Genomic DNA, 144,179 nt, shown 5'->3' with positions numbered 1-144,179 from the left:
TCAAAGTCAGAATCACAACTCACAGCTCACTTTGCTCCTGCTTCTCTTTATGAATATTTTCAGTTTGATGTTCACATGTTATACAGCACTGAGATTGCATCCTTAAAAGTAGTTAATGATTTCCCTTTTTCTACTGAGGCTAGGGCAATCAACATTCTTCTGCTCCTTGACCTTTGTGTAGACTTTGACACTATAAATCAAATATAATTCAGTCTTGTCTTTCCTCATTTGGCATAGCCAGTACAGTTCTGACAGAAAGTATTTTGTTACAGTTGGTAAATGTAATTTTTCATCTGCCCCTACAATCCAAGTTGTTCCTTAGAGATCTGTTCTCAGTCCCCTTCTTTTTCTGAAATATATGCTCCCTTTAGGAGAAATGTTTTTGCCAACATGGTTTCAGCTTTCATTGTTATGCTGATGATGGTCAGACCTGTCTGTCACCTTGATGTTTGCTTGTATGCTTTTCTGATTTAAAGACTTAGTTGGATGTTGATTTTCCTGAACTGAATGCTGGCAAGTCTGAAGTGTTGTTGGTTGGTCTCAGGTCAATCGCCTCCAAGTTCACAGACTTCCACCTTCATAAGTTGTGTTTAATTTAGGTATCCTCTTTGACTTATCACATATGTTTGAGCTTCATATAAGCTCACTTTTCAAAACTGCTTACTATCATCTTCACAATGTTGCTCATCTTCACCTGTTACTTAATACCAGAGAAATGGAAACACTTGTCCATACTTTCATTATGTTGCGTCTCTACCATTGTAACTCCTTGTTTGCTGGTCATCTTGTTAAAATACTCAGTAAACTGCAATATATCCAGCTGCTAAAATCCTCATATACATCAACCTGCTCTTTATCATCTGCCTGTTTCCTTATACAGTATATCATATATAAACTTGTACTCATTATTTGCAAGGTATAACATTTTCAACCTCCATCATAGCTTGTTCAACTACTTCATCGCTTTAATCCACCATATGCTCTTAGGTACTCTGGTAGTGGGCCCTAATGGACCCACAGACCAATCTTACTTACCGGGGATGACAGGTTATTCAATGTTATGGGCCTCCACACCTGGAGCTCAACATTTGCATGATGGTTTTTCATGTTTTTTTTTTTTATTTGCCAATGTTTATTTGTTCTGTGATTTCATGAAACATTAAGACATTAAACTGCATGCATTTCCATAAAAACTGAAAAAGGTGAAGTGTTCTGAAACTTTTTACCAGTAGTATACCTGTCCTGCATTACATATAAAACATTTTAAAATCTGTTCTACTGCTCCTCAACTATCACTGCACTTAAAAACTTAAGTTAAACTTTTAAACAGTTAAACAGTTTTAGTCTTAACATCTGCACTCTTCTAAATCACTGAGAATTGTATTATATTATGGTCACTTGACCCTAGTGGTCCAGTCACCTCTACACCCTCAATTCTGTCCTGATTATTACAAAATACTACATCTAGATAGGCTTCCCCCCGTGTTGGTGCTTTAACTTTCTGCGCTAGAAAACTGTCACTGATTACATCTAAAAACTCCTGCTCTTGTGCTCCATTATTTGCAAGGTTATCCCAGTTAATATTTGGGAAGTTAAAGACCCCCGTAAACTTGCCTTTTTAATATTACTAAAAAGATGTGCTTTGAAATTATTGTCTGAATTAGGCAGCCAATAACACACTCCTAAAGTATGGCCTCTTTCCCTAATGCTTTCCAGACAAAGCTACAGGTCCTCACTATGATTGGGCTCATCATCCAACTGAAGAGAACTTATTCTGTCTATCCTTCCTAAAATATGTGTATCCCCCAATGTTATACTAATCCCATCTTTTTTATTTAGCCAGGTTTCTGTTATTGCTATCTATATATATAAAATCCTGATGTGCGTCCAGGTGTCCGTGTGTGGGTGTCTTTTGGTGAAGTGCGCATGAGCGGGGCACGGTGCGATGCGCGATATTACTGTCAGAAAAAGTTAGAGGTGTTTTACAGAAATACAACCCAGTATTACTGCGAGAGGAAATTAAAGGTACACAATACAGTGATGCATATTACAGCCACATACAAGACAGTATTACTGTCAGAGGAGATTAAAGGCATATTACTGACGCGCACGCCTGTATTACCGCCAGAGAAAATTAAAGGTATATTACGGACGTACAAGCCAGCGGACGTACAAGACGGTCTCCTTCAATAAGGGTGCGCACAAAAAGGCGAGCCTCAAAAGGGCGACCTCAATTGGCCGCAGCGAATAAAGGCGCATGTAAATAAAGATCTGCACCATTGTTGCTCTTCACATATTCCAGAGCCATTTGAACTAAATTATCTACGAACGCCTTTATTCGCCGCGCTCAATTGAGGTCACCCTTTTGAAGCTCGCCTTTTTGTGCGCGCCCTTATTGAATAGAGCCGTACAAGACAGTATTACTGTCACAGAAAATTAAAGACACACAATACACGGCGGCAGCCCACAAAGAACGGTCAGCTCAGCAAATAAACATCAACAAAAAAAAGGCTGAAAGAAAGAAAAATACGACCGACAAAAAGAATGAGGTCAAAGTCCCTTGCCATTTAATATAGACTGTTCCTACTAATGTTTATGCACTACTGTTCTAGCGCCCGTTATTGTAACGGGCTAAATGACTAGTATTATTATAATTATGCTCCTCTACATACAAATCCAACTCACTTGTATTATTTTTGATACTTCTAGTATTAAGGCAAGCTATTTTTAATGTATTGCTCATTTTACATTTGTATTTAAATATTGGGTTAGAATTTACATTACTATGGATTTTTATTTTTACACTATTGTTTGTTCCTTCAGGTACAGTTCTAAACCTGTCCTATCCTAAACTCTCTGTCTCCCCCATTCCATACTTTAAGCAATCCCTGACTAACCTACTCTTACACCTACCTATCCCATTGTGGCATAACAGATCCTATTTGTTCCAAAAGAAGTCTCAGTGCCCCATAAACCTATATCCTTCTACTCTACATGCATTAAGCCTTCTAATCTCTTCAGTCCTCAGTCTTACCTGGACTGGTGCATGGCACAGGTGGAACTTTGGAAAAGACTATCTTGTCAGTTCTGCTCCTCAGGCTGACACTTAACTCTTTAAATTTGGATCGTAGAACTGACAGACTACCCTTATGTATGTCATTTGTTCCAACATGGGCAATGACCACTCATCCATGGAGGTCTCTCACCTGTGCACCCGGAAGACAACACACTGTGTGACACGGTCTCCCTAATGATTGAATCAACAACTATCACTACCTCTCTCTTTCTGGGAACTGGTTATGAGGTGGCCTGTTGGAGTTCCTCATTCCTGCCTGCCACCTCAGAATCTTCACAGACACCATCCAGCTCCAATGTTAAAACTAAAAAAAATGAAGCCAAAGAAATTAGATTAAGGGTGGCATGGTGGCACAGTGGGTAGCGCTACTGCCTCACAGTTAGGAGACCCAGGTTCACTTCCCAGGTCCTCCCTGTGTGAAGTTTGCATGTTCTCCCCGTGTCTGCATGGGTTTCCTCTGGATACTCTGGTTTCCTCCCACAGTCCAAAGACATGCAGGTTAGGTGCATTGGCTATTCTAAATAGTCCCTAGTGTGTGCTTGGTGTGTGTGTGTGTGCATGCACCCTGCGGTGGGCTGGCGCCCTGCCCAGTGTTTGTTTCCTGTGTTGGCTGGGATTGGCTCCAGCAGACCCCCGTGACCCTGTAGATAGGATATAGCGGGTTGGATGATGGATGGAAATTAGATTAAAGAATTGCTACAGTTATTTCATACCTTCTGGCCCCTTAATCTCCTGTAATATTCTCCCCATTGACTGCCTGCTGTTTTTTCTTTCTATGAGGTTAACTTTATTTTTCTCTGTCTGTTCCCTCTTATTCCTTACTTAAAAGCTCTCCACTCACACTGTTTGTATTCCTTCGTATTAATGAAACCGTAGGCTGTTGCTCTCTTAACTGCTCTACTTTCCTGACCACTAAGAACTGTTCAATCTAGAAAAACTTCCTTATTGAATATCCACTTATAGTTAATTTCTTACTGTCTTGTCTGCTCCTACAACCACTTGTGCCTGATCGGCACCTTAATGCTAGCCACTTGCCTGTGTACCACTGAGCCCTTGCTTTACCATTTTGAAGTCAATGCCTGCACTTTTATTCCCACTAAGGAATCATTGTTTCTGTTGCTTACTATGTCAACAGTTATTTACTTTCAGACATGCCAATGTCATTTACTGCTGCTTCCTGCCCTGCCTTAACGATGCTAGTTTGAATACAAATAACAATTGCAAGTAACAAGTATCTTTTCAAAACATTCCCCCAAACACTCAGTTGATTTTGCTCTTGTGAGGGTGAAAAAACAGCAAAAAAACATTCTAAATGGAAAAAAACTTTAAAATTTCCTGCACAGTTCCTTAGCAGCTACCACAACACAAAGTTTTTAGGAGTAAAATGTATTTTTTAATTAACTCTCACACCAAAAAATATAAAAACTCTCAGCCACATCTCCCTGATTTGCAAAAATGACATCAGCACATCAGTACATCTCAGTCTCCAATCAACCAATAAATAAATGTTTAAGTGCCGAATACATCAATGTTTCAACATTTAAATAAAACTCGATTCACAAAGATTTGTAAAGAAAGCTAGTTATCTAATGAAAGGAATATAAGGTAGTCAGGAATATCCTACCTGTGTTTTTGACTAAGATTTTTTGTTTTGCATATCACTTCTGACCAAAGATTATCCAATTATTAGTTTTGAGCTCAGTCTGCCTCTGATTACATCTTTTGGTATTTCCCTAGGTGTTTCATTTTCTGTTTCAATTAAAATAAAATATTAAAAATAAAACTCTTTCAGTCTTTTGTGATATGCATCTCTGCTGCTTGTCACACCTTTTTATAATTTTCATAATTTTGTTAATTTTTGCTAAATATTTTTCAAGACCTTTTATTTCCAATGTTTTGATTGATGCAGCTTCCAGCCTTAATTTTATTTTGTGCTCTTGTTTTATTTTGAGATATAAAGTTTAATTTTATCATTATATTTTCAATCTATTGTGTTTAATTTGTGCTGCCATTTTTCAGTTTCGTTACCAAGTGGTGGGTGTGTGTTGCCTTGCATCATTTCCTGAAAGTTGTGTCACAATGCAACCTGAACTGACGGTGAGCGCTAAACATTGTCCAAATTGGTCGATACATTCTAAAATATTAAGCGAGTGATTCTTTTTAAATCATTTTTGGATATAATTAACTTTTTTCTAGGCTTTTAACACTTTGATTTTAGTCACGTATTGGATTTTGTCACATGATGTTTTGGCTCCTGCTTGGCTAGTTTTTCAATTTAACATTCAAGTTCCTGCTCCTTTATTTCTTGTGCCTTTGTGCCATGACAATTACATCTGTATCAGTACAGCCCCCAGTTTTCATTTTCTTTTATGTCCTTAATTTTTCCCTACTCTCTTACCTTGCTTTTCTTTAGGTTTATTCTTTTTTTTCCACCACAATCCCATACTCTTTTTGCCTCTTGTTTACTGGGGTGTGAACTCTAATTAGAGTAATGCTTTCAGAAGTAGTGGCCATTTGGGCCTCAGTTAACCAAAGAATATTTGTAAATACCTGTTGCCACATCGTTTTTGAAGTAGCATTTGTGGCTTTTGCTTCCATGTTCTGTGGCTTCCCTTTTTGAGCTTCTCCATTTATGCTCCTTGTTTATAGGGTCTGTGTGGTTTTTTTTACCTTAAAATCTTTTGGATCTATTGTGGTTAATGACTAATAGCTTTTTCTAGGAGTTAATGTTGTTACAATTTGTGTTTATAAATTGTAATGTTGCTATTCTTTTTCTAATTCTGAACTTTTGAATTGTATTTTTATTTTGCATTTTGCTTCCTGAATTCTGAATTGTTTAATTAATTAAATGAATTAGTTAAGAATGTTATTTTGGAGCAAGGAGGATTTTGTGTTTTTGTATGGGTTTTGATGTAGGTTGTCACAGTGAGGCATCTTGCAGGCATATTGCTGTTGGTATGAAGGAGCCCCAGTAATGTTCCTTCCCACACATTTGCTGAATGATTTGTTGGATGAAAGTCCTCAGAGTGATTGTGTCATGGAGAGATTATTGTGTTATGGAGAGGTTTCTGTGTAATTACAAGAGACTCTGATAATTCAATTTAGTATCTCTTATCTCTTTTGACTGACTATCTCATTATTATGACTTTGGAAGTTATACTTTCAAATTAGCTTACGATTAATACAATTTATTGACACATAATTTTGAGTTACTGTCTCATAATTTCAACATTATTTCACTAATATCTCAGCAGAGAACTGAGGAGACTTCGTGCCAGAAAAGCAGCGGGTCCAGATGGAGTATCGCCATGTCTGCTGAAGGTCTGTGCGCTGGAGCTGGGGAGTCCTCTACAGCGCATCTTCAACCTGAGCCTGGAACAGGGGAGAGTCCCAAGGCTTTGGAAAACATCTTGTATCACCCCAGTCCCAAAGGTATCACGTCCTAGTGAGCTGAATGACTTCCAGCCTGTCGCTCTGACGTCACATGTGATGAAGACACATTGGAGCGGCTGCTGCTTCACCACCTGAGGCCACAGGTCCACCACGCCCTTGACCCTCTGCAGTTCACATATCACGAGAAGGTGGGAGCGGAGGATGCCATCATCTATATGCTACACCGATCCCTCTCCCACTTGGACAGAGGCAGTGGTGCTGTAAGAATTATGTTTCTGGACTTCTCTAGTGTCTTCAACACCAGCCAACCTCTGCTCCTTAGGGACAAGCTGTCAGAGATGGGAGTAGATTCATACCTGGTGGCATGGATCGTGGACTATCTTACAGACAGGCCTCAGTATGTACGTCTTGGGAACTGCAGGTCTGACATTGTGATCAGCAACACAGGAGCGCTGCAGGGTACTGTACTTTCTCCGGTCCTGTTCAGCCTATATACATCGGACTTCCAATACAACTCGGACTCCTGCCACGTGCAAAAGTTCGCTGACGACACTGCTATCATGGGCTGCATCAGGGGTGGGCAGGTGGAGGAGTATAGGGACCTAATCAAGGACTTTGTTAAATGGTGAGACTCAAACCACTTACACCTGAACACCAGCAAAACCAAGGAACTGGTGGTGGATTTTTAGGAGACCCAGGCCCCTCCTAGACTGCCAATACTGATTCTCTGTGCAAGAGAGGACAGAGCCGGCTATACTTCCTTAGAAGAGGGGCGTCCTTCAACATCTCCAATAAGATGCTGCAGATGTTCCATCAGATGGTTGTGGCGAGTGCCCTCTTCTACGCGGTGGTGTGCTCCACTGACAGACTGAGGAGATCGTTCCTCCCCCACACTATGCGACTATTCAATTCCACCCGGGGGGGGGGGGGGGGGGTGTGTTTGGGTAAACGTTAACATTATTCAAAGTTATTGTCTGTTTTTACCTGCATTTTTATTACTCTTTAATTTAATATTGTTTTTGTATCAGTATGCTACTGGAGTATGTGAATTTCCCCTTGGGATTAATAAAGTATCTATCTATCTATCTATCTATCTATCTATCTATCTATCTATCTATCTATCTATCTATCTATCTATCTATCTATCTATCTATCTATCTATCTATCTATCTATCTATCTATCTATCTATCTATCTATCTAACATCTCATTATTATTAATTAGTATCGCACAGTTTTTGCTTAATACATTATCCTTTTATCAGATTGCATAACAAGAAAGTCACCAACTAACCTCTTAGCTCTTTTCTAAATGTGGGATAGGAATAAATGTCAAAAACAACTGTGCAACTATTACTGGTAACTTCTTACTTGTCTCACTGTCTGTGCTGCACTATGTGTGTTTTACCTTAGTGACCTCTATCAGTAGGCTGCTCTGCTAGCTGAATGGGGCTGTCTTTATTTTCAACCCAGTTGACCACCATTAGACAGCGTCATTAAGCATCCCCTTGTACCTTTAAGGGACTGCAGTTAGATTAGGAAAGAAAAATGTAACCTCCCAGCCTGCTAGAGGCAGCCAGACAGAGATTCTGGCTTTAAGCTTTTCACTCAGTAACTATATTTATTTGCATGAAAACCAAAAGCAGCAAAAATAAAGTGATAAAGAAAATTATACACATTTTTTGTGTTAAATCTCATGCAGCCCAGTTAGCAACCACAAGACTGATGAAAATGGGTCATTTCATTAGTCACATATTATAAATCCCCAACCAAAAAACACTAAAAGGAAAAAATTTGTTGCCAGAGAGACTGCTCTTTGCAGTATAACCATTTTTACTATATAGGAGCAACATGCAGAGAGAGGCTCCTTGCAAGTAAACTTTTTTTGCCATAGATTTTATGAGACAATGTCCCCAGGGATTATTGTGAAAATAAAAGATAGAGAGATAACAAAATGTTAGATAAATTACAGGAGCTATTCAAAAATTCAAAGTCAAAGAGTTGAAACCTAGCACTTAACAGTCAAACCAGTGGTACCCAAGGATTCTCCGAAGAAACACAATACCAAAGGAGTCCAATCTTTGTCTCAGGTTACTGGATAGTGTCCATCTCTAACAACCAAATAGAAAGACAGGAATCACCAGGACTCTAAAGACTTGGACCTTCGTCCTTTTGCAAAGATAACAGGAGCGCCACACACTCCTCACACCCCTGATGAACACCAGAATCAACTAGGAAGAACGTAGAGGTTCTGCCTCCACTTTTCACAGCATTCACAGTACCACTGTACAGGTTAGCCATGATATCCAGCAACTTCAGGGGGATCCAGCAAAGTCTCAGGATGTCCCACAGGGCATCTCGATCAATTGTGAGTTGAACACTTTGCGAAAATCGACAAAGGCTTCAAAGAAACTCTGCCAGGATGCGGGCAGGGGTAGACTTCTTAGGCGTAAAATCAGACAGTTGGTAGGTGAACAAGTGATCACCTTAACAAGGACACTACCTGACACCAAGAGCAGTGTTATCCCCCTGTAGTTGCTGCAGTCCAGGCAATCACCCTTCCCTTTCCAAATAGAGATGTTAAGTCCCGTTTTCTAATCACTTGGGATGACTCTCGTCTCCCAAATGGAAGCAATGATTGCTTACAATGCCAGGAGGACAGCCTTACCACCAGTCTGGAGAAATTCACCCCAGATACCACAGACCCCTGCAGCCTCAATTCTTTCACCACCTGTGCAATCTCAGTGAGTTTGGGTGGTGCACGGCTAATTGGTGAATCAGCCTCAAGAGCATTGGACCCAGAGATGTCCAGCATCCTAGCTGGAGGATCAGCTTTAAACAGCTGCTCACAATAGCCAGCTCAGCGGGTTACAACTGCAACGTCATCCATAAGAACCATTCCATCACCCACCCTAAGTATGACTCTCCAAGAAAAAGATTCAGATGTGCTTTGATTCATCTGTAATCAGGTTGTGGGTCATTAGATCATAGATGGTATGTCAGTTGCTCACAGATCCCTCTAACAAATGTCTCTATATCTGACCTCAGAGCCATTGCAGATGTCCTTCTCAGTTCCTGGTACAGACTGGAGTTGTCATCAAGTCCTGTATGCCCCGACCATGGTGAATGATGTGAGGCAGACATTCTGTTCGCTGCTTCACTCTGTGGTTGATGAGTGCCTGTGAGGTGACATTCCTCTGGTCATGGGTGACATCAATGCGACTTCTGGTGCTCACAGGGCTGGTTATGAGGATTGTGTTGGTCCCCATGGGTCTGGTGACAGTAATGAAAGGGGCTCCATGTCCCTTGATTTTGAGAAAGTTCAGGGGCTGCAGATCACTGGATCCTGGTTCCAGCACCCTGAGCCGCATTGTTGGACTTGGTACATGAAGTACTTGGTGGCAGTGAAGATCAATCACATCCTCATGAGCAGTTGCTACTCTGAAGTGTAGATAAGGAAGAAAACCTAAATTTCATTGGGGTTCATTGAATCTGCTCATGGTGGGGGTGAGATCTCCTGTGTTTGTTGTTTTTTGATTATTTGTGATTTACTGGATTTTTGACGTAATACTCTGTTTTTTTACTTTTTATTCTAGATTTATGATTGGGACTTGGTTATCTTGGATTGCCATTGCCTTTTCTGGCATCCTTGGCTGGGCTTTTGGTGCTGTTTGGAGTTTATTTTTTGTGTCAGAGTACCGTTATATTTGCAAAAGTAATTTTCATTACTATCCGGGGTTTGATGGCTGTTTCTCCCTCTAGTGGGCATTTTGAGTATTTTCAGGACTTTGTATGTTTGGGAACTCTTTTTATCATAATACTCACTTTGTGCCGAAAATGCACACATACACAAAACACCTGGCTTATTTATTTCATCTCCATTAACTGAGTGGCATGATATTTAACAGTTTTTTCAAAACACAGAAAATGCTTCAGATATCCTTATAACAAACTCAATATTATCTTTCCATGAGAATCAAAAGCTGCACAATCTAACTATGTAAGGCACTCTGCCTCCTGCTTTGACATTTTATCTTTCCCAGAATAAACTGCACTCCTGTTCAACCTGACCAGGCCTATTGCCTGATGTCCACCAGCTGAAAAGATTAAAGTATCCCCTAACTTACAATCTCATAATTTCAGTTAATATCCATTTAATATGACTTACTATCTCATAATTATTAATTAACATCTCCCTACCATGCCTTATTTCTTGTAATTTCAATATAGCATCTCATTATTATGACTTACTATTTAGTATCTTAATGCACTGCAATGTACAACTACAACTACTGTTAGTAAAAGCTGCTATTATGTACAGACATGTCAACATAGTAAAAAGATAAATAATGGTAGCTCTGTAACTGTAACAGTAACTGTAACTTAGTGATGTGATGGTGTCACAAGAATTCAGACATTCATTTTCATTATGTCTTGCTGTGTGCGTCTGCTATTCTGAAACAATTTCCTTGATGGTGGCACACTCAACATACTTTCTTAACAACCGTGAGAAACTTAACATTTGCAAAACTTGTGCTGAAACAGCCAGTAAGTAGCATTGAATAGATTTGCACTGACAACATTTATGGAATGGGGCTAAGTAGTGTGGCATGTATACTGTAGGTGCTAAATGCAATGGTACACCACTGTCTCCCAAGTGTTGGAATTAAGAGACAGTAAATCCTAATACTGAGACACATTTTGTCTTTCTCTCTGGCACTCTATACCAATATGCCATTGTCATGAGCCTCTATAGCCATGAAGATGTTCATCAATAAAACTAATTAGGGTTGTGATAATCTTACTGCTCCACAAACGATGATACCACCCCAGGTGGGAGTCACTTAAGAAAGATCCTATTATCAATAGGAGAAAGCCTATTAGTATGTTTGAAGTTCCCCAGGCCACTAGAGGGCAACATGTTGCAGACTCCTAGGCTTATTGGTGACAGCAGACAGTCTTTTCCAGTATATCTTCACATCTCATTGGTGGGGTGTTCTAACTTTCATCACCATAGATTCATATTATTATAGTGCTTTCTGTGGGGCAGTAGTAGAGCCTACATCAAAAAAGGCTTTGTCTTCCTTAGTCAGGTGAACTTGGAGTGAAAGACAACAGTTGATCTAGGACTCCATTAATGGAAGGAAGCCCTAGAAGTGAGAATTAGGGTACAGTAGTGTTAAGCAGACCAGCCACCACTGGAGCAATCAGGGTTTGTCTTTGTTCAGTCTTTTGCTGTTTTGTTCTTTTGTTTGAGTAGTGATTGTCCTGCTTGTATTGTTCTTTTGCTTTCTTAATAAAGCCTTTCTTTGTGTTTGATACTTTGAGGTTATCTGGTTGTTATTTGGAACTGGGGAGGTCCTTGACCAAAATTTACATGGCTTAAAGATTTTTGTCTTCTCCATTTGATCTAATGCAATGATGTTGTTTTTGCTTACACAGTCATCTTTGGGGGGTCATTCTGCCAAGACACGGTATAGTTGCTGCGGATTGATAGAAAAACAGGTGACAAAGGCAAAACAAACCTATGATTTAGAATAAATAAAAATAAACAGAAAAGGAAAACATTATATTATCTGACACTCAGCCCTGAGATTAACATTGCTCCACAATAGAGTAGATGGCATGTTGGCACTCAATATGTCTCAACAAATCTAGGAACCAGTAAGGACAGGGTTATTTCCTGTACAGTATCTGTTTATGATGTGCCAAGCTTCCTGTCACATGTTTTGGTTATGCAACTTCTGAATATGTGGTAACACAGTCAACATGTGCCTTAACAGTAATCTGGCATTATATGCTTATAACTACATTTTTCAGGGTTTCTCTGTAAAGTTTGTGGTTTCTTTTTTAAATGTTAAAGTTTTCAATGTCGGCAGGTTTTAGTATTTTGATACATTCTTCTTCTGTGGTGGGCTGGTGCCCTGCCTGGGGTTTGTTTCCTGCCTTGCTCCCTGTGTTGGCTGGGATTGGCTCCTGCAGACCCCCGTGACACTGTAGTTAGGATATAACAGGTTGGATAATGGATGGATGGATGGATGGATACATTCTTCTTATATATTTTTTTTCACATCACTTACTGATAATTTTATTCAAAATTAATCTTTTTAAACAACCTTTATTTGACTTCAAACAGTAAATAAGGCAAGTTCTTACACATACTGTACACACACATTTCTGAATAAGCCCCTTTAAATACATTTCTTCAAACTGGAATAAAATTTCCTCACAAGCTGTGCAATTATCATGATTCTATAAATCTTAAATTCTGTCAAAGACTTAAATTTGGCTTCAAATTCGCATTTGTAACTTTGTTTGCTGTGGTAATTAATTCACTAATGTTTGTGGTACAAAGATGTTTTCTCATAGTACAGTACCTTCTCGGTGTAAGAATACTCCACAAAATCCATGGAACAACTGCACTCCTGTGCCCTTTTTACTTAAAGAAGAAGGGTATTTCTCTGGGTGTGCAAGATCACACGTGTGTGGAACTGAGTGAAGCATAATTTGCATGTTCCTGTGCTTGATGTTGTAGTGTTTTGACTGGTAACATACTGTAACCTACTGTATTTTCCCTCATTCTCCAATATCCAGTGTTATAGCATGGCAGATATAAAATACATTTTGTGCTTAAAATGCATCTTTAGTCTATGCTATGAGGTACTTTTAATAAACTAAGGATCAAGTAGGTTCAGAATTCATTATTATTTTGTGTTCTTTATTCATTTTGAGATTTGTTAATTTTATTACCATTATGGTTTCTTTATATCACTGCGCCATTTTGTTTTTGGGATTCTGCTGTCACTGATTCATTTGTCCATTTCTGGGATGTATTCTCGGAGGCTGTGTGCTATGACATCACACATATGATGCCTCAAGCACCCTGCAGTTATAGACCTCTGGATCGTGCCCCAGGTAATCAATCCAGCTTTAACAGGTTTGGTGACTTGTTGTATGTCTATAGTTCATGTTTCTAACCCTACTTGACCTTTCAATGAAAACACCAGCTTGATATCTTATTTATCTGACCATAAACAAAATATAATGAAAGAAGATAAAATGATGGAAATATTAAACACAGTACGGTTAGTTATTTTTTCTCTAACATATAACCTCTATAATATCACTTCAGAGAACAGATCATCCACCTGAAGCTAAGTATGTTTGGGCCTAGTAAGTACATGGATGGCAGACCATCTCAGAAAAGCTTGGGTTGCTGCTAGAAGAGGTGAAGGTTAAGCCAGCATGGGTGCTCACCCTGTGGTCTGTGTGTGGATCCCAATTCCCCAGTGCAGTGATGAAGACACTGTGCTGTAAATATGGCACAGTCCTTCAGATGAGACTTAAAACCAAGGTCTCCTGACTTTCTACAGTGATTAAAGATCCTTGGTCATCCTTTGAAAAGAGTTGGGTTTATCCCAATGTCCTGGCCAAATTGTCCATCTTGACCTTGTCCATTCTGGCCCACTAATCATCTCCAGTCTCTAAATGGCCATCTCTCACACCCTATAAAGTTCCATGCCTTTATAGGTGTGAAGGCAGACACTTGCACTGATGGGAATGTTTCTCCACCTGTTGCATAACTACTCACAAAACATAAGGAAAATAAGGCAGGCATAGGGAATACAGCAAGTAACAATAACATAAATTAAATACTCAGAAATTAACAAAAAAGACTGAATAAGAATTTGAACCCCAGCCTGGGGAGGAACCCTTGCTCAAATATAACAGTTACTTTTCTTTCTTCCAATTGGAGGACAGGCAGGTCAAGTGGCTTGCTCATGGTCACACAGTGTCAGTAGTGGGATTTGTTCCCACACCCTCAGAGGCGCAGTCCAAAGCCTTAACCACTGCTCCACACTGCTTTGAATTGTTTTTAAAGAGCCAATGAACAGATATTTTTTACAATAAAAATACTTCATTTGAATTCAGTTGTAGCTGGGTCTAATGTTTGGGGCTCTGTGATGCTCTGTGATATCCTTATAAAATACAGTACATCAAAAATACATTTCCTTAAATGATCACACTTTTAAATTACACTCTTTGTTTCCTACCCTAATTGTAATTACAGTTTTCAAAATGCCTCATGCTTATTAAGTGACTACTTTGAAAAGCATACTTATTTATAGTTTAATTAAATATTTCAGAGCAGAGAGCTTTGGATATAACACTTTCTAAAGTTTATTTAAACTACAGCCCAAAAAAGAGGAACTTACCCTTGTGGTTTTGCAAGCTTTCTCCAAACCATTTGTCCAAGCAATTGTTGCTTAATTTCTAAATTGCCTAAACAATCATTTAGAAAGTGATATGTTATAAATTTTGTGTTGCATTCCTTGAATTGGTTCTGAGGCAAGGCTTTTTTGATAGTGGGCCAAGATTGCTTGTTTTCTTGACACTTTCCTCTGAGCTCTACCCCCAAATCACACTAAGATACTGTTTATTGTGAAAAGACTACAAGTCGTCTTGTCTTCTCCTAGGAAGCTCCAAGCAAACCTATACTGATGTAAAGTTACTGAGTTCTAATCTGTCAGCCATGCTAACCATAAACACAAGTGTCAAGAGCTGACCTTTGAATTCATACAAGCACTTCCACATTCAGAGGTATCAACTGCTTAATTAATTCCAGAAACGTTCAGCTTTAAATAGATTTTGCATCCCTCACCCTGTTTTCAATTTTTGTCAATTAAGTTTATGTGCAATATATGAATTGTTATGTCAATTTGAGATATTAAAGGAAATTCTTAAATACAGTAAGTACCAAAATGTAGTAAACATATCCAAAAACTCATAACACTAGGGAAAATCAGTCACTGATTGATAAACGAAAAATAAGTCAGTCAGTTGTTGAAATATATAAATAAATAAAAGTGGTTACATGAACCAATTGTACGTTTATTTTGCTTTTTTATTAGTCTTGGACAAAGAATGTATTTTAGCTGTGGGGCATTACATCAAAGAACATGACAAAACAAGAAATGTAATGAGAACAGGTCATTCAGCCCAATAAGCTTGCCAATCCTGTTCACTCAGTTCTCCCAAAATAAGTCCTACTGTCTACCACACTACTTGGTAACTTATCTCATGTGTCTTTGCAGATTAATGCAAATGCTAGTCTTGCTCCATTGTGCCATATACACCTCTGTCACAATATTTACAAACTTGCCAGAATGTTTTAGTCTGGGCCATCATTTTTGTGACCTATCTTTTATTTAAATTTGAATGAATTTAATTGATTTTATTACAATAAATACAATTTCAAATTAGCAATCAGCATAATGTTGCCTCATACTCAAACCAGATCATTTATTCCCTGATGTTAACTATCCGGAGAGCAGAGATAGAAATATACTTACTTTGAACTAATCACTACAAGGTACTGAAATATTCAAATGGCTAGCAATACATTGGTTAGGCCTCATCTTGAGTACTGTGTGCAGTTTTGGTCTCTAGGCTAGTAAAAAGACAATGTAACACTGGAAAAAGTCCAGAGAAGATTGACTAGTCTGGTTCCAGGGGTACAGGGGATGAGGAAAGATGAGGAAAGATTAAAAGAGCTGAGTCTTTTCAGTTTAAGCAAAAAAGATTAATAACAGACATGATTGAAGAGTTTAAAATTATGAAGGAAATTATTACAGTGGATCGAGACTGCTATTTTAAAATGTGTTCATCAAGAACATGGGAGACACAGTTGGAAACTTGTTAAGAGTAAATTTAGGAATTCAGGAAAGGACCATAGAAGGAAACATTAAGAAGTTATTCTTGAGACAGAGAACCATAGACACATGCAATAAGCTACCAAATAATGTGGTAGACAGTTGGACTTTAGGGACTTTTAAAACTAACTTGGTGTTATTTTAGAAGAATTATGTGGAATGGACTGATGAGCTTTGTTGGGCTGAAAGTCCTGTTCTTGTCTAGATTTTCATAATGTTCTAATGGCTCAGCATTCTGTATTTTCAAGACAAACCTGATAAAAACCTGCCAGATCCTAAAGAACTGTTGAATTGTTCCTTATAAAGTGAATTTTACTTTTTTGTCTAATTGCAACAATTAGTCCTTTTCCCATTATGTACAGGTTAGATATAACAGCTTGCAAGCAGTGAAGTGCAAGTCTTTGTAACAGAATGGCTATTAAGCAGTAATGCCTGTTTCAGTATGACCAAAATCAGTTGATTATGGATTGCTGTGATGCCAAAATTTTTTAATAAATAAACAAAGATTGTATTCCAAGTAAAGAGAACCTACCTAAAACATGTGAGCCAGTAAAACAGAAGCCTGTTGACATTTTCCATAATAACAGCCTTGACCACACTTCATTTTAAAGAGTCTGAAATAAGACAGTGGTATCAGATATACTATTTTGATTTGAATTCAACCATGCCTTACACCAGGGGTACTCAACTCCAATCCTGGAGGTCCACAGCAGCTGCAGGTTTTCAGTCCAACTAGTTTCTTAATTAAAATCTAGACCTAGAAGATAATGAAATTTGGTATTTAATAATATGGCTTGTTAGTACTTTCATTCTTGCAAGACAAATCTTTATCACATTGTAGATTTTTCATTTTCTGAGAACACCGTCCATATGTTTGTGGTCTGGAACAGATTTGTACCTCTAGGTTCTTCCCTTTGCTCTCTTTTATTTCAAAACATTATATTAACACAGCTACATCTTGATGCACATGAACAAATGGAAGCACATTAAGTGGAGAGCTGATGGTTCCTTTGTGATTTTCACCTCATTATTAACTAAAATCTGGTTAAGAAAACAGGTATCAATTAAAACCGAAATGCAGCAGTTTAAAACTAAAATAAGGAATTAAGGATTCTGAATTGTTATAAATAAGTTAATTAAAACTAAGCCCACAAAAACATATTACTTTAGCACTAAATAAATTGGTTCTAATTAAAAATTTGGTTAAAGCTAAAACCTACAGCCACTGTGGACCTCCAGGACTGGAACTGAGTACCCTTTCCTTACACTAATTAATGGAGAAAATACATTTTATAAAGAGCTGAATTACAATCGTTATTATAAAATCTATTGAAAGGTTTTATTCCTAAAGCCTTCTCAGATTATTTAGAGTGGCAATGGTGTAAGTCTGGAGATACCACAATAATATATTTATTGCAGCTAGTAAGTATTATCTACAGGAAATTATTTTTTTTGCAAAAGATTGTACAGTTATTATTATTATTTTTTAAATTTTATTGAATTTATTAAAATCAGATAACATTCCATACAAATAACTCAAGTTTTCCAAAAATAAACAAAAAGGTTCAAAACAAATCAACCTCCACCCTTGAGAAAGAGAGCTAGGCCAGCAGAGTAAAACTTTAAGCTAGTAAAAATAAGTAAATAGATAAATTAATAAATGAATGCAGATACTGTAAATGGAGTAAAATATGGGAGAGAACCTGCTTCCTCAATTTAAATGCTTATTCTAAAATGTTATTGATTAGATCCTGCCAGGTTTTGAAAAAGTTTTGCACAGATCCTTTAAGTACAAATTTGATTTTTTCCAGTTTCAAACAGTATATAACATCAGTTACCCACTGACTTAGAATAGGTAAGTTAGGATTCTTCCAGTTGAGCAAGATAAGTCTACGTGCCAATAGTGTAGTAAAGGCAATACTGTAAGAGTTTGTTTGTCCTTCTCCACTTTAAGCTCATCTGGAAGTACACCAAACACAGCTGTTAATGGGTTAGGAGGGATTGTGACACCAGGGCTGTCTGAAAGGCATTTAAAGATTTTGGTCCAGAAATGATGTTAATTTGGTGCAGGCCCAAAACATGTGACCCAGTGAGGCCGGAACCTTACTGCAGCATTCACAGGTTGGATTTTGCCCTGGAAACATTTTGGACAATTTTAAACGAGAGAGATGCGCTCGATATATAATTTTGAGTTGAATAATTCTATGCTAAGTGCATATTTAGCTTGAGTGAATTCTCTGTATTGCTACGTTCCACTCATTTTCTGAGATGTTGAGTGAGAGATCCTTTTCCCACTGTACTCTTGGATCTTTGAAAGGAAGGGACTGTAAAAAGGTTTTATATATTATGGAGATGCAGTCTTAGTCCTCAAGACTGATCAATATTTTTTCCGGCATAGAGGTAGGTGGGAGGTGAGGAAAATTGGGCAAGGTTTGTTTAACAAAGTCTCTAATTTGAAGGCAGTGAAAGAAATGTGTTGCTGGAAAGTTAAATTTAGAGTATAATTGTTCATAAGATGCAAAGACGTTGTCTACAGTATGTACAGATCTCTAAGTGATTTAATCCCAAATGTTTTCCAGACATTAAAAACTGTGTACGTTTGAGAGGGTGGAAAAAGGTGGTTCTTGTGCAGAGGTGCCACAGATAAAAGCTTCTCTGTATTAAAATACTTCCTACATTGGTTCCATATTCTGACTGAGTGAAGCACAATTGGGTTGTTAATATATTGGAGATAACTTGTATTTATTGGTGTGCAAAGCAAGAAATATAAAAAAGTACTGCAGGATTTTATTTCTATTGTGGACCAAGTCTGTGTATGTTCATCTATTTGTGTCCATGTCCAGGTTTTTATAGCTTGTATGTGTGCTGCCCAGCAATAAAACTGAAAGTTAGGTAGAGCCATGCCACCTTCTGATTTAGGTCTTTGTAGGGTCACCCTTTGGATGCATGGATGTTTGGAATTCCAATTAAATGAGATTATGGCTGAATCTAATTTCTTAAAAAAAGATCTATTAATGTATATTGGAATGTTTTGAAATAAAAAGAGAAGCTTAGGAAGGGTATTCATCTTAACAATGTTAATTCTTCTAGCTAAAATGACATGAAGGGTGACCATCTATGTAAGTCTTGCTTTTTCCCTACAGATGGCAAACTTTTGTTGATAAAGAGCTTTATATTTACTTGTTATGTTTACCCCTAGATATTTAAACTGATCTGCGATGATAAAAGGGAAGGTGTCCAATCTAATATTGTATGCTTGAGAATTCACTGGGAAGAGCAAACTTTTATTCAAATTGATTCTGAGACCAGAAATCTTTTGAAAATCTATTAGTGCTGTTAGGTTCGCAGGCACAGTATTTTAAGATTGTACAGTTATAATCATCTCTGGTAGCAATAACATAATTTGAGTCAGTCATGATAGTTGTGACAATCCATTAGACGTTGCACTAATGTACACAGCCACATTCAGTCACACTGGGCCAATTTAGGTTTAAAAAATAATTGCAACTCTTCAGATCCATGAAACACCACTTCAGCAGGATACATTTTAAATTGTCACTTAAAACCTTTGCTTTTCATCATCAGATGACTGTCGGGTCATCTTGCAATGCTCACGTTCAGTGTAACTTTTTAGAAAGATAACTTAAGAACAAGAAAAAAATGAATGGTCAAAACTGATAAATAAGTAAGCTGACCCAAACAAGCTGAAAGACAAGATTAAACTAGTTGTAAAACCAAGAGCAGTGTCATTAAATAAGAGAGCAGGCAGGGCAAAAGACCTGGAAATAGATAAACAAGGCAAGGAAGTGACAGAATAAAGATTCAAAGAGCAGGTGGAGAAAACAGAGGCATTGGAGGAATTAGAATTACACATGTCAGTTAGTGGATGACCATCCTGTACTTAAGTAGACAATGGATCTCAGGTTCATGTTGGAGAAAGTAGTTGCCAGACAATAGGGACAAGCTACTTGTGAATAAGAGTAAAGTTACAGAAAACAATATAGTTCAATGATCTTGACATTAACATGGCAGTTTATGCTCCGTTTGTAGGAGGAAACAGTATAGGTCTCCAGAAGAACACCAAATGAATGCAGGAAGGGAACGAAAGCAACCAGCAAAAGGCATCTAAGCTAGAAATATGGTGAGTCACCCACCCTAGACCTCTGGCCTGGGTGTAACTAAAACATGCAATTATGGGAAAACCAGAATCCTTCACTAATCGATCCAAGTGCTTAGACCTGATGACTTCTTTTGCTTTATGAGACCAGACATTTGAAGAAGGATCTGGCCATATTACTGCCTTCATTGCCGGTGGTCCTTTTTCTATACTCATTATAAATGTGCAATGCCTGGTGCAATTAAATGTTCCTGAACTATGATGGAACTGCTCTGTAAAGATCTTAATGGACAATTTTTAATTAAACTTCCTGCTCAGGCAGTTAATTGGTTTCAAGTTTCATGCTTGTTTAGTAATGCACCTCAAATTCAATCTGATTCATTGCCATCACCATTAAGGATTAAAATATTGTAAGATATCTTATTTAGTGATGTTTCCACAAAACAATTTTTTCTTTTAAGTTACATCCACAGAGACAGGAACAAAAGGCACCTGGTGACAAAAGCATAATATTCTATAACATCCATCACTTAAAACAATCCTTAAATTACTACTTCTATCAGTAAGACCAAGGTTTGTCCTAGACATGTGCATCATACCTATGAAGATGCTCTCTTTCTCTCTACACACCTACTAATTTTTTGGTTCTTGTTGAAAAGCACTATGGCACTGAGGACAGAATTCCTGGAGCAGCAATTATCCTCTGTGATATGCTGAAGGTCAACACTACACTTAATGGATGGCTGTCATCATCTGAGATGACTTGCTGTTTCATTATCACTCTCTGACAACCTTATAAGCCATTCACATCAGCTATTTCAGATACTTTTGCTCATTGCTGGTGATATCCTTTGTTCTGACTTTACAGATGCTTTTTAGTTGAAACATCACCAAATGTAGTTGTCTTTTCTGTCTCTGAAGTTCCTGTCAAAGGATTTCAACTGTTAGACCTTTATAAAGTTTTTTTCCCTAAACATGCAAGCCTTAAACATTTTCAGACAGATTAAAGAAAAATCTAAAAGATTAATTAATTTATTAACTCAACAGTCACATATATGTGCAAGCTTCTGCTTTCAATAAATTTTGTATTCCTCTGTTGCCCAGGTGTCTAGGTCTGTTTTGCCCTCCTGAAGTGACCTGCCAAAAGTTTTTCATCAGGATATACGTTTAATTATATTTCTTTATTTTTACTTTTTATGCATGTGACATCAAATAAAGAGAGGTTCATTTAAATCTGTATTCCAATAGCCTATTAGCATTGTTATTTTCAAGATAAAAAAAAAGTAAAACAAAGTGAGTGTTATTTTTCCTCCATGTTCCTCTTCAGAAAACAAAAACAGGCATTCCTGGGTCAGACACTGTTAGAGTACATTCCACAAATATATTTTATTCCTTTTTTCTAGAAACAGTGAAGCAGTTTCTCAACATACCATACTGATTTGTCAAGGTAACTTATTTTTCATTACTTCCTTCATTTGTTGTGGCACTTTCTCTTCTACTTCTTTGTTTTTCTCACTTGCTATTAGTACTAGGGTGTTGTACCATGTTAGCCATTATGAATATAGTGATAAGTGAAGCAAAATGACACCTTTTATTGACCTTTAAGATGTCCTGCCTGAAGAAGGGGCCTGAGTTGCCTAGAAAGCTTGCATCTTGTAATCGTTTTAGTTAGCCAATAAAAGGTGTAATTTTGCTTGACTTCCCACTACATTCACTTGCTATTACCAATTCTTAACCTCGCAGTAAGCTTCCTTCATTTCAAAGTTCACTGAATTGACTTCCTTATTTAGTACAAGCACTACAAAAATGCTTCTTTTGCCATCTATAAAACCTGGGTTCATTTACTCAATCTTGGTAGTCTCAAATCTCATAATTCTTCAAAGCTTAATTAACCCTTACAATTCTCCATATCTTGTTCTCTCTCTCTGTTGATGCCATGTTTTGTGAATGATTCCTTAACCTGGCTATCCTTACTCTGCTCTCTGACCATGCCCTCAAACCAAATTATCAGGGATAACAGATTTGCTTGCCACTCAGTGGCACAAAATTAGTACTGTGCACTGGACAGATTTTTATCTTTACATTAAAACTAATTTACAAATAAACTTAGAATAAACTTAGATAGTTTGAAACAAAAATAAGCTAATGTCACATGACTTTGAGTGGAATAAAGGCACTTACAAATTAATGATTAATTAGGGTTTTATCCATCTATAAAGAAATTGATTCTTCCTGCAGTGGTATAGCCAACTACATAGATATTATTTTACCTTTTTCGCAACTGAACTGCTAAGGTCTATCTGTATGTTGATGGCCTATCCGCAAGCTTTATATCTCAATTATTTAAGCCAAGTGCTGCCGATGCAATTTTAAAATCTAGTAACTTCGCTTCTTTCTATATTAAGACAAAATCAAATTACACTTAACATCAATTGTTAAACATTGCATTAAACTATTCTTTTCAGGTGTTACACCATTTATTGGATGATTATTCAATTCTTATACAAAGCTGACATTATTTTATAGCACTGAAGAAGATACTTTCTTATAAATACTCCACAGTAGGCTGGAAATGAGCAAGAATGTTTATGCAACACATAATATAACATTCTCAAACATCCATCCATCCATTTTCCAACCTGCTGAATCCGAACACAGGGTCACGGGGGTCTGCTGGAGCCAATCCCTGCGAACACAGGGCACAAGGCAGGAACCAATCCTGGGCAGGGTGCCAACCCACAGCAGATTCTCAAACATAGATACTCCTTTTCAGACTCTGGGGCAGTAACCAACTCTGGATAGGGTGCCAGTCCACCACTTGGCTCACATAATCACAGACTCCTATTCACATAGGTCCAATTTTTAAGTGACAATTAACTTTATATGTATGGCACTGGTGATGTGTGGAGAAATCCAGAGTACCAAGAAGAGAATTAGACCATTCCTATTAGAAGTATTTAATGGCAACACTTTGTAAATGTGGCTGTCAATATATGTTTGGCTATCTAGTCTGTATATCACTCATATATTTTCATTTTAATCATATAATACAAAAAAAGTTTTTTAGATATGTGCATCATTGAAATGGGAAAGAAAAAACTATTTACATTATATTAGTTTTCTTTGTAATGATGCAGAAACTAACACCAAAAAATAACATACACCATGTTTATAACTGACAGAAAAAAAATAAATTTGTTGCAGTCTTAACATGTTGTTGCACTCAACTAATGTTAATACAGCTATCACAAATGAAAACAAACAGATGAACACTTTATGCACAATTAATAAATGACATTCCATTAGCCAGAATACAGAGTTATCTAAGATGTGAAATCAAACAAATAACCAAGACTAGAGACATTTCATTATAAAGTTTTGTAAAAAGGAATGGCACATTGTTGTTTAGTAAGTTGTGTGGCTTCTGTAACAGGATATAAAGAATCCTCCAATTGATGCAGAAAATGGATATTAATAACTTACCAGCCACTTTATTTGTCAAGTTTGAAGGCAATATCTCAAACCTCCGTGAAGTAGTTAAGGCAAAAGAAAGAAGAAATAAATATGAAAAAACTAATGAATTGAATTACACATTATTTTAAAGAGTGGCAGAAATTAACTAATGTCTTTCTTTTAGGGGTTTAGATAAAGAGTAGCTGTAGGTAAAGCAAGGATCTGTTACAGCTGTAACCAAAACACTGATCAAAAATCATATGTGTCAACCAAATAAAAATTCTAAAGAAGAAATAATTCCTAAATAAGATTTTGTTTTGTTTGAGCATGAGTCTTTAGCAAGTCTTCAATAAGTTAAAATCTGCTTAATGTGAGTCCCCTTCTTATATGCCATGAGTGCTATTATTTCACAGGTCACATAACACGCATATTATTTGCCTAGCGACCATGCAGGATCATAGAATCCAGACATATGCCTATGACAAATAAACCAACAAAATGGTGATGTGATGATGTCAGCAAAATAGTAAGTATTAAAAGCAATAATAACATGTAATGTTGAATAAAATGAATAATTTTAAACAAGTTTAATGAGAAGTGAAGCAAAAGTAACCTTTTATTGGCTTAGTTGATTACAATAAACAAGCTTTTGAGGCAGCTCAGGTCCCTTCCTCAGGCAAGGTGTGAAGAATGAGCCTAAATTGCCTCAAAAGCTTATTTCTTGTATTCTGCTCAGCAAATAAAATGTGCCATTTTACTTCAGGTCTCATTGCATCCTTAAACTGAGAACACAGTACATCTCTCTTCTACTACAAATGTGCCTAAATAAAACTACAATTGCTGTATATGCAATTTGCTGAGATGCAGGAGGGTGAGAAAGCAGAGGAGTACACGAAAGAAAGACAGCAACTGTAAGAAAGTCTCACTCAAGTCAGAAAGTTGCTGAGTTTCCCTCATCAATCACTGAAGTACTGATAGTCAGTGAACACTGAAAAAAGCGTAATGTAAATAATCCCTAATTGTGAAAATTCCCCATTAAACAGGTTTTTTTCATAATATTAATCAATTTAAATGAACAAAAAATGTTTCCCTTTTTCTACATGGAAAGTGCTATGCAGGGGTGGTGTGCTTAAAACAAAAAAAACATATTGCTAAAAATAAAGTAATTGTTCTTTGAAGATTCAAGTTACCTTTAATTTTTTTTAAAATTTTGAATATATGATTTGTACAAATACAGATTGTATTATTAAAATTCTGTGCGGTTATTACATTAGAATTATCAAGTAGATTTGGAAGGGGTACTGCAAAAGAAGAGGAATGAAAAATATCTATGCACGCATCATTTACTGCAGTGTCATGGGAATGCAGAATGTTATCAAGATGGCTAAGCATGTTCAACATCAGTTTCTAAACAGGAGATCTACCCTTAAAGGAAATGAACTGATCACACAGTACTTAATGGGATTTTAATAGCCAGCCCTGGCTTTATATTACTGTCAAGTTTGAAGGTGATAGATCACTGTAGAGCAAAAGGAATCCATAACTTCATGCACAGTCTCATAATATGAACATCGAATGATGGCAGAAATATCCAAAAATAAACAAATGACAACTGACAACCCTTGAATGTATACTAGTAAGCAATTAACTAATGACACAGGTGAAAAAGCTGTACCCCGGGGTATGAACCGTTGTACAGCCTAACAAGTTCTGATGATTTGGTAGAAATGGATGCATTACTGAGGAACTAAACTGTCTCTGCCCGGATCTCCAGTGGTGTTGGAGATTCTAGTATTTTCTGAAGGTGTGGTAAGCAATGCTTTAATCTATAGTGAGTTTTTTTGGAACATTTACTAAACAATGTAGTTGTTTTCAGAGTCTTTGAAATGGTGCTGGAGACTGTAGCTGGTTCTGACACATGTGATAAGGACTGGAAGCTAAAGTCTGGTCTGGACATTGCTAGTTCCAGGAGGGAATGGAGAAGCTCTCAAGATCTGAACTTGCCCTAAGTGAGGTGGTGTCAATGCAGAAGAGCATAGCTGTTGTTGGCAGCTGCCTGGGAACAGTACAAGGTAGTTGACTGTAGGTTTGAGGAGTAGGAAATGCTGTCAAATATATTCAGATCTGAAGTGAAAGTAAATGTCCAGTTCTTGGTTTTGGATTAGGCAGAGAATGCTAGAAATTATACTTGGTTTTAAGAGATTAAGATGAAGACTAAAATTATATTTGTCTTAGTTGGAGACATTACTAGCAAGTAAATTTGGCTCTGAGAGTGAATTGATTAGTACTGAAGACAGAAATTATTACCGGGTGGGGGGGATTATAGTGGGGACTGTAGTCATGGTTTGGGATTGGGGTAAACTATACTTACGAATATAATACCAATATGAGCTAACTAGACAACTGAGATATTCTTATGGGAGCCTTCTGACCATTCCAAAGTATTAGTGAATTCTAATTTAGCACTGTGCTTCTGACAATCTGCAATTATGTCCCTTGTTTGTAAATATTCCTCAGTGAAAGCATTCAAATCACTTATAAAAATTATATTTTGACTCTTCTGCTTTAACTGACTATACATCTATGTTTTTTAGTTGATGTTTTGCATAATCCAAGATTAGGAATCAAACAAACAACCAAAACTAGAGAAATACTATTACAGTAGTTCTGTACAGTACCATTAAGTAATTCTACTGTATTGGCATCTCATACTGTTTATCTACTCCTAATGTCTTCTCATTTATCTCAAATTGAAATATGATGTATTTTATCTTGTTTTCTGAAATGTTTTCTTCTTTTTTGTTGCTGAGCACCTTGTGATGGTGTACCTTGTAATAGGTACTATTTAAAACAAAGTTTAATTACCAGTTCTAGAAAGGGTGAGGGCCACACGGAAACTTATTGGTTCTAAAATTTAACTGATGTAGTGCTAATAAATAAAATCAATTCTGAAAGATGCTTTATTTTCAAAAGGTAATACAGGCCTGAAAAATTAAACTCATAAAAATTTGTTTTAATTGCGAATGGTTGTTTCTATTGGCATTCATGAACAAAACAAAAATGTAACTGGAATGTTTCCATCACATCACATTTAAGTACAAAATTTTAAAAGGAAATATCATTAAAATGTAACAATTTACACAATTTATTAACCTATAAAATATTGTTCTAAGTCAATTTAACATGAAAACACTAAGTCAGTCTACTATTTTTAAACATATATTTAAATGAAAGAAAAATACATTTTCATTGACTTACATACAGTATAAACATACAGTTTTTTGTTTGGTGGCATGTCATTTGTACATTTTTTCTGGTGTGTCGCGAATCACCCAGTTCTCGTCCAGCATCATCCTGACATGCCAACATCCCTAGTACAGTACCTAATTTGCATGTCCTTGGTAACTTGATGGAATATTTCACCCTGCTCATCACTCAATGTTATAGGATTTTCAGGGAAAAATTCCAAATACGAATCCAAAAAACGACTTCCCTGACGAACTGTCCCTATTAAAGCCAAACAGTCTGCAACATTATTTAAAATAAAAAGTTGAAACCAAATGAAATCACTGTCTGTATGAGAAAAGGAAGATGCCTACTTAAAAATTAAGATTACTGACGAGAGATAAGTGTGTGTGCCATTGTAACTGTGTTCATCTGAATCTGAAAATTCATCTGAAATTCACTTTAATATCCACTTGGAATCATTATATGATCTTATATCCATAATCGAATCAGCTAACTCCAAATCGGGGATTTTCAGCACTGCAGCAATCTAATCCAGTTCAATAGATTCAAATTAATGTAACTTGTTTCCCATTCAATGTAAAGAAAAAAACGCAGGTCCGAGGAGAGAATATACGCACTCTCGCAAAAAAAAAAATCTGCAGTCTTCACATGGCACATGGACAGTACCTAGTCTAGTTTTCGAACCTTGAAGTTGTGCACATATGTGCGGCAACAACACTAACCGTAGCATCATCAAATTGAACCTATTTTTACTTTAAAATGGCATGCCCGATGTAGAGCTCCTTTTTCATGTGGGCTTACCGGCGGGAGATTCAAAACAGACTGGCATAACCTATCTATTTACTTTCGTAGGCAGGGGCAGACGCAGGCTAGACAAGACACGCCTTCACTACGTCCTCCGTTCTCCTCTAACCCGCCCTTTCCCCGCCCCTCACCCAGTGTTCCCGCCCATTGCTGTTCGACGACTCTTGTGAGAGCGCTTTCCCACAATGCAGCGAGGCGTTCGCTAGCAAGATGGCTGATACGATGGATGAATACGAGAAAGAAGCTGGCTGCGTCCCTATTTTGCACCCGGAGGTGAGCTCTGCATGAGCTGCTTATGCGCGTGCGGAAAATGTTGTTTTGCATATGGCAGACAGAAAGTGGTCTTGATGTATTCGTGTACTGTTTAACTTCCTACGCTCGTTTGTATTTGTAGTAGAGGGGGCAGGTCGCGACAGCAGCAAGAGACGGTGTGTCATTTCGTTAACGCGATTGTTATGCCGTGTAGCCATTGAAAATGCATGCATTCTTCTCCTAAAGATTCTTGGGAGGTAGGAAAGTGCAGCTGTTGATCTACGAAGATCTGTCGGGTGTCAAATGGTCGAAAACCTTTGAGGAGATATTTATCTGTTTATATGTTGTTTTGTTTATTTCGAATCATTTACATTAAACTGTGATATCATACAGATCTATAAAGGTGTCGAGGGCTATTAATAAAGTAGACGCATATTCCTCAGGCTCTGCCTCCTCCCGAGGATGCTTTGAGTGGAGGAAAAGGGGGAGGAGAGCCGAGGAGCATCAGCAGGAGGGTGAGGTTGGGCCGCAGCTGCGTCTTCCTTTCCTTGAGGGATAGGGAAGTACGAAGTAAGGTACTTGTTTTGTCCAATTACTTTTCCAAATTACTCCAGCCTTATTATCCTGATTACGTCCGGGCCATACTGTTGAGTGCTCCCTATACCCCTCACGGTGCATTGCGTGCAAAAATCATTTGGTCATGTTTCAATCTGTTAGTTCTTTTCTTCTTTCAACCCTCAGTTTATTCATTCGATCGATCTATCATTCTTACATGTCCTTTAATGTACACACTCCTTGGTTCTTTAATTTGACCTTAAATCAGTTCACTTATTGATAATTACATATTTTAATAAAGCTGTTTTTTTTTGTTCAGCTATCCATTTACCCATTAGTTTGTTTTATGACATTATGTATTGAGTTCCTGTTGTCATTCTAAAATAGGTATCATAGAGGAGGCTGCTATGATCCCATTCAGGATGTCTCCTACTGCTATTATCTCAGAATTTATTTTCCCAGTTTTCTCTAAACTATTTTCTCTGTTTTCCAACTGGAATTGATTTCACCTTACTCTACCCTAGCAAGCTAAGTAAATTACACATTGTTTAAGTAGAAGGATTAGGCAGACCTCAGTTTATTGATGTCTTTGAGAAATTGTGAAGTACCAAGTTAGGATCCTGAGCCAACACGATCATTTCAAACTGGTGAAAGTAGGACAAGCCCTTTTAACCCAGGGGTGCACTAGGTTGATCATCTCTGCACATTTTTTGTTGTTGCTGATTTTTTTGCATCCGTGTGAACAGAATTTAAACCAGTACTCTGAATGCACTGTTATTAGAGCATTATCCAGTCTCCTTTTTTGTGTTAAACTATATCTTATGCTCAATTGAACTTTTTATTGTTTTTTTAAAATTTGTCTGTGCAGAGAATGACACTTCAAATCCCTTAACCCATGTACATGTCCACTTCTTGTAGGTCATTGTGGCAAATATTTTATTTCTAATTAATGTTCTTAGTAACCTGTGTGTAAGACCTTACAGTTGTTTACGCTAATTACCATTTTCAAAGTTTTTTATGTTTGGTGAGAGCTGTTCAATCCCAGCACATTAATTTAATTAATTGGTTATGATTCAGTTGTCTTGTTTAATCTTTGATTGCAGATTACATTGTATTGTGTCAGACATAACACATGAAGCACTGTCATGATAGTGTGTGTTTATATATTTTTGTTTTTGCTACCTTTGAGTCAAGATAGAATAACCCATCAGTTTTATACCCTATGTATTTTTATAAAATTTGAGAAACAAGATTGCAGTATGTTTATTGGAATTAATCATGTCTTAAAAAAAAGCACCTTTTGCTGTGTTTTCAATGGCATTAAGCAAAATACACTGCTTTGAATGGTCTGCATGTTCTGAATAAATTTAATTTGTCTATTTTTAAAAACCATTCTTCCATTTAAGAGCTCAGTATGCTATGAAATAAGTGGAAATATAATATGAATAAATTAATATAACACCAACTTTATGTGGTATATATTAAAATCTTCATGTGTTGATAGTTCAGTTCCATTTGATGCACGTTGCGGAAATAATTGAGCCTTGGAGCTTTTGTTGGTGATGAGTTGAAATATTAACCAGCAAGGTAAAACTGTTAATGATGATCAATAAAACAATGTCCTTTAGATATTCAGAAAGCAAATATTATTGTTTAATATAAGAAATGTCTGTTGGTTAGAAGAATGCCTTTAGAATTAAATCTGGCAGTTCATTGTTGATTGCTATGATAAGAATAACACATTTTCGTACAGCACCTTCAAAACTATGTCATTCAGCTACATAAATCCTCACAAAAAGTTTCATTTTTTCGTGCTGTTGATGTAAGTGCTTTAATTTTCAGCAGTTTTTTTTTTTAAAAGGTGTGTTTTTTTGACTTTTTTGAATTTGGTTTTATTTAGCCAGTCTTCTCCTGTAGAATTGCTGTTAAATCATAGGGAGGGTTGTTACTTTAGAGTTTAATGGACATGGTTTAGGTTAATTTTAGTTACTTTTCTTTTGCTGAGCCATATACACACGAATCAAAACATTTTCTAGGATGATGTTACTCTAACAAGAAAGAATGCAGTCATTGATAGTGATTATGGGTTGCACAGAAGGCACCATATTTGGCTCAGACATGCCCCCAACATTACTGTAAAGGCATTACTTAAGAAAGACAAACAAGTAATAAAGAAAATCATCTCCCCAAAAAGACATGACATTAAGTGAGTTCATGCAAGTGTACAAAAGACTTTTTATTTGGCAGGGTTGTCAGTGCAATATCAAGTGGATTAATGAGTTGATGTTGCAGTGGGTAGAACAGCAGCACTATGGGAATACTAAAGAGATAAATGTTCTTGATGAACTCCAAACTTAAAGACATTGTAAATGGCATTCTTAAGTAAGTTAATTGCAAAATACTGCATGTTGCAGGAAAACACAAAAGCATTATAATAAGGCAAGGATGGGATGATGATGATGAGGGCCAATGAATTTTCCTCCCTACTTCTAAAATTTTCAGTATCAAATAAGCATACATACTTACTTACCTCAACCAATCGTCTTTTTGAGGTTACTGGCTTGACACAATTCCTAAAGCAAATGTGAAATGAAGAATTAAAGTTACATGGGTTTTATTTTACTGAATCTGCAAAATGGAAAAAGAATTCTGTTTAGTTTAAACCTGTTTGTTATTCTTTCACTTCTGGTGCCTCACTCTGTCAACCAATTAAATCAGACTGCTGCATATTCTTGATGTACCTTCTATAATTTTTTTAAAACTGTAACCTATGCTTCTTTAGATTTATTTTTAAATTTTTCTGTTTTTTTTTCTTTAAACTTGCAGAATTTTAAATTTGCATTTTTTGGAAATGTTTGGCAAATAAAAAATGATGAAGGAATACTTAAAGATCATTACAGTGCAACATTCCGTACTTTCAAATAACTACTTTTATGAAACGCGAATAGACTGTCCATGCCTTGACTTAAAGAATATATTTGGGCATTGACTTCAAGTCTTTTGCACCTGCGGAGTGGGCAGGATGCAGAGGACTAAAGGTTTGCATGCTTTTAACTTTTTTAAGTAATAGTGTGCAATTTTGTATGGGTTTCAGATATGCATTACAGGCATGTAAAATGTCTTGTTTCCACTTTTCTCTTTGATGATGTCAAATTCTGTGCACAGAAAGTCCTTTTTTGTGGAGACATTAGTGCTCCATGCGACGTACCATAAGCAAAAATAATACTAATGTATAGAAAAGCACATTGAATACAAATGTATACATAGTAGCACTTAGAACTTTTCACCTACTTTTGAACATATGTATTTTTAAATAAGAGTACAGTGGACCCTTGACTTACGAACTCAATTCGTTCGCGAGGGCTGGTTGTAACTCAAGTTTGTTGTAAGTCAAGACTATTTTTCCCATAAGAAATAATGGAAATACCCATAATGCGTTCTGAACCTCCCACAGCAACACTTACTTAACCTTTTCATAATAAAAGAGGGTTGTATAATGTGCAAAACTTACCAAAACGCCAATAATTTTTCTAATGTACTAACCAAAAAGTTATAAAAAGTTTCTAGCCTACCAGAAACAACAATTTCATACTATACTCACCATTTAATTTGACATCTTTGGGCTGCAGGAAGGGAGGAGGAGGAGAATGAAATGGAAGGTGGTTGTTGTTTGGAAGGAGCCTCCTTATACAAATCTTTTCTTTGTAAAATTGACGAGATGGTGGATTTCGACATGCTGTACATATTAGCGAGATCGGTCACACGAACACCACTCTCATATTTCCACACAATTTCCTTCTTCGTTTCGATTGTGATCGCTTTCTTTACCTTCGTTACCTTCTCTTCCTTCCTTAGCAATTATCGAAAAAAATTATGTAAATCACTGCACTGACTGTGAAATTTGTGAAATTACTTCCACAAACACATGTATGTGGGCTCTGACTGACGCTTACAAACGCTCTCGGCTGTTTGTTTATAATCGCACAAGCGGATACACGTGACCAAATTCAGGTCGTAACGCAAGATGTTGGTCGTAAATCAAGTTGTTCGCATGTCAGGCTGGTCGTATATCAAGGGTCAACTGTATTTGAACCCTAAGTTTGGAGTCACTTAGGGTTAACAGCCCTACTGTATGTGGATACAGATTGTGTACTATTGGGCTCATATTTGTAACTATATATTCATGTGGTTCAGAGAACATAGTGTCAGGCAAGCCATGTAACATAAGTTTGGCGTGTCTAAGTTTGCCATAGTAAGTACTTGTATCTTGCCTGATACAGTGGAACCTCGGTTCATGACCATAATTCGTTCCAAAACTCTGGTCGTAAACCGATTTGGTCGTGAACCGAAGCAATTTCCCCCATAATTGTATTTACATACAATCCTAATCTGTTCCAGACCATACGAACTGTATGTAAATATATATTTTTTTAAGTTTTTAAGCACAAATGTAGTTAATTAAACCATAGAATGCACAGTGTAATAGTAAACTAAATGTAAAAACATCGATTAACACTGAGAAAACCTTGAACAACAGAGAAAACTAACACTGAAATAGTTTGCGCTATAGCGCTACCAACCGCTGGCTAAAAACACTTTTTTTTAATAAGTTTTAAGCACAGGGAAAAAAATGGAACATTTCAAAAATCCGTAATTTAATAAACCACCAAGAAAAGTAACATTGCAGCAATGCACGCTACGAACCAATCGCTGTAAACAGAAGTGAAAACAAACTCAAGCCCAGTGCATTCTTTAACTGCCTTCTCTACCTTATGAGTCCAGCCCTTTCTCTCTCGCGCTGCCTCTGTGTGTGCGTCTGTCTCTCTCGCGCTGCCTGTGTGTGTGCATCTGTCTCTCTCGCGCTGCCTGTGTGTGTGCGTCTGTCTCTCTCGCGCTGCCTCTGTGTGTGTGTGTGTGTGTGTGTCGCGCGCTCTTTCACTCTCTTTCTTGCTCGCTGCACAGGAAATGCACAGGGAGAGACTGAACATGTACAAACAGAAAGGGAAACTGGCTTGTTCATATACCGAGTGTGTGGTCGTGAACCAAGGCCAAAGTTTAGCAAACTTTTTGGTTGTAAACCGATTTGTACATGTACCGAGACATTCGTGAACCGAGGTTCCACTGTACCTGTCTTTCATATACTTCCCATGGCCTTTCCAGAGAACCTCTGTGTGCATCACTAAATTTATATAAGCCATGCTCATCTCTTCCAAAGAGCCTGTGAATGTCCTGTGATGGGTGATCTGTTTACACCACAAATGAGTTTGGGAAGTTTTGTCACCAAATCTTTGTGAAGGCTATTTACACAGAAACCTCCTGTACAAGAAATAAAATAAGTTTGACCATTTTAGTATATGTTCTCACAATATCCAATGTTTATATCATTGAATAATGTTTACCAGCCATGTAAAAACTACTTAATGTATGATGTGTTGGGGGGCGGTGAGCACAAATTATTGTTATTATTTCAAACAGTCAAAAGTTTAACAAAGCCTTTGATTTTTTTTTTTTAATATTAAAACTTCAACATGTCCCTGTTCTGCAGGATAAAGACATCAATTGAAAGATTTTGGCCATTGTATATTCTCTAAAAGCTTTAGCCATCTCATTCACTAATTTGTTTAGAGTTTCACTCTCTGATAGGATCTTTCAAGCATTAGCTAGCTGAAGCTGAACAGCATAAACTACCTTTAAACTGGACTCCTGAACTGTGTGCTTTGGGTAATAAGTCTGTCATGCAAATAAATTTTCCCTTTCAATTTAGCTATAATAGTGATGCTTGCAGCTCAAGTGTGCAATCATATTTCTTTTTGAGTAGTGGTATATTGGCAGCTCACTTTGAAATTCTTCATGACAGATTTTATTTCCAAGCTTGCAAACACACATTGGTTTGCCTGTGAATTCTGTTAAAAGATGATCTTGTGATGAATTAAAATTTTTTCTACACTAAAATTTCATCTTTTTACAAGTAATCAATGACTATGCAAAAAGCTACAGGTTCTCTTCTCTTAGAGTAAGTGCCCTCTGATGGCATGAATAAATGAGCCTGAAAGAAACCTGTCAATGACTGCTTCTGAAATCAAACAAGAATTGAGTATTAATTCATGAGCCATCCACCTTAATAAAAGGATAAATGTTTGTGTATCTGTCTGGTTGCTATGTCTCAGTCATCCCAAAAGATGGCACATCTCCAACATTTTTAGTAATAAAATGCAGTGCATCTGTCATTCCCATAGATGGTGCATCATAAATATAAAAACTCCTTTTACAAATCCCATACTCAATGATAGCTATCAGAGACATGCATTGCATGGTGTACTGCAATTGTTAATGCTGAGGTTGATTTTGATTACTTAGATTTCCAACGACGGGTAGCACAAATGGTGTCAAAGTAATAATACAGGTTTTGAGTTGTCCATTCACACACTAAGGCTTAGTGGTCAGTTTTTTTGTTTATATACAGTGCCAAAAAGAAGTATTCACCTTTTATTGCTCTATAATCTTGAATTGCAATGGAGTTAATTTAGCCTTTTGATACTGATCAACAGATAACTGTTGTTTTAATGTGAAAACAGATTTCTGCAAACAGGTTTAAAATAATTACAAATATAAAACACAAAACATCTCATTGCATAAGTATTCATTTGGCCATTATAATTTTATGAGTGTTCAAGTTAGGAAAGGTTGCAAATATGTTTTGGATGAAGTCTCTATCATTCACATTGGTGCGTAGAAATTTTTCAAAACCACTTTACAATTAAATAAATTACCCATCACATATTGCCCTTCATGATCAGATACTACAGCTGATACTGCAAATGAAATTGTTCTATGAATTGAGATTTCCACTCCTCTAGTTTTCTTTATATAGTTGGAGTGGAATATTTGGCTAGACCAGTCTTTTTGCAACCGAAATTGATCCTTTCTGATTAAGTGAGTCTCCTGTAAGAGTACTATCTTAACATTTAAACCTGTTAGGTGAGGGAATACATTCTTCTTCTTTAATTCGTGATTGAGACCTTTGACGTTCCAGCTCAGAAAGTTCACTGTTTGGTCATATAGAGATTGCTTCTGAACTTTTGTTGTCATTTTATAGTCTTAAATTAAGGTAGTATATTATTACATATGACAGCTTTAGCCTTAATTTCCAAGAGTGCCAAGAGTCATGGCTGTGAAGTCTGTTGTTGTGTTGGCAGTTACAATTGTGGGGATAAAAAAGACAGATCAGAAATAGCTTGCTCTCTTCCTCTCCTCCCCCAGACCTGAAAAATTAGGGAAAATGTGAATGCGGTATTTTCAAATATAATCTCATGTTAACCGATAACTCTGATAACCAACAACAGATTTAGTTTAAATTGTAATTCGTTGAAATGTACAGTGAAGCCTCTAGGCTTTGAAGTGTTTGATCCACATGTGCGGTAAGCTACTGATATTCCAGCGTCTGATTTGAAGTCCTTTCCAATTATTTGAGAGAATAGTTCAGCGATGAATTTCTCTGGGTTTGGACTTTCACAGTTTTCAGGGAGACTTTCAATTCTGATATTTCTTCTGTATCCATTTTCCAGTGCATCTAGTCTGTCTGCAAGCCCTTTGCATTCGGATTTTGTAGCTGTTTCTTTTTTGTCTTCGGTGGAAGCTACTTGTTCAACTATTTGAATACGAGTAGTCTTCAAGCTGAGCACCAAGTGGTCTAAATTTATTTTCAAACCTATTGGCAATTCCTGTATTTTATCCTCCAGTTTTGTAGCATACCTTTAAAGGTTGCCTCAAAACGATTATTTAAATATTTCTCCAAGTCTCTAATATCCTGAAGTTGCTTCTCATTTGTCATGTTTATGTCCTTTATATCTTTCCTTATATACTTTGTAATCTTCTGTATATTACTCTTTATCTCACTGGCCTGACTCACTAGCACTTTCGCTCCCACTTTCACTCTTGGCTGGAGGCAATGCTACAGCGTCGGGTCCCGGGAGATCTGTGCATTCTCCTATCTATTCCAGTTCAGTCTCAGAAAGGCCGTACTTTGAACTTGAATTTGAGGCCTGTTTAGGCTTGGATGAAGCTTTAGCTGTCTCTTACATTTCTTTTGAGCCTTTTTTTCTTCCACTCTTGCTTATATATACTTGCATATACTGTATTTGAAGCCCCTCGGGTTGAGTAAATACAGGATACCTCGGGATGATTAAAAAAAAAAAGGAAAAATAACACCGCTCCTAACGGAGTTCCGTCTCAGATGTCCATCTCCCAAAGTGGACGAGTCCAATTCCACAAGTGATGATTTTAGGTATATCATGTTAAAGGGCATAAGTATTCATCCCCTTTAACATTATATATCGAAATCATTACTTGTGCAGCCAATTGGTTTTAGAAATCACAAAAATAGTTCAGTGCAGATCACCTGTCTGTAATCAAGGTATTTTAATTGATTACAGTATAAATGTTCATGTATCTGGAATGTCCAAATTGTGGCAAGTCAGTATCGTGACCTAACCTATATAATAAGACAAAAGAGCACTCTAAGCAACTCTGTGAAAAGGTAATTGAAAAACAAAATTCAAGGGACGGAAACAAGAAAATATTCAAGTCCCATGGAGTACAGTTAAATTAATCATTAAGAAATGGAAAGTGTACGTATATAGCATAAATATAACTCTTCCTAGAGCAAGCTGTCCACAAATACTGGGTGGATAGTGCATATCTGAATCCATTTATGTTGGACTTGGAAAGGCTGTTCACTCACAATCCCCATGCAGCCCAGCAGTGCATGAGCAGTTTTGCAAAGAAGAATGAAGAAAAATGTCGAGAGAGAAAGAAAAGAAAAGGCATGCATGTACACAGACTCAAGCCTGCCAAAGGTGCATCTACAAAATGCTGATTTAAAGGAAGAATATTTATGCAATCAGTTATTTTAGACCACTTTGAAGAGATTTGTTTTTGCTTTGACTATAAAAAGTAATTTTTTGTTGACCAGTCTCAAAAAGTTCAGATTAAACTAACCTATAGCAATAACCTATGAAAACTTTTTTAAAGCACTGTAATTCTTTCATTCTGTGCTCCAAACAGGAGATTTGTTTTCATTATCACGGTATGTAAAATACTGTAAAACATTTTATCTGACTTGTTTTCATGTATATAGTTAGTAATTTTAAGGTTCTTAATTGAACTTTTTTTAATATTGCAAAATACTTTGTATTATTTATTAACTGTAGTTCTTAAAAATGTCTTATTGATTTTGTATTTATATACATAAACGATATTTGTGTGTATGCTACCTAATGATTCTGTTCTTATAAAATGTAAATTAGAAAACTAACATATTTGCATTTTTCCAGTAGTTAAGTCTAGTTTGTTATTGTTCAGTATGGAAATCTTTAAAGTAGAACCAAAAAATACCCAACTCCAATTAATCGGTTTATTGTCAAAATAATCTGTTGATTGTTGACCAATATGATAGTGACGGCTCTAGTCCATTTAGATGCTAGTGAAGCTATAACCTAGTGTAAACCTACAAGTTTTCAATTCTTAGTGTTTTATTGTAATTCATCCATTTTACTGCAGGAGGACACAATCTGTTGTATGCAATATTTTGTTAGATTTGTTTTAATTTTTAGTTGTCAAGTTACATATTTAGAATTTCAGAGAACGCAAACATGGTGTTTTAACTGTCATTTCAGACTTTATTACAGGTGTTATAAATGTGCTGCTCATCATGTACAGTTAAACAACGAAAGCAAAAATTTATTTCAATTCATCACTGGACTGTAATAATAATCACTTTTTCTGAGTGAATCTCTTCTTATAATATGCTGTTATTTGTGAGAGAATATCTTTTCAGAATCTTTAGATGTACAGTCCTTAGGTTTACAGAAAAAGCAATTAGTGTATTTACTGCAAATCATATATCAATAATTGTGTAATCAAATAGTGGTACATATACTATTATACATTGATGCATAAAGGATAGTTTGTTCTTGTTTGTATAACATGATCTGTATAATTTATAGTTTTTATGGATTTTTATTAATCTTTTTCTGATTTTAATTTAAAATGTATGCAGTTATGTTTAATTTCTAGCTGTAGGTTTGCAGTATTAACATAAGGTTTATGGATTGCTAGATGAAAATACAACCATTGTTAAAATTGTATTACTTGTTCATTCATGTGGGAGATTACAAAAAAGTTTCAAACTTCATAATTTACAACATGTATTAAATGAAACTGCACAATTGCTGTTTACTATTTTCAGTGTTTTTCTATTGTGATGTAAAATACAGTATATGTGATGAAAGTAGCATTGTCCATGAAACAGGCATGGTTTGAATTGTTTTTTTTACCCCAACTATTCATACCTGTATTTTTAGGTCAGTATGGATAGATATTGCTGTGGACTGTATTCATCTTGTATGGCCACTGATAATATATTGGTGGTAGTGAAACTGTGTGGCTTAAGATAAACTTAAAGGTGGCAGATTGCCTTTAAGTCACCTTGTTTATAGTTTTCCATGGGTATTATAGAGAATGTTAAATTTAAACGTTGAAAGATATTGACATATTTACATGTTTTATGTATTCCTGAGCAAACAATTTCTATTTATTGTGTCATACATATCTTACAAATTGCCCAATTGCTGTCAGATTTGCATTTGGCTGTATTATTACAATTCTAAACTGCAAGGGCACTCTTAATTTTGAAGAAAATCGTTTTTGGGAGCTTCATTGGCTCTATTGCTCTATACTTTGGCTGTGCTTATTTGATAAATTAAAGTATCACAAAGGTCACTGTGATCTCCAGTTTGTGTTCTTTAATGCTAGTAATGACTCAGACTTGAGTGTTAAGACTCTGAAATTACTTTTGACATATGTAAATAGTAATGAAATTATAGTAATTAAAAAGTAATGATGGTAACATTTGAAAGAAAGAGTTTTGTGCAGAAGTAAGTGAATGAATAAAAAATGAATTAGGATGCAATGAGCCAGTTAACCATACGTGGTTTTCTTTTTTAGCTTTTGTATTTTTGAAGGGGCAAACTTTCATTTACTTCTATACATGCTTTGTAAAGTGAAGCTGTACAAATTAGTAAGTCAGAAAATGTGGAACTGGAAATGGAAAATAGAGTATAAAGTGGATAAAGTAAAGATTAATAATGATCATTGAAGAGTATGGTAATTGTTAAAGGATCCACATTGTTAGCCTGGTTTATCTCTATAGATAAATTATTCTAGATTTTTGGTGCATAACAGCAAAAGGCTGCCTCACCACATCTTTTATGCTTGGTTCTTGAAATAATAAGCAGAAAGTTATTAGAAGATGTAAAGTTACAACTTGGAATGTAGGGGAACAGCCACTCCCAAATAAAAGTAGTAACAAGATTATTTAATGCTTTATATATCATTGATAGTAAATTAAAGTCCATTCTAAAGGGCACAGGTAATCAATGTAACAATGGTAAAACTGGTGAGATGTGCTCAGTATTTCTTTTTCTGGCTAAGATTCTTGCTGCTGCATTCTAACTGCAACAGATTGATGTCTTTCTTAGATAGACCAGTTAGGTGTGCAGTACAGTAATGTAGCTCATTAAAAACAAAAGTATGCGTTAATTTATCAGTATCTTGCACTGTTATAAGACTAACTTTTGCAGTGTTCCTTAAATTAAAAAAACAGTCCTAATAATATGGTTAATATGTGATTTCAAGTTTAGGTCCGAGTCCATGATTACTCCTAAATTCTTTACTTCCTCCTTGATTTTTAATGCAAAGCAGTCAAGTTTATTTCTAATACAGTACAGTAATCCCTCGCTATATCGCGCTTCGCCTTTCGCGGCTTCACTCCATCGCGGATTTTATATGTAAGCATATTTAAATATATATCGCGGATTTTTCGCTGCTTCGCCTTTCGCGGCTTCACTCCATCGCGGATTTTATATGTAAGCATATTTAAATATATATCGCGGATTTTTCGCTGCTTCGCGGGTTTCTGAGGACAATGGGTCTTTTAATTTCTGGTACATGCTTCCTCAGTTGGTTTGCCCAGTTGATTTCATGCAAGGGACGCTATTGGCAGATGGCTGAGAAGCTACCCAACTTACTTTCTCTCTCTCTCTCTCTTGCGCTGACTATCTGTGATCCTGACGTAGGGGGTGTGAGCAGGGGGGCTGTTCGCACACCTAGACGATACGGACGCTCGTCTAAAAATGCTGAAAGATTATCTTCACGTTGCTACCTTCTGTGTGCAGCTTTTAAGTATGCTGCACGGTGCTTCGCATACTTAAAAGCTCAAAGGACACGTATTGATTTTTTTATCTCTCTCTCTCTATGTCTCTCTAACTCTCTCTCTCTCTCTCTCTCTGCTCCTGACGGAGGGGGTGTGAGCTGCCGCCTTCAACAGCTTTGTGCCGCGGTGCTTCGCATACTTACAAGCCAAACAGCCGTGTTGATTTGTTTGCTCCTTTGAAGAGGAAGATATGTTTGCATTCTTTTAATTGTGAGACTGAACTGTCATCTCTGTCTTGTCATGGAGCACAGTTTAAACTTTTGAAAAAGAGACAAATGTTTGTTTGCAGTGTTTGAATAACGTTCCTGTCTCTCTACAACCTCCTGTGTTTCTGCGCAAATCTGTGACCCAAGCATGACAATATAAAAATAACCATATAAACATATGGTTTCTACTTCGCGGATTTTCTTATTTCGCGGATGGCTCTGGAACGCAACCCCCGCGATGGAGGAGGGATTACTGTACCTTCATTATTTCCGTTTTTTTACTAAAGGGTAAGATTTCAGTTTTTTTTTCCTTATTTATCCTGAGGAAATTACTATTTATCCATTCAGAAATGGAAGACAGACATTGGGTCAGAGTGTCCTGGTCATCAGGTGCTATAAATAGTTATAGGTGCATGTCATCTGCATAGCTGTGATAGTTTACCTCTGACCTAATGTGAGCATGTGTATTGAAAATAGTTGATCTAGGATATATCCTTCTGGTGCACTGTTTACAATGTTATGGATCTCTTAACTACAGATAACCACAAAAAACAAATTATTTTTTACTTGTAAAATGATAGAAACCAATGTTAAGACACTGCTGGAGAGGCCTGCCCATCATAAAGCTGATGTCACATTATGTGACTTTTTGTTGCAAGGGCATGTTAGATTTCCCAACCAAAGTCGCTGATGTTGTCACTGCACCATGTCATATTACATGACTGGGTATGTCTACTTTACTAACCAGGTTAAGACTTTCCAGCACAGCTATTCTCGCCCCTTGTTCTGGCAGCCAATAGTGTGCTGCACTGTACAAAGACATAGCTGTGGCGAGTCTCTGTCCATCATGTTTTTTTTTCTTTCTACCTTTTTTCCATTTTGTCATGGTACCTAAATCCCAAGACATCAGACAGAAGAGTCACTCTTCAGTTTTCTGAGGTCCTAAGACCCTTTACTATCCAAGGGGCTGTACCGCTGCTGTGAGAATAGTTAATGGCTGCAATGAGTTGGCCCTCATTCTGTCTTTTTTGCTTTTTCTTTTTTTCATTGTTTTAATACATTAAACATTCTATTTTAATACTTAAAACACTAGTCATCAGAAATACGAGCCTCTGTTCTGTTTGCCAGGTTCAAAACACATGTGTTCCTTGTTTCTTGTCACTGCATTTTATGCATTGAAATTCCAGATGAGCATTCAACGATTGTCCGCTCTCCTGCCAGTCTGAATACATAGCTTGTCCCTCTGAGAAAATCAAAACTGTTTGATTTTATATTAGCCAGTCACAGACTTGTTGGTCTTAGTTATTAGGTATGTCACATTAGGTTATCAGTTTCTTGGGCACGTGCTGCCGAATGCTTCTAACTTGCTAAGATTATGTAACTGAAGACAACGATTGAAAATCTCTGGATAAGCTGTCCAATGTGACTAGAGGCTTAAGACAATTTAAAAGAATACTGTTGTTTATAATGTCAAATGCTGTGCTCGGTTCTAGTAGAAAATACAGTATACACTACTGGTCAAAAGTTTTAGGAACATCTCTGTTTTTCTTTTAATTTAATCAGTTGATATGCAACGGATGACCTAAAATGGTGAAAAGGTAAACTGCCAAATGTTTAAATGTAAAGTTTAGTTTAGCAAAAACTAAAAAAAAAGGAAATTTCAGAATATTGCCAGCATAATAGTGTCCAAGTATTACTTCAGAGCTTGTAGTAACACAGTCTGTTCCAGCTCTGCTTTAAGACAGGCAGTGTTTTTAAGTAATCAACAGAAGTTGGGATACTTTTGCAAATTGTTAGCTTCATCTTGCAAGGCTTAATTTACTTTAATTGCTGCAGAACGTCCGTAGGTTGTAACCAATTAGTTGTTCCCTGAAGAAGGCCCATTTGTAAAATTAGAATGTTTCCTTTTTTCGGTTTTTGGTAAATTAAACTTGAAATTTAAACCTATGACAGCTTACTGCTTACCTTTTCACCATTTTATGTTATTCATTGCATTTCACCTGATTAAACATGAAGAAAATTGGAGCTGTTCTAAAACTTTTGACCAGTAGTGCATGTGACCTTTGTCCTCCCTAGCTCGCAAGTCATTTACTATTTTCAGCAGTGCAGTTTCTTTAATGTGATTTGTTCTAAAACCTGATTGAAACTATTTATATTTTCGGCTTAAGGGTGAATCATATACTCGAACATCAGTGGAAACTAAAGCGAAGTGCATTTAAAACTGAAGTCATAAAGCACTTCTTTATGCAGAGAGTTGTGGGACTGTGGAACAAACTACAGAGTTCAATAGTTGAAACAGAAACCTTGACAACCTTTAAGGAAAATGTAGAAGAAATATTGGGACAGCTTAATAATTAGTTAAACAAAAGGGCTTTATGGACTGAAAGATCTCCTCTCATTGGTCAAAATTTGTTATGTTCTAAGAATGCAGTGTTTATATCAGATAGTCATTTATTTGCTGAAAAAATGCTTTTTTAGAATTTTACTGGAACAGGTTAGAAATACTGTACATCTGTTTTTCTTGAGCACACTGTCAAGTACGCTATCAATTAGCACATTCAAGATTTCTTTAAAAATGCCTGTTAATATTGGACACATGGATCCATGCCATTTGAGCAGCCGAATTCTCTGTGGCAAGACTGATCTCTCCTAGCAGAATAACTTTTTTATCAGTTAGGTTAAATTACATATACTAGCTTGAAAGAAGTTCAGTGATACCATCCAGGACACAGATAAATGGTTCATTCCTTTAACATCACTATACTATTAAGAATCATCTAAAAGTCCCATATTAGTTAATCATTTAAAAGTCTTGGGTAGATGTCTGGTTCATAGAAATGTGACTTTTTATATGTGGATTATCATAAAATAAAAAATGTAAACAACTTATTTTTTGTATAGGCTGAAATCACCCAAAGAATACATCAGTGAGCTTTAACAGGCCCTGTTTAACTGACAACCCTCCAGCCTTGACTCTTTAAAAAGACAAGTGAACCAAAATGACACCTTTTATTGGCTAACTAAAAAGATTACAATTTTTTTTTTTTTTGAGGCAACTCAGGCCCCTTCTTCAGGCAAGATGAATAAAAAAATGGTATCAGAATTGACTGATCAAGTAACATGAAAACAATGATCGGTATTGGCCTTAATAAACCTGATCGGAGCATCCCTAATTTTTATATGCAGGTTTACTCTGTTTTTCTCGTGCATTGTTGTGCCATCAGGAGTAATTAGTTTACTTGTAGTCATGCATGAGTGATTCTACAAAATAGCGGATACTATTATGTTTTTGAGTCTTTGGTACTGAATTAGTATCGAAATATTGATTCCTGTGACATCCCTAATTGGGTATATATTGTGTTATTTTTGATCCACAATGAAACTAAGTTTGATACCCCTACTTTGCAGAATTTAAATATGTTCTTGGATGATGACATCTTAGATGAGAGACTACTAGACACTGAACCAAATGCAAATTAAATGCAAAGATTATTGGCAGTCATAAGGTTAATATTTTCCCCCAAATTTTACACACTAAGGAATAACTTGGGAGCCTTAAACTGAAACATCAATTATTTTATTCACAGCTAGGTAATCCTGATTTTCTTAAATAAATGGAACATAATAACATTTCCATGCTTTTTCTGTGGTATAGGGTTTAAAGTGCAGATGCCTTTATCGCTGCATAAAACAGTTAGCTACTGGCAAAAAATAAACAAGATTGGATGCCACGTTATATAAAACAGGCTTTTGCTAACCTTTTACACACTAGCTGATCCGTAATGGCATGGCAAAGCACCTCTAGTGGTCTTTGAGTCTTGTGATTGATCCTCAGAATTCACATCGAGGTGAATGTGAGTACTACAAATAGTGTACATATGCAGATTTCCAATATGTGCGCAATGTGAAGATGTGGATCAAACATTATGTGCTTCAAAGTGGATGTACTTGGTTATTTTTAAAGATTTTGTTATTTTATTTGTGGAATACCTTTGGTTGCAAGTGGCAAGTTGACAAACAATGCAGGTTTAAAATTTTTAAATACAGCTTCACTTAACAACTCAAGTTTCTGGAGTAAATTAATGCATCAGGCAGTTGTGAAAAATAGATTTGTCCAATCGTAACCTTTAAGATAACTAGAGAAGTTGGAGGGGGTTTGTATATAGTGTATAATATATGGCTTGTTTTATGTTACAAATGTAAACAAAACTGGGTCCACAGAAACTGAATTCAACTGTCAAATTGTACTAATAATGCCTGTTAATGAGGAAAACAGAAATATCACTCTTACTGTTTTACAGGAAGACCATTTTAAACATATTAGTAAAAAGACAGTAAAGCAATATTGCTGTACTTTAAATCACAAAACAAATTATTTAATGTTTCAACAATGGGTAATCATGATATGCCGAAAGTATGCTTAAACATCCCACAGATTTTTGAATATGACACAGTACCCACTGAGTAGGAAAGGACATTATTATGGCACAAAAATCCACCACTAACTGTTGATTATGAGATATGAGCCATTAAAATTTGTTTAGGGTGTCACTTCCTCCTCCTAGTAGCATTACTCCCTGACACTGCAGGGCTGGTATTTGCACTTAGGATGCTGGGAGTTACAAACGGCAGTTTCTGACACTAGGCTATATGGCCAGCTGCCAGTCTAGCTGCTTACCCCTGAGAGAGCTTATGTTGTTAGCCGTGAGTTACGTTTACCAGTTACATCTGGTCACAATTTAATGCCAAAGCACAAAATGATTGAAAAAGTTAGCAAGTACAGTATGTACTATACCTCAGAGTTAGTGATGGCTGCAACATATTTGTCCATGTCTAAACTAGTTTGTGCTGTTTATGTCAAAACAGAATTCTCTAACCGTAAATGAAACGAAATTAAAATGAATTTGTGTTTTATGTGATCTGCATAATTGATGCAGGTTAAAACTTCCTATATGCTGTATTATGCATACTTTTTAAATCCTAAACCCAGACTTAAATCTAAACAATAAAATCTATAACAAAATATGCCCACAAGCTACAGTGATGCATGGATAGGTGAATTGTAGAGAAAGAGCATACATCATAACTTATGTGCCTGCATGGCGCTGGTCACAGTTGCTTGCAACTTTCTAGATTGGTATATTGAACGTAAACAGGCTAAGTTAAGTTACCTAGGGAAATATCATGAGTCAGTATTAGTTACTGGACCTAGTAGGTTTGTGCTTTAGATTTCAACAAATTGGCTGCTAGGCTGTGGTACTTAGTCTTGTCTTTTATAATGTAAATTTTGGATACACTATGGAGTTGTGTTATTTTATTATTTATATGCTTGATTATTAGTTTATAGAAAATCTACACCAAACCTTCAAATATTTCGTTTTTTTTATTTTTCATGAAGGTGTTTTTCTTCAATTTATTTAAATGACTTTTGAGTTTATTTTTTGGAAACTGTGAATGGAATGGCAAAATCTCCCTGTTTAAAAGTAAAGTAATTAATCTATATAAACCAATCAGAAATTACACTAATAATAATGCACTAAATAATGCTGAATTTAAAATTCCTTTTGACACTGAGATCATTTCTGCTTGTGCACTGCTATGGTTTACGTTGTATGAAGAGGATGATATGGAGTTTGTTGTATTTTTTTGTTTTGAACAGCCTTTCGAAGCCTATGAGTATCTGTTGTATGGAGAGGATAAGAGGTTTGTTTATCAACTTTGTTTTGTGCAGCCCTTTAGAAACATTTTGGTAATTTTTTTTAGCTTAAATCAGGAATTCTTAAACTTTTTAATCTAAGGGCCCAAATAATGAAATTGACACCATACTAGGAACTAAGAAGAGGATTATTGTGATAAGCACAACCAAGCCATACATAGACAAGTAACAATTTGCCATATATTAAAGAAAAAATAGTTTCATTTCAACCATATTTCTCATAAGAAAAGGAAAAGTAGCAAACTGATATATACAGTGATCCCTCGCTATATCGCGCTTCGCCTTTCGCGGCTTCACTCTATCGCGGATTTTATATGTAAGCATATTTAAATATATATCACGGATTTTTTGCTGGTTCGCAGATTTCTGAGGACAATGGGTCTTTTAATTTCTGGTACATGCTTCCTCAGTTGGTTTGCCCAGTTGATTTCATACAAGGGACGCTATTGGCAGATGGCTGAGAAGTTACCCAACTTACTTTCTCTTTCTCTCTCTTGCGCTTTCTCTGATCCTGACGTAGGGGGTGTGAGCAGGGGAGCTGTTCGCACACCTAGACCATACGGATGCTCGTCTAAAAATGCTGAAAGATTATCTTCATGTTGCTACCTTCTGTGCAGCTGCTTAGTGAAGCGACATGCTGCACGGTGCTTCGCATACTTAAAAGCTCGAAGGGCACGTATTGATTTTTGCATGTTTGTTTTTCTCTGTCTCTCTCTATCTCTCTCTCTCTCTCTCTCCCTGCTCCTGACGGAGGGGGTGTGAGCTGCCGCCTTCAACAGCTTTGTGCCGCGGTGCTTCGCATACTTAAAAGCCAAACAGCCCTATTGATTTGTTTGCTTTCTCTGTCTATATGACAGTCTCTGCTCCTGACGCACACTCCTTTGAAGAGGAAAATATGTTTGCATTCTTTTAATTGTGAGACAGAACTGTCATCTCTGTCTTGTCATGGAGCACAGTTTAAACTTTTGAAAAAGAGACAAATGTTTGTTTGCAGTGTTTGAATAACGTTCCTGTCTCTCTACAACCTCCTGTGTTTCTGCGCAAATCTGTCACCCAAGCATGACATTATAAAAATAACCATATAAACATATGGTTTCTACTTCGCGGATTTTCTTATTTCGCGGGTGGCTCTGGAACGCAACCCCCGCGATGGAGGAGGGATTACTGTAGTGGTTTAAACAATAGTTATTATTCAAAAGACACAATAGCATTGCTTTCAACTGTTACTGTTCTGAATACTTGAGTTTCTACTTTACAGTCTGTCTAATTTTTTTCATATTTTCTGGTTTTCTTAAATTTCTCAATAGTTGACAAATATGCCCTTAACACAACTAGTAGACTGAAATTTAGCACTTCAAAGTAATTTTACAAGAAGGAATTTTTCCTCAACGAAGAATGATAAAGTTATTATGAAATCTTCTTTGCAAGTCTGTTACAGATCTGAATTCAATGTATGCCATAATAGCAAGCATTTGATGTGGCAGCAAACAGTTTTCTATGGCTGCTGAAACTGACTTTTATATGAATCATTGTCTTGGAGCCATATATACCCAAGCCCTGTAGACTGGACCCACATGTCCTGAAAATCATAACATCCTTATGCTTCACCCATTATTTCAATTTTGACATTTCAGATTATTTCTTAGTTCCTTCACTTCACAGGCTTCTCTGTGTTGTTTCCCCATCTTTTTCTGATACAAATAAGTCATTTTTGTTTGATTGTTTCACAGGTTGTGATGGGGTTTCATGGGGAATATTTATTATTTTTTTATCATAAAGGCGAAAGCTGTCTTTTATGTATCAGTGAAGTTGCTTATGGACTTTTTCACATACAGGACTATTGCAGTAAATAATAGGCTAATTAGGAGACAGTTTATCATTTTCCATATTTGTCCTACTTGGATGTGCTAAGGAATAACCAATTACAATTTTGTAATGATGCATTGGCAACATCCAGCTCCACCTCAGACATCCACCTCTGCTGTGTTCCATAGACTACGGTACGTTGTAGTTGGCTACAAACACACGGTGACTGATCACAAACATGTCTACCACCCACAGGTTTAGAAGCACTGATTTAAATAATCGCTGCTTTGTTATGTTCATATGATAATCTGAATCTGTACTTCAATGAATTTTTATAGATTGCAAGATTGGAATCAGTTTTTTTTTTAAATAGTATTAGGGTGTTGTACCATGTTAACCATTATGAATGTGGCGATAAGTTAAGCAAAATGACACCTTTTATTGGCTAACTAGAAAGATTACAATATGCAGGCTTTTGAGGCAAGTCATGCCCCTTCTTCAGACAAGATTTAATCAAATTTTTTTTTTTTTACATTAATTTTCAAATCCATTGTTCCCTAATCCCCTTCAGTGTTTGAATCCTATTTCTTGCTTGCGTGTCCCCTGTGTGAAATTTACCAGCTACCTTATTCAACTATGTTTCTGCTATGGACTCCAGTGTCCTTTCCAAGACTTTTAGTTAAGTGGATTGACAACTGTACCTCATCACAGTATATGACAGTGTGATCTGTAATGAAGTTGCATCCTAGATACCATCAATCCCGTGCTGGAGAGTTAAGGAAGCATGAAAGGATATTGCGCAAATCTATATATATATATATATATATATATATAAATTCACTAAGCAGCCAACCATGGCACGCAAGACAGAGACCATAGGATGTGCACGATAGAGCCCCGCCCGCCAACTGTAACCCTCCTCCCGCGTCATGGGATACGCACGACTGCGTCCTCCCTCGTAAACTGTTTTACACGCTGCATACAGCGATTCCCATCCGCGACAAACATGCTTTTTCATAGATGGTCCTGCAGGAACAGGGAAAACCTTTGTCTACAAAAACCTGATTCATACAATACTAAGAGCATAGTGTTTTTGTTGGCTTGCCCGTCTGCCCGCCCGCCTGCCTGACTGTTACCAGCATTCACCGCAATGTACTGGAGTGTAAGACTATCGCAGCTGCTACCTCACAAACTGTCCTTATTTCCCGGATATCCCTGACCCCATCAGTATTCAAAGTTGCCTTTTACTTTTACATGCAGACAATTTCCTGTTAGATTAGCCTTTGCAATGACAATTAATAAGGCACAGGGCCAAACTTTCAAAAAGACATGCCTCTATCTGCCAAATCTAAGACCATGGGATACGCATGACAGAGCCCCGCCCGCCAACTCTAACCCTCCTCCCACGTCCACCCTCGCTCTCGAGGCATGCACAGTGCCTGCTCATGTGCCCGCATGCAACACCTCACCAAACACCGCCTCAGTCACTTTCGTCTCTGCTACAGTCCACATGCATCTCTGAGCCACGTTGACTTTTCATTGTTCTTTTCGTTTCCGGCTGCTTTTCAATATATAATCCACCAAGTCGCCCGACCATGGGATACGAACGACAGAGCCCCGCCCGCCAACTCTAACCCTCCTCCCACGTCCACCCTCACTCTCAAGGCACTGCTTGCCAAATATGAGAGCTCTTCCTGAAGAACAACATTTCGTAAAATGGCTCCTCAATGTTGGAGACGGGAAAAACGGAACACCTGTGATATTGCCGTCACATTGTTTTCCTTTGATTTCTGATCCCGTTCAACAACTATATGGCGACATCGACTTCTCAACTGTCACTCTGGAACAACTTGGCACGCGAGCTATATTAAGCGTCACCAACGAAGACTCGCTACACCTTAATGAACAAGTGCTGAAACTTAACCCTACCGACGAAGTGCCTTTCACCAGCATTGACTCCATCGTCACAGACGATCCTGCAGATCAACTTTCATTCCCCGAAGAATTTCTTAATAGTCTTACTCCCACTGGCATGCCTCCGCATAAGCTCAAAATTAAAATTGGTTCAGTCATCATTCTTCTCAGAAACCTCCTGCCAGCAAAAGGTCTCTGTAATGGCACTAGACATTCTGTTACCAGCATTCACTGCAATGTACTGGAGTGTAAGATTATCGCAGCTGCTACCTCACAAACTATCCTTATTCCCCGGATATCCCTGACCCCATCAGATTCAAATTTGCCTTTTACTTTTACACGCAGACAATTTCCTGTTAGATTGGCCTTTGCAATGACAATTAATAAGGCACAGGGCCAAACTTTCAAAAAGATGTGCCTGTATCTGCCAAAACCAGTTTTCAGTCACGGACAATTGTATGTTGCTCTCTCCAGAGTTCCATCTTTTCATTCACTCAGTCGTATCCTGAAACCCACCCCATTTGGACAACTGTGTCTTTCAGGAAGTGTTCACGCATCAATAAATAATTATGCAACATATGCTATGCCGCGGATTGGCTAGTACAGTATATTGTTTTATTGCCACCATGAAATATATCCATCCAGCCATCCATTTTCCAACCCGCTGAATCCGAACACAGGGTCACGGGGGTCTGCTGGAGCCAATCCCAGCCAACACAGGGCACAAGGCAGGAACCAATCCTGGGCAGGGTGCCAACCCACCGCAGGACACACACAAACACCAAGCACACACTAGGGCCAATTCAGAATCGCCAATCCACCTAACCAGCATGTCTTTGGACTGTGGGAGGGAACTGGAGCGCCCGGAGGAAACCCACGCAGACACGGGGAGAACATGCAAACTCCACACAGGGAGGGCCCGGGAAGCGAACCTGGGTCCCCAGGTCTCCAGACTACGAGGCAGCAGCACTACCCACTGCGCCACCATGCCGCCCATGAAATATATGCAACTGATAAAAAATTTTCAGCAAATATTTTGAGTATGCATGTAAGGGCTAATGAGTTTGCTGAATTTTAATAATAGTATATAGTTAGACATTCAGCAGAACCTTTTTATATCCAGTGTGCATCTGCAAAAAGGAACAACAGATTAAAGTTACTCCCATGCTGAAAGGTAAAGAAGGTGAGAGATGCAGTGTTTTTGCTGCATAACCTTGATCAGACTAAAATCAATGTTTCAACTAGTAATGTTTTCAGAACAATGTTGGTCAGAAAGAGGATTATCGGGATACAGCATTTAGCACACGCTGCCTCAGCCATGCGTTCTATTTGAACTTCACCCATACAGTACGACAAACGCTTTGGAGCCTTTCCTGCAGGGACCTTACGCTTCAGAAACTGTTTCATCCCAAGAGCTCTAAGTGCACTCAATCAGTCCATCAAGTGTCCCTTGTAGAACTCTTTGTACTTATAAGTACAATCACCTCACTGTAATCTTGCAGTACAGTTATTTCACAACGTGAGTGTGTATTTCCATATTATGATGACTGTCTTCTAAGTCGATTTAGATTTCCTATCTTGGAGCTCTTCATGTCATTTTTAAGATGAAATGCAGTAAAGTATGTTTATTACATTATTCAGACAAATTTTAAACTTCATTTAAATGATGTATATTGTTAATAATTAAACATGTGAAGATATGGTGGACAGAAGGAGTGATGAGCTGGTGCCCTGTTCAGGGATTTTTCCTGCCTCACGCTGTATGCTTGCTGGGACTGGCGTGACCCTGTATGGATGGATGGAAAAATTAAACATGTACTACGAAGATATTTCAATATTCCATAAAAGTGCTTTAATTTTCATGCTGACCGAGATTTATGTAATGGAAGAACGTGGAAGTTGCCGTACATACAGATTTATGCATCTGGATTTTTTTGTGCGTACGCATATTTGCGCTTTTGTCCGTCTGCCATGTTTCAGTGTGAATTCTACTCACCGCTTTATGCATGAGGCCCCTGGTATTTACATTTTTTACCTTCATTTTTTTCTTACATTGTCATATCTGTCTTTACAACTGATCAGAACCCTTTGTAAATTCACTAATATTGTGCATACTAGTGCTGGGCGGTATACCGGTTTTTACCAAAAACCGTTTTTTATTTTTGTTACGATATGGATTTTTGTTATACCACAACACCGGTTTAAATTGCCTAAACGACGTTCAAAACGTGACACAGCTGGAAACTGTTCACGTGGGGACCTTTTTCACTGCTACACTGCTAATCACAGCGGTGTTGCACAGGAGCTCTTTTTCACTGCTACACCGCTAAATAGGTAGTGGTAGTGTAGGGATTGCACTCTGAAAATGGACAGAGAACATTCCGAAACTGAAACTGAAGCTGTAGCAGACGATAAAGTTGAACATGATGACACAGAATAACTTTTGCCGAAAAAAAGGAGTCTCGTCCGTTATCTGGAGATGCTTTGGTTTTAAAAGGTCAGATGTGGACCATTATTTTCAAATGTATAAATACTGCTTCTATACTACTGGATAATACTGCAAGCCAAGTTGTACTTGTTTTATTTGTTTTCAATACTGTGTAATGTACCTGGGTACTGTGTAATAGTGTGACGACATGTTGACTTTATTCTCGACATTTCTACTTTATTTTCGCCGTTTATGTCAAGATTAAAGTCGACATGTTGACTTTATTCTCGTAATTTGCCATTAAAGTAGAACATCGTAAAATTAATATTTAATTTACTAGATTTTCTCAAACCCTGTCATACGTTATATAGCACATTAAATGCTTTGTGTTAAGTGTTCTCCGAGCCATGTTAAATCGAGTACGTGCTTCTTAAACTGACTTCCTCTTGTACTGAGGAGGCACCCGCTGCGATCGCCGCACAGAATACATTCACTTCATGATATTTCTGCTCTCAGAACATTTAGAATGCTAAGATAAATACTTGATATCATTTTCATGATGAAATGCATTAAAGCATGTATTAATCATGGAGGTTACGCTGCTGCCTCGCAGCAAAGGGGTCCTGGGTGTTCCTTGCTTTGAATTTGCATTTGTTTCTGGTGGGTTTACTCGGCGTGCTTCAGTTTCCTTTCAAAGTCATGTAGGATGTGGGATTTTGTCATGCTATATTGACCCTGCTAGTGTATGTGTTGCTCGTATTCACCCTGCGATGTGCTGGCGACTCGTTCAGGATTTTCTCCTGCCTTGCACACAATGTTTGCTGGGATGGGCGCAACCCTGAATAGATGGCATAATTAAACATGTATAGCGAAGATATTTTTAAATTTCTGAACACCCCGTGGACTAAGTTTATAACTAGTTTCAATTTCACAAAAACATTTATCGTGTGGTGATTGGTTATGTGGAGAAAGTAAAAGGAAGGATAGGAACTGGGGGTTTTGGTACGTCAGGCAGACAGCACGCGTGCAATAAAGAAAGTCTGCTCAGAAGAACATGCATTGAATTCTGTGTTCGTGTCTCCGACCACCAGATCACAAACACAACATTTACACAATATTTAAGTTAAACCTGTGCGATACCCATTCATACATCCAGTTTTTTGGAGCCTCGTCACACACATGCCATAAAGGTCTCTACACTGAACGTACACCTGGGGACCCCTTACTGCCAGGGAGCAGCACTACCGCCTCACTACCGTGCTTGTTTAATACCTGCTTTAATGCATTTCATCATGAAAATGATATCAAGTATTTATCTTAGCATTCTAAATTTTTAGAGAGCAGGAATATCATGAAGTGAATGGATTCTGTGCGGTGATTGCTGCCTCCTCTTAGTGCGGAGGAAGTCAGTTTAAGAAGCGTAGTGATTAACAACTGGGTCGGGGAACACAACACAAAGCCTTTAATGTGCTGCATTAACTTATGACGGGATTTGAGAAAGTCGAGTAAATTAAACATTGATTTTAGGATGAAGTTTAGTTTATGACATTCTACTTTAATTATGAAGTAAACTATGAGAATAAAGTGGAAATGTTGACTTTAATCTTGACATAAGCATCAAAATTAAAGTGGAAATGTCGAGAATAAAGTCAGCATGTCGACTTTATTCTTGACATATACCGGTAGTTTGTTTTTTTTCTTCCCTCTGTCTGTATTTTTTTTTTCTTCGCCGTGGCCCTAATGCACTTCCGTAGGGCTATACCACAAATAGCATTATACAGTAAATAAAAAGTTGCAGTTTTATTATTTATGTATATAGCTTAGCTTGAAGCAAGGTCCATATTAATGCAGTTTGCCTAAATGATGGTACAGTTGGTAAGGATGTCATCACAAAGTTGCACTTGTTTTATTTTATTTTATTTTAATTTGGTGAATACTGTGTAATGCACCTGGGCTTGAAGTCTTGAAGTAATAGTGCAGCTATCAGTAATAATACTATTATTTATTATATTGTTATTATTTATTAGTTTAAATATTATGCCGTTTATTGATGGTAAAGTTGTTGAAAAAGTCACTTTAACATGTCAGTGGACAGAGATGGTTAACATTAACAAATTGTAGTTGGTTCACAAAAAATATTTACTATTTATTACGTTTCTAAGACATGTTCAGTGCAATACAACTTTTGACAAGCACCTCTGGATATTTTACTAAGTCTAAATGCCTCTTTGGATGGTTGAAAATATGTTGTCAAAATCATAGTTTAAGTTTTTGCAAAATTTGTTCAATAAAAAGGTTCTATATTTTGACTGCAACTGTCATGCAATGTGATTCCGTCTCTTCATTAGTGTCACCCCCTTGAAAACTATCACTTTATGGGGCCATGCAAACCTGTATTAATACGTGTGTGTGCACATTAAAATGTTTTTTTTGTACAATGTACAATTCTCATAACAGTGGAATAGGTTATTCTTAGCCAGTCTACTGCAGTAATTGCAGTGTGGTTAACATTCACTCATGCATGGGGAAAAAAATACCGTCTAATACCGTGAAACTGGCAGAATTTAGAAAATTGGTCATACCGCCCACCCCTAGTGCATACTATGTAGTTCAACAGCTTATACGTATGTGTGAGAACATATATATATGCCAAACTTTGTGCTCTTCTTTGCTATAAGCAGTAATGAACAGTTGTTTCGGTGGCATTTTTTTCTCCTTCTTGGGTCAGCCACTAGAGGTTACACTCTGTTTCCTTTAAAATCCTCAAGCAGATCAAATGCATTGCCTGCAGATAACCCTCCCCACCCCCACTTTCATTAAATCAGGTTCATCTCTGTTTATGCAAAATAAGTGAGGAGTCTTCTGAAACCCATAATTGATTTTGCTTTCCTAGCTCGAATATTCTCAAAGATTACTGTGTTATCTGTCTAATTACTAATTACCTCAATTCTGACAAGAGAAAGAAAAAAGCTATTTACTTTGACCTGGGAGGTCGCAGGGATGCTTTGTCTTAAAGATAGACGTTCAGGCTGACATGATGCAAACTACTACAGCTTCTGTACTATATAATTTAAACTTCTGAACCTTCTATTGTCTCATGTACATCTGGCACAGTGCTTCAGGAAGGCAGATTGCTGTATTGAGACCTTGCGGATTAGACGATTTTATGTTTAGATTGTAATATTTGGGATGTAATTTCTTAAAATTGTTTGTATGTTTACTCCCATGTATTTTGCTGCTATCACATATTCATAGTGACAAAGAACTTACAACTGTGTATGTTTAGTGTCATTGTCTTATTGCTATTGGTGATTGGAAGCTGCATTAGATAAATGTGTTTTCAAAATAAATGCAGTGTAGTTGAGTTGTAGAAAGGAAAGTTGTACAGATGGGCCTTGGGTTATTTTGGCAATCCACAGATATAAATGAGCACATAATCTAATAATTTTCCCTTTCAACTAAATTTCATTTTATTTTTAACTAGTGACCTCAATGTTTTAATTATGAAAGAAGCAAACTAGTAGTGTAGATAAACATATAGCAGCCTTCACTAATACTGAGGTACAGAACAGTACAATGCATATGTTTTGTAATTTTAAAATAGAATTGTTTCACTGCAGGTTCAGTGGCAGAAATAATGTAGCTGGGGTTGATAACCTGATTTTATTACAAGTACAAGCCACAGAATGTTTATTTCACACTAGATATGCCTGAGAGTGCATGTGGAACAGACTAGAGCAGATTGAAGTTAATTGTACACAACATAATGCTGCAGGTTAGAACTGTTGCGCAATGAGCAAAAACCAAGTGGCATCTGTAGCACTCAAACGTGTAAGATGGCACCTGTAAACAAAAGACCTTATGAGTACAGAAAACCCAAGATCATAAAAATAAAACCAAATTTAAATAGACATAAACATTTAGGAATCATTCTTCCGTAGCTTAGTCAGCTTAATATTTAGCTATTGGATTATTTCACCACAGATAAAGTAAATCTATGCCGAGGCTAATTTGTAATATTGATAGATGAAAACACAAATACACAAAGGCAGATGTTAAGCCGCTGACATCTCTCAGACCCCCTGTGTTGCTAGCTGTGTTTCACTGTTATTTTATAAATAAGTTTAAAATGTTATGCTGTAAAACATAATATTTCTTAGTATTTTTGTTGATTTTTTTTCCCCATTAATGGACATCTTTCAATGCAAGTTCCAACTTCTATACAAAATTGTGTTTAAACGTCTGTTTTAATTCCTTTCGTAGATTGTATGCCTTCACAGAAACTTCAGTGAAACTTGAGTCACAAATGTCCTTATCTAAAGTTTTGCTATAGGCAAATAACATTAATCATTTTTCATTACAGAGAGAAGAGTTGTAATTTTTTGTTCAAATTTGAACCCATTCTGCACTTAAGATCAGCTTTGTGGTGCCCAAATGTTTCATTTAAGGCCTGGATTTTCTTAGTGTGTTCTCCATTGACTTGAGTTAAAACTGTACTGTTATGTTATTCATGGTTTGAAATTACTATGTGAATGTACTATGTGCCAGCACCAGCTCCCACCCAACAAGCCCCCACCACTCAGGATCGGTCTACTGACATGATATTTTTTTATGTTTTCTCTGTAGTGAGTTAAAAGAAGTATTTTTGGAGAAATGCATGATTAATTTTATAGTAGCTCGTAGGGATGGGAATTGATAAGATTTTCACGATTCCGATTCCATTTTCGATTCTGTTTAACAATTCAATTCTTTATCGATTCTCCTATCGATTCTTATTTTTAAAAAAGGAGAACACACAGGTCGATTAGCTTAGAACTTTGTTTTATATCTTATCTTTGAACAAGATAGAAATTTAGGAGTAGCATGACCTTACAAACCCAACAGTGAGATCTTAAGAGATCCACAGCCTACGGCTCCTCGATGGGGTGCCACGGGGTTCCCAGAAAAAAATTTGTAAATGTAAAATAATAATAAAATAAATATTCTTCTGTAGCAATAACAAAGTATAACATAAATTATTCTGTGGCAATAACACAAGAATGTCCAGTAACATTTACACTCTCCTTTTTAAAAGTATATATGAGCTGAGCACTCAAAAATAAAACTACATCAGCCAGCAACAAATACAATCAACTCAAGTCCAATGGAACTGTGCACTGTGCAATTCTGCAACCATCAACTATTTTGACAGCTACATCCATGTTGGCCGCATTATCAACAGTGGCTGCCACAACCTTGTCTTTGATACCATACTCCTCCAAGATCTCATCAATCTCCTCTGCTACAGCTGTCCCTGTCTGTGCCTGGTACACTGGTTTGGTTTTGAGGACTTTTTCTTGAGCCTGGCCATTCCTGACATAATGCAGCGTTACTGTGAGGTAATGATCTTGACTAAAACTTGTCCATCCATCTGCAGCGACGGCTGCCTTCAACACATTTTTCAGCTCAGAAATCAGATTTGCCTTTTCAACTGCATACCAAACAGGGATCAAGTGGTTGGTTAAACTGTCTCTGTTTGGGGCTTTGTACTTAGGGTTCAGAGTCTTTGTCATTTCTCTAAAAGATATATAAATGGAAACGGATGAAACATCTGGTAAGAGGAGAACATGCAACTTTGACATTCCCTGACTTAGCCTAAAATTAAACACATTCACTTACCGAAAATTGGGGGCATCTACTGTGGCAAATGGGTGCAAGCCTTTTACCACAAACTTAGTCACTGCTCGGTGACATTCGTCTATCCTGGCCTGTGTCATTTTACTTTTCCCCGTCTCTGTGAAAGGAGAAGCTACCGGTAGACTGCAGCGAGAACTGCCAGCATCTGAGACAGCCAGACTCTGTTTGTCTCTCTCGTCATGGTCATCTAAATGCAATGCACAGTAATAGCAGGTTTTGCAATAAGGCAAATCACACTAACATAATATGCAATGTTAGTTGATTAGTTACCTGCCGTTTTAACGGGAGAGGACGTGCAAACGTTACCGCTGCTGCTGGGTTGAGATTCACTAGTCCGGAGCGGATCAGAAACACGACATTCATTTAAGGTTATCGCGTGTTTTGTGAGCAAACACTTTTGCATATTCGTAGTGTTTCCTCCCTTTGATGAAATATCTACTTTGCAAGTATTGCAAGTTGCCCTGTTGTCATCCTTTCTCGTAAAGTATAACCAAACTTTTGAGCGTTTGTGCCTCTTAGGCGCCATGTATCCTGCTGGGTAAATGACGCTACGCAATGTGGTGACGTCATTCGAGGCGACTGGAATTGATAGGGGAATCGTTTGCAAAAATGGCAAACAATTCCAAGGAATTGAAACAGTGGGAACCGGTTCTCAACAAGAAACGGTTTTCGATTCCCATCCCTAGTAGCTAGTTTGTACAATATCTTCTCAAATGCATTGGTTCTCAAAATCGATAGGCCACCACCACCTCGTTTTCATAAATGAATTTCTGGAAACCTCCTTCATAACCTAACAGAAGTATCATTGAGAGTGGTGAGTTGTATGACCACTGAGGAAGATAACACAATAAAATTCAAAGCAAAAATGTTTGCTTGTACGTTTATTCCAAATCTGATTTTTTTTTTTTTTTTAATTTTAATTCAACAATTTTAAAAAGCTTGATCCAGGGTTGATAAATTTTTAAACTCTGACAATCAATTAGGAAGAGTCTTATGACTACTTTTAGGAGCTGCTTCACTGTTCACTAAATTGTTAATGCAGTGACACCAGTTTTTTCACTTTCTGGTTTAAAGTCACTTAGTAGGAGTCTTAAGATGTGCTGATCGATTGGCCATCAGTCTAAATTGTCCAATTTCCACTATAAAAGACTCGATCAGTGATCCCTAAATTGGCTGACCTGATCAAAAAAAAATTTTTTTTTCAACATCTGATTTTCTAAGCTTTATGGTAATTTAGTTGTAGTGTTCCTTTACACAAGGTATAATGGTAGCTGAGTTTGTGGATGTCTTTTACCTCCTATAAACAAAGAAAAGTAAAGCAGACCACCAGAGAGAGAGAAGACTTGAATATTAGCCTTTACATTAAGGAAAGTGAAATAGTAAACTGAAAAAAAGTTATCTATACTAATAAAAGACAAAGCCCTCACTCACTGACTCACTCATCACTAATTCTCCAACTTCCCATGTTGGTAGAAGGCTGATATTTGGCAGGCTCATTCCTTACAGCTTACTTACAAAAGTTAAGCAGGTTTCATTTCGAAATTCTACGTGTAACGGTCATAACGGTCGACAACGTCCTCCATGTCAGACTTTCTTATTTATGGTCCAATCTTCACGAAATTTGGTAGGCGGCTTCCCTGCGCTAACCGAAACCGATGTACATACTTATTTCGGTGGTATGACACCATTGTCGGCCGCCATATTGAACATTCCAATGGTCTTTGTTACTTATGGGCCCATGTTCAAGAAATTTGGTATACCGGTTCCCAATGCTAACTGAATCCTACTTACGTACATATATACAGTCGTCCCTCGCCATATCGCGGTTCACCTATTGCGGCTTCACTGTATCGCAGGTTTTTTAAATACAAGTGATTGCCCGCCTATCGCGGAAGTTAGTTCTAGACCCATCCGGGATATAGAAAGACCATATAAATAAACATTTTTATAGTTTAAGCCTTAAAATACGTTTTAAACACATGTAAACTTATAAAACACACTTTGTTAACACATATGATATGTGGATGTCGGATTAAGGATATGAGCAACATCTCACTATTATAAAACATTTTAAGTTCATGCAAGACAAGGCAGTGAGACAGGAAAACAGCTGCTGTACAGGCTTTTAAATTATTGACACGCAGAGCGACTAGCAGCACAAAGCCAGCACAAAGTCCACTTCTCCTTAGCGTGCATTCAGCAACCCACCCCCCCTCTGTTCATAACCCGAAGTGGCAGGAGCGTACCGCGCCTCCGGGGAGGGGGGGTTTGAGCGAACGTGCATTCAGCCCTCACAAATTCCACACACTCCTCTTCCTCCTTCAGAACGCACAAAGCGACAAGCAGGCATTTTGGCAGAAGCAGCACAAACTCCACTTCTTCTTAATGTGCGTTCAGCTGAACCCCCCCCCTCGCTGCATGTAGTGTTGCTCTGTGGTGTTAAGAGTGTAGAAAGTGTTTAAGAGCATAGGAAGTGTTTATAAGAGTGTGGGAAAGGTTAATAAGAGAGTGAGAGAGGTTTATAAGAGTGTGGGAAGGGTTGATAAAGCCTTAAAATATATACAAATAATAAAATAAATATAGGTCGCTACTTCGCGGATTTTCACCTATCGCGGCTGTGGAACGTAACCCCCGCAATAGGTGAGGGATGACTGTACGTCCCTAGCCTGCAGCTCGATCGCCGTGTGAGGCGGCATTGGGTTCCCCATCCCCACACCTCCCACGTAGTTGGCTGCCTGCCTGTATCAAGCCGTCCGTTGCTCCGGTCTCTTCATTCCCTTCCTTGCTTCGCCACAGTATTCACATCTCTCTGCTGATAACTGCAGCCTTTTTATTTAATTCATGGCTTCTCCGCTGTTTTATTGCTCATTTATTACGACTATAGTTATTGTGTAGGTATTTTAGACTTAGTTTACATTGTTCAGGTACCCATTTCCTTTATCATTCCAACTGTACCCCCATTAACATGCCTATGGAGGTGATCACCATCGATCAAAAAACTGTCACTTACCGAGTGGTTTCCATGCCGGAGGTGGCGCCTGCCTTTTCCATTCTCTGTGTTACATATTGCACGGCCATATCATGTATTGAATGACTGGGATAGGTTCAAGGTGTGGACTGATGACGGTACAGGAGATAATTATACTACACAGGAGCACTATAAGAGTGAAATGCTTAAGCCCTTCACCTATGGTTTTGCATGTGAGTTGATGGCTGCCGCTGAATTGTTCGGTTGTCGCTTTCAAGTGTACCGAAATGGCCAAATATTTTACACCTCTGGACAACCGCCAATGCCTCTTAAACATCTTAGATTCACAGGTGACGATTTGAGTAGTGGACACTTTGATGTTTATGTGTGTTTAAACTCTCAAAAGCTGGATGCGAAGTTATCGATAAACCCCATTTCAATTCAAACGCCTCCAATTTCCAGTAAGGCTCTGCTTCGCAATGACAATAATTCTCGGGGACAGACCCTACAAAAGGTTGGCATTGATTTGAGGCAAGGTTGCTTTCACATGGCCAACTATACCTTGCATGCTTCAAGAGTAAGCTCAGCGCACAGCTTGGTCATATTACAACCGGAGGGCCAAACTGACAATGTGGTATACAAAGAGATCCTTAACAAATAATTATTGGTATATTTCCCCTCAGTTTAAAGAGGTTTACTTTTCTTCTTAATAAAAATTTTAAAGCAGTACTTCGCCGCTGCGAAATGGGTATTTTGCTAGTCAGAAATAAAGTTACTTTAATGAATTCAGGCCTTTTTAGTTTGTCCTTTGATTTATAACGAGCACTGCCTTCCCTGAGATTGGATTTTAAACGAGCTTGTGTTTTGTATAACAGCTTACATTTTCAATTACAAAAAAAAGCTAAAGAAGAGTTTGAAATTGCTGAATAGTATATGAGGGGCAGTCAAAAAGTTCCAGAAATTGTGATATAGCTGGGAGAGTGAGAGATCAGATTAGGCACACATTGTTTTGGAGGGGAGCGCAGCACGTCTGTAGACCAGTTACAACAGGTCTGGATTGGTTTTGTCATGTAGTATTGTTTTAACTAACCGACGCCCGCCGTACCATACGGCGGTGTAATAACAATCCCAAAAAGATGTTGTAGAATGTCTCTAAGTAATTCCGACAGCTTAATCCAAAAGACTCGTACTACAATATCAGGTCTGTGCTCCGGTCTTTGGGTATCCCACAGTGCATGTAGAATTTCCAGCCAAGCAGGATTACATGTGAAAGTGATAAATAAATCAGGCTTTCCGAATTTATGTACTATGGCCATGGCATCCTGATAGTTTCGTTGCATGTATCTTAGACTTCCTGGAAATGTGGACAGTAATATGATCATTTTGCCTACACGTACGTTGTTATTTTCAGCATTTGCTTGCAAGTGCGTCTGATAGTCCTTTGTATTGTTCTACGCGCAGATCTTGTTGATGTAATCTGTGATAGTTGAGACGCGGGCCCTCTTTTTTAACCTACGCATCTACGACGTACTGTTGGAATAGTTTGCTGCTGGAGTGCAAAATACTAAATGTATTCCTCATTACTAATCTGTATGCGTAAAATTGGCATTGAGTAAGCCATATTCACTTGGCGGTTCTTTTATCGGGAACATGTTGTAAATCTTTGTGCCAGGCAATGTCACCATAAGGGAATAAAAGTGGGTAAACCATAGGATCGCAATTCATATTGAGCTTGGAAATCTCTTTACAGGAGTTGCCTATGGGATAGATGCAAATGTCCCTTTCGGCAGGCAGTTCGCCATCTTTTCCGACAAAAATCGCTGCAACATCGGTGTGACATGTCGGGGCAATTCGTACAGATGCTGTTGGATTGGACTGAGCGATTTCATGCATGTGTTTGTATGATTTAGCGAAGGGCTTGATGGTTCTGAGCATGGAATCTAGATGGAGAAGTAAATTTTCGCTGCATGCAGAGTTTGCTTTATTTTGTAAGAGTAGTTCTGTAACTTGCGCTGTGTCAAAAACATACAACTGTCCATATCCTGGAGAGGTAGAAGTGTTAGCGTATAGTGGAGAGATTTGGTGATAAATTTGCCTGTGTATTTTAAAACAGTATGGTCCGTGGCCAGGAGGTTGAGTTATCTGTGCACCCATGGAAGCAAACGCTAGAGAAGAGTTGTATTCTCGAATGTGTTCACGATAGTTTTTAGCTTCTGATGTTTGCTGTGTAAGAAGCTGTTGTAAGGACACAGGTGGCTCCCGCAAAGGTGGTAAAGCTACCGTTGTGGCAGCACCTCGAGTACTTGTTGGATGTATTACGCTCAGCAGGCCAGTATAGTGCATGACAGTGTTTGCACTGCTGGTCTGGAGTCCCAGTGTAGCGTGGGGAAGGGTTTGGAAGAGGACGAGTAGGAATCGAGAAATGCAGTGTCAGCTGCATGTTGGCGGGACCGGTTTTGAAGTGGAAGCAGGACGAACCAGAAGAGAAATATATATAAGAGATTACTGTTTACGTTAGATGTGTGCGTAGTCATTCGGCACAGTGTCGCAGTTCCAACAACGTGCTAACAAAAACTTCATGTGCAAATTGGGGAAATCGGCTTCAGATACGCTAGCGGCACTTAGTACAAAGAACCTCGCTTGTATTGAGTGTTTCTGGTTTAGTAATCAATGGTGAAATTTTCTGTGATGCAGGCACACCGTCAGTGTTATTTATTTTAAATCCTTGCAAAGCATACATGTTGTTTGTCAGGAAATAATTTAGGGAAAAACAAAAACTTAAATTATTTGCACTCACAGGATGTACCCTTTTCAAATATTCATATCTTTCGTCTTTTTGTTTTTCTGCTTCCTCCATTTATTTTTTTTAAACCAAAAAATTTAGCAATTAAGATTTTAATAAAATACTTACAAAATAACTGCATATGTATAATTAGCATTTTCAAAATGTAAACAAATACCTATGATAACCATGTTTGAAATGTGTATAAATACGGTGCAAAGAAAAGTGAAATTTATAAGACAGTAACAGAAACAGCTCTTCTTTTAAAACAAATGAATAGTTTTCTGTATGATATCATTTACTAAATATTTGCATTGCCTACTCTATCCATAAAATAGCTGAAGATGCCAGCTGCATCATAGGCTTTTTTAAAAAGAAAAAAAGCTTTGCATTAAAAACCAGCCCCAAAAATGACTTTTATGGTTTGTTTGAATGCATGTTAATGTGTATAATGTGGAGAAAATTCATTTAAAAACAAAAAGTGAAATTCGCATTTTTTTAACTTTTAAGTTCTAAGGAAAACTAACTTACAGACACAAATGTGTCACATTGATCTACACAAAAATAAATGTACACTAGTAGAAAGTGAAAAAAGCATATCCTGTAGGCATCACTTCATGGATATATAATTCATGTAATTGAATCATCTTAAGTGTGTCAAACACGCACACACAGTGATACAACACAGTTTACGTGGCACAGAGTGTCACATATTACAGCATATTCACAGTAGTGTTATGGGTAACCTCCCTGTGGTTCAATGCAAGAAAATAATCCTACAGATAATGAATGTCGTCCTGTGGAATGTTAGTCTACGCCCTTTTGATCTGTGGTGACAACTGGTGGAGGTTCAATGCTGGTGGCTGGGATAGGTCTGGTGATCTTGGTAAAGCCTGCTGAGTGTAGTCAGTGGAGTTGACAAACCACCTCTAGAGCAAGTTGAGGTGTATGGGTAAATGTGTTGTGGGGTGTAAGGGCAAAGTGTTGTTCCAGTAAGACATTTTGCATTTCACGCAGGAACAGGGATTGGGTTTATGGATTTATTTTGTGAAGTATTGTTGTGATAGATTTTTTTCCACACTCATTTAAGCCAGTATTTGCAATTAGTTTTTATGTAATAACAATGTTACTTTATTTTTTTTTGTATTTATATGAACAAAGGGCAGATTGCTTCACTACCAATTTTAGGCTATGCAATATGTAGGACTTCAAGGTATTTGTTTCCATTTTAATCAAATGGTTCAATATTAAAACAAGAACAAAGTATCCTGTGACTAACTGATATCAAATGAATAAAAGGTTGCAAGTTAAATATGCTTACAAAAACGAATCATAACAAAAACCTAAATACTTTTTAAAACAGTCTAAGGCAAGAGATGGATGTCCCATGCCAGGAAGAACATTTTAACTTTTAATTGCGTATCTCTCTGGAGGGGCAGTGTTTCTGGTAGTACTGAAAATATGCTTAGAGGGATTGCTGGTTGCACAGGTTTCTTTTTTTATTGTATGTCTGTCTATTTTTGACAGCTCAAGAAGTTTGTTTGTTTTTCTGCCCAAATAAGGGCATCCTTTGCTGTATCCAGTACCACCTCTTGTGCATATTTCACAAATGGCATTGCAGCAGAAGTCTGTAGGTATTCTTCTTTTTAGAAGCAGATTGAGAGATATCTTTTTGGGAGGAGTGTGAGTTGTCAAACCAGATGTGGCTATTGTACCTTTGTTATCTTGTTTCGTTCTAAATACTATCTCTTCAATGTTATTCCATTTTATTATTCTTGCCTAAAATTAGCAACAGAACGGTATTTATTTTTTAATAACCATTTTTGAGGTACTCATGTTCAATTGCTATACTAAAGTTTCTGATGAGCCTTATTAAAGGGGACTTTAGCCACCTGGCTGTTAACCAAGCTCTGAGAACTATAAGCAGGATAGATTTAACCTACTTGGTTGACCATATTGGTTAAACCAAGGTGATTGTGGGTGTTTGGGGATTAGGGATCTTGGAGCTAATGAGTTACACATATAGTGTTTTATTTTAACACCAAAAATAAGAAAAGATTTTTGACAAAATACTACGAATGTCACAAAATAATACAATGGTACTTACAAGTACAGGCAGTGTAAATGCCAACATTGTGTAGACATGCTATGTAGCTGATTTGTTAAAACTATAAAAGTAATGCTAGAGGAAAATTAAATCATTATAATCTGCAAATAGTGGGGTCATGGTATTGTTTTTAGTGTCATGTAAAAACTGAGCATATACATATTAACTATAAGTGTAATGGCTGACTGAGCTATTTTCCCTTACCTTCAGTTCAGTTCTAGATAAGCTAAGTGATTCTTTCTTTCCCTTGTTTTCGTTTTTTTACCTCCATTGCTATGCTGAACATTTAACTTGGCTGACAGGAATTTGGGTACCAGGAGAAGTGAGTTAGTGTGTCAGAGGTTTGTGCAAGCAGCTGATTGCACGTCTCTGCTCGTATTTCAGCAACTTGGATTGAGTAATGGAGATGGGAATTTGTCAGTCACTCCTGATGGCAAATGACAATCAAATGAGTAGAAAAAGAAGGTATACTATATTTTCAAGTTTAAGTAATCTGTGATTCATCAGCAATTGATAATGTTTCTGTTTTAAAATGGGTGATTTCATAAATTCACCAATGCTTTTAAAGGAGAGTTTTTTTCAGATATCAAAAGTGAATGAACTGTATTTGAGATATCTCAATGAAAATTAAACTTTCCTGACAAATTTCCTCAAAGAATATGTATATCAAAATTCAATTAAATCAGTCCACTGGGAACCCAGATGTTTCATGCAGACATCAAATATAGCAAGGAAAGTCTGTTTTTTCACTTTATGTGAATGTAACTGAAAAAAAAGTTGGTTTATTGTTTTTTCACAATCATATGAGCACATCACCATCATTATTTGGCTAATCGACAGCTGGTACAGACATGTTTTGTTAGTATAAATTTCTCTGCTTGAAAAAGCTGCATTTCAAACCACAACAAAGAGACACTATATTTTTTTTTACATAAATAAAGTTTCACATAGGAATATAATTCCCCATGATAGATTAAACTTGAAAAATACAGAACTTCATCCTTTACTTGCCCCACTATACTATATCTGTCTGTCTGTCTACATTTAACAGAAAGCTCAGATAGCTGAGCTTTTAATCTACCAAATTTATTTACAAATAAAATGTATCTTTTATCTATGGTGACGATCTATTCCTGTTTCATTTAGGCTACAAATTCCAGGATTAGTTTAAAGTTCGAGATTCTGCATCGTTTTAGCAAATGGCAAAGGGGAGTGCAGTACCTCTCTGCTCTGTAGGGTCTGTTAGAAGTAATGTATATCTTCCACCATAGGCTAGAACTTGTTGTTGTGTTTTCAGAGACAAGGTAGGAAGTTGATACAATACAAAAAGAAATAAATTGTTCTGTTTATTTTTGTGAGGAACCAACCTGCATTTAATAAGTTTGGGCACACAATCTTGCAGAAAATAAGTCCTAAAATTAATGTATTAGCGAACTTTTGTGCTGCTTACAGTAGTGTCGCCTGATGCAGGACTCTAAAATATAAGCTCCATGAGAGAGAAACTGCTGTGGTATTTGAATAAGGACTATATTCAATATGAGATTCACGTCGTTGAGTAAAAATATGGACCTCATTCTGCTCATAGAACTGTAGACCAACTTTTCAGTCTTGCAGAGATATTTGAAGGGTCATGGAAGTCTGCTGGTCCAATGTACGTGTATTTGGAAAAATCTTGTTTGTTCTTTGTGGAACCTTGTGGAAACTTAATATAGGAATATGAAGTTTTGGTACTGCTGTGTGCCATTTAGCTCTGAAGACCTGGGTTGAGATGACTGTGTTAATTGTGTGAGTTCGACTCTATCAAAGATTTTTCTTGCTTCCTCCTCTCCTGTTCATGATTTTCATGTACCTATCATCAAGGTGCATCCGAGATTTGGAAGGTATCCATTGCGAGGACCTAAGTGTTGCATTTTTTCTTTAGACGTCCTTTTGTCGTTATAAGACATAGATCTCAGGTGCTTACTGAAATGATTTACAGCTGTTTGTGATGCTTTTGAGATGAGAATTTTAACTTCCACAACTGTGGTCATTATCTTTTTTCCCATTTGGGAGGGAATTAATTGCTCCATGAAGAACTGTAAGGAATAGCTGCCCAAACTTGTATCCAAAGTACCTCGGGATATTGTTAAAAGTGTCTTAGAAGGTAGCAACAGCTGCCTTTTGATAAATATTAGTGTGAGGAGATTCAATGTCAAACGTGACCAGAATACAATTAGGGTTTAAATGAGTATTATTTAACTTGGACATTAGATGTGTAGAATCGTTTATGTATGATTTTGCTAGACACACCATATGCTTAATATTGAAATCAATAAACTGGGTAATTGGTCGTAAAAGGGAACCATTTGCAAATACTAAAGGGCATCATGGACAATTAATTTGTTTTTTTATATATTTTGGACAGTAAATAAAGAACCAGTATATGTGGGTGTTGGGTTCATCGATCAGGTCAATAGATACAGCTGTCTTGACCAAATCTTTTATGTTATCTGCTTACTGATTTAACCATTTATAAATGTAACCAGAAGTAGTCCCTTTCATTCCAGAAGATCTTTATTTGTTTTAAATCATTAAGATCTTACATAAAAGTTGGAATCCTTAACTTGTGTTACGTTAGGATTTTATGAAAATGTATTCATTCATAAGCATTATGATCCTCTGACCCTACATTGTTAATTTGGCTGAGTTAGGTCAGTACTTTTCGCTATTACAGGTTTCAATGATAAGTCACATTAGATTAAGTGAGCACATCATTTAGAAGTAAAATCTGTCTGATTTTTAGAAAGGGTAGGAGATTTCTCTATATGAAGGCTTCTTCTCTGTTTTTCACAGTAATCCTTTATTGCTTTACTGTGTTCTTCTGAATAACTAATAGTATCTGTCCATCCCAAAGCCATTAATAAGAAACAATTAACACCTGAATTAATAATAGCATACAACTGTCAATAATGAATTCACTGAACGGCTAAGTATCGATTAATTGAAATAAATTGGTTTATACATATAAACAACTATTAAACAAATGAGCAGACCCTAATATACAGTACTGTGCAAAAGTTTTAGGCAGGTGTGAAAAAATGCTGTAAACAAAGAATGCTTTCAGAAATATAATGATTGTTTATTGTTATCAATTTACAAAATGCAAAGTGAGCGAACAAAAGAAAAATCTAAATCAAATCAATATTTGGTGTTACTACCTTTTGCCTTCAAACCAGCATCAATTCATAGGTACACTTGCACAAAGTCAGGGATTTTGTAGGATTATAGTCAGGTGTATGATCAACCAGTTATACCAAACAGGTGCTAATGATCATCAATGTCACACGTAGGTTGAAACACAGTCATTAACTGAAACAGAAACAGCTGTGTAGGAGGCTTAAAACTGGGTGAGGAACAGCCAAACTCTGCTACCAAGGTGAGGTTGTGGAAGACAGTTTCATGTCATGGCAAGATTGAGCACAGCAACAAGACACAAGGTAGTTATACTGCATCAGCAAGGTCTCTCCCAGACAAAGATTTCAAAGCAGACTGGGGTTTCAAGATGTGCTGTTCAATCTCTTTTGAAGAAGCCCAAAGAAACGGGCAGCGTTGAGGATCGTAGGCGCAGTGGTCGGCCAAGGAAACTTAGTGCAGCAGATGAAAGACACATCAAGCTTATTACCCTTTGAAATCGGAAGATGTCCAGCAGTGCCATCAGCTCAGAACTGGCAGAAACCAGTGGGACCCAGGTACACCCATCGACTGTCCAGAGAAGTCTGGCCAGAAGTGGTCTTCATGGAAGAGTTGCAGCCAAAAAGCCATACCTCCAACGTGGAAACAAGGCCAAGTGACTCAAGTATGCACGAAAACATAGGAACTGGGGTGCAGAAAAATGGCAGCAGGTGCTCTGGACTGATGAGTTAAAATTTGAAATATTTGGCTGTAGCAGAAGGCAGTTTGTTCGTCAAAGAGCTGGACAGCGGTACAATAATGAGTGTCTGCAGGCAACAGTGAAGCATGGTGGAGGTTCCTTGAACGTTTTGGGGCTGCATTTCTGCAAATGGAGTTGGAGATTTGGTCAGGATTAATGGTGTTCTTAATGCTGAGAAATACAGGCAGATACTTATCCATCATGTAATACCATCAGGGAGGCATATGATTGGCCCCAAATTTATTCTGCAGCAGGACAACGACCCCAAACATACAGCCAAAGTCAGTAAGAACTATCTTTAGTGTAAAGAAGAACAAGAAGTCTTGTAAGTGATGGTATGGCCCCCACAGAGCCCTGATCTCAACATCATCGAGTGTGTCTGGGATTACATGAAGAGACAGAAGGATGTGAGGAAGCTTACATCCACAGAAGATGTGTGGTTAGTTCTCCAAGATGTTTGGAACAACCTACCAGCCGAGTTCCTTCAAAAACTGTGTGCAAGTGTGCCTAGAAGAATTGATGCTGTTTTGAAGGCAAAGGGTGGTCACACCGAATATTGATTTGATTTAGATTTATTTTGTTCATTCACTGCATTTTGTTGATTGATGAAAATAAATGATTAACACTTCCATTTTTGAAAGCATTCTTTGTTTACAGCATTTTTTCACACCTGCCTAAAACTTTTGCACAGTACTATATATATATATATATATATATATATGTACACACACACACAGCGGGGCAAAAAAGTATTTAGTCAGCCACCAATTGTGCAAGTTCTCCCACTTAAAAAGATGAGAGAGGCCTGTAATTTTCATCATAGGTATACCTCAACTATGAGAGACAAAATGAGAAAAAAAATCCAGAAAATCACATTGCAAATAAATTCTTCAAAAATTAGACAAATGATGGTGGAAAAAAAGTATTTGGTCAATAACAAAAGTTCATCTCAATACTTTGTTATATACCCTTTGTTGGCAATGACAGAGGTCAAACGTTTTCTGTAAGTCTTCACAAGGTTTTCACACACTATTGCTGGTATTTTGGCCCATTCCTCCATGCAGATCTCCTCTAGAGCAGTGATGTTTTGGGGCTGTCGCTGGGCAACACGGACTTTCAACTCCCTCCAAAGATTTTCTATGGGGTTGAGGTCTGGAGACTGGCTAGGCCACTCCAGGACCTTGAAATGCTTCTTACGAAGCCACTCCTTCGTTACCCAGGCGGTGTGTTTGGGATCATTGTCATTCTGAAAGACCCAGCCACGTTTCATCTTCAATGCCCTTGCTGATGGAAGGAGGTTTTCACTCAAAATCTGACGATACATGGCCCCATTCATTCTTTCCTTTACACGGATCGGTCGTCCTTGTCCCTTTGCAGAAAAACAGCCCCAAAGCATGATGTTTCCACCCCCCATGCTTTACAGTAGGTATGGTGTTCTTTGGATGCAACTCAGCATTCTTTCTCCTCCAAACACGACGAGTAGAGTTTTTTTCATCTGACCATATGACATTCTCCCAATCCTCTTCTGGTTCATCGAAATGCTCTCATATACTGGCTTAAGCAGGGGGACACGTCTGGCACTACGTGATTTGAGTCCTTGGCGGCGTAGTGTGTTATTGATGGTAGCCTTTGTTACTTTGGTCCCAGCTCTCTGCAGGCCATTCACTAGGTACCCCCGTGTGGTTCTGGGATTTTTGCTCACCGTTCTTGTGATCATTTTGACCCCACGGGGTGAGATCTTGCATGGAGCCTCAGATCGAGGGAGATTATCAGTGGTCTTGTATGTCTTCCATTTTCTAATAATTGTTCCCACAGTTGATTTCTGCATACCAAGCTGCTTACCTATTGCAGATTCAGTCTTCCCAGCCTGGTGCAGGTCTACAATTTTGTTTCTGGTGTCCTTTGACAGCTCTTTGGTCTTCGCCATAGTGGAGTTTGGAGTGTGACTGTTTGAGGTTGTGGACAGGTGTCTTTTATATTGATAACGAGTTCAAATAGGTGCCATTAATACAGGTAACGAGTGGAGGACAGAGGAGCCTCTTACAGAAGAAGTTACAGGTCTGTGAGAGCCAGAAATCTTGCTTGTTTGTAGGTGACCAAATACTTATTTTCCACCATAATTTGAAAATAAATTCTTTAAAAATCAGACAATGTGATTTTCTAGATTTTTTTTTTCTCATTTTGTCTCTTATAGTTGAGGTATACCTATGATGAAAATTACAGGCCTCTCTCATCTTTTTAAGTGGGAGAACTTGCACAATTGGTGGCTGACTAAATACTTTTTTGCCCCACTGTATATACATATTAATCACAAACAAATCATAGTGTTTGAGGTACAATGCAGTAAGGATCAAAGCAATGACCCAGGTCCATATCAGCAGCCCCAAAGGATTAGCTAATACACTGTTGTAGAGTCAAAATTTGTTACAGAGGACTGTGACACTGCAATCCACATGGAAGCCTCACTGGCGCGTTTTGGACAATGTAGGTCTTTGTTCAAGGCTGTGAATGACTTTGTAATCCTGTTGGAGATACACCTGTATGTAATTGCCATAAATCTGCTAAACTACTACCATTTTTGTAAAGAATTACATTATTATATATTGGAGTGATGAAAGTATTACTCACATTAATCTTGGAACACAATAGTAACATACTGTACATACTCACTCTGAAAAGCACCCTGTGTCTTGGCAGTTAAATGCAAAAATGCACATAGAAGCACAACTGCAGTAGTCCATTGAGATTGCTAAACCACACCCCAGAGGCAGTAATTACAACAGTTTCTATTAAGGAAAGAGGCATACTGGATTTTTAAATTGAGAACAGCTATCGCAGGTGGGCTCAGTGAACTGTTTGAATTGAGTTGTTACTTCTGAACAGAAGAACTGCTAAGACTTAGTTCTTGTGTGATTTTTCCATTACTTCTTACCTTTTGTTATTACGTTACTTTTACACTGCAACATGTTAGTCGACCAGGGGGTTGTGGTCAGAACACTATGCTACACCAACATTTGATCAATTAGGGGGTTAGATGGTGTATGCTGGTAACAGTCCACTAAAAAGTACAGCAGTGTCTGCCTCCTGTATGTACTAATTGTGAGGGACTCCTTTGCTGAGCTGAATAAGTGTTTAAAAGTACCAAGGCACACTGTTGATCCTGGCTTTTATTGTACCTAGGACATGAAGTAAGCTGGTATGCTGTACCAGCCATTCACTCTTTCTGGTTTGCAAATTGGAGCCAGCAGGAGCCCAGTATATGTACTGTAAATAAGCACTATAAACAATCCACGGGTTGGAACCCCACCTTTCAGTTTGCTTAAATATTTTATACTGCAGTATGAGGAGTAAGAAGAAGCCGACAGAATAAAAAACACAACATTTATCCAATGGGGCAACTTGCTAAGTATGTCTACTTCAAGCTTCACAAAACTTCCGTCTTTCCCCTTAGCTTCTGGTAGCAGCCTTAATTTGCGTAAAGCCGCAGCCACACTTCTCTGCTCGATTCCTTTGCTGCTCTAAGCAAAAAATAGGATGCAGTCCCTAAGAACAGCCCACTCATAAAGCACTATTATTGATAAATATGGGTGAATTAAAAACATGTTTTAGCTAATTTTTTTTTCTGTAACATCACCAAATTTGAATTTCTATCGTGGGGGTTTTACTCCCAACTATTGATATATCAAAATATTCTTTCTTAACAGATACCTACTGTTCTAGATGTGCCATCCTGCCGAATTTCAGCTTTTTAACTAAGTGGGCAATAGTGTTTTTTTTGATGAATATGTTTGTCAGTCGGTCAACTTTGCATTTCGTATGTATGTTATGGTATACACTATTGGTCAAAAGTTTTAGAACAGCTCAATTTTTGTTTAAATTTAATCTTTTGAAATGTATTGAATGACCTTAAATGGCAAAAAGGTAAGCAGTAAACTGCTAGAGGTTTGAATTTAAAATTTAGGTTAACAAAAATTGAAGAAAAAAAAAGAAATTTTAGAATGTTACAAATGGGCCTTTTTCAAGAAATAGCTAATAGGTTACAAGCTACAGATGCTCTGCAGTAATTAAAGATGTTACTGTGCTGCTCACTACCTTTCCCATGCAACAGCTTGTAAGAGCTTCACATCTGTTATTGCACCTTTCATCCATTGGTAATGCATCCATTGCTTACAGAACTCCTCGGTTCAAACCCCTAGGTTGTTATTTATGAGTTGGTGGTTCTCTGCGCTCGGTACTCTCTGCTCTTGTTGTTCATTTGAAAGTGCTTTGTGGCATTCAATGCTATAAGGGAATTTGCTAGCGTGTCAGTCATGTGGGAGTGATTCATGGCACTTGATGCTTCACACCAGGATGTCAATGGATCAAAATGGACAACCATCATGAGAGCCAGTATGCATCCAAGAGTACTGGTAGTCAACAGTCATCAACAGCACTTTCTTACCATTGTGCTTTTCATTTTCATTAACACTAGAATTACCAAAGCCTACGAAAAAACTCGTAAATCCATCCCACCTTAAATCCCTTCGCATCTCTTCATCAGTGTCTTTTGTCGTGTAAATGTGCCGATCAAGACAAGCAGCAAGCAGCCTACTATTCCATCCCCCCACAGCTGCAGAACGTGCACAAAGTTCTCCCTGTTCATGCCTTAATTATCTGGGAGTGAAGTGCTGGAGTTTTAGAGTGGAAATAATAGATTAAGTGAAACACCTGCATTTCATGTGTGTTCTGTTTCTACAATGATCCGTGTAAACACATTGTTAAAACATAAACGTTTTTCATATTTTAGTAATAAATGACAAAATGTAGACATAAACTACATAATGTGTCAGCGGTAAGAATTGCTGACTTGTAGGCAAGAGTCCCCCAGTTCGATCCTGACTGCCACCTGTATTTACTGTTTTCAGTAGTGAGCTGCTCTTATTGTTAACATTATATAGTAAACACATACATTTGGTTTGCGTCTGTAGCAGCCGGCGTACATTTATAGTACTTGTAAAAGTTAGCTTTTTTTTTTTTCTTCACTTTTATTCACTCAGTCACGATCATGATACTTACTACGGTCCCCCACCCCACCCCACGGATCTGATGCTGTTAGGTTTTATCCATATTACTAAACGAGAATGGTAAACCGGATATGGACGCAGGGACCTGCCCGTGGACGCAAAAGACATAGTGCGCAAGTGCCACACAAAGCGCCCCCCCCCCCCCCCAGAGTGAAACAGGAGAGACTACGCACGTGCGCAGGCGCCACACAAAGCCCCCCCCCCCACACCAGATCAAAACGGGAGAGACTACGAACCGTCAGAGTAGGAAACAAAGTAAAACGTCATAAAGAGGTTAAAGAACAGGGACAAACACATGGAGAGCAGGTTACAGAACAAAGCCCCCCTCCCCAGAGTAAAACGAGAGAGACTATGAACCGTCTGACATACTGCAAGCAGGATAAAGTGAGGTCAGAAATAAAACACAGAGTAGGAAACAAAGTAAAACGTCATAAAGAGGTTAAAGAACAGGGACAAACACATGGAGAGCAGGTTACAGAACAAAGCCCCCCTCCCCAGAGTAAAACGAGAGAGACTATGAACCGTCTGACATACCGCAAGCAGGATAAAGTGAGGTCAGAAATAAAACACAGAGTAGGAAACAAAGTAACACTTTATAAAGTGATTAAAGAACGGGGACGAACACATGGAGACCGGGTTACAGATGATGAAAACTGGAATGCAACAGCTTCAAAAAAATCTAGGCACGAAACACATGCACACCGAGATACAGAAATATAAAGGCAGAAACAACGACAGTTAAACGTCCACACCACACAGCGGAGGCGGACCCGGAAGGTGCAGGCGCCTACATCGTGCGTCGGAAGGCGCGGTAAAGTACAAAAGGCAAAGGCGCCTACACAGCATGGTAAAAACCGACATAATACGGAAGGCGCAGGCGTTGCCGCCATCTTGTGAGTGGCACTAATGCGTGGTGAAGGCGCAGGAGGAGACATAGTAAAACAAGAGGAGTCAACGCCCCGCCCCAGAGTGAAATGGGACACACTACGGAGTCCACAAAGGTTCATATATCAAACCCGAGATGGTACGGACACGTGTCTGAAACCGCGGAAGCAAAACTATCTCGGCTCCAATTAAACGAGATACGAAGTGAAACGGGAAACACTACAGAGTCCGCAGTGCTCCACAATGCACCGCATAATAGTTCGGAAAGAGCTTCGCAGTAACAGTGGGGAGACCCAGACCCATTAAACATACGTCATCCTCACACGTCCAAACTATACAGCATAGGTGAATCACATTACAGTGATGCATTATTAACAGTACGATAAACATCATAGTATCGCAAACAAATGAAAATTATTACTCGAAAAAGGGAAAGTATATTCACCACGGACCAGGTGTCATTGAAACAAAAGCAGAATAAAGCGAGATCAGAAATGAAAGACAGAGTAGAAAGCAAAGTAAAACGTCATAAACAGGTTAAATGAGGAGGCCAAACACATGGACAGCAGGTTACAGATAATGAAGACCGGAATTCAAAAGCTTCAAAAACAAAAGCGCGACTGACTGAGATACAAACTGAAACAGGAAACACTACGGGGTCCCCAGTAGTCCACAGTGCACCGCGTAATAGTACGGACGGAGCTTCGTGTTAACAGTGGGGGGGCCCCAGAGTGACACGGGCGAACGCTCCGTATTAAACGTGTGTCATCCTCACACGTGGCTGCCCAGCGGGCATGGGTTCAAAATGCCGGGGGTAGGCGAACGAAGCGAGCAGGGGGCGCAGCCCCCTTGTTTGAAACTGAGAATAACTGTAGATGTGAGTGGTGTTTTGAGACGATGGGACTGGACATTCTCTGATCTGGATGGATTAAAGCTGACACACAAATGCGGGTGAATTTTCCACCTTGCAGAGGAACTTCATCGTCGCTTTTTACAAGAAAAGGCGATGAATAAAGCAAAGAAGATGCAACATCGACAAGCTTCTGTTCCAAGACTGCTGCTTCCCCAGCTCCTTCAGTGTAATAGTAACACAGCACAGAGAGAAGTGTGTACATTGCAACAGGTGCATATGTCGTAAATATAGAAAGGACTGTCCTTGGGTGTGTGTGAACTGTTAACATTTGAATCTGATGATTGCATATAGCGCGGAACTAACCTCTCTGTACTATTCTTTTCTCTGCATGTCCTGGAGAACAAAAGAAACCGCACCGTTCACCAAAATGTAGAGGCTGCATGGGCAAGATCGAAAAAAAAAAAAAAAAATGTGGTCACTGATTACAAGCACAAGAAGGCATTTGAATGAATATGAATAATGTTTCGTCCGTGCCGCAATGTTTTCCGAAATGTACTATACAGGTCATAAAATTAATAATTCTAAATATCATATATACCTATGTATTTGTTTTTTGTCAGTGCAACTTTTACATCATGGACCATAAGGTGCAACTAATTCAGCATGAGCAGGAACACTCAATAAAGCTGAATAAAAAAAAAAAATAAAGTGAGGAGTGAGATACGAAGAATACAGATTCACCAGCATTTGTGCATGAGCTTTTATCCCTCCAGATCAGAGAATGCCCAGTTCCATTGTCGCAAAACACCACTCACATCTACAGTTATTCCCAGTTTCAGATAAAAAGTAACCATGTCAGATCTGGGGCAGGGGGTTGTTGTATCGTGATCATGACTGAGAGAATAAAAGTGAAAAAAAAAAAACAAAAAAAAAAAAACGCTAACTTTTACAAGTCCTATAAATTTACACCGGCTGTTACAGACACAAATCAAATGTATGTTTTTATTGTATAATATTAACAATAAGAGCAGCTCACTACTCAAAACGGTAAATATGTGGGGGAGATGGTTACGAACTCACGACCTCAGGTTTATAAGTTGGCAGTTTTAACCGCTGCACCTTGGAAGCTGTCGTATTGTACTTGCACCTTTTGTGAAAGTGTTTATTTGATAATTGGCCATCAGCCTTCGCACATTATACAGTTCATTTCTACATTTTGTCATTTATTACTAAAACGTGAAAAATGTTTCTGTTTTAACGATGTGTTTATATAGATTGTTATAAACACAAAACACACATCAAATTATTTCCCCTTACAATTCTGGGTAGCTCACTCCCAGATAATCAATCAAGGCAGGAACTGGGAGAACTTCTTACCCGTTCTGAGGTGGTGGGGGGATGGTATATCAGGCTGCTTGCTGCTTGGGCTTATCGACACATTTAGAAGACAAAAGAGGCTGATGGAGAGGTGCGATGGGATTTAAGGTGGGCCGGATTTACGAGTTTTTTCTTTGGCTCTGGTTTTTCTAGTGTTAAGTGTCACTGGACTTTCTTTTTCCGTTCCAAAACATAATCACGTCTGTTTTTCCTGTCCAGGACACCACCCCATCTTCAGTTGTCCATCTACCCTTTTAGTTAGTGGTGGTATTTTTGTGGCTGTTTATGTCCTTAATTTGCATGAAGCATGTTCTCAATGTAGCAAATAGCATATAAGTTTCAATATATTTCGACAAGTAAAAAATTTGTACACTTGTGTTCTTTTCTCGAGGACCACCAAGTTCCAATAAAATCTGTCAAGACATTTTAGAGATTTTCGGGTTTTGCTTTTTGTATTGGGGGGAGGGTTTTATCCCTAACTTGATGTATTGAAATGTGCTTTTTTAATGGGTACGCATTGGCCTAGATATACCATCCTGTCAGATTTCAAATGTTTTACTAACTGGGAAATAGTGTTTTTGTTGATGATGTAATAAGTCAGTGAAGTTTGCATTATACATGTAGATATTGAAATTTTATATGTAATGGTTCAGTTATGAGAAAAAAATAGCTTGGACTTCAGATATACCAAACCCATACTTTAATTAATGCAGCATAGCACAGGAGTAGGTGTTGACTTAAATTGATTGGTACATCTCTTTCAACTTTCATACTGTATTTCCTTTTCTTTACATTGCGTTTGTATCATTCTTTGTTGAATTATTTCACCATGTTCTTATTTTCTTTCAGGAAATTAAGCCACAGAGCCATTATAATCATGGTTACAGTGACTCTCTTGGACGGAAAAGTCACATAGATGACTATAGCACTTGGGATATTGTTAAAGCCACTCAGTAAGTCATGACACTTACTATGTTTTTTTTTTTTTATAAACTGTTTCAAATTGGAATAATGACAATTGCTGTTTGCTAATAGTAACATTGTACATTATTAATGTATTTTTCATTTCAATTGATTTTAAAAGAAAAGGTCTAGTTTGCTGTGAGAGTGTTGACTGATTATTTGCATTATTGTGTTTTTTTCACTATGAATTCTTTTCAATCATCAGCTAAAATCTACTGGCTAAAGTAACACAATTACTTCTTGAAAAAAAACGTATTTGGTCCTCAGGCTTATTATTTGATTATGCTGCCACCATGTGTTCCTTGTGATTATTGATCAGTCTCTTAGAATGCTCTGGAACAAAATGTCCCTAATCCCCTAAACTAATCCAAAACTTAAAAAGTCTTATCACTTCATATGTAGATTTACGTCTTTGTATCACTGCATAACCTCACCCTGTTAAAACTTTTCTGCATTTTTACACTAGATCACTGACTGTGCTCCAGTAGGCCCCAAATGTTAAAGATTAGTTTTACAGTCCTAGTACTCCACAAACCCCATCGGCCTTGGAGTTTCTTTCATTATGCAGTGTGATGTACACTTATAACCTGTGTAATGTTAATAGGTTGTTTCTTAGGATCATATTGGGCAGGGATAGGTCAGTCCAGCTGCTTTTTATTGCTGCTTATATGAAAACTCTAAGCACACATGTTATTCTGAATGAAAAAAAGAATAGTTATCTTTCCCTTTGAAAAGAGTGCCAGCTTGTTAGCTTAAATGTAGCCAAATTCTTTTGGTAACTAGGATTTTGTTGCTTTGAAGTAGACTCTTCTTTGTTAAATTTTAGGGTTTCTGTTTAACATTTAGATTCGTGCCCTATTACCTGCAGTTACAATCCTCTTAAAGAGAAGCCAGTATCTCCCTCTTCCTCAAATAAACACTGTACCAAATAGACTATGTGTAGAGAAAATTACCGTATTTTTTCGCTCCATAAGATGCACTTTTTTTCCCCAAAAGAAGGGTGGAAAGGTCTGTGCGTTTTATGGAGCGAATATGTGATGTGTATTACCTGACAAGAGTTGACATCCAGGGGTAGAGGGCAACAATCAGTTGTTAATGGCGACAAAAGTCACCGTTACGTTACAGGCATTCCCTCTCTGCTTTGAGGAATGTTAGACTCATTGACTCGGCATCTAATCCTTGCGTGTGTGTGAGTTATGAAATGTAAACAAATGTAAACAAAGGCAAGATGGCATCGACATCTCACGAGGGAGCTAAGCGAGTGCATAAAACAAAATACTCAGCAGACGATGTTTTGCACATTATCGCTGAGTCGGACTCTGATTTTTCAGAATCTGATTTTGTTGAGAGTGATCAGGAGATCGAGCAAGAGAGTGAGGAACTGGCATCAGCTGATTGGACACCAGCCGATGCCGCCCCAGCTGAGCACATTCGCACAGTCGATGCACCTACGGCAAGGTTCGTGTGGGAGGAATACCCAGACATTGATCCGTGTTAGCCAAACTGGCTACCGGGCTTCAGAAGACAGCATGACTTGCTGTTGGACTCGACAGATTACCAGCTGCCTTTAAGCTACTGTCAGATGGGACAAACAGGTATGCAGAGCAATTTTTTGAATCGTGGGCTACACTTGCACCAGATTCTCGTTTTTTAAAGTGGAAACCCACAACAAAAGACGAGATGAAGGGCTTTGTGGCATTACAAATAGAGATGGGACTAGACTAGTGATATAACTTCAGGGAGCATTGGTACAAACGTGCTTTGTCCCCTGTTGGCTTTGGACAGGTTATGCCACATGATAGGTACGTGCTCCTGCAAAGTGATCATGAGCAACTGAGCTTCAAAAATTCTGACACTAGCGATGAGGAGTTCTTGGGGTTTCCAGAAAACCAGAAGAGTGCTTGAACCTTAGTCTCTCTCCTCATTTGTTAATGACAGTGATGATGGTTCTTAATACCGCTGTTGACTTTACATGATTGAAATATTATTCTGTTATATTTTATTAAATATATTAGTACACCATTTGGTTCAGAATATTTTTTTGTCTTGTTTTCCTCCTCTAAACCTAGGTGCGTCTAATGGTCAGGTGCGTCTTAAACAGCGAAAAATACGGTCCTTCATGCCGTGAATTTAAAAATTTTAACAAAATGAACTTTAACAAATGGAAACTTCAGGTTTACCATGTTCACAGCCCATGTTTTGTTTGTTTTCTGAGATATTACAGAAACTTAATTTATGAAAATGTTCTCTTGTAGGTACGGAATATTTGAACGCTGCCGAGAGCTAGTAGAAGCAGGATATGATGTTCGACAACCAGACAAAGAAAATGTCACCCTTTTACACTGGGCAGCCATTAACAACAGGATAGATCTAGTCAAGTAAGTTAGTCATACTCCTAATCTCTTGATGAACAATACTCACTAAAAATTAGTAGGTTACCCTTTACAATTTTATGTCTGTCCTTTTGTTTTTCTACACAAGCAACACATTTAAAACTCATTTGTATTATTTGCAAACCCTTTTTTTCTTATCCACAAGAATATTTCATTGTAATATGAAAAACTCATTTTATACAGGGGATTGTTCCCTTGTTCTTTTTTTTCTTTGATCAGCTTGTGAAGTTTTTCAGTTTTTAAGCAGGTGCTGAAGAATTAGGTATAAATCTCTCTGCCTGTTTATATTGCAGTCTTGAAAGCATCTGTTAAACTGCTAACAAACAAAATTCTTTAGTTTTTTTAGGCATCTTTTAGAGATTGGTTTAACGCTGACTTACAGAGTGAATATGGTGATGCTGTATAGTTAAGTCTGTGTAATTGAATTTTTCAGATACTACATCTCAAAAGGTGCTATTGTAGATCAGCTTGGAGGAGATCTGAATTCTACCCCATTGCACTGGGCAACCAGGTACTTTTTAACTTTCATTGTTCATTTGTGAAAATAAACTAATTGACCTTGAGCTTCACTTTACTGCTTAAATTAACTTTAATTATACAAAAAGTACAAAGTGGGCTTTGAAAAAAGGTGCCACCATTTTTAAATAGGAAAGCATTATCCTGACTTACTGGCATTTATTTGAATAGCATCTTTAATTGATACCAGTTGCAACTTTGTGGTGTAAAAGTATAAAAATGTAAATACTGACCAAACATTTCATAAAACAGTTGCAGCAACTTTTAGGACCTCTCTCTTCTTACCAGGAATTGCATTTGTGGATTCTGAGTCTGAGAATTTATTGGGTTCTTAGATTAACTGTAAATAATCAAAATTCAATATATTTCCTGGCTTCTAGATATTGAAAGAAGCTACAGATAATTCATTTCATGAAAAATAAAATAAAGAATGAGGAAAAGTAATATGATAATTGGTATTTAAAAAAAAAATTAGTGAGGGATGTGGGTATACAGCAAACAATGATTTTAAAAAGCAGTCATTTGTTTACATTTTCAAATTTAAATTCTTACCTTTTATTTGTAACATAACAATAAACTCATCTTGCATAGTGTTCGTTTTCATCTAACGAAGCACAAGTGTTTGTATATTTGTACACACATGATTTATGACACAAAATTTTTTATGAAAATATACAAAAATAAATTAATTTTAGCATCAGCATTGGGCATCTTATTGTTCAAATACAGTGTATATAAAGCAGAAGAACGCATCAAAGGTTTCCACCTCATATACTGTCGAAATGTGGTTAAGGCCTTTACAGACTTGAGTCCAAAACAGAACTTGAAAACAACAAGTGGCGTTCATATATATGGTAGGTAGAAGGGAAATGAGGTCAATGGAAGTTTGAAGGGTCATCGGATGTTCTGCAAGAAGAGAGGAGAAAGAGTTAGAAGGCAGTGCCAACCCCTGGTCTGGTAGGAATTTACACTTTTTTGAGCCCAATTGCACGTGTGTGACAACAGGAATGTGGAGGATATTAAGGGTTTTAACCTGCTGTGTAAACATTTTAGCAAGTCTGGTTGAGATAGGAAGAACACGTATGTAGAACTCTACAGTCTCATTAGCCTTCCAGAAATGTATAGGATTTTTGTGTGAGCACTGTATTCCTCAGATTTTCTCTGGTAATAATCTTGGTTTTTGCTTATACTCGAGGAATAAGTAACTGTTAACAACAACAACATTCATTTATATAGCACGTTTTCGTACAAATGTTGTAGCTCAAAGTGCTTTACAAGATGAAAAAAGAAAAAAAATAAAAATTAGGCAATTCTAGTTAACAAAGAATAAAGTAAGGTCCGATGACCAGGGAGGACAGAAAAAAAGTCAGAGGGCTGGAGAAAACAAAAACAATCTGCAGGGGTTCCAAGGCCAGGAGACTGCCCAGCCTCCACTAGACATTCTACCCAACATAAATGATCTCAATCAGTCCTCATGGTTTTCAGGTTTCACATGGAAGAATTAGACGATGAATATCTTGTTGAATTCTGGCCTTTAATTTATCAATGTAGGGCCTGCATGGTGCTTTGATCAGGTGGTGGCAGTTGCATTCTGCACTAGTCGCAGTCGATTGATGTCTTTTTTTGGGTAGTCCTGAGAGGAGTGCGTTCCAGTAATCTAGTCGACTAAAAACTAAAGCGTGAACTAATTTTTCAGCATCTTGTAAAGTTATAAGAGGTTTAATTTTTGCTACAATTCTTAAGTGAAAAAGTGCTGTCTTAGTAATCTGATTAATATGTGATTTAAAATTTAGTCCAGAGTCCATAATTACCCCTAAATTCTTTATTTCTGTCTTAACAGATAGGTATATATTCAGGATTTAGAATTGTATGTGTAAATACCAGCTGACTTCTTCAGTGGCATCCTTATTTCCCAGAGAATCCGTGGTTCCTGGCTGCTTCTGAAGGACATAAATTATCCCTGTGCCTAAGAAAATGGAAGTGGTCTTTCTGAACAACTACATGCTGGTGGCACTCACCCCAGTGAGCCCAAAGCAACCAGGGAGGACGCGCCCTCGTGTCCTGGAGGAGACACAAGACTGGAGGGAGGCGGCCCCTTTTATTCACCCCGGAAGGACTCCAGGTTCATCCTGAGGGCTACTGTAGCCACACCCCTGTGTGGCGGAAGCTCTGTCGGTGTATCCGGAAGTCCTCCGGGTGTCCCCAATACTCTTCCCCCTAGCACTTCCGGGTGTGGAAGAAGTACTGAGGTCCAGGGCTCCCAAGGCATCGTGGCGCCCCCTGGCAGTGACCACGGGCACCTACAGGGTTGAGCTTTCAAGCTCTGTACCCGTGGTCCCCAAAGCAACCAGGGAGGACGCCCCCTCGTGTCCTGGAGGAGGCACAGGCCCTCCTCCACTCCTCCTGGGCATCCCGGCCGGGCATGAACCCCCGCCGGGTACCACAGTGCCCCATCGCCAGCGAAACTACACACCCCGTTAGGGCGGTTCAACCCCGAAGTGGGTCCTACTCTCTGTCCAGGATCCATTCCGGCACCCTGGAACTCTCTTCTTCGGCACCCTCTCCGAGGTCTACGCGCCCCGCTGTTCAACGCCGCTTGTGCCTTCACAGCCTCCGCCGGTTGAGGGGCTGCCCCTTCGCCAGCTGAGTGTCGTCCTGCCAGACGGTCCGTCTGATGAGGGTCGGCTTCCCACGAAGCAGGTCCTACTGCTCGTCCCGGGCCCAATCCTGCAACACACAGAAACACGGGGGCAGAGCTCCTGCCTGGACACTCTTCCCTGGCGTCCCTCTGTGCCGCGCACTGGCAGCGCTCCCCCCTTTTACAAGGATCCCGGAAATTGCCTGTTCGGAACCCCCTCCGCGGTTTGCGTGTCCCTCCAGCTGACGGGACCGCCTGTTTTTCTCTCCATTCCACCGGCTCTGGGGAGTGGCCCTTCACTGGATGTGCGCACCCAGCTGCATGTCCCTTCCTGTTGGAGGAATCGGCATTCATCCCTCGATCCCTCCTTTCCCTCTTGGATGCCCTGACGGTTTGAGTCTGCGCATGACAAACGCGCAGCCCCGTTCCCGTCTGCGTCCATGCAGAGCAACGGGAGACTGCCTCAGGCTCGGGGCGTCGGGCGCTAGGACCCAGGGCACTCATTAGCCCCTGTCCGCTTTGCCCTCTCGCTGTTGCTCCCCTCACCTCATGAGCAGCCTGCACCGCCGCATCTGCTGTCGGAGACCCACCGACATGGTTCCGATCACTGACATCACGGGCCCCATCGGTGGGATCTCCCCTTCTCTGTATGGGGTCGGCCTCACTTACCGTCCCCGCTGCGTCCCTCCGGCTGAAGCCTCCAGTGCCGCGCCGATCCGCCCACTGTCACAGCGTCATAACGGACTTGGCCGCTTTCACCTGCAGCTCCTTCAATCCTCTCCAGAGGACGCGCAGCACCTGAAACAACGACTCTGTGGGCTGGAGGCATTCCTCCAACTCACGCAGAGCCGTGAGCAAGCACAGATTGTCAGTCGGCGGTTGCCTTACCTTTTTGTCAGGCAAATCCGCCGGCTGCTCTCTGTGGGGCCTTCCCACAGGCCCCGTGGGGTCCTTCCTCAGCCCGGGATTGACATTCCTTGGGCCCGCCTCCATCCAATCATCGGCGGACACACAAGACACACCGCCCAATCCCGAGCCTGTCACTGGGAGTGACTTCTGGTCCGCGGCTATTTTGGCTCTGTTTCTCTGCCTCCTGGTGCGGCGACGTGTCTTCCTGGAACCGAGCAGCTGCTGCGGCTTGTCGAGCTGCAGCGACTTCGATCTCGTGGCACCACATGCTGCCACCTCGGCGCCGACGACAGCCTGAGGCACAGCATACCACTGCCACTGACGCAGACCCAGGCAGTCCCTGCCTACAACACAAAAGGTAAGCTTGCCCCTGCGGGGCCTATCGCCATTGGGCAGGGCACTCACCTCCTGGGTCTCATCTCTCTGTGGCGCCGTCCTCGCCGCGCTGCCGTTCCGGACGTCTTCAGCGAAAGTGTGCCTGCTGGAGCTCGCTACACTCCAGCAACATTCTTGATCTTTTCCCTGCACCAGGGGAATACGGCCATTTAGTGAACTGGTGGCGGGCCATGAGGTGAATCGCTCACGCGGGGTTGTGCATGCGCCGCTCCCACGGCGCGTGTGTGGGCTAACCTGCTGCTCCAGACTGCCCACAAAATTATTTTTTTGGGGTCCCTGCCTTGTATCAGGCAGAGAGTCCCATCTGGGATGCCATTGTGGGGAACAGCCCGGACACAGACAGGTAGACATGATGGTATCACCACAAACACGTTTATTATACATTCTATTTACAGTTCAAGTGCACAATCCCAGTGCCTCAGCACCAATCACCTCTTAAGTCCTTAGCCACAACACAATGCCTTCTTAGTCTCTGGTCCGCCTCCACTCCTCTCCACCAAGCTTCCTCTTCTTCCTCCTGACTCTTGCCCTTGACTGGAGGGAGGCGGCCCCTTTTATTCACCCCGGAAGGACTCCAGGTGCATCCTGAGGGCTTCTGTAGCCACACCACTGTGTGGCGGAAGCTCTGTCGGCATATCCGGAAGTCCTCTGGGTGTCCCCAATACTCTTTCCCCTAGCACTTCCGGGTGTGGCGGAAGTACTGAGTTCCAGGGCTCCCAAGTCATCGTGGCGCCCCCTGGCGGTGACCACGGGCCCTTACAGGGTTGAGCTTCCAAGCTCTGTACCCGTGGTCCCCAAAGCAACCAGGGAGGACACCCCCTCGTGTCCTGGAGGAGGCACAAGCCCTCCTTAGCTCTCTCCTGGGCATCCCGGCCGGGCATGAACCCCCGCCGGGTACCACATCTGCTGGAAGTAGCCATCAGGAGGTGGGCACACTGTGATCATAAAAGGATGGACATGGTCAAAAATAATGCTCAGATAGGCTGTGTTATTTAAATGATGTTCAGTTGGTACTAAGGGACCCAAAGTGTGCCAAGAAATTATCCCCCACACCATTACACTGCCACCACCAGCCTGAACCATTGATGCAAGGCAGGATGGATCCATACTTTCATGTTGATGCCAAATTCTGACCCTACCATCCAAATGTTGCAGCAGAAATTGAGAGTCATCAGACCAGGCAGTGTTTTTCCAGTCTTCTGTTGTCCAATTTTGATGAGCCCGTGAGAATTGTAGCCTCAGTTCCCTGTTCTTAGGTGACAGAAATGGCACCCAGTGTGGTCTACTGCTGCTGTAGCCTGTCTATTTCAAAGGTCGATGTGTTGTGTGTTCAGAGATTCTCTTCTGCATACCTTGATTGCAGTAACTACAAGTGGTTATTTGAGTTACTGTTGCCTTTCTATCAGTTTGAACCAGTCTGTCTATTCTCCTCTGGCATCAACAAGTCCTTTTAGTCTCATTCTGCTCACTCAGTATTTTCCCTTATTCGGACCATTCTCTGTAAACAATAGAAATGATTGTTTCTGAAATAGACTAGCTATGTGTATGTACAGTAATCCCTCCTCCATCGCGGGGGTTGCGTTCCAGAGCCACCCGCGAAATAAGAAAATCCGTGAAGTAGAAACCATATGTTTATATGGTTATTTTTATATTGTCATGCTTGGGTCACAGATTTGCGCAGAAACACAGGAGGTTGTAGAGAGACAGGAACGTTATTCAAACACTGCAAACAAACATTTGTCTCTTTTTCAAAAGTTTAAACTGTGCTCCATGACAAGACAGAGATGACAGTTCCGTCTCACAATTAAAAGAATGCAAACATATCTTCCTCTTCAAAGGAGTGTGCGTCAGGAGCAGAGCATGTCAGAGAGATAGAGAAAAGCAAACAAATCAATAGGGCTGTTTGGCTTTTAAGTATGCGAAGCACCGCGGCACAAAGCTGTTGAAGGCGGCAGCTCACACCCCCTCCGTCAGGAGCAGAGAGAGAGAGAGAGCAAAAATCAATACGTGCCCTTCGAGCTTTTAAGTATGCGAAGCACCGTGCAGCATGTCGCTTCAGGAAGCAGCTGCACAGAAGGTAGCAACGTGAAGATAATCTTTCAGCATTTTTAGACGAGTGTCCGTATCGTCTAGGTGTGCGAACAGCCCCCCCTGCTCAATCCCCCTACGTCAGGATCAGAGAAAGTCAGCTCAAGAGAGAGAGAGAGAAAAGTAAGTTGGGTAGCTTCTCAGCCATCTGCCAATAGCGTCCCTTGTATGAAATCAACTGGGCAAACCAACTGAGGAAGCATGTACCAGAAATTAAAAGACCTATTGTCCGCAGAAATCCGCGAACCAGCAAAAAATCCGCAATGTATATTTAAATATGCTTACTTATAAAATCCGCGATGGAGTGAAGCCGCGAAAGGCGAAGAGCGATATAGCGAGGGATTACTGTATATATATATTCATTGCATTCGTAGTCTGTGTCACAGTTTGATTGTATGGGTGGTTACCTACCAGGTAACGCTTGTGGTTGGTCAGCAAGTCAGTTAACATCCGCCACGGTGCCCTCATTTCAGTTGCGAGAAACAGATCATAGAATGGTTGAAATAGTTTACTGTTAAATAATGCAAAGAGTACGCGACATGTGTTTCGACCTTATTCTGGGCTCATCAGACGTACACACTCACTGCACCCCCCTCTCGGGGAATTGAACCTCGGACGTCAGCGCCAGAGGCGAAGCCTCTAACGTTGCGCCACGCCGTGTGGTTCATTCATTTGACAGCATGTAGATCGGGGTAATTACATTCATTGCATTCGTAGTCTGTGTCACAATTTGATTGTATGGGTGGTTACCTACCAGGTAACGCTTGTAGTTGGTCAGCAAGTCAGCTAACATCTGCCACGGTGCCCTCATTTCAGTTGCGAGAAGCAGATCATAGAATGGTTGAAATAGTTTACTGTCAAATAATGCAAAGAGTACGCGACACGTGTTTCGGCCTAATTCTGGGCTCATCAGGCGTACACACTCACTGCACCCCCCTCTCGGGGAATTGAACCTCGGACTTGCTGACCAACCACAAGCGTTACCTAGTAGGTAACCACCCATACAATCAGATTGTGACACAGACTACGAATGCAATGAATGTAATTACCCCGATCTACATGCTGTCAAATGAATGAACCACACGCCGTGGCACAACGTTAGAGGCTTCGCCTCTGGCGCTGACGTCCGAGGTTCAATTCCCCAAGAGGGGGGTGCAGTGAGTGTGTACGCCTGATGAGCCCAGAATTAGGTCGAAACACGTGTCGCGTACTCTTTGCATTATTTGACAGTAAACTATTTCAACCATATATAATGTATGTACTGTATATAAGAGTATGGATGGATGGGTAGTGACTTCCTGGCTATGAAAATTATATACAGTATCTTGACTAGGAATTTTTGTCATCCATTGTCCAGAAACACACACAAGTCTCTCAAACGTTTGTATTCATGTTGTTTAAAGTGGCTGCCTTCTGATGAATAAAATATTAAGAAATTGGTAAAATAACATTAATAAATAAACCCAAAATTGATGCTCTAAAAGTGCCTAATTGAAGTAACACAGTCTTCAATGGGCCCATATTTTTCATCTTACTATTTAATTAAAAAAACAATTAACAAATTTTATTACATTTTACTGTATTTCTGAAATGTACCATAATATGGTTTAATATTATGCTTAATAACGTTTTCTATTCTGTACAGTGTATTTGTGATAAATTTTTTAGTTTTGAGCATTCTCTTCTGAACAGTTATTCCGTAAAATGTGAATTTTTGACATTTTCTTATCTATGGCTCTATACTTCTTTGTAGATGTGCTTTCCTCACTAGGACGTCTGCTAAGTTGCGTGGTTCAGTTATGGTCTGGTGTTTTTTCAGTAAAGACTTCTTTCTTTTTTTTTCTTTGTCTTTCCCAGACAGGGGCACCTGTCTATGGTTGTTCAACTCTTGAAATATGGTGCCGATCCATCACTGATCGATGGTGAAGGCTGCAGTTGCATTCATTTGGCTGCTCAGTTTGGACATACATCAATTGTGGCATATTTCATAGCAAAGGGTCAGGTACGTGTCACTATGTAATCTTTTGCTTTGCCTGTGTTGTGTGCAAACACTGTCTCTGTTTCTCTTTATAGTAAGACATGTTTTCATTTAAGATTGATAAATGTTATAGCTTGAAATTAACTTCATTATACGGGACATAACTTGATTCACCAGGCTGTGTGTAGACTTAGAAGTGCAAAAGAGGCTTATTCTACCTTGAATATAATGTTCAAATCCAATTCTAAAATCTGCCCTATTATAGACAATTCTGAATTATTAGAATAAGATTAGTTTACTTTTAATAATTATGTCAGAATTACAGTGACAAGTGCCAGTCTTTAAATGTTATTTCAGTATTGTGGATTTGTTGATTAAAAGGTCTTAATTAGCCACAGCTCCAGTTAAGGTAATTTATACTCTATTTACAGTTGTAGCCTTTGAGTCTCTTAATGTAACATTGTGACAGGTTTGCTTCTAGTTCTATATATTTATATTAAATACTGCACCCTTGATATTTAAGAGAGTGTCCACCTGACATGGAGTTTCCACATCAAGTCACGACCAGGTTGACATAGGGCTAGGTTAAATCACACATACTGCTACAGCAAGAGAGAGAGAGAGATGGTGGTTGGGAAATACAGGAGAGTTGTGCAGGAGGTAGAAATGTGGATTCCTGTTCTTGCTGTGTGGGAACTAGCAAGTTGGAGGGTGTGATAAAGCAAGAGCTTGTCTACCAGAAATAAGTCAATTTAATGAAGAAAGAAAAGGTACAGGATAGATGGGAGTGAGTGAAATGAGTTTGTTTTGCTTTGAAACAGAGATGGGAAGTGAGTTAGCTATCACACCCAATAGGCAGGGCAAGGTATGTTTGTTAAGTTTCTGTTTCTTTCTAGGGATTTATTCCCTTCCTTGTGTGCTTAATTCTCAACAGACTCCTTTTTATTTTTTATTACTGTATGAGTTTGTTAACCTTTGCTTCCGTAGTGTTAATTACCCAATAACTGAGAGCATCTCTTTGATGTGCTCAAGTGTATAATGTGTGAAGACTTGTACTCCAAATATCAAATAAACACATGCACTTTTATTCAAGAATTTAACCAAAGAGAAAAAAATCATTCAATTTACATGTTGCTGTCAATGAAGAAAAAAAAAAGCCCAAGCTGAAATGTCAATCGACAGAAAGTTGATATATATCCATGGATGGTGCAGAGGTAAGAGCTGCTGCCTTATAACCAAAAGGCTGCGGGTTTGAGTTTTTTTGTAGGCTTCAGGGATTCTGGTGTTAATACTGGAGGGATTAGTAAATGATATAGTTCTAATGAATTATAGTGTACTATCATCTATTAACTCAATACACTCTACAAATATTTAACATTTGGTGGTCATGGGATGAACCTTTATGCTTGTTGTTAATGGAACTTTGGAGTAGTTTGGGAATGATATTGTGACTATATGTTAGTATTGAAAATTTCAGACTCACTTAAAAGGTACACACTTAAAATAACATTCATTATGTATTTTAATACATTTTATCATGGAAGCAATGATAGTTGGTCAGAAAGAATTTTTATTTAATTCATTGATCTGCTCGTCTCTGTGTACTCTCCAGAATGGAGCTGTGCACATGCTGGTAATAAATGGCCTAATGCTCAGAGATACCAGTTGAAAGTAATAAATTAATTTAAAACTGAGGCCAAGAAGCACTTTATCCCACCTAGTGTCATGGAAATCTGGAACAAAGTATTAAATTGTGTAGTTAAAATTGGAGTGTTAATGTTATTAAGACTGTCCAGTGGCTTAAAAGATATGCAAGAAACATACAGTATCTTTTTATTATACAACTCTCTGCTTGCTACTGTCTATGTCAAGAGATGCTTGTACTATTTGTCATAGGGATGCTCTGGTCAGGTTCTTTTTAAGGCTGATACCAATCACTGATACTATGTTACTGGATCGGCAGATTCCAAAAGTGATTGTGTCCCAAAACCACCAAACGTGGAAAAGTCAAAGGTCTAACTTTGGTATTTTTACAAACTAGGGGGCTTCACCCCCGCTCGCTTCGTTCGCCAACCCCCGTGTTTGGTTTTCCGGATACACACTTAAGATTTTTTTTTTCTTTGAATTGTTGCTATTTCATTAGTTTCACTTGTATTTCAGAACTTCTGTAAAAACAATATTTGTAATCTTGCCAGTCCCAATATGCTGAATCTTTTTAATGAGGTCATGACAGGTTTCTCTGTTTGGAATTTCAGCACAGACAAAACGATCTATATCATCAGCAGTTAATTTTTTTTACAAAGTAAAAAAGTAAGTAGAGTTCTGCATTGGACTCCTGTCTGTAAAGTCATGCTATTTTCCTCTCACAGTTCCAAAAGTACATGGGGTTACCAAGGTGATACCCCAGCTTTTGTCTAGGTTTTTGTACAAGGGCTAGACAGAAGGTTTTTGACTCCTTGTGTAAATTTAGCTTTTTAAATAAGCAGACAGATAAATATATATACACTAACAAAGTAACCAATAAATGCATGTGCGGTAAACTCCGTTTTTGAAATTCTCAAGATTATTTATTTGTCACATGCATAGTTATACAGGTCAACACGCAGTGAAATGCATCCTGATCCGCTTATCAAAAACTGTGCAAAGTTAGAATATCAGTTAGATTAACAAAAAGTCATAGATTGAAAGATAACAGTATAGTAGAACATAATAAATAAGTATAATTATGTGAATAAAGTAGAATTAAGTGTTAAGGTGCAATAGAATAGTAATTATTGTGCAAAACCAAAGTTAGACTGGTGCATAGTTAAATGAGGCAGTTTGTTTTTTTTGCACTACTGCGATCTTTACTTTCTTTTTTTATATTTTCTAATTTTCCTACTTTCATATCCTTTAACTTTCTCTACATGCGTATAGCGCCGTTTTTTGTTTTTTTGAGCCTTTCTAATTTCACTGGTTTCATAGTCTCTGCTGTGCATGTGTTTAGCGTCAACGTTTGTAAACGTCTTTATGAAGTTCTTTGTCATTTTACATTTGTCTTTTAATTCTGAATACATAGAACAGAATAAATCCTCAGTACAATATAAAAATAAAAATTCTAGAAGTATGGAGTAGAATTTCACATTAGATGATATCACATAATATGATTTGGTTATGTTTTAAGTCCTGGAGACCTCATTCATCAAGCTGCCTCCCCCATTTTGCCATTCCACATCTGAAATAGCACTAATCCGATGAAAGGACCCCTCATTCCCACGTTCCCATTCATCAGGAATGACTTTACCTTAGGCAGGCAATGTACAATTTAAAGAGATTATTTTCTTGTGAATTGATACATATGCATTATTTTCACTTTTACTTTTAAAACTTTTGTAAAAACAATAGTTTTTCTTTATTTCCTGCCCCGCGCGTGTTTACATCTTTCTTCCCAGACGTGTAATATTGCTCGTGTTGTGAAGGGTGTTGCGGCTGAACTTACGCTAAGGACACGCCTTTGGATCATTTGCTGTCTTTTTGCTGCTTGCTAGCTGCCTCTTCTGCCTGTCGCATGTCATTGTTTTAAGAGCTCCGAGCACATGATGCTTGCCTGCCAAAACAATCCAACAACTGCTAGCTTAGAGGTCTGTTGACTTGTTTTAAATGATGGCTCACTGCCTGGTCTTGCGTAACGTTGTTAAAGCAATACCTGTCTTTTATTACTGGCCTTGGGCGTGTTTGAATTCTTTCTTGCAGGATGTATAACGCTGCTCGTGTTCGGAAGGGGTAGGGGGAGGGTTATAGCTGCTGTCGCGCTGCCCTTCGATCTCTTTAAAGCCTGTACAGCTGCTGTCCTTTTTTCTACGGCCCTGGGACAATCTCTTGGCACCAAGTCGCATGTTTACGGTCCCTGCGGGACGCACCGTGGCAAGTCTCCGTGGTCTCGCGGGTCTTTTAAAATGTCTTTTGAGATGATCACGTATTTCGTAGCCTTGCATTTGCTTTCCATTCCAGGATTTTCTTTTATATATAGAGAGATAAGCTGTAGAACACAGGTATTACCTGTTCATTTTTACTAACAAAATGACATTTTGTGGGCTCATTGTTGAGCAACCATAAAAATGCTAAAATAAATAAATTGTACCCTAAGTTCTTGTCTATAAGCCGCGGCTTATCTAAGGAAAAAAGTTGTGAAAATGAAAAAATAGAATATCTGCTTATACATAAGTCCGGCTTATACACAAAATCTGTTTATTAAAAAAAGTTATACATTTTTAAAAATTAATTTTTATTAATCAAAGCCATCAAATTCTTCATCAGATTCAGTACTTAAGAGATCAAACAGCTCGTTAAATGATTCTGGAATTTCAGATTCGATTTGATCTTCGGATTCTTCTTCAGATTCTTCTTCACTATCAGTGGCACGAGATATCACAGTTGTTAGCACTTCGGTTGGATATTCGCAGATATTCGCGGCTTTAAATCCATTTTTAATGCAATCCGCGGTTACTTCACTCCAACATTCGTCGATCCATTGACATACTTCAGCATAAGAGGCCCTTTTGATTGATCCAGACTTAGTGAATGAATGGTAACCATTGACCATCCAGTCCTCCCATTTCTCACGCATTTTGATTTTAAAAGATTTATTAACGCTTAGATCCAGTGGCTGTAATTTAGATGTCAGTCCTCCAGGAATAACAGTGAATACTTTTTCACCTTTTCTTTGACTTCTTCTGTGATGTGAGGTCGAGCAATCACAATTTAAATGACCGCTACGCGCGCATGTTGACTCGGCGACGCCCAGAGCAGGAAGAACGCGCTTCGGCCGCTCCAACCACGCCATGCGGGGAGTGAGAGAGACGCCAATATCTCACACTCTCTCCCCCCTTAAAGAAATTAAATGGGTGTGAGTGAGACCACTGACCTCCCTCCCTTCTATTAGTTATAGGTTATAGTACGTTCGGCTTATCCATGAGTCCGGCTTATCTATGATAAGATATTATTTTAAAAATTCGTATGATTTTTGGTCTCCGGCTAATACACGAGTCCGGCTTATAGACAAGAATTTAGGGTACTAAAATAATAACTTTCTTAACTAATAAAATGTGTATAGAAAATATGTATCCATAATACATATGGCATTAAAGACAATAAAATGCCTCTTATAATTACAAGCTGTCATATAGTTTAATTTCTTCAGTAATCTACTTATCTGAAACAATACTTAATTTAAAAAAAGTTTTTCTCAAACACTAGTTCAGTTAATTGATATTGGTAGTTAAACACAGTTAAACAAAGGGCTTAATCATTAAATTGCACAGAAGCTTTTATTATATTTAGTTTTTTCTTTGGTTTGGTTGTTGCAGTGTACCATCTGAACATTCCTTATTGTTGAGATGTAGTTATAAATATGGATTCACATTTTAATTATGCAGTACTTGTTTTTCCTACCTCATCTTTCTAGTGTTACACACACAAACAAATGATAAACACAGTATGTATTTTTGAAAAGCCACAACTCTGTCAAATGTTCGTAAGATTTTTATCAAGAAGATATAGGGCTAACAAGCCTACAAATAGACACATTTTGCTGATATACTAAAAAACCTATTGTTTATTAAGCAGCAATTTTTAATACTTTATACCATCTTTTTCTAATTGAAAATGTAAGCTGCTGTACTTAACACAAACTCGCTCGCTGTCAGACAGGCAGTGAATCCCATTCCCCTGGCACCTCAAACTAATAATCTAAGTTGCATTTCTAAATATGTCTTTATTTAACTCATTTATCTTTGGCGCTACTATTTTAAACAGCTCTTGAGTGGTAATGGTACATCTGTTTCACTGTGTTAATTGTAAACTGTTTTTAAATGTGTAATTCTTGTTGGGTAACCAGAAATTTGCACAGCTGCATTACAATTTTATATTCTGGACACTATCTGGTCAGATTTTTTTGAAGGATTTTAAATTCCTCTCATATTCTGAAGATTTGCTGGAAGTTAGATTCATTGGTGTAAGTATGTGCACCTTAATTTGGTATCTTTTCTAGTTTTGCTTCTTTCCTGGTGTCAAATACTGCTGGGATAGGCTCCAGCCTAATGTGCTTTTTAAAAACATGTGATAAGGTACAAGAGCATAGCCAGAAATTATTTTGGTGGGGGAGGAAGTAAATGAATCATAATTCCAGTTATGGTTAAATCAGTTGGAACAATAGAATACATTTTTAAGGGCAGGAGAGATTTAAACCTTAAAGCATGCCCCCCTCCTCCCCCACCCATTCCTGAACCCTGAATACACCTATGATTGGCTATATGGGTTCATAAAATTAATGTGTAATTTTGTCATTTGGTCTTTTTTTTTACAATGATTTTCTTTAATGGTTGCTGGAAGCATGTGTGCCAATACAAGTGGCCTATGATAGTTACCTAATAAAAGGCACACAATATTATCGTTTGAATATCCCTAATCCAAAATTATTCATAATCCAGAACTTGTTGAGAGCAGACATGATGTCATATATGAAAAATTCCATACCAGGGCTTCTAACTTTGCTTGGATTCAAAAGTGAAAGCATGTGTACACCAAAAAGTAGATTAAAATAATATATGTGTAGATTCAAAAGAGATTCCTTGTTTCAGAGCATGATGGGGGCTAGGGAACTCCCCTGCAGAGGTTAAAGCACCACAAAGCAACTACACAGTGTTGACAATCTGGTGTCTTGTGAAGCATTGAATGTTGCAAGAAAATGACACCCCAATTGATGATCACGTTTGGGCACTCTGGGAAATATCAAGTGCTGCTAAGCTACCAAAAATAGTCGACAAGCCTGTTTTAAAAGGGATGTAATATACAGTCTTTGCATCATATTAATCAATTTTGAGGTTTATTATGTTTGTCATGTCAATGCACATTATAATACTCAATGATATGAATTATTGTATGTGCAAGGCGTCATTCAGCTAGTTTGGCGGCCTTTCCCTACTTGAGGTAAGGTGTCCCCAAAATCTCATTATAAAAATGCAAGTTTCCAAAATCTGATAATATCCCAGGCATTTCAGATTAAAGATGTTCTGTCTGTATGAAATTAACTATGGTAGAGAGACATGCATTCTTTTTGAGCATGTTAAGACACATACATGAATCTTGGGGAATATTTTTCACTGTGTTCAGCTCTGTTGCCTCATATCTCCTGGAAGCTAGGTTCAATTTCTTTACTTTCAGTGACTTTAGAAATTGCTCAACTGTCTAAAAATGTAAGTAATGTCCTTCAGTTATTGCTGTTTACTCCCCTTTCACAAACTCTATTCTGATGAATACAGCATGCAATTTAGCAATCACCGGAATTCTGAATGGCAACACATAATCTATAATCCAGCCATACAGGGCTCTTCTCATCCAGGGTGAAAAACACACAACTGTAACAGGATTTCATATTTAGAAAGATAACTTCCAAGAATTACCCAGTTGGTAATCAAAAAGGCTCCAAACATTTTTATGTTGAAAATCCTCAGAGGCAAATATTGATAATAACTGATCTTAGTTTGGGTGTCATTTCATTTATTGTTGTGTTTGATGTTTGTTGATACCTTCTGTCTGTCCTGAAAGATGTCTGTCTTAAAGTAAGAAAGAACAAAAATCTCAGCCCGCTTTATAAATACAAAATTTAAGAACATTATGTACTGTTTCTTAGATATCCATTTTTATGCTGATGCTGTCAAAGGCAAATTAAAATTGTTTTGGTTCTTTACAATTATTTTCATATTTCTTCTTGTTGAGCACCATGTGGTGATGTAATTTTTTATCATGGTAACAATTTGAAGTGCTACTTTGTTTGATTTTAGCATGTTATTTACCCTGACATAATCATTTCCTATTCACCTGTTTTTTCCATAGATGTTGATTGTCACCAGCGTGGTGCTATTAGTTACAGTTTTTGATAACCTTTCTTAACAAAAATGCAACCATAAACACAGCAAATGTTTGTGCAAAAATTTCCTTTACCCACCTCTGTCTGTATCCTCATGTTATTGTTTTCGTACATTTTAAACTAACATCTGCTATCCATCGATTTAAACATTTGTTTCATGTCACTAGTTATCTTGGGTTCTCCCTACATGAAGTTTGCTTCTACTTCCTGTGTTTGCATGGGTTTCCTTCAGGTACCCAGGTTTCTTCCCACAATCCAAAGACAGGCAAGTTAGGTGAATTGTTAATGCTAAATTGGCTCAAGTTTGTGTGTGTTCACCCAGTGAAGACTGGTACCTCTTCCAGGGATTATTCCTGCCTTGTGCCCCCGAATCGACAAGCTAATTAATGGAGCAGGCTCAGTTATGGGACAACCTCTGGACGCCCTGAGGTAGTAGCAAAGGAGAGAATTGCAACAAAACTGAGTGGTGGTTTGAACAATACTTCACATCCTCTCTCTGACACACTAACATAGTACTTTCAGCAGAAGAGCATCAAGAAGAGCTATTGTGGCTCCTTTATACCAACAGCAATATGTCTGCATAATGCCTCACTGGGACTGCCAAATCAGAATTTCTTTTTACTTAAATAATTTTCCTTTTTTAGTTGTTCTGGTTTGTGTTGAGACCACACTGTGCATATATGTATACATATTCACCTGTCTTTTTATGAATGCATTTATTTAAAGAGCTTCTGTAAAATTCTAAATTTCCCCCTGGGGACAAATAAGTATCTATCCATTCATCTTTGCCTGCTTTGGCTTTAGTTTACCCACGACCCTGTTCTGTGTAAGTAGGTTTAGAATAAGGGTTCTTAACCTGAGGTCTGTGGACCCCTAAAGGGGTCCATGGATGAGTTTCAGGGTGTCTGTGAGAGTCAGATAAAAATGTATTTAAAATGTTTATATTCAGTATACAGCCTGGTAATGTTGATTTAGAGTAGATGTAGTATAAAATGTAGTAGTAGTAGATCTGTTTTAATTTGCACAAGAGGATTTGGGTGTGTTTGTGTGTGTCCTGCGGTGGGTTGGCACCCTGCCCGGGATTGGTTCCTGCCTTGTGCCCTGTGTTGGCTGGAATTGGCTCCAGCAGACCCCCGTGACCCTGTGTTTGGATTCAGCGGGTTGGATAATGGATGGATGGATTGTATTTCATAGTTATAATGAGTGGCCATTACTTTTTGCAACTTTTTTGACCTGATTTTCTACTTTGTATATGTCATATATGTATGAGGCAATCAAATCTCGATTAATATAGTACATTATATTCATTCCATGCAAAGTTGTTTATGTAATATTTCTGGAGAAGGGTGTCCATAGCTTTCATCAGATTATTAAAGGGGTTAGTGACTCAAAAAAGGTTAAGTATTACTGGTTTTGAAGATAGATGGTTGGACTACTCATTCTCAGTTTAAATTGCCTGGTTCAATTTATAGGTCATACCTCATAGATCTGGAATGGTTATAGTAGCTCTTCCCTGATTTTTTTTTTTCCATTACATCACCTAATATTCCAGATGTGGATGCATAAGTGTATTATAAATCCTAAGGATAATCTGCTTTAGGTTTTACCCTAACATAGCATGCTTTGCAACGGAACACCCTTTTTAATCATGTTTGTGCACCTGCTGGTTAAGAACAAAGATGCATCTTCTCTGCACATCTCCCAGATATTTGTACTTTCGAACTCCATACCCACATTATAATATACTTCAAATTGCATAAAATTGTCAGTTCATTTGTGTAACACTTACTATTAAGCTTTGTATCTGCCCATTCTGTATGGGATTAGGTAACTGTGCCATCTGTTAATTTAACTAATTTATTGTTGCCTAACCACAAGTTTTTATGTATTTTGTCAACTTTAAAGTGTTTCTTGTTTTTATCATAATTCTACCTGCATCAACACCCAACTCCCCAAATCTCTCTAAGAATTCTGGTCATAACCTTTGTCACTAGGATGCCAACCTGCCTGCATTTTAATCTTAGACAGTTTTGCAGAATAAAGGCAATGCATATTAATATATTCTGTACAGGGCAGTATTGTGGGTATGCATTATGCGCTGGTTTTTATAGAAAACTAAGTGGAAGTTAGTTGAAAATCCACAAAGTATGAATTTAATTTGAAAATCTGTGGTTAATATGGCACTAGTGTATTTATAGTTTTTAAGTAATTTTTGTAAAATGTTTACGCTATTTTATCACTTTTTTCTCTCTCCTAATATTTAATATTAATACTGTCCTGAATATTGGTATTTTTCTTTTTAGTCTAATTGTCATTTTTTTCCTTTCTTTTTCATAAGGATGTAGATATGATGGATCAAAATGGAATGACTCCCTTAATGTGGGCAGCATACCGAACACACAGGTATGTAGTTCTTTTGTAACTAATGTGACTGAAATAAACGTGCATGCAAGAAATATATTCTAACTTTACTGTGGAGATTTTGAAAAACCAAATCAAGACTTGCCATTTCATAAACGGTTTGCACGAGAGGAAATTTTCAGGCAGCACTGTTAAGGAGCTTAATATAACCTCTTTAACAGTGAATACAACCAGATGTAGGTATAGAATAATACTCATAGATGTCCGGAGGGTTTTTTTATTTGATTTTGTAGACTGGTAGTTTATCAAATAACTGGACTCCTCGTGGTAAATGATTTACTCAGGGTAATTAAAATTGGACTGGTTACTGTGTTCTCCTACAATTTGCCATCTGTATGTGAAATGGAATGAGTATGCTATCTCATGTTGTAGAGTGTCACTGTGCAAATCTTTAACACACACTTGCAAAGAATAGATATTTCCCAAATAATTCCAAATAGACAGTAGTTTTAAATTGAATAACATTTTTGAGCTGACTGTTATTACATTTTCCTTTGTTGCAGTATTGTTCAGTGATTAGTATTTCACCTCCACATATACATTTTAAAAAGTGTTACATTAGTTTTATTGTATTTGCTTTGCCTTAAAGTTGCATCAGATTTGTTCACAGTACAATCCAACCCCACACCATCCCCAAAAACTTCCACCAAAGGGATCAACGGAGCTTTTTTTTTTTTTTTTTTTTCCTGTTTTACTTCGTAAAATCGCCCAAACCCCTGAAATGGGTGCACTTTGATTTTAATTTTTGTTTTTAATCACACTCGCTTCTTATTTCCAGGTTTACAAGAACGATATAAAAACGGTATAAATAATATTTTTTGTTGGGGGCAAGGTATTATACTGTGAACAGGCCACTAGCTGAAACACCTTTTTTTTCTCTCTCATGCGCTCACAATACAATGACGTGAATACAGAGATACAGTGACATTTGATCGAAGTGAGGGTCCTCACATGGAACTTAAAGACACAAGTACAGCATAACAGTTCTCACAGGTACGCTAAGCAATATTGCCTGTACTCTAAGTTGAATTGAAAGAGCTCTGTAGCAGATAGTGTCCAGGTAGGGAAATTAAACCCATCACATAAACTACACACTGCAATGCTTCAGATTTATACTAAAAAGCAGTACTTATAAATGAAGCATATCATCAAGTCCTTCATTAAGTGTGTTGCTCTCAATAAAGTCAAAATTGTGATGAGAATCTGGCTGAAGCTTTGTGTAATGTTGCATAAAGATGAGCTGTTGAAGGTGCCATTTATTCCCCGTCTTTTACACACAGCTAAGACATGCAATATGAATGGCTGTTCATAGGCAACTATACATCATTAGAATGAGCAGAAACTCCATTTTCCAGTGGTAATAAGACTTTCACTGTACAGTATGTGCTTGAAGTAGATGAGAATTTAGATAAAAGCAGTTGTGATGCACTGCTGTCCTTGGAGTATATGTGTACAATTCACATATTTTTATAAAGAAAGAGAGACAACATCATAGAAACTTGGGTTTATTTGAAAGAAGACACCCTTGGATATTTGTATATATGAAGATTTTGATTGATTTGCGGGTTTACGGCAGTGTACACAAACAATTTTGAAATATGGCTATTGTCCCAGCCGTCAGGACACCTCGTTCATAAGTGGCTAATCAGAAATTCTTAACAAAACCCTTCTTTTAAAAAGTGTCATGCTTTTTATTACTGAATAAAATTCATGAGAGAAGCTTAAGGTTATGTCAGCAGTTTATGCTTTTGCAGTGACAATGCTACCATAGGAAAGTCTCCTTAGAAATAAACTTTGTGAGACACAGAATGGTGTCCTCAGTAAAGTGACAAAAACATGTTGTGAAATTCTATTTTAGGAACCTGCTTCCTCTTCAGTTACATTGTTCAGTTACATTGTTTCACATTATTTTCCAAGGGTGCCAACAATTGAGGCACGTGTGTTTTTGTTAAAAGTATTTATTTCTTGACAAGGGCTTTGTTTTTCTTTGAATGAACTTGTTTCAATTAAAAGTCAGATATTTCTCGTTTTTTCAGTGCAAGATGATGGTTCTTCAGCAGTGATTTTTTTCTTACATTTCTTACTAATTTTTACAAGAGGTTCCAGTAATAGTGGAGGGCACTGTATCTCTGCTTATTGTCAGAGGTTCAGGTCAATCTTAGAGTTCCACATCAATATAAGAGAAAGCAGTGCGTGCCATATGTATGCATAATTAGTCACGTGGAGAATGAAAACAAACCTTGAAAAAGCCTAAAGCCACCTCCCAAAAAACACAGGAGACTCTATGAAATAATAATAATGAAATATTTATTACTTTTTACAAGATGCTTTTATCTTTTTGATGGAAGCAATAATGCAAAGCATCAGCACAGACAGTTTGGAGAGCCTTCAGCGCGACTTCAAAAAACAGAATGAGCCAGCGGCCTCAATCATGACATGTCACTTTGAATTTTCTACATTGAAGTCTTTTAGAGCTGTTTTTTTTTTCCTTTTCTCCGAATGTAATAGATCAATGTTTTTGAAATTAATGACATTTTTTCATGAAGTCTGTTTTATGTGACTTTCAGCGTAAGACAACATGTTTACTCTGATAATATGGAAAGCTGCTTGCATGTTGTTGTAGAGTACGTACAGCACAAGTATTAAAATTTGAAGTTGAAAATCTATGATTTGTTGGTAACTGTAAATAGAACTTTTTGTAAGTTTGTTTCTCTGGTGTATTGTGCAGAAAATTACAATGAAAATAATTTGCAGATGGGAGACTTGCAGATGTGTGCCTCACCTGCCAACAAGTGTGAAAGCAAAATGTACTTTTGAGTATTGACAAATGAACAGTAGCCAGCATAGAAAATAACTGAATCGTTTGGTATTTAGTGGCAGTTGACAGATGTGTTGTACACAATCAAATAAAAACAACAATAAAAACAACACACTACTGTTCATGTCTCTGGCTCTGTCTGTGGGCAATCTGTTTCAATCATGTGGGTATATACTGTATATTGAGCCTTGGCAAGACTTCTGCTTCCCTAACATCCTACCAACTGAAATAAGGGATGGCAAAGAGAGCATTTTCATTTACTCATTGTCCTCTGTTGTGAATGGCTGCTTAGGATGGGAAAAGAATAGCACGCTGCTTGTTCTGATGTACTTGAAGTTAATAATAGTTGTTCTTCCGGTTTGAGGCAAAGCTGAAATTTGCCCTCCAACTTTTTTCACAATTCTCTGCACTCTTAAAGGTATACATAACCATGCCTTAACAGCAGTAGCCCATTATGCAGGTGCATGTCAAGAATAGCCACTCTTGATGTTCATTGTGTTTGAAGAGTAAAAATGGTTGATGCTGATCTCTTAGCAATCAGTTGGTACAACACTATCATCAAGTCTTGGAAATTACTAACACTAAGTTTTATGTGCACTAACATTTTTCTATAATTAAGTTTGTATTTTTATTAACAAAAATAAAAACAAAATACGGTATTGTTATAAGATTGCAGTGGCTAATTAAGAATAGTAATAATATTGAAGGTGGTGCAACAATCTACATGTTTGATAATCTTCATATTTGATTATCAATATATGAAATTGTGACACATTTCCAGAGATGATTTTTGAGGTAAATTTAAGCAGCACTCCTGTAGTGTGAAGTCAAGCAAAATGACATCTTGCCTGAAGAAGGGGCCTGAGTTGCTTTGAAAGCTTGCATATTGTAATCTTTTTAGATAGCCAATAAAAGGTGTCATTTTGCCTGACTTCTCACTACATTCATAATGGCTAACACGGTACAACACCCTAGTACAACAGTACTCCTAAAATACTGGAGCTGGAGTGTATGTTGTTATCAATGTGTCACTCTTACAAGTTCGGAGCAATTAAGGAACTTGCAATTATGCCACAGTACAACCCACTATAAAAAATATTTCAGATTATTTTTCTTTCAAGGATCATTTTCTGTTTGAAAAATTCTTTTTCTGTTTCTGATAGTAATCTTTTTTATTTTACAGTGTTGATCCCACAAGACTTTTGCTCACGTTCAATGTGTCTGTTAATCTTGGTGACAAGTACCACAAGAACACTGCATTACACTGGGCGGTATTAGCTGGCAACACAACAGTTATCAGTTTGTTGTTAGAGGCTGGTGCAAATGTGGACTCTCAAAATATCAAGGTAAGACTCCAGATACTGTTCTTTACTAAAAGCACTAGCAGAGGAGGAAAGATCAACTTGATTTAAAATTTTTGTGCAATATTTTTTTTTCTCTGGAGTCATGTCTCCGGTAAGATAGTATTATGTCCCAGGACACACTTACATTCACATCCACACTCACTCACATTAACACTTTGTGATATATTGGGGGGGAGGGGGTTAGGGGGCAACAAATCTGGGAAGATGCTCGTGCAGGCAAGGTGAGAATGTGAAAACTTCATACAGACATAAAGATATAAGACAGTTCTGTTTGAATCTAGTATCATGGAACTTTGTGGTGGCAGTGCTGTTAACTACAACAAATTATAGGTTTGTTAACTGCTGTAGTTTGGTCCAGAGTCAATCATTATTTTCTTGCCTTATACGAAGGTACTGATTCTGCCTTCTACTAACAACAGAGGACAGTTTGTAGGTCTTTATAAACCAGATTAAGAAAAAGTTTTTTTTTTTTGTTTTTTTTTTGTTTATGATGGCATTTAAGGAAGGAGAGAGTAACAGTATTTTATGGAAGAGACTTTAGGCACATGACAAGAAATCAAAGTTTTACATGATTCCTTTTCCCTGTGGTTATTCAGTGTTAAAATATTTACATATCTTTTAGTCTTTAGATGAGCAGAATAGCTCAACATGATCATTTCAAAGCAGTTAAAATTCTGTGTGTAAATTTTTATCTAAAATTGTTTATTTTGCAGCTTAAACCCTTGTCCAGTACTTTGACTGCTTCCTCTTTTGACTGTCCTACCTCCCTTGTCTGTCTGTGCCACAACTCCATCTTAGATGGCTCTTTCATGTGGCCCCATGTGCTATCATCTGCATTATGCACATCCTGCATGTTCACTTGGCCTTGAACCTCTCTTTCGAACGAAAGCAACAACATCTGCCTCACTTTCCTAACTCTGTGAGTTAATCCAAGCCCAGATTCTTAAGGAGACTGTACAGTGGCATGCACCCAGGCCAATACATTTTACCAGAGGAGTAGCACCTCCTAAGTGCTTGCAGAAAAGTACTCTGTGTTTGTGCCTCCTCTTCCACACTCTGTATTGGCTTGTATTTGAAATTTCTTTTCTTCAGGTTCTTTTTAATACATATTTTAGTTTCTGAAGATATTGCTTTACAGTTTTGATAACATACTGGTCACATTACATTTATTACCTTATAAAAATGTTTAAATACAGTATGAAGGAGCTTTTTTCTCAAAGGATTTGTTAACTGAGGTATTATTGTGTTGCTGATTTTATATTTTATGATCTTTGATTTCTAGGAAGGTGCTCCAGCACTTTCCATATCCAACATGTAATGTTTGTGTTGAAGCAGTTTATTCTGAAAATTCAAGTTAAGCTATAAAAACACAGCATGACACACAATTGCTGTTTTCCAAAGCTTCTGCTGTGGATCCAATATTACAACTCAGATTTCATTATCTTTAGCAGAACATTTCTTTAGATTTTTCGTATTCAACATAATATCAACAGTAATCATATTTCATTTGTAAGTACACTTCCCACATGTTTTGGTCATATTTATAAAAAAAAATACAAGTGGTCATTAGGCATTTCAAGAGCCACTGTCAGTTTGTAAGTAGCACAATTTTAAATCAGAAGAGACAAATACAGAAATGAGACATAGCTTTAAATGCCTGAGTCTTTTGTAGAGGAAGATGAAAGTAAGCTTTTCTTTGCCTTGTATTTTAAACATTGGAAAATATGTTCTGGAAGTGCATGTATATACAGTACATAGCAACTGTAGAAATAATCAAGTTTGTGTATAAAAGGAACAATAAAGTTCTAGAACATTAAATAGCTGAAAATGCTAAAAATGTTTTTAGATCCTTTTTATTACATAAATCATGTTTTCGTCTTAAACATGTTGGGGGGATTGTTGCATCACTTTTCACTATTTATTTGATCATATTAGTAAAATTTGTATTGCATACATCAATGAAATAAACAGACCAGAGACTACTGTCACTTTATAGAATCTACATTTATAAGTAAAATGTAATGCAACATTTCTTTTCAAAATTCTTTCTTTTAAATATATATCTTGTGTTACAAGAATTTACCTATGTTCCAAATCCAGCTCTTGTTAACATTCCTCTGCCTCATCTTGGATTTTAATGTAATTAACTGTAAAATGTATTTATACTGAATAAATATTAGTTTGCCTTTAAACAAGTCTCGTGGCTTTGGAACCCCTGCAGATTTTGTTTTGGTTTTTTTTCTCCAACCCTCTGGAGTTTTTTTTTTTTTCTGTCCTCCTGGCCATTGGACCTTACTTTATTAAGTTTTACTTAGTATTGCCTAATCATATTTTCATGTTTTTCTTTTTTCTTCATCTTGTAAATCACTTTGAGCTACATAATTTGTATGAAAATGTGCTGTATAAATAAGTGTTGTTGTTGTTGTTGTTCTTCCCACATATTTTTAATGAATAATGTTTTTCTTTATTTTCTGGGCATAGGGGGAAACTCCTCTAGATCTTGCCAAACAAAGAAAAAATGTGTGGATGATCAATCATCTGCAGGAGGCTAGGCAAGCTAAAGGTTATGATAGCCCTTCATTCCTGAAGCGACTGAAAGCAGATAAGGTAAAAATGTACACTTTTTCTTTGATCGCTTCAGCTCTGCAATTGTAATTTCCCACACAAGCAATATAGTGTAATGGTTCCTAAGAAGGGGGCTATGCAACTAATTTGTCTTGATGGTCAGCCATGGACTTTTATAAGGGACTTTGGGTCTAGAAAAGTTTTAATACCATTTTTGCAATCAATATCTGATGTCTTGGAATTTGATAGTCCACATAGCACTGAGATATATACAGAAAAATACATTAAATAATTTGCATCAAAAGGTCAGTTGCTGTAGTACTGTGATATAAAAATTGAAATGCTCACCTGTACTAGGAAATAATATATATATTTTCACATCTTGTAGCGACTGGCTTAATTTCTATATGTAGTTGTTGTTGAGAGTGTTGTGATTTTTGTCTATAAAAATGTTTATTAATTCTAACTGAAGTGTGTACTGTGGCTGTTGGGATTTTGTTCAACATATTTTGTAATAAAATTATTTTTGTGTTCTGTTGAGCTTGTTTCGGCCCTCTGCTTACACTCTTAATAACTGAGAAGTTCTAAACTGTGATTTACTTTACAACACAAACCATGTAACAGTAAAATGTTTCACATTCACTCAGGTGGGTTTGTGATTTTCATCCATCCATTTTCCAACCCGCTGAATCCGAACACAGGGTCACGGGGGTCTGCTGGAGCCAATCCCAGCCAACACAGGGCACAAGGCAGGAAACAATCCTGGGCAAGATGCCAACCCACCGCAGGACACACACAAACACACCCACACACCAAGCACACACTAGGGCCAATTTAGAATCGCCAATCCACCTAACCTGCATGTCTTTGGAATGTGGGAGGAAACCGGAGCGCCCGGAGGAAACCCACGCAGACACGGGGAGAACATGCAAACTCCACGCAGGGAGGACCCGGGAATCGAACCCAGGTCCCCAGATCTCCCAACTGCGAGGCAGCAGCGCTACCCACTGCGCCACCGTGCCGCCCGGTTTGTGATTTTTGTTATTGTAAATATGTTTTTACAACTAAGGTAGTAAAAAAATAAACTGAATGAACCATTCTCCTCTAGGACCATTTGTTTTTTCTACCTGTGTCATGAAACCCAACAGAATCTAAACTGAGATAAAATTAAATTAGTAAACATACACTGTGAAGTAAAAGTCAATAAAGGGTGAATTCCATTGAAAAGTAAGTATTACTGACCATAGGTTTCCCTCTGATGTTGTTTGAGAGTTGCTTATTTTAAACAGTAAATTCTCATATTGCAATTAGATGTTTAAACACTTTTCATTAAGGATTTATTAATCATTAAGATCAAACCCCAAACAGAGTAAAGTTTTTTGATAAGTATTTCATTTTAATTTTTCAACAGGAGTTTCGGCAAAAGGTGATGCTAGGGACTCCATTTCTAGTAATCTGGCTAGTGGGGTTCATAGCTGACTTAGACATTGACTCTTGGCTTATTAAGGGCCTTATGTATGCAGCTGTCTGGATCACCGTACAGTTTCTTTCAAAGTAAGTAGCACAGTAGTACTTGTTTGCATGTGTTCTGCATTTTTTTCAAATAGTTTTTATTTTTAATGTTTGCTCTACCTAAGATTTTCCCTTATGTGTGTACATTGTTAAGTATGGCATCTGGCATCTCTCTTCCAGTCAGCTGAAAACTTTTCTGCAGTTGAGACAAATTAGAGTAGCTTAATTCATAGAGTTTGACAATGCTGAATGAGGGCATGCCTATATCCAGCATACTAATGTCCCTCTTGTTTGCTTCTGGTGACATTCATGGATTTATGCAACATTTGAAGAACTGACCAGGCATAGACTTTGCCTTTGGCTCTGAATTAAGACTGTTTTAAGGGTGATCTGACCAGGTTTTGTTTCTGCTGGTTGTCACTGAGTCAAAGTAAACCAAACAAGGTTCTGTGTGTATGGGGCAAGTTGCTGTGCCGCCAAGTTATATTGCTGATCAAAAGTTCTAAAACAAATTGACTTTTTTTTTTTTTAAAACAAGTTCACAAGGTTTATGTATAGCTTTCTTAATCCATAAAATGTTTTTTGCCATTAGTATATAAAGTGCTATTAAAAATAATGATTCTTCTCTGCTGCTGCTTTCACAGGCAGGTGGTAACAGCCTGTTGTGCTTTATGGGTGTCTGTGCTTACTGTGCAACGCTGCACAAGTTAAAATAGAACTGACAGAAAAAAGGAAAAAAGTGCAAATAAACAATATACTGCTGGGCAAAAGAAAATCAAAAAAGCTGAGCCATATCTTGCACAGATCTAGAGCTGGAACTCTTATCCATGCAGCAATCTAAAGAATAACATCATAATTTGCTCTCAAGCTCTTATTAGATTACGTTAGGTCTCAGGGGAAGAAAACAGTAAGAATATACTTATGGAGGAAAACTTTGCTTTAACAACCTTTATTCCCATGTAATATTGTAGAGCCTTTCCCATTGGTAACACAGTTTACAGCAAGAAAGAGATTAGGTATACTCTTAGAATGTGTTTAGAACTACAGCAATTAAAACCATCTAACGTCATTAAAATCCTACTAAATGTTGTGAGAAAAGACTGTTCAATTTGGTTAGCTAAATCAAATACTCCATTAGCCATTCCCTAAACATCAACTAGTTGTTTTAGTTCTAACTCTGTATTTTTCCATATTTCCATGAAGCTTTGTTTGAAGAAGTTCTTCTAACTTTCATATTTTAGTACACGTCCTCTCACACTTAACACAGGTCTGTATTTTACACTTGTAAGATCTTAGCTTGATGAACTAAACTAATAATATCCTGAGTTGTTAAAATGTATGTTCATTTTCGTTTGCTTTTCACAGGGTTTCATTTGCGGTTTCATCTAGGGTTCTGCTAAACAGAATTTGTAGTGCTGCTAGTTTTGTAACATGGTCTCCTCATGCTCACATAGCGTTCATAGTGTAGAATTGCAGGCATATTATCAAGCTTTCCACTACTTGTTCCTCCTCACTATTAAGTCAGTGTACTGAAGTGCTAGAGTGAGCCCAGCCGTAAAAGTCACAGGTTAATTGGTGAAAACAAATTTGGGGTTCCAGTGAGACCTTGTGGCTAGCAAGGGATCTTGGTGTCCCTTATGTCAGAGCTAATAAAAGGGGAGTTGGCTTTCCTTCAAGCTGAGATAAGTATTTTTGTTACTACAATATGGCATTTGAGCTGAGAGAAAACTAACAGAATGCTGCCCTTTAAACCAGAATCTACTAGAGCTACAGTGACTAAGGGAAATATACAGAGTGGTCCAGATCTAATTATGCAACTGTTCGACTGACAACCGTCTCTCCGCCATTTTGGAATGCAGGGCAGGTGCTGCCATCTGTCGGCAACAAAAAGAATTTTAAGTGAAATCTCTATGTGCAGTGCAGGTGCTGTGAATTCTCTATGTAATAAACTTAAGTTGTAGCGTAATGAAAATTGCATAATTAGATCTGGACCACACTATAGGTGGCCTATTAAGTAAATATTCCAGTTTTGCATGTATGGGTGAACTTTGAGTAGTAATATATTTTGGCTTGGCAAGTTATTGTATAATTCCTGTACATCTATTATTCTGTCTTGCACTGAATTAAAAGTGTGTAATGTTTATTTTCCTTGAACTGTCCTTTTCATCAATCCTTTACATGATTCAACAGAAAGCATTTAAGTTTAACAGAACTAACCATTTAAACAGCATTTTTCAGTAGAACATTGACTTCTAGATTTGTAATTGTAATAAATTTGTAATTTATGATGTTATATTGAAGATGACTTCATAATGTGTGAGAAAATGTTACTTTGTAGAATTTAAATTGTTTATAGGTGTGTATTAAAAATATGAATGTATATTATGAGAAAACCAACTGGTACACATCTGATTATGCTTGAGGGTTAATAATATGCCCTGAGTTTAATTATAGTTAATTCTGTTGTTTACACGAGAGCTTGACCAGGTACTTTAAAGATGAAATTGGTTAAGTGGGAAACGACAGCTTTTTTAAAGATAATTCTTGTTAAAAATAAACAGGAATTCTGAACTAGTTGTATCACTCTTTAACTAAATAACTGGGTTTGCTTTGAAAATCTGTCATATAAAAGTGAACCCTTAAAAATGTAAAGTTCAGCCATAATAGCATTCAAATTAGAGCAATTAACCTCATTGTGAGCACCCTTATTGTAACAAAAAGGACCACAAGAGTAGCATTTATGATTTTTTTGGAGAAGGTTTGGTTCCTGTCTCAAAGTGTCATTACAGCAGGACAGTACACATTTACATTACTTGATGCAATCTGCTCCACCTTGAAGAAAGAAACATTTGCCAGGCCATACAACCATAAATTAATTATGCAATACCTGTAACAACTGCATATTCAGAATTCTTTTTACTTGAAAGGTAAAGGATGAAATCACTTAAATTCAATGTCCTGATTATATATAAATGTAATGAATTATTATTATTATTTATTATTAATTCTCAACAGTTGGCTTTTGTTTGACATATACTGTTTTTAAAATGAGTTAAATGAATGTCAAAATCAGCTTTTTAATACATTCCCCTCTGATAAAATGCACATGTTACCCTTAAGAAAAAAATCCATTTATTTTGATAGAAGTGTACTGCTTTTCTTTCTTGGACATTCTCTGGATGAGCTTTGTTGTAATAATGAACTTTTTTCCCCTTTAAGGTCTTTCTTTGATCATTCCATGCACAGCGCCTTACCTCTTGGAATATATCTGGCTACAAAGTTCTGGATGTATGTGACATGGTTCTTTTGGTTTTGGAATGATATCCTTTGAAGTATTGACCAAACACATAGTAATGTAATTTTTCCATTCTTCCATTTTTCTCACTTTTTATTCCTATTAATTGGGATACTAGGTGTCATACATCAGCAGCATCAAGCAGAAGGAAGGCCCTTTAACAGCCTGGGGAAGGGTGTCTGATTTCTTTTTTTTTTTTTTTTTTTTTTGTGGCTTTTAATATATAGTTCAACAAGACTAGTTTCATTCACTGTGTATTGAATATGCAATACCAGATTTCTTCAGTTATCCTCTTCGGTTCCATATGAGGTGGTTGTTTTGGTTTTTCAGGATTGCTTTGATTGTATAGAAGTAGAAATGTAGCTGTAAAACTGTGGATTATCAAAGTCAAACTAATGTTAACTGATTTGATCCATTCTTTTAAATTGTAAATATGAAAGCTTCCAGTTCAGTGTTTATAAAGAGTCAGTGAAGCATTTTGTATATTAGCTTTTACAGCGCCTTTTTCTTGTATATATTTTTCAACACTGATTTAACAATGCAAACACTTTTAAAGTAGATAAAAACAAACTGCCATGTTATATAGTCTGGAAATTTACATTTGGAAAAGGTTATAAATAATGAAAATCTCCCACAACCCTGCTCAGGGTTAAGCGAGTTTAGAAAATTGTATGGTATAATTAAAAAAAAAAAAAAAATTTCAGTGTTGGTCTTTTTATTATTGCTGTCTTGCATTTTTTTTTTAACTGTGAATACTTACAATGTTAGTTTCTACATCTAGTTTTTCATATGGCTTTTCCTTTTTAAATTTGATAACTTTTTTTTTTTTTTTTTTTTTTTTTTTTTTTTATAACTTTTAGACTTCTTGCTAGTTATAATTTTATTAAGGCAGTCTATGTTTCATTACCAGGTTTGCGGGTTTTATGGGTTTGTTGTGAATGGGTGCGTAAGATGGCTTTCTTTCATCCCTGCTTATTCTTTTATAGGTGATTGGAGCCAATGCCTATCCTGCTTGACCATATCAGGGTTCAACCTAGAGAGAAAGCTGCTTGCCACACTCTTTCATACTAGGCCAGTAATTATGAGTAATTACACAATAATTATGAGGTGTCAAAGGAGATTCAGATATCCCAGCACACAGGCTGTGTGAACTTCAAAACATAATCAGGCAGGCCATTTGTGTTAGTACTGTGCCAAGATACAAAAGAAAAGTATTATGATTTTGCATTTAATGCATTAATGCTATACAATTTTGAAACTTACTGTTTAGATTTTTTTTTTTTTTTTTTTAGCATTTCCTCCTTAATTCATTTGGATTTTAAGTGCCATTTTTCTCAGTTATTACTGACTGAAAAAGTAAAGATTAATGATGTTCTGACAAACACCATTGTTAATTAGATAATCTGTAGTTAAAATATATTAAATATTATATATTGTATATGTACATATATATTATATATTAGAATCCAGCTTTTTAAACCTTGTTAGTTTAATTTCTCAGGATAAATTTTAAAATCAATAAAACTTAAGATAAATAACAAGCATTTTGAAATAAGCTTGTTTTTTTAAGTGTAATCAACATAAATAAACTTAAACAGATTGTTACTGTCCTTTAGCTATTAAAGTTGTCATTAAATAAACATTATTTTGGTAGAAGCACTAACAGCATTCAGCTGTGAATAATTTGCAATTAAAGAGGTAATAAGTAAATATAATTCAGACATATTTAAATGGTATTATGTCACAAAATCCTCCCTGATAGGTCTATTCTCTAACTACTGTGGAGATGTAAATTATTGCTGCTCTTAACTTGCAAAATATTTTAGATCAGCAGAACTTAACGAGCTTTATTGTAGAACATAAGAAAGAGGAAAAATCTACAGGCTGTTATTATTGTGCATCGTTTGTTTGCCAATTGTATCTTTAATAAGAAATTCAGTTTAAATGTGCATTAAATTACAGTATACTTATAATTTGGTAAATTGATTCATTATGTAGTAATCCTATTGATTACTTTTGTTATGTTACAACCATGGCTTTTCTCTGACTTGTATTTATTTTCCGTATTGTTATTTTTGTTAAGCATAATAATTTGCTCCAAAAAGGTGATCAAAAGAGCAAAGTGGAGTTGCTTGAAAGGGAATTCTGAAGTGACAGTAACAAGAATCAAAATATAAAATCAGAAGCAAATAATGAAGAAAAACACCAAAATCCAAAAAAAAAGATAAAATTAACTCCTCCAAGTAAACTTCTTTGAGCTGATGCCTGCAGTCTTTTCCTCCAGGCTTAAATTGCCAAAGAATATTTCCTACCTATTGGGGAACCACCTACAAAGAACATTGGAACATAGACACAGTTAAAGAGACAGTACATTATACAAATTATAAAATATACTACCAAAAATGTAAAAATTAATAATTCAAAAATAACAAAAGTAACAATAAAACAGAAAATAAATTCAAGCCAGGGAAAAAACCTTGTCTCTAACGTAGCCTGTAGATTACAGACAAATTTTTAAATGGTTAACATTATAGCTGTTTCAAATTTTTGTCAACTATGTTAACCTACTACTCTACTTGAGGGATATTCTTTTCTTTACTTTAACATTGTTATTGGTATCCTTAACTCTCAACACATCTTCCTTTTGTCACCATCCATATTCCATTTCTTCTCAACAGTTTAGCACTTTTCTATAACTTTGGAAAATCCTGGAAGTCTGACCCAGGAATAATTAAAGCTACTGAAGAACAAAAGAAAAAGGTATATGTCCTTTTTAAGACCTACATTTCACTTGTTAATTAAATTGCTAATTGTGGATGTTGGGATTTGTCTGGCTACTAGCACTGTCACCATGTCTTCTGTCAATTCAAAGACATTAGTCACTCACATTAAAAAAAGTTAAGTTTTCATGTCTGTTGGAAGCCTTTAGTTCATGCTTTAAATATTACTTTGTTAACCCAGACCTGTTACACTGTCAAGCCCTAATAACAGTAACAGTGACACTTCATGCTAATATAAAAATCAAGAGTGAATAATAAGTATTTAAGTAGTTTAAGCAGAACATTTAATCATCTTTCCATACATTAAATTTAATTGGTTCTATTTAGAAGCAAATGAAAAGCTATGTTTGACATGTTTTAGCTAGACTGATCTGTTGTAATCTAAAGACTATCAGATTGTCACCTAAATAATATTAACTGAGATTTTTCTAGAAATAAACAGATGGTAACAAATGTATATGCAAAACTGCCTTGCAAATATTTTTTTCCACAAAAAATGAAGAAAATATTACAAAAATATAAATTTTAATGCATTCACTCATTCTGTCTATTTGGTTTGCATATGAAGGCACAAATATTTTCAAGCAGTTAATTTCCAATTGGGGAAGAAATAAAATTTAAACCCATAAGGTTTTTCTTTAAAAATATGCATTATCACGATATACACATTTTGTGTCAAAATGTTTAAAATATTTTAGTATTTTTCTAGACCATATCTAACAATGTTAAGTATCTTGCATAAAGAAGAACACTTTCTAAAATAATTTTTTTTCATTTGAGGAAATAACTTTTTAGTCCAGAGTCCTTATTTATTTAACTAATTGGTTTTATCGTCCACAAGTAACAATTTCTGCAGCAACTAACAAAATGGAACTACATATCATAAGGTGCATTCAAGGTAAGGTGATTATTCCAGATCACTGTAACGTCATAGTGTTTCTAACTCCGTTCACAGAACAACATCCTTTTTATTTCCCCCTGAGAATTTGGTGACTGTTTCCTCTTTGCTTCTGTGTCTTATTATAAAACAAATCACTTTTCATCTTTGCAATTATTATATTTCAATCAAACATTTTGAAGCAGCTGCACAATCTGTTCCTGGAAGAACTTGCATATATAGAATCAACATAGAGGTTAGGAGAAAAGCTGGCCATACACGGCATAGCTTAGGTCACCATGTTGATATTTTGGATATTTAGTTCTTCCAGCTGCATAGTACTATAATAGTCCAGTCCACTGTTATTTGGAGGTTTATGCAAAAAGGGCTGCATCATTTCATTTTTTTTTTAACAGCACTCACAGGAAAGAGTACTTTTTTACAGTGAAAAGCATCATGCTTAGATGGCTCCAGCTTCTCTCCTACTGTATAAAGCTGTTCACTAGTGGCAGCTGAAGTCATCTTGCATTAAAGCCTTATGACAGAAAATTATAAGTCCCCTAGGAGTTCTGCAAAAACTGCTATTGAACAGTCTAATTTGTCTTAATACATGAAGATCTGGGTTAATATTAGTTTATCAAAATTGATTCCTAAATTTGAACAGTATTCCTTTTGCAAAATATAATAAATTGAAAGTTCAATGTAATCTAGCTGAAAAATGTATTTAATTTTAAAGTGGGAACATTGGAGGAATCTATTAAGGTGACTACTTCAAGCATTAGAACTTTTTCCCCAAGGGGAAATTTGCCATGTATTATTGTACCAAGTATTACATTGCTTATTTTAATAGTAAACTATATATATATACATATATATATATATATATATATATATATAAAATATATTAATACAAATATATTAATACATATGTTAATGTTTTTCTTTTTCAGACTATAGTTGAACTTGCAGAGACGGGCAGTTTGGATCTCAGTATATTCTGCAGTACATGTTTGGTAAATACTTTCTATAGTGAAACAGAATGTGAAATTATACTTATTTAACCCTCCTGTTAGGTTAAAGTTGTATGGTTAGTGTACGTCGATTAGATCGGAAAGGTAGTGCAGGTAGATCGCGTTGCATTCACAAAATTTATTTTTTAAAAATGTTAGTCTATCATATATCCTCCCAATGGCATTTGCCACTTGATTGACGTACAGGGCGGCCAGTCTGAGATCTCTTTTCTTCTAACACACTGGTCATCCCGCACACACGATCAAACGTGCAAGCTACTGCAAAACTCCGGCTGTGATCTAGTTAGCTTTGCAATTTATATCAATTAAAGATTTAAAATAAATTTTTTTTTTTTGGGAGGGTATGGGCTGGATGTGGCATTGGAAGAGGATTTTTTTTTTCCTCACAATGTCACAATCGAAGTGTGTTTGTCTGATCTGTCAATCAATCATTGTTATTCCAAAGAAGGAAAATGTGGAAAGGCACTTTCGAACTGTTCATAAAAACTACGAAACCTTCCGAAAAGCGACTTGAGAAAGAGAAAGGAGAGGAAACTAAAATCGCAGTTAATCGGACAGCTGTCATTTTTCATTCGGCTGAATTCAAAAGCAAAGGCAGACACACCAAAGCAAAAGGGGGCACGAATGTTGCCATATGTGGCGTAATTTCGCTATTCGTAGGAAATTTTTAAACTTGTAGCGGTGTATCGGCAGCAAAAAATATAGGAATAAATTTTATTAGGGTTTCAAAAAAACGTTAGGGGGGCGCAATTAAAACTGTTATGAAAACTCGGGTTGCAAATACTTAAAGGTTGAGAAACGCTGCATTTAGGGAAGATGTTGAGGGTGATTCACCCACATCAAAAATTGCAACACTGTTTCACCTAAAACTCCTCTACAGTGGAGGATGAGATTTTGACACTAAAGGATGACATTCAGCTGAAGTATGGAGCTCATGGACAGTTTTGGAACTTACTCACAGAGGAAAAGTACCCAAACATAAGGAAATGTGCTACCTCCTTGACTGCATTATTCGGCTGTACATATTTATGCGAGTCAGCCTTTTCCCACATGAAGATAATTAAATCTAAATACTGCAGTGACCATAAATGTATTGAATTGTTATTGTGCCATAAGGGTTATTCAGTTATGCAAGGTACGACAACATATATTTTATGTATAAAGTATACTCCATGTGTGTGTGTATATATATGTATGTATATATATATATATATATATATATATATAGATATATAGCATTTTTAATGTAGGTAGATAATTTCGACCTGGTCATTTTAAAAGTAGCTCGCAAGCCGAAAAAGTGTGGGCACCCCTGCTTTTTGTCATAATAGTAGATGGTAAGATTATTATGTTTGGGTCAGCTAATCCCTTTCAGATTTTAACTTTTTACATGTGATTGTAGTCATAGTACTTTAGATGTCTAGTGATTAATAAGGGACAGTTTTAGGGAGAAAAGTATTAGAAGAAAGTATATAAATCACCAGAAGCTACATAAATATACAGTATATACCTTCAATAACCATGGCAGAAAAATTTAAAGCAAGATAAATATGGTTCAAAAGAAAATATATATTTAACTTGCCTTATAATGCAGCTTTCACTCCTCATATACATTGGAGTATAATAACTTTTATACTGTACATAACAGCTGAAGAGAAGCTCCTAGAGCAGCACAGTTGTCTTACACTTATTCAGTGAGGTCTTTGATGATTACATTTCCATTTTTTGGCGTAGCATGGAGACATTATTGTTGACACAGATTTGATGTAATATCAAATCTCAGCGTACAGGGTTCTGACTGTTAGGCTTCCTGATAAGTGTTATATATAGATTTACACTATCCACTGACCAATACTATGCCAATTTACCATATTCAGGGAGCTATTTGCATGTCATACTCACCAGTGCTATATATGGATAAAGGTTCTCCAAGATCATATTTCTTTTTTTCTTCCATCTGATTGGAACAGTGTAATAAAAACCATGCTCACAAATCGCAGTATTACATAGCTGTTTTTCAACTCTGGTCACAAATGTAATAGTATATTAGAAGGCTACCTGCTGACTGTTTCAGAACAGTTTAGGCATATGGGAATTGCAGTTACAAGGAAGCTGAACGATCTTTTTAAACACAATTCTGGCAGGTTGATGGGAAGCAGTTAAACTACATGCCAATAAATGGCAGTCACATTCCTCTAAGAAAAATATTTAATATGCAGTAGTTTAAATTAATATCCTCCTTAAATGTTTGCTCCTGTTTCAGAGTATTCCTATAATCTATATATATATAAAATCCCTGTGTGCGTCCAGGTGTCCGTGTGTGGGTGTCTTCTGGTGAAGTGCGCATGCGCGGGGCGCGGTGCGATGCGCGATATTACTGTCAGAGAAAGTTAGAGGTGTTTTACGGAAATACAACCCAGTATTACTGCGAGAGGAAATTAAAGGTACACAATACAGTGATGCATATTACAGCCACATACAAGCCAGCATTACTGTCAGAGGAGATTAAAGGCATATTACCGATGCGCACGCCTGTATTACCGCCAGAGAAAATTAAAGGTATATTACAGACGTACAAGCCAGCGGACATACAAGACGGTATCCTTCAATAAGGGTGCACACAAAAGGGCGGCCTCAATTGGGCGCAGCGAATAAAGGCGCGCGTAAATAAAGATCTGCACCTTTGTTGCTCTTCACATATTCCAGAGCCATTTGAACTAAATTATCTACGAACGCCTTTATTCGCTGCGTTCAATTGAGGTCGCCCTTTTGAAGTTCGCCTTTTTGTGCGCGCCCTTATTGAATAGAGCCATACAAGACAGTATTACTGTCACAGAAAATTAAAGACACACAATACACGGTGGCAGCCCGCGAAGAACGGTCAGCTCAGCAAGTAAACATCAACAAAGACTGAAAGAAAGAAAAATACAACCAACAAAAAGAATGAGGTCAAAGTCCCTTGCCATTTAATATAGACTGTTCCTACTAATGTTTATACACTACTGTTCTAGCGCCCGTTATTGTAACGGGCTAAATGACTAGTTATTAATATATCCTATATAAAAAAAAAAAAAAAAACTTCACTCCATTATAAATTTGTTTATGTGGAAGGCAAAAAGACCACATATTATAAGTTAAAATTACATAGGTCGGAAGTTGGCATAGCACTACCTGACTTATAGCTATGCTGCTGGTTTTGCGAATGGTCTTATTTTGAGACGATAGAAAGAAGAATAAAGTGCTAAATATACATATGCTTTGCTGGAACTGGAAACAACATCTCATAAGAATTCCTCTCTGTATGTTTGATCTTTACTATGCTCCAGTCTTTAGTAATTATCTCCAATTTACTAGTAAACAGGGTGTACTTCACTCACTCAAAATGTGGAACAACTATAAGGAGAAATCACGGCTGTCTGATGCTTCATTACGGCATTACTTTGCATTTAAGCTCTCCCTTAACCTGCAGTCACTCCATCCTTGGTATGATGTTAACCAGCATCCAGTCCTGCATGCAGGTCTGCCAACTTGTAGGAAGTACTTGGGGGTTGGTGGCAGGATTGTAACTCCAGCCACTGCAAAAAAACTAGTGTGATCGTCATAGTTCATTGTGTAGTGCATGCTCCTAACTACTCCTCTCTCTCAATTATAAATTATTTAAGACTTGGAAATCATTAGTCATCTCGACCTTTAGAGAGCTTTACATTGATAATGTTTCGCAGCTTTTGATCAGCTTTGTTGTAAATATTCATGTTAGGAACTTTGTAAATAAATAAATAAATAAATAATAATAAATAAATAAATAAAATAAAATTGGCCTAACTTTCTTAATCCTCCATCAATGCTCACACTTGATGATAATATTTTAACTAGTAATGAGAAGAATATTGCCAGCATACTTTATCGATTATTGTCACAGTGCTCACTGTATCTGAACACCTTTGACAGTGCTGGAAAAGAGACATCACTATCAGTATCTCAGACAAGGAGTGGAATTTGATAATTCACATCATTAATTCTTCATCAGTTTGTAATAAACTCCCTTCAAATTTAGCTGAAAATCAGACTGTACTTTGAAGGCACCTCTCAAATTGAAATTATCTAAAATATTTTGGATTCAACCCTAACTGTGAATAATGCCAATCAGCCTCTGTTGGAGTTATGTTCTGGGACTCCACAAAACTGAAACCCTTTGGGAAAAGGTTTTTTTTGTTAATCTACCAAACATTACATGATTTATGATCACTTCAAAATTTTGGAGATATTTTAATCAAATTTAGACTATCTGGTGATAAACTACCATTATAACCTAAACTACATTGTTGCATCTGAGATTAATTATTTGTAAATTTAACAATTTTACTGGACCCTCCATAACTAATTGGGATAGTTATATATTACTAGCCAACCCGCGGCGTAGCATACACCGCATAATTATGTGTTGATGGGTGAACACTTCCTGAAAGACACAGCTGTCCAAATGGGGTTGGTTTTGAGGATATGACTGTAGGTGAATGAAAAGATGGAACTCTGGAGAGGGCAACATACAATACAGTGTTTTACACGCTGCATACAGTGATTCACATCGAAGCATAGACACTGCTAAGACCATGGGATACCCCTCGCAAACTATTTTACACGCTGCATACAGCGATTCACATCCGTGACAAATATGATTCTTCTTAGATGGTCCTGTTGCGTCCACCCTCGCTCTCAAAGCATACACACTGTCTGGTCATGTGCCTGCTTGCAAGAGCAACTAACAGAGACCCGCCCACCAACTGTAAGACCATGGGATACCCCTCACAAACTGTTTTGCACGCCACATACAGCGATTCACATCCGCGACAAACATGCTTCTTCTTATGGGGTGGGTTTAAGAATACGACTGTAAGGGAACTCTGGAGAGAGCAACATACAATTGTCCGTGACGGAAAACTGGAGGACCGCTGACACGCCCCCACCTCCCAGAGCGAGGGACGGGGCTGGACGGCGGGCACGCGCGCGCGGAGGGCGGAACAGGGTGTGAGGGGAAGGATGCCCAGTGAGGACTATGTATTGATGGGTGAACAGTCATCTCTTAGTCATCGTTCAGTATGCACTGCCTGCTCATGTGCCCACCCCCAACTCCTCACCTGAATTGCTTTTGTCTGTGTACAGTCCACATGCACCTGTGAGTCACGTTGACTATTCATTTTCCAAACACCGCCTCAGTCGGTCGCGCATCTGCTACACTCCACATGCACCTCTGAGCCACGTTGACTTTTCATTGTTCTTTTTGTCCGGGCCGGGTGAGGTTTCCCGTGTTGAGTCTAATTAAGCCAAAGGCTCCACACCTGGTGGTGCCCTTCTGTCAATTCCTTTAAGTTTCAGCTTTGCAACCATACTCCCCCTGGAACCCAAAGACTTTGGTTGCCCGGTGGATCATGGGAATAACGCCGCCGGATCACCAGTCGGCATCGTTTATGGTCGGAACTACGACAGTATGTGATCGTCTCCGAACCTCTGTTAATGAAAACATTCTTGGCAAATGCTTTCACTTTTGCACGAATTGTTGGTGGGCGGGGCTCTGACGTGCGTGTGCCATGGTCGGCTGCTTAGTGAATTTGTTGGTGGGCGGGGCTTTGTGAGTTGTCGTGCGTCTCTCACGATCTGTCTTGCGTGCTGCTTCTTGCGTGCCCTGGTCAACAAACAAACTGTTTTACACGCTGCATACAGCAATTCACATCCGCGACAAACATGCCGGCTGCCCGGCGGGTCATGGGAATAACGCCGCCGGATCGCCAGTCGGCATCGTTTATGGTCAGAATTACGAAGGTATGTGATCGTCTTCGAACCTCCGACTTTCGTTCTTGATTAATGAAAACATTCTTGGCAAATGCTTTCGCCCTCGTGCGAATTGTTGGTGGATGGGGCTCTGTCGTGTGTGTGCCATGGAGATGAAAGCGACTTTTGCGGTGTTTGTTGTCTGGAGAGCAAGGGTGGACGCGGGCTGGGGAATAAGAAGTATTGTGTAGACAAATGTTTTCTGTGTTCCTGCAGGACCATCTAAGAAGAAGCATGTTTGTCGCGGATGCAAATCGCTGTATGTAGCGTGTAAAACAGTTTGCGATGGTGGACGTGGTCGTGCGTTGTAACCGAAAAGTCAATGTGGCTCAGAGATGCATGTGGACTGTAGCAGAGACGAACGTGAATGACGCTGTGTTTTGTGAGTTGTCGCGTCCAAGTTGGTGGGCGTGGCTCTGTGAGTTGTCGGACGCCGTGTTTTGTGAGTTGTCGTGTCCGAGTTGGTGGGCGTGGCTCTTTGAGTTGTCATCCTATCCCATTTGTTGGGCGGGGCTCTGTCTTGCATGCGTCTTGCTTGCCATGGACTTAGTGAATTTTATATATATATATATATAGATATAAAGCTAGAAAAATTATAACTTTACTCCGCTGCTTTAGAATTTCTCAAGAATTAAATCTTGTTCCAAAAAAATTCTGTGTTCCTGCCAGTGTACTTGCTGAGCTCCTATTGCTTTAATTAACATGATGTTTTCTAACACAGTTAGAATCTCTTTATTACTAATTAACTCCCTATTTTTTGGGTGGTGTTGGGTGGGTTGTTATTGATGATTTTAACTCTTAATTATTTCTATGATATATGGAATTGATTGTATTTCTGAGTGAACTGTTTTTTTTAAAAATATCTTAATTTTGTTTCAGTAAAACTTACATTTGATTGTCATATTGTAACACTGATTTTGTAATGCATATTTTTGGAACCAATAAAATATTTAGAATACCCACTAAAAACAGCTCAAAAAAGTAATACAGTAATCCCTCCTCCATCGTGGGGGTTGCGTTCCAGAGCCACCCGCGAAATAAGAAAATCTGCGAAGTAGAAACCATATGTTTATATGGTTATTTTTATATTGTCATGCTTGGGTCACAGATTTGCACAGAAACACAGGAGGTTGTAGAGAGACAGGAACGTTATTCAAACACTGCAAACAAACATTTGTCTCTTTTTCAAAAGTTTAAACTGTGCTCCATGACAAGACAGAGATGACAGTTCAGTCTCACAATTAAAAGAATGCAAACATATCTTCCTCTTCAAAGGAGCAAACAAATCAATAGGGCTGTTTGCTTTTAAGTATGCGAAGCACCACGGCACAAAGCTGTTGAAGGTGGCAGCTCACACCCCCTCCGTCAGGAGCAGAGAGAGAGAGAGAGAGACAGATAAAAAAATCAATACGTGCCCTTCGTGCTTTTAAGTATGCGAAGCACCGTGCAGCATGTCACTTCACGAAGCAGCTGCACAGAAGGTAGCCAACGTGAAGATAATCTTTCAGCATTTTTAGACGAGCGTCCGTATCGTCTAGGTGTGCGAACAGCCCCCCTGCTCAATCCCCCTACGTCAGGATCAGAAAAAGTTAGCGCAAGATAGAGAGAGAGAAAAGTAAGCTGGGTAGCTTCTCAGCCATCTGCCAATAGCGTTCCTTGTATGAAATCAACTGGGCAAACCAACTGAGGAAGCATGTACCAGAAATTAAAAGACCCATTGTCCGCAGAAATCCGCGAACCAGCAAAAAATCTGCGATATATATTTAAATATGCTTACATATAAAATCCGCGAAAGGCGAAGCGCGATATAGCAAGGGATCACTGTATCCCAATCACCATTGATCAAAAGCTGGTGTTGTGAGAATCATTAATGTAAAAAATTACTTTTTCAAGGCACTGTTCTTATTCATTGCAGGTTCAGTTACGTTGAGAGGAGTTTTTTTAATTTTCTCCTTGGTTTTCAGTGGTCTTGAACCTTATTTGTTGATTTCTCTATTAAATGTCCCATAAATTTGATCATTGTACTTTCAATTGAATGTATTTTATCATGGTATCACATCTGTTTTTCCACTTTATTTTAGATACGAAAGCCAGTCAGGTCAAAACACTGTGCTGTATGTAACAGATGCATTGCAAAGTTTGACCATCACTGTCCATGGGTAGGCAACTGTGTAGGTAAGTGGTGTTGTTTTGTGTAGTTTAACTCTTTAAAGGCTCAAGGCTGAATATTTTATTTTTCTGAAAAGCACACAAAACAATGGTTTTATACGTAAAGCAATATAAAATTTATGTTTATGACAAATGTCCCTGTGTTTTATGTTCCATGAACCTCTACATTATATGAATTCACATACCTGTTATACAGCATAGTCCTGCAAAGTATGGCAATGTAACAAGCAGCCAATGGCAGGCATTGCCTCATTACACTGCTAGCAGTATGTGTTAGCTGGCGCCACTGTTTCAAGCATCTGGTTCTGCCTACTGTGACTGCTGTGGCAGCAGGCAGCCAGCAGTGGCCATCTTCAGTCAGCTATTTATAGACAGCCAGTGGCGGCTATCTTCAATCAGCTGTCTTTGTGCAGCCAGCGATGGCTGTCTTAACGTAGCCGGCAGCAGCCAAGCAGCTGGTGGTGACAGCATTCACAGAATGCATCAACAGACACCTGAAACAGCTGCACCACTGTAACACATAATGCAAGCAGCATTACTGCTAGGAAATAGAGCCAAACTATAATGCAACAGGGGGTTTTGTCGACATTTACAGCTGATTACTGGCCTCTACCCCTGGATGTTAATTAATTTTGATATCTGCTTAAACTCTACGTGTCGAAATAAGCTGACACCCACCCTTAAAGGGTGAAAATCCAGAAAAGTTTAATTATTAATGCGTGATACTGCAGCTCAAGATTTCTTGTTCTGGAAAAGGAACAGTCCCATTCTCAAATTATATTAATTAATGTGTTGTGATGTTTATTATCACTGTTGTCAAACAGAAAAGAAGTGCTTTATGCAAAATATTGTATACAGTAATCCCTCGCTACTTCGCGGTTCACTTTTCGCGGATTCACGACTTCACGGGTTTTTAAATACAAGTGATTGCCCGCCTATCGCGGAAGTTATGTTCCAGACCCATCAGCAACAGGAGAAAATCCGCGATATAGAAAGACCATATAAATAAACATTTTTATAGTTTAAGCCTTAAAATACCCATCCCACATGCTTTAAACACATGTAAACTTATAAAACACACTTTGTTAACACATATGATATGTGGATGTCGGGCTAAGGATATGAGTAACATCTTACTATTATAAAACATTTTAACTTCAGGCAAGACAAGACAGTGAGACAGGAAAATTGGTGATGTACAGGCTTTTAAATTATTGACAGGCAGAGCGACAAGCAGCACAAAGCCAGCACAAAGTCCACTTCTCCTTAGCGTTCATTCAGCTCCCCACCCCCTTGACGATGCGAACTGCGCCTCCGGGGAGGGGGGTTTGAGCGAACATGTGTTCAGCCCTCACACACACACTCCTCCTCCTTCAGAACGCGCAGAGCGACAAGCAGGCATTTTGGCAGAAGCAGCACAAAGTCCATTTCTGCTCAGTGTGAGTTCAGCTGCCCCCCTTCACAAAGCGAGTGCAGACACATTGACATCTGATCGCCGCGTGCAGTGTGCAGTGTTGGTCTGCGGTGTTTAAGAATATAGAAAGTGTTTAAGAGCATAGGAAGTGTTTATAAGAGTGTGGCAAAGGTTAACAAGAGAGTGAGAAAGGTTTATAAGAGTGTGGGAAGGGTTTATAAAGCCTTAATATATGTATAAATAATAAAATAAATATAGGTTGCTAGTTCGCGGATTTTCACCTATCGCGGGGGGCTCTGGAACGTAACCCCCGCGATAGGTGAGGGATTACTGTATAGATTTATAGTAGAGGGCCTTATAAACACCACTTAATTAGCCATTTCCCCAAAATTCAGAAGCAACATGTAAACCTCTGTTTCCATTAAAATAACCATGGTAAGTTTATTTATTTATTTTTTGCCAGTATCCTAAAAGATTCAGCTAGCATGTTTTTTTTTTTTATATATAATTTTATCTCAGTCAGTTTTGATGTCACTATATTTTAATATAAAATAAACAGAATGAATTAGTTGTTGTTGTTTAAATTAACCATATTTTACCTATGTTTACATGGAGACAACAACATTTATTTATATAGCACATTTTCATACAAATAATGCAGCTCAAAGTGCTTTACATGATGAAGAAAAGAGAAAAAAAAGACAAAGTAAAAATAAAATAAGACAACACTAATTAACATAGAGTAAGAGTACGGTCCGATGGCCAGGGAGGACAGAAAAAACAAAAAAACTCCAGACGGCTGGAGAAAAAAAATAAAGTCTGCAGGGGTTCCAGACCATGAGACCACCCAGCCCCCTCCGGGCATTCTACCTAACATAAATGAACAGTCCTCTTTGTATTTAGGGTTCTCATGGAAGGACTTGATGATGATTGTCATGTAGACTTCTGGCTTTTAATCCATCAATGTAGGAACATCATGGTGCTTTGATTAGGTGGTGGTGGCGCAGGTTGACAGAAAAACCGGGAAAAGAAACAGAAGAGAGTAGGGGTTAGTACGGATTTTAGAGCCACCATGAATACTTATGATAATTAATTGAATATACAGAGCATCAGGATTAAACTAAATTGAAGTTATGAGAAAGCCATGTTAAAGTAAGTGTTTTTTAGCAGTTTTTTAAAGTGCTCCACTGTATTAGCCTGGCAAATTCCTATTGGCAGGCTTTTCCAGATTTTAGGTGCATAACAGCAGAAAGCCGCCTCACCACTTCTTTTAAGTTTTTCTCTTGGAATTCTAAGCAGACACTCATTTGAGGATCTGAGGTTATGATTTGGAATATAAGGTGTCAGACATTCTGCTATATAAGATGGAGCAAGATTATGTAAGGCTTTGTAAACAATAAGCAGTATTTTAAAGTCAATTCTGAATGACACAGGTAACCAGTGTAGTGACATCAAAACTAGAGAAATGTGCTCGGATTTTCTTTTCCTAGTTAGGATTCTAGCAGCTGCATTCTGCACTAGTTGCAAACGATGTATGTTTTTTTGGGTAGTCCTGAGAGAAGTGCGTTACAGTAATCTAGTCGACTGAAAACAAAAGCGTGAACTAATTTCTCAGCATCTTTCAATGATATGAGAGGTCTAACTTTTGCTGTTTTTTAAGTGAAAAAATGCTGTCCTAGTGATCTGATTAATATGTGATTTAAAATTCAGGTTACAGGCAACAGTTACCCCTAAATTCTTTACCTTCGTCTTGACTTTTAATCCTAATGCATCAAGTTTGTTTCTAATAACTTCATTATATCTATTATTGCCAATCACTAAAATTTCTGTTTTCTCTTTATTTAGCTTGAGAAAATGACTATTCATTAGCTGCATAATGACTGTCTTCTCTAAAATTTTATTTAAGAAAGGCTGGTTAGAAATGGGTCTAAAATTTTCAAAAGCAGAGGGGTCAAGATTATTTTTCTCGAGTAGGGGTTTAACTACAGCAGTCTTAAGACAGTCTGGGTAGACCCCCGTATCTAATGATGAGTTTACTATGTCAAGAATACTATCAATTAGCACGCCCGATACTTCTTTGAAAAAACTTGTTGGTTATTGGGTCAAGGATGCAGGTGGAGGGTCTCAGTTGAGAAATTATTTTATGTAAATCAGGTAAATCTATCCTGGTGAAAGAATTTAATTTGTTTATAATGGAGTACTGGGGCTTAAGAGGATCCACAGTGTTGGGGAGATATACTATATTATTTCTAATATCATTAATTTTTTGATTGAAAAATACAGCAATAGCCTCACAAGTTTCACTGGAAGTATTTTAGAGGCATTCCTTTGAGTTAATTGGGTTTAGCAGACGATCAATCGTAGAGAAAAAGATTCTGGGATTACTAGCATTGTTAATTATAATCTTAGAGAAATAGCAGCTCCTCTCAAGATGGACTGTGTTATTGTATTCTGTTTTTTTAACCTTCAATATCTCATAGTGGACAGTTTAGTTTTTCTCCATTTACGCTCAGCTCTACGGCATGTTCTCTTTGAATCAGACACTCTTTGGGTCTTCCATGGTATAACAATGCTAGAAGATTTTTTAACTGTCTTTTCAGGTGCAACTATGTCAACGGCAGCTCTCACCTTAGTATTACATTTTTCTACCTTACTATTTACATTATCCTTGCTATTGTAGTTAGCACTATAAAGGGACTGGTTTCTTAGAATGTTTGTAAATTTTAAAGCTGCTGATGAATCAAAGAAGCGTTTTTTTAACGATAAACTTCTCATGAATGTTTTCTATCAATATTTCTATATTAAATAGTAAAAGAAAATGATCTCATAGACCAACTTTTAGTCCTTTGGTAATATTACTAAGTCTAACGTATGACCTGCTTTATGTGTAGGCTGATTAACGAGCTGTCTCAAATCGAAAGAGTCCAGGATGTTCATAAATTCTTTTACTTTTGGGTCACACTGATTATCGATATGAAAGTTAAAGTTGCTGACTATTAGGAGTGTGTCATAGTTCGTAATTATAATTGACACCAAGTCTGAGAATTCCTCAAAGAAAGACGCATTAAATTTAGGAAGTCTATACACGGATAATACTAGAAAGTGAGAATCTCCATGAATAACAACTGCAAGATACTTAAAGGACTTGAATTTACCAAAACTGACATCTTTACACTTTAACCGGCTGAAGTAAATGTTTGCTAAACCACCACCCTTCTTTCCCTGGTGATCTGCACGAGTAAAACTGTAATTCGGAGGCGCAGATTTGATTAAAACAGCCGTACCATCTGAGCTAAGCCACGTTTCACTTAGTGCAATAAAGTCAATTATTTTATCACTAATAAGATCATTGATGAAAACCGTCTTGTTGGTTAATGCTCTAACATTTAATAGTGCCATATTGAATGTTTCGGAGGAGCAGAGCTGAATTCTATGTGCGTCATGAGTATTTGAAATAGAAATTGTTATACGCACACAGCAGCACTAATAAAAATATTTTATTTAATCTATAATCTGTTTTTATAGATTTAATACATTGTTAATCTAAAGGTGTAATTGTAATTAAATTATTAGTGTTTATGCCGCACTGCCTAGATTTCTTACATGCATTGAGATTAGTTATTAGAGTAGTAATGCAGTTCACTTTTGCGGAAGACTTTGTTAAAGAATTATCATGTCCTAGCAAAGCATTAGCATTACAGAATGGGTTAGGAGTAGAAATAGACAGTCAAGAGAGACAAATTACCTTAGCAATGTTTTCGGAGATGACCCGGGCGCCAAATCTATTTGGACCACATCATTGTATTGTTTTATACGTTTTTTTTTTGTCTTTCATGTTTGTTGTATGAGTTAGTCATGCCAAAAATGTGCATTCATACAGTGTTAAATGTGATTTTAAACTCCTAGCTCATATTGTTCGACAAAATCAACTGATCACAGTTATGTTAAATTGTATATACTAACCATGTGTCATTGCACAGTCATATGCCATTCAGAAGGGACCTGCTTTTGTTCTTTTTCAACAGAACTCACTCTTGCATATTTACTCTGAGTCAACCATTTGTCCTTTTGATACCCATTTCAGTAGGGTACCAGACTTGTTCCTTTTAAAGATTTGGTACAGCATCACTCTTAAAGAAACACATAATCTTTATATACTCCTTAAATTGTCAGTGCTAGCTTCAAGTATATGTGCTGTTACATAAATTAACATTTGGTTCTTAATTTCTTTTGATGGCTTTGATCCATTTTATATGTTATGTTTTTAGCCAGAAAATTGTGGAAATTGTAGAGAGTTTGTACACAGATGGGCACTACCGAAGTTCATGTTTCATGATTCAGCCATTGTTTTACATAATCAGAAAAGAGTTTACCAACTGGCAGCGTCACCGGAAGAAAAAATATATTCATGTGAGAAGAGCTAATCCCAAAACATATATACACTTAGGTCCATAAATATTTTAACAGAGACAACTTTTTTCTTATTTTGGTTCTGTACATTACCACAATGAATTTTAAATGAAACAACTCAGATGCAGTTGAAGTGCAGACTTTCAGTTTTAATTCAGTGGGGTGAACAAAATGATTGCATAAACATGTAAGGCAACTAAAGCATTTTTTTAACACAATCCCTTCATTTCAGGGGCTCAAAAGTAATTGGACAAATTAAATAACTGTAAATAAAACGTTCATTTCTAATACTTGGTTGAAAAACCTTTGCTGGCAATGACAGCCTGAAGTCTTGAACTCATGGACATCACCAGATGCTGGGTTTCCTCCTTTTTAATGCTCTGCCAGGCCTTTACTGCAGCGGCTTTCAGTTGCTGTTTGTTTGTGGGCCTTTCTGTCCAAAGTTTAGTCTTCGACAAGTGAAATGCATGCTCAATTGGGTTAAGATCAGGTGACTGACTTGGCCATTCAAGAATTTTCCACTTCTTTGCTTTAATAAACTCCTGAGTTGCTTTGGCTGTATGTTTTGGGTCATTGTCCATCTGTATCATGAAACGCCGGACAAATCAATTTGACAGCATTTAGCTGGATTTGAGCAGACAGTATGTCTCTGAACACCTCAGAATTCATTCGGCTGTTTCTGTCCTGTGTCACATCATCAATAAACACTAGTGTCCCAGTGCCACTGGCAGCCATGCACGCCCAAGCCATCACACTGCCTCCACCGTGTTTTACAGTTGATGTGGTATGCTTTGGATAATGAGCTGTTCCACGCCTTCTCCATACTTTTTTCTTGCCATCATTCTGGTAGAGGTTGATCTTGGTTTCATCTGTCCAAAGAATGTTTTTCCAGAACTGTGCTGGCTTTTTTAGATGTTCTTTAGCAAAGTCCAATCTAGCCTTTCTATTCTTGTGGCTTATGAGTGGCTTGCACCTTGCAGTGCACCCTCTGTATTTACTTTCATGCAGTCTTCTCTTTATGGTAGACTTGCATATCGATACGCCTACCCCCTGGAGAGTGTTGTTCACTTGGTTGGCTGTTGTGAAGGGGTTTCTCTTCCCCATGGAAATGATTCTGCGATCATCCACCACTGTTGTCTTCCGTGGACGTCCAGGTCTTTTTGCGTTGCTGAGTTCACCAGTGCTTGCTTTCTTTCTCAGGATGTACCAAACCATAGATTTTGCCACTCGTAATATTGTAGCAATTTCTCGGATGGGTTTTTTCTGTTTTCACAGCTTAAGGATGGCTTCTTTCACCTGCATGGAGAGCTCCTTTGACCACATGTTGTCTGCTCACAGCAAAATCTTCCACATGCAAGCACCACACCTCAAATCAACTCCAGGCCTTTTATCTGCTTAATTGATAATGACATAATGACGGACTTGTCCACACCTACCCATGAAATAGCCTTTGAGTCAATTGTCCAATTACTTTTGAGCCCCTGAAATGAAGGGATTGTGTTAAAAAAATGCTTAAGTTGCCTCACATTTTTATGCAATCGTTTTGTTCACCCCACTGAATTAAAGCTGAAAGTCTGCACTTCAACTGCATCTGAGTTATTTCATTTAAAATTCATTGTGGTAATGTACAGAACCAAAATTAGAAAAAAGTTGTCTCTGTCCAAATATTTATGGACCTAACTGTATTTTCATGTTATGTTAATGCTTTTCTTTGAACTCTTCCAATGTCTTAATCAGCCAGTACCCTCTTCTGTTACAAATTGTAGCTACAAGACATTCATTTTTGCTGACAAAATGTAAAGACTTTTTGTTGTAGGCCATTGCTTGCATGCTTTATCTTACTAGAATTCCTGTGATTTGCTTCCTCCTTATCACAATATTTTATAAAATAAAAAAGTGATAGTAGTAGTGTCTCAAACAATTCCTTCACTAATTGAAATAATTCTACATCAAGATATCTATTTATTACAGTATATGTTTGCTTTTCAGTAATGCTTCATTACTGCTTTTAGTGTCACATGTTCTAATAGTAGTTTGTTTTACAGCTTTTAGCTGCAAACTGAAATTGTGTAATTTTACTTGAGTTGCAAGTTATCACAATAATTTGAGTACATAATGGTAATTTTGGGTGTTGCTGTAAGTGTCCTGCTTGGCAACCTTGCATCTGGGCATTCATTTGGATGTTAATTTGACACACATCACCTACCTACCAATAGTATTCGTCAGTGGAATATGCTCACCCATAGTGAATGACTTGTTTGAGGAACATGATGAATAGTTCAAAATGTTTGTTTTATTCAAATTCACTAGATCTCATTGCAGTCGAGCATCTGTGGGAGGTGTTCATAGTCTCACATTCGAAAGATTCTGATCCTCAAAGGTCTTGTAGATGTCATGCCTCGGGTCAGAGGCATTTTGGCACCATGCGGTACAGTAACAGCATATTAGGCAGCTGGTCATAATGTTCTGGCTCATCAGTGTATATGTACAGAGGTGTGAAAAACTATTTGCCCCCTTCCTGATTTCTTATTCTTTTGCATGTTTGTCACACAAAATGTTTTTTATCATCAAACACATTTAACCATTAGTCAAATATAACACAAGTAAACACAAAATGCAGTTTGTAAATTGTGGTTTTTATTATTTAGGGAGAAAAAAAAATCCAAACCTACATGGCCCTGTGTGAAAAAGTAATTTCCCCCTGAACCTAATAACTGGTTGGGCCACCCTTAGCAGCAATAACTGCAATCAAGCGTTTGCGCTAACTTGCAATGAGTCTATTACAGCGCTCTGGAGGAATTTTGGCCCACTCATCTTTGCAAAATTGTTGTAATTCAGCTTTATTTGAGGGTTTTCTAGCATGAACCGCCTTTTTAAGGTCATGCCATAGCATCTCAATTGGATTCAGGTCAGGACTTTGACTAGGCCACTCCAAAGTCTTCATTTTGTTTTTCTTCAGCCATTCAGAGGTGGATTTGCTGGTGTGTTTTGGGTCATTGTCCTGTTGCAGCACCCAAGATCGCTTCAGCTTGAGTTGACGAACAGATGGCCGGACATTCTCCTTCAGGATTTTTTGGTAGACAGTAGAATTCATGGTTCCATCTATCACAGCAAGCCTTCCAGGTCCTGAAGCAGCAAAACAACCCCAGACCATCACACTACCACCACCATATTTTACTGTTGGTATGATGTTCTTTTTCTGAAATGCTGTGTTCCTTTTACGCCAGATGTAACGGGACATTTGCCTTCCAAAAAGTTCAACTTTTGTCTCATCAGTCCACAAGGTATTTTCCCAAAAGTCTTGGCAATCATTGAGATGTTTCTTAGCAAAATTTAGACGAGCCCTAATGTTCTTTTTGCTTAACAGTGGTTTGCGTCTTGGAAATCTGCCATACAGGCCATTTTTGCCCAGTCTCTTTCTTATGGTGGAGTCGTGAACACTGACCTTAATTGAGGCAAGTGAGGCCTGCAGTTCTTTAGACGTTGTCCTGGGGTCTTTTGTGACCTCTCGGATGAGTCGTCTCTGCGCTCTTGGGGTAATTTTGGTCGGCCGGCCACTCCTGGGAAGGTTCACCACTGTTCCATGTTTTTGCCATTTGTGGGTAATGGCTCTCACTGTGGTTCGCTGGAGTCCCAAAGCTTTAGAAATGGCTTTATAACCTTTACCAGACTGATAGATCTCAATTACTTCTGTTCTCATTTGTTCCTGAATTTCTTTGGATCTTGGCATGATGTCTAGCTTTTGAGGTGCTTTTGGTCTACTTCTCTGTGTCAGGCAGCTCCTATTTAAGTGATTTCTTGATTGAAACAGGTGTGGCAGTAATCAGGCCTGGGGGTGGTTACGGAAATTGAACTCAGGTGTGATACACCACAGTTAGGTTATTTTTTAACAAGGGGGCAATTACTTTTTCACACAGGGCCATGTAGGTTTGGATTTTTTTTCTCCCTAAATAATAAAAACCATCATTTAAAAACTGCATTTTGTGTTTACTTGTGTTATATTTGACTAATGGTTAAATGTGTTTGATGATCAGAAACATTTTGTGTGACAAACATGCAAAAGAATAAGAAATCAGGAAGGGGGCAAATAGTTTTTCACACCACTGTATGTATATATGCATAGTTACAATGTCTATTATTATATAGGTACATGCACATACAGATAAAAATTAAAAAATCCTTATTTATTTGTTTGGTGATTTAATTTCACTTTAAAAGTTTGTTTTATTAAGTACTTTAAATATTTTTTACTTCAGTATTTTTTATTTTTTGTGTTCATTTTGATATAAATTATTTACTGATTACATATTGTTTTAAAGTTTAATGTGTTTCAGAGAAACAACATAAATATGTTTATACAAAGTATCATTAATACAGTTGTGAATAAAGAGAGAAATGCATTTTCCATTTAAATGTGTCTTTAACATTTGAAATGCTTTTGGACTGAATAAAAAGGAGTGATTTCTTTGTTGTGTTTTACAGGGGCTGGAAATCACAGATACTTCATTGGATATTTATTCTTCTTACTCTGTATGCTTTGTTGGATGATTTATGGGTGCATTTGCTGTAAGTGCACTACATGTTCTTTTTAGTCTTGATAGTTTTATGTATGGGAAAAAATAGTGATCTATTCCTTTATTGTAGTTCAGTTTACCAAACATTCTAATTTTTGTGAAGTGTAAGGAACACTTATCTTGAAATCACAACTCCTTTTTTACACGTCACCTCATAGTTCAGACTAGTCAAATGCTAATTGCACCCATGTTAGCTTGCTTTTACGTGTTCTTTTTGATTCTGCTTGGATATGACTTAACAAAAGCAATGCTCACCTCCTGCCTGTCTCCCAGTAGGATGCTGCCCTACTGGCTTCTCTATACGAGATGCCCCTCTTTATGCACACTTTTTGTGCTCTAAACTGTCAGCACTCACCCATATATAATCACACATACATATTTAAACAAGCACTACTCTTGCTACTCATTATTGCACATGATTACCATGTTCAGATCGAATCGATGTCTGGTAATTTTTTTACTACTTATATTGTTAGAATACAGACAGCTCATCAGCATGTAGAATAGCCAATAACTCCTGCATTAGCTTAACAGTAAGTTGTGAAATATTCAGATGTTTAAGGATGCTTTCCAAAATTATGTAACAGCCAAGAAGGATAGAGAAGCCCATCAACACCAAGCAGCACAGCCCTTTGATTCCTCTCTTGCTACAGAAGTCTTGAGTAGATGATCTGGTTTATGTAAACTTTTTCTAGTACAATTGTCACCCTTTTATCTCTCTTTTTCTTTCTCATACTTTTTCTTTGTAGAGTTGACTGTGCAAACCAGGGACCTCTGTCACCGTCTCTAAATACAGTCAGATTTGCTATATAATAATTGCTTACATTAATTATTATTGTTTTAAAACCAGAGATTAAAAATCAACAGTCCCTTTGGTCAGTCCACTGTCTTTCCCTCACCTTGGTGCCATGATGTCACTCCCTTCGATATCTCCAGCTTGTCATTTCTCCATGCCGTAGGTAGTGTGGTCATCTCCGTCTTAATCAATTTCATCAGGTAAACAAGTGTGTCCTTAAGTCACCTGTTGGTGCCAGCACTCTGTTTAGATACTTTTTGCCTCCTGTATTTCTTATGTCACTTCAGGCTATTTATGGCAAGGCATTACGGAAAGACAGCTTTGCTTGTTCCTATGACACTACTGCCCCACACACTGCACAATCTTATCATAAAATGTTGCGTTTATTTTTTTGTTCAGTTGTTATGCACTGAATAGAGTTATTCACTGTTTGTTTAAATGTGTGGCTTTCTTTTTTCCATTGTGTGTATAACAGACTGGAGAATTCACTGTGTAACCAGCTACTCAAAGGATGGCTTATGGACATATATTACACAAATAGCCACCTGCTCTCCATGGATGTTCTGGATGTTTTTAAATAGCATTTTTCATTTTATGTGGGTTGCAGTACTAATCATGTGTCAGATGTACCAGGTAAGGAAAGTTTACATCTTCTAAGGGGGGTGGGGTGATTTTATATATTTATTTTATTTTTAGCAGAAAACATTTTTCCATAATATAATCTTTAATGTTGACATGCATTTGAAGCTTAACTACAATATACTGTGATTAGATTTTTTTCCCCTGTATAGACATTTTAGTTTTGCTTACATGAAAAACATTTGCTCAGCGATTGTTACTAAATGGTAAACCTAGTTACTTTTAAATGGAAGTGCCAGAGATCAGACTTTAAAGGCCAGTGATCTGTTTGTTCCTATTTTTTATTCTTTATTATATTTGCAGATTGCCTGCTTAGGTGTAACTACTAATGAAAGAATGAATGCAAGAAGATATAAGCACTTTAAAGTTACAACAACATCAATTGAAAGTCCCTTCAAGTAAGTGAATATTGTAATGATGTTACTAAGCAGTAATGAATACCATCATTAAGTAGATGCTCACAAGATTTCTGATTTGGATCCCTTTATCCCTGTTTTTTTGATATTGCATTTTAATATTCAGGCAAGCAGAGGTCAAGACAAACTTCCTGTTCTATCCATGGTTTCTTTAATTTTTTTGTGTTGTGCAAAATAAATAATAAAACTGCATTAGAAGCCATCAAACGCACAGAACAAACCACTTTCAGCAAGTGAACTTCGCTTTACTACATAATCTCTGTTCTGGAGAGGGTTACCCTTTTTAATTAATCAAACAGTTATGTAAAATGTCAAGAACAACATATTATTTCTTATATAGTGCTTTTCTCAGGGTTATACCTGAATACCTGAACAGAGTACAAGGTACAGGCTATAAATTAGAGAAGGTGTGATTCTGGTTTAAATAACTTGCTCTGTAAATAAAACAAAAATAATGCTAATCCTGTCAAACGTTAAGTTATTGCAGTTGTCACCAGGTCAAAAGTATATCAGACAAGTCCTGTAATAAATTATAATTTGTTATTTGTTGCAGAGCATCCTGAAATTGTTAGACTTTTAATTTTGTGAATGGGAGAAAAATAATTGCTATCAACTTGTAATAATAAGAGCATTAAGTTTAATCAAATTAATGTGTATAAAAATATAAGTTCTGAAATGTATTTTTTGTGCACCCCCTTTAGCATTTAACAGTTTTAACTTGATTTTTTTTTTCTATCTTAAGGATGACATTAGTGTATATAGCAGGGGTCAGCAACCTTTCAGCGGTGTCGTGCCGACCCAATGTTACAATGTTATTCCGCGTGCCGATATAATTCTACCAATTTTGTTATATATAGTGTCAAAATTGGTCCGGTTATAATGGGCATACTTTTGAAGCCCATTATAACCAGAGCTTATATTATTGATCATTCAATATTTTAAAATACATAGATCATATGTCAAAAGAATGCTTTGTCAAATTTTAATTTTCTACACGTTTATTTCAAGTTTTTTCAATATAAAATACATAGCTTGAATAAGAGAAAATTATCAAGAATTCTAATATGATTAGTCATTCTTTATTATTAATCAGAGTTATTAATCAATTAATGTGAAGCAGTTGTATAACTACATTTGGTGGCTTTATTTTTGGTTCCAATTATTTGACTAAAATAAGTACAGTGGACCCTTGACTTATGAACTCAATTCATTCGCGAGGGCTGGTTGTAACTCAAGTTTGTTGTAAGTCAAAACTATTTTTCCCATAAGAAATAATGGAAATACCCATAATGCGTTCCGAACCTCCCACTGCAACACTTACTTAACCTTTTCATAATAAAAAAAGGGTTGTATAATGTGCGTAATTTACCAAAACACCAATAATTTTTCTAATGTACTAACCAAAAAGTAATAAAAAGTGCCTAGCCTACCAGAAACAACAACTTCATACTGTACTCACCATTTAATTTGACATCTTTGGGCTGCAGGAAGGGAGGAGGATGATAATGAAACTGAAGGCTTTTTAAAGGCTTTCTTTAACTTGCGCTCAGGCATTTGCAATCATTTCAATAGCTTCTTTTGCGTTAATTTTAATCTCCTCCTGCCTACAAGTTATTCTGACGAGAATTTTTCTCAGCATTTCCTTGCGATGATACAAGGAACTGTTTCTGAACTCTTCTGAGACCGCCCCCACTCAATGGGAACGACATGCTGAAGTGCGTCCTGAAGTGCGATTGCCGCGACTGTGGAAGCTTGCTTGTCCACTGCCGGGCAGGGATATCACATGCATATCACCCATCAATATCTTTTCTGTTTGCTTTGGCTGAGAGACTCAGCACAGCTTTAAGCCGGCTGTTGCCCCAGCAACAGATACAGTCTTCCATACGGAGTTTGGACTTTGGCATGTCTTCTAGTTGGGGGAGGTCCCAAGAGAGTTTACAAACCTGACATTTTATTGAATGAGTGCCGCATTAATAGGAATGTTTCTGTTTGTTTACAATCGCGCAAGCGGATACACGTGACCACATTCAGGTCGTAACGCAAGATGTTGGTCGTAAATCAAAATAAAAATTTTGGTCGTAAATCAAGTTGTTCGCATGTCAAGCCGGTCGTATATCAAGGGTCGACTGTAGTTTGTTTTTAAAGCCAGAAACAGCCCTTTTTTAAACGTGGACTAATGTTTAGTTTGATAATGTCTTTGTACACTTGACGTACGACACACGACACTTTAACAGCATACTGCACACATAGCACGATCCTTTTGTTCTACAAATCCATATTCATTCGTCCAAGAGTCTTGAAAAGAACGAACATCAAGTTTTTGTCTTTGAGTCATTTTAGGGCAGTATATTCCATCCATCCATCCATTATCCAACCCGCTGAATCCGAACACAGGGTCACGGGGGTCTGCTGGAGCCAATCCCAGCCAACACAGGGCACAAGGCAGAAACCAATCCCGGGCAGGGTGCCAACCCACCGCAGGGGCAGTATATTACTTAATAATACCAAGAGGTCTGTCTTAATGCACCACAGCCTGCACTGAAACATGGTTTGCATTTACATGTGAGTCGCAAATATAATTATTTACTGTAATTCAATTCAATCAGAGTGCCATTGAAAATCGTTCCACATGCCACACTTAGCATGCATGCCATAGGTTGCTGCCCCCTGGTGTGTAGTTTTCCAGGTGCAATTACAATGAAACTTTTTCTCTTTTATAACAAGAAAAGTTAAAGGAATTACATTAAACAGTGAGATACAATTAATTTGCTCAGGCTTGCATTTATGCCAAAAAAAGTTTCTAACCATATTATTTTTTTGTGTCTTCTCCCCACCCTCTTTTCTCTTCCGTATCAAGCCATGGATGTGTGCGCAATATTATAGACTTCTTTGAGTACAGATGCTGTGGTCTCATGCGACCTGTGATTGTAGACTGGACAAAGCAGTTCACAATAGAATACGATCAGACCTCAGGATCAGGATATCAGCTGGTGTAGCTGTGCTGGGGCTTCCTTCCAGTCATATCAATCATTGGCTTTTATTTCTGGAGTGGTGCCTGAGAAATTCACATCTGCGGAGACTGATGTCAGCTCAGATAAGCATGCGGTTGTGGGGATACAGAGGGACAAGAAACAGTGCCTCCTTTTCACCTGACGTATTGAACACTCGGACAGTTTAAAAACTGCCAAAACACATCTCTAGGACTAAGAAGATAACAAAAGGGATTTGTTTGTTCTTGGAGAAAGGGAGTCATTTGCAATATGTTATTGCAACATTTTATTTCCGTTTGTTTTTTGTTCTGTTGCACCACTTTGGTTTTCCCCCCTTTGATTAGTGATGGTTTTTCTTTGGGGAAGCAAATTTAAGCTTGACACTTAACATTTCCATAAAAGTTTACCATTGGACTTGTGGAGGGAATGGTTTATAAAGATTGAAATAATAGTTTAATTCTTCAGGGAATGGTCAGTGGAGAAGAGAAGAGTCTGATTTCTCATTTCATGTCCTCTTTTGAGAATTAGTATAAACCTCCTTCAACCATGTGACATTCATTTAGGTAAATGGGGGAGTCTTATTCACAGAAGCTATGACTGAATACATAAGCAGTGTTCTACTTAGCATAGGCACTCCTTTGTAACTGATGTATTTATTTTTTTTTTAACTTTTTATAGATTTATAAGTTATTAATAGATGAGGTACTATTGAGAGAGAGCTGCATTTTATATTTTAATTGAAAAAAGCCACCTCATTTTCAACCAGAGTGATTCAACTAGCACATACAGTAAGTGCCACAGACTTGGGGTGACGCTAATTCATTAAAAGAGATGACTGTCTGTACAAGAAGGTGAAGTTTATGGAATTGTTAAGACTTTGAATTGATCTTAATGCTAATTTAATTTTTTTTTCCTCACTTCATTGCACTGATTTTTTTTTTTTTCTTTTGTACCCACTTTGAATAATGTGAGCTAATTTAAGGCTTCCTGAAAACAGCAGGACAGTTCATATCTTATTACACTCTCCCACCTGGAAGCTGAAACAAATTGAAGACGAGAGCTCGAAGCACGTCTAGAAAACCAACAAGTGTAAAGAATGTTTGTCTGTATATAAATGATTTAGTTTACCCCTCTTGTGCGTGACGTGTTAGTTACAGCTGCTCATTTTATTTTACAAGACCAAAAAAAAGGAGCTAATAATAAACTTGTATGACCTGTAGCCTTTAGCATTTAGTGATGTCCAGCTCTGCTGATTTATATGCATTTTACTCAACAATTTCACTGCATGCCTTTTGCTTGAAAATTTGGTGGTCCCCATAACGTAGGACATTACTGTTACAGAAAATTCCCAGCATTTATCCAGTAACTTGCTCACAGGTGAGGAGAGCTTCTTTTGTAAATATGTTATTGTCTGGTAATTGCAAAAAGAGGGTCTATTTTCTTTGGAAATGTAGTGTATCTAATTTGCAAGTGCCAGATACCAAAGTTGCTTAACAAAAAAGAAAATACAGCAGTGTACCAATTACTATTTCAGTGTTTAATATTTGAGATGGGGGGTTTGGGAGGGAATTTTTAAAATTATTTATATGCGTTTTTGGTTGTGCTGGGTTCATTTGATGTAAAATTGTAAAAGTAAAAGAAAACCAACAATTATTTTAACAACTGTAAAGGAGGCTATGTGACCATATTTATTTTTCATTGTATGCCTAATCTTACAGTGCTGAGCTGGCAAAACCCTTCATCAAAGAGTCACGCAGCTGCACATGAGGATGGGTGTGTTAGAACTCTCCCAGGTTTTCATCATTTACTTTTACATATAATTCATTAACAATATAACATGCTTTTATTCAAGGTGAGTTACAGATTATTAGTGCATGAAGACAAATGTGTGGGGAAACCATGCAAGCATTAAAGCATCAGTGCTGTGTTATGTTATTCTGTAAGTGCACAGAAACCAAGAACATCACAATAAAACCAGAACAAGACAATGACTTAAATTAAAATGCAATTCAAGAAACTAGAGTGAAGTAGGAGCTGTGTAGCTTCAGCAAATAACAATTATAGAGCATCTCACAGGATGCAGAATAATAAACAGTGCCATTACAGTTTGTGTGATTTGTTGTACTAACCTGTTATGTATGAAGAGAGCAAAAAGTTTAATGGCAATCAGAACTGAATAACATGGCTAGAAAGTATACAGGGGGATGTGCCATATTCTGAAGGAAGTTTGTTTTGCTTCCTGTTCACTTCCACTCCCTTTCTATTTTTTTTGTAAGTTCCTATTCTCAGCATTGTTCTAAAGAGTCTAATGGTGTAATATTATTTGTACACTACTACAGTCTTGATATGATTGTTGTACCAGTAAGGCTTTTTTGTAGTAAAATCCAGCAGATAAATGGGAAGTACATGAAAGATTTTTTAAGATGTGGTGACCATAATATTTATGATTAATCTGTGCAGACAAATAACCAAATTCTCAGTGAGTTCTGGACCACACAATGTTTACTGTATTTGCAATACTTTCATTTGCCTTATAGCAAACAATTCCAGTTTAGACTCAAGTGTTGTAATATTTAGGTACGTGGTACTTGATTTGGCTTTTTATAGAGGCTCTTTAAATAAATATGTGCACATACACACAGTGTGTGTGTGTTTATGTGTATATATATCTATATATATATATATAAAATTCACTAAGCCACCGACAAGTAGCCGCCCATGGAAAGCACGCCGGAAGGGGCGTGGATTCACTAAACCGCCGACAAGTAAGACGCCAATGGCGCACACAGGAAGGAGCCACGCCCACCAACTCTTAGACCATTGGATACAATGAAAACTCGCAGAGCCACTCCCACCAACTCGGGCACGACGCCTCGGAAAACATGCCGTCATTTCTGTTTGTCTGTGCCACAGTCCACTTGCAGCTCTGAGCCACGTTGACTTTTCATTAGTCAACCTCCGTGGAACCTTGGTTCACACAGAGGCAGCGCCAGAGAGAGACAAAAGCACAGACACAGGCAGCGCGAGAGAGAGAGAGACGCGCAATCCTTTAAAACTGAGGTTAAAACACAATGAAGGAAGCAGTCTTTAAATACCAATAAGCCCTGTGCCTCTTTTTCATTAGCGTCTCACCTGCTTCACCGATGCAGGCCCACTCTAATGTACCAGCTTTCTCTCTATCTCCTCACTCGCTCGCACACTGCACAGGGGAGAAATGCCCGCAGCACGACTCCACCCAGAAACCATTTCAGCCACACTTCCACGCCCCTCGCTACGCTGTGAGTGCAATGATTATTTATTTAAAAATGGCATTTTGAAGGGGAGCTGTAGACCAGCTATACCACAGGATCACCTGTGACATTGCCTTCACATTGTTTTCCTTTTATTTCTGATCCCGTCGAGCAGATCAGACACCCAGGCAAACAACACTGAATAATCAATAGCTGCAACCACTTTGCCCGCCCCCACTCCTCACCTGAGTCGGTTTCGTCTCTGTTCAGCAGTGTTTGCCAAACTCGGTCCTGGTGAACCCCTGTGGATGCAGGGTTTTGTTCCAACCAGATTCCTTATCATTAATGCCGGTGAAACTCATCCGGGATAAGTCGGTTTTTCAAACGCAGCCATGTAGCAGATTAGTCTAGCAGGATGTAATAATCTGAAATGAATGCGCGCTCTCGCGCTGAGTGGAAAGCCAATGTATATTGAGTCTACAAAACATGATCACCAAGTCTTTGATAGGCTGCAACAAAATGATGAAAAAACGGGCGCATTTTTTTCACACAATCTGGGTGGGTGGGTGTTAGTTAATTAGTTACTTGAAGGATTTCAAGATTTAATATACACAAGCGGTAACACTGCAAAAGCAACCCAAACCAGAAAAGACGACTACCAAAAAGTGGCCGACAAATTAAACGCGTGTGCAT

General features: G+C 37.7%; 1 protein-coding gene across 1 annotated transcript; it reads left to right on the top strand.

Moving 5' to 3' along the window:
• Positions 1-27,952: 27,952 nt before the first annotated feature.
• zdhhc17 (zinc finger DHHC-type palmitoyltransferase 17) lies at positions 27,953-142,371 on the top strand. Its single transcript, XM_051919589.1, has 17 exons — positions 27,953-28,076; positions 79,422-79,525; positions 81,791-81,913; positions 82,362-82,439; positions 90,333-90,477; positions 100,698-100,762; positions 104,782-104,944; positions 107,444-107,569; positions 108,939-109,081; positions 112,259-112,361; positions 114,972-115,094; positions 116,942-117,004; positions 124,930-125,023; positions 135,324-135,407; positions 136,687-136,844; positions 137,154-137,248; positions 140,124-142,371. The coding sequence occupies exons 1-17, from the start codon at positions 28,014-28,016 to the stop codon at positions 140,260-140,262; spliced, it is 1,869 nt and encodes a 622-aa protein (XP_051775549.1). The 5' UTR covers positions 27,953-28,013; the 3' UTR covers positions 140,263-142,371.
• Positions 142,372-144,179: the final 1,808 nt, after the last annotated feature.

This window comes from Erpetoichthys calabaricus, chromosome 1 (assembly GCF_900747795.2).
Source record: "Erpetoichthys calabaricus chromosome 1, fErpCal1.3, whole genome shotgun sequence".
Taxonomy (NCBI): Eukaryota; Metazoa; Chordata; class Cladistia; order Polypteriformes; family Polypteridae; genus Erpetoichthys; species Erpetoichthys calabaricus.
The sequence above is the reverse complement of the archived record's forward strand: the minus strand, read 5'-3'. Positions and strand labels throughout refer to the sequence as shown.

Excerpts from the sequence above, each read along its gene's own strand:
- zdhhc17 (XM_051919589.1), top strand. The coding sequence starts at position 28,014 with ATGGCTGATACGATGGATGAATACGAGAAAGAAGCTGGCTGCGTCCCT. Across the intron at positions 107,570-108,938 it reads AGCGACTGAAAGCAGATAAG|GAGTTTCGGCAAAAGGTGAT; the intron begins GTAAAAATGTAC and ends ATTTTTCAACAG. Across the intron at positions 125,024-135,323 it reads ATGGGTAGGCAACTGTGTAG|GGGCTGGAAATCACAGATAC; the intron begins GTAAGTGGTGTT and ends TGTGTTTTACAG.